Here is a 127,344-nt window from a genome sequence, read left to right as displayed (position 1 = left end):
ATGCCACACAGTAAATTATTAATCATTAATCCATCAGCAACGTTCGGAAGAGTTCGCTGCGGAGCGTGCTTATGTCCGTTGAAATGGTTCCGATAACTTCCCGGTAACTTTGATCGATGAGACCACACGCCTCACCTGCTGCACGGTACATACAAAACCCACCTTAGTTCAACAAGGCTAAACTTTGCCCTTTAGTGTTTCTAATCCCCGAACCCTGATCCGATATGGCATTTGTGGAAGCCGTCTACACGTCTGCATGGTTCCCAGTAGAACTGTCTCTTTTTTTAATTACATTCCACCCTGACGTGCTGAGCTACTTCTTTTGTTTTTTCTTCTCTCTCCTTTGGAAAACTTATTTCCTCTCCTCCCCCCCCCCTCCTCCCTCCTCCACATCCTTTCAGTTATGGAGGATTAACAAATTGCACTTTCACCAACCAGCCATCGTGTCTGACCTAATTTCCTTCAAAGCTTTCCTTTTGATCAAGCGATACTTGCGCGAATGCGTCCTTAGTTTCCGACCCCAGGTTGACCCATTTTTTTTTCTTGTTATGTTTTGCTGTTAGGGTCCATAATTTTCCCCCCTCGTTTTGGTGCGATTGCGCGATCAGAAACGCAAAATTGTGCCATTCGTGCAATGAGCGTAATGTTTGCAAATTGTGTAGTTACTAGCCAGAAGGGAACAGGCCCATGACCGAGCGCACCCATGGACAAAGGGAATAAAAGAGGCCGCATTGTTTATTTTTTGTTTCTGCATCGCATGGTTAAAATGCTTCATAAATACTTACACTTTATAGCCGTACCTTTTTTTTATAACCCACTGATACAAGCGTTCATTTCCCGTATTGCTGACTAAAAGCGTTATAAATCACTCACCAACACACACACACACCGAGAGCAGCGTGAGGTTAGTGGTCCCCATACATGTCATATCTCCATAGGGCGATTGATTTTTAACGTGAGTATAAGTATTTTTAATTTCTTGTCGAACGGCTTTCCAGCAAGCCAAAAACCCGAAGCATCCATATTTTGTGTTTATAGCAACAACTGCACACTAATGACATCATAAGCACTATATGATTGCCTTCGCTAACCGCAGGTCAACCAGCAGGTCACGCACCCGGGGGCTGAACGCGGAACTAAAATGAATGTGTTCCAAAAATTCGTCTATCTACCACCATAACGAACTCCCACCTCCATGAGGGGTTGAGAATCCGTTTGCGTTCCTTCACCTTGAACCGGCGGAAGCGCTGGCGGAACTACCGACCGGACCGCTGTCGGAAGGGGGACGCTTAATAACGTTAGCTTCCCACCGTTCGCAAGCACAATTAGTCTAGCGGCCACGAAAACGGTGACGTCAAACGGCACAGTCATACCGGAAGTGTCTTGCTGGCCGCGTTGTTTTGGTTGATATGATGGAAGTTACCCGACAGCAGCACCGCAGCACCGGGCGTACTGAAAGGGCGTCTTGTTTTGCCGATGGCACTTAAGCGCAATTCTGCTAATGGGTAAAGGGACGGTAAAGCACTACAAGGAAATAAAAAATGGCCGAACAAATGAGCGCCGGTGAAGATATCTTGATGGGAAATTAGTATAATTAACAAATGCAGGTTTGAGCTATTTTAGGAATTATTGTTCTAGTTTGGTTGGGTAAGCATTGGGAATGGGTTTATGTGGGTAACTCTCATAACATTAGTTTTTATTCTGAGCGTTGACATTTTCAATTTGATGACTGTTTACTCTGCGTGCTGTGCATTCGCGCTACTGGTGAGCTTTCAAAGCTTTAATCGTAAAGTTTAGCGCGGTGCTATAACGCTGAGCAACGTTGCTATAAGATTTTGAGCTACGGGCATTTTTTATGGCACGAATGGTTTTGAACATTTGCACTTACTGGCACTAACTAACTAAATGTTTAGTTTTAATTTAAGAAAGAATAAAGTTTAGTATTTAAGTAACCGATAACAGTGGTCCTTTCCTACAGTCTCACTATACTTCTCGGCAGGATCGCAACTGGGACTGCACAACTTTATCGAAAACCGACGAAACCACCTTAGCCGCAAGGAAGATGTTCAGAAGGATTTTTGACCCCGTGCGAAAAGACAATGACGAGCTCTACGAGTTGTACGATGTACTCACCATCATCGCACAGTGAAGTAAGTTCACCAACGCTCCTGCGGTTTAGCAATGTCATGAGAATGGCACCTAACAATCCAACCCCTTTAAATCGTCTACATGAATAGAGAGGCATGCCTAGTAGGCTAATACAATGATAGAGTGATGGAACGTTGCTCTCTCTCCGCCAGAAAACTCGATAAACGGATAACGGCAGGAGTTTAGATTCCTAAAAACCAATCACGGTCGATCGTCATCATAAGCTCTTCCTATATTCCGATATCTCTGGAGGTGCTCCTCAAGTATGGGTCTACCACACTTCCTCTGGCCATACGACTAAAGGACTTTACGGAAGAGGGCTTTACGGACTATGTCATCCGGAGTTATTCTAGTGATATGATCAATCCACCGGAGCCTGGTGAATCTAATTCGCTGTACCCTAAGGAGTTCCCCGTAGATCTCTTCATTGTAGCGACTCCGCCATTGTCCTTTCACATTTAAGTCACATTTCGGAATCAATTATCAATCAGACAAGAAAAAGAGAAAAGCACAAACGTTTAACTCATGATGGATGTAACAACTCCATTGCCCTCCTTCCTTCCGTATGCTAAACACTACACATACACGTTCAATCAAAAGAGGCCGCACATATTGCTTTATTATCAGTTTAATTATGTACTATTTTGCACCGCCTACTTGCGGTTAACGTTCACCCAACATCCGACCGGAGTTGGGATCGTCGTCCGTCCGTTCGCTAGTTCGTTCCTATTGCGGCCGCACACGCGGGACCAACGCGGTTGAACGATGTTTTATGTTTTGGTTTACTGAAGCATTATAAAAACACGTGCTAGTCGGTAACTAGTTCCTCTCTTATGCCGTACGCGCATCGTATTGCAAATGTGCATGGTTTTGGTGTATAAATAGTGGTATTGGTATTGCTGTTCCTTACTTTCGCTCGGTCGAATGTAGTTGTGATTGTTTCAGATAGTTAGTAGTTAGCGACAGGATCCATCACCGAGCAGGATAGGTAGGGTAACAAGGAACGGATGCGCTTGCCAATGTACAACGGCTGCGTCTGCCCAATTGGTCGTGTATTGTCCGGCCCTTAGCCGTAGTATGCATCCCGCAAAGCAGAACCCGTAATCAGCACGGCAGCACTGGTAAGCATGAGTGTAATCACCTTCAGGGCACTGGGGCGATCGGAAGAATCTGGAATGGCAAGCAAACGTGCGTCAGTCTATCGTATTCCCGCCGTAGCCCACCAAACGAGCCTGCAATGCAAGCAGAAGCATTGGAACATCGATCCTACTTTTGCCACTAGGTCTAACGCACTTCTGCCGCTCCACGTCCTGGGCGTAGTCAAACTTACACTGACAAGCCGAATTGCGACATTCGACATTGCCCTGTTCGTCGTCCACGAAGCACTCGCTCGTTTTGGAGCAGCGTGCATCGAGAGCTGCGAGAAAGAAAAAAATTCAGGAAGGAAAAACATAACGAACCGAATCCATTAGTGGTCTGCAGCAGTGTGTCTCGTACACGTATTCATCCCCGCCTTACCTATCTTCACGTTGCACTTGCCGTCCTTGAAGTGATGCTCGTTTTCATTGCACTGACATTTACCGTCCATGCATTGGCCCAGCTCGCCCAGCAGCGGTTGACACTGTTCGTCCACGCTGCACGCGTCCCCGTACTGTTCGGCCTCCTTCAGGCAGCGGTTGGCCGATGGCTGGTAAAGGTGTCCCTTCCGGCAGTTGCACTGCTTCGGTTCGCTCGGATCGACGCTCTCATCCTCGGACGCGTTGGGCGATTGACAGACGGCCTCCTCGAACGCGCAGTCCGTTTCGGTGTCACACTCCGCGCCCTTCACCGCCTTACACCGCTCGTCGATGTGGTAGTAATTCGGCTTGCAGACACACGTCTTTTCGCTCGAGCAGCGGGCGTTGGCCAGCGTACAATCCGTATCCCGCTCGCAGTACGCTTCGTGGCCCTGCTTCTCGATGCAGAGCTCCGTTGCCTCGTCGTACTGGGCGTATGGGTAGCAGGTGCAACGTTTCGGGGACACCGCTGGACAGTAGGCCGCACCGTACGGTGAACACTGGCTCTGCTGGGTGCAGGATGTATTGATGCCCAGGGCGGCTGAAAATGGCACGTGTTAATGATTAATCACTCGTTTCGTTGTGTGTGGAATGAGGTGCTAAATTATTTTAACACTCGCAATTGTATCGAAGTCCATCGTTCATCCGTACTTACGCTTTAGGCACATGCGCATATTATTATCGTAGAACTGATCATTCCGGCACGAGCAGCGATTGTTGTTGAACGTCATATCCGTCTCGCAATACTGCTCGTCGTGTGCGTATTCGCCAAGCTCGGCCATACAGCGACCCTCCTTGTTATAGTACCCATCCTTGCAGTGACACTGGCCCATTCGGCACACCGAGTAAGGCACTTCCGGGCACTCGACGCCCTCATCGACGCATGGATCGCCAACTGCGGGTATGACAGATCAAAAGGGAAAAGTTACAAATCCACCTAGCCCACCCGTCTCGCGCACCGACCCCGACAAAGTAACGTACATTTGCGACACTTTTCACAATCCTTCGTCGATCGTTTGGTGTTGATCTGTACCCTTTTGCCGCTGCCCGCTGTGTCCGTGTTTGTTTCGGCATCGCGCGTCTTCGGTGCACCGAGGCCGGGGGTCTCTTTCGCCGGTGAGCCTTTCTCGTGCGGGTCTGCCACAGTTTCCGACGTCTGTATGGCCACATCGCGGAAGGATTTTGTTTGTGCTGACGCATCGGTGCAGTGCTGGTTCACGCACCGCGAATTTTCTCCCTCACAGTCCTGGTGCACGATACATTCTTCACCATCTGTAAATATGTGGAAATTTAAGGATAAAAATGAAGCTCTTTGGACACACACCACTTTGGCCCCTGAAGGTATGCAACATGGAGTATAATTAAACACACACAAAACATTTATATTGCATAAGTGCAGGCGCAACCGATCGTACAACCTTTAACTATCTCAAATTCGTTCTGTATCTCTCTCTCTCTTTCTTTTTCTCTCTCTCTCTCTCTCTCTCTCTCTCTCTCTCTCTTTCATTCTATCTACGAAAAATTCATTATACGAGACGATCTTTTTTATGCACGTTGTATGAACAGTTAAATATTCCTTTCTGAACCAGGGTGTTAAGGTTACATCTCTTAATTTATGCTTAAACGTTATAATGAATTTTCAATCACGAAGACTCAACAATCAATTGTTTACTATTATAGTTGAAACTGAGAAATGGAATACATTTTCGAGAGCTTGTGATTATAGTTTTTTGCTGTAGATATTTTTTACGTGACATCAATCAATCAATTCCCACAAGTTCTTCGACTTTGAGTGTTTGAAGGTTTTTGATATTAATTATTTTCTATTCTAAATCCTGAACTAGCCGCCAATATCATAAGCATATTTGATCATTGTTCAAAACACTCGTTTAAAAAGGACTCGTTTTGAGATGATTGACTGCAGTATAATTGCGCCTTTATGCAATGCAATGTGAATAATGTATTGTGCATAATAAAAAAAATAAATAATGAATGTAATAAAAGCGATTATATTAATCGATCGAAAATATCAATGCACAAAGAGCTGAAATGGAACAAACATCAAGTTTTAACTATTTTTGTACATAGAATTTCAGCGTTCCATAACATATTAATGAACTTTCTATATGTTCAATAATATTGCTTTTAATGTTTTGCATACAAGGTAAGGCAGTCAATTTACCACCCCGCCACACTTTATCGCAAATCGTGCAACAATCACAGACCTAGCCGTAATCAACCGTTTGACCGAGTTAAGGTTTTCCACGTCAATTGATTTCCAATTACACTCCAACCTACTTGGAACTATCATTTCCTCCGCACAGCAGTACCCACAATGCCCTTACAAACCAATAAATCGATGGACATTTAGTATTCCGCCGGCAGCAAAATGCTCCGTCCCGTCGTTGCTCTGTCGAAACAATGTTTTGCTAGTGGGGTCAACACAATTTCAGCCGGAACACGGATCGGATCGACGACGACGACGATGCACAACACACGAAGCAAAAAAAAAAAAAGCAATCACCCAAACTCACTTGTCACACGCCGCCGGCAGACGTTGCTGCTGCGCCGATAGAACCCGTCGGCACACTCGCAGGAGCCCCGATGGCACACGACCGCCTCCCGGTTGTGGCTGAAGAAGCAATCGATATCGTCGCTGCACGGTTGGCCAAGATCCACCAGCTTCCGGCAGCGGCCGCGTACGTACGTGTAGTCGCTGTCACAGGTGCAAACGCCGGCCTCGCACTTGGCACCGGTGAGCATATGAGAGCACTGTACCGCCTCCTGACACGCTACGCCATACGCGGACTCGGGCAGGCAGCGCGTGACATCGGTCGAGAAGACATAACCGGCCGGGCACTGGCAGTACCCAAATATGGAGCAGTGTGAGCTGTCCGCCTTACAGTCGCTGTTGTCCTCGCACGGCCATATGATGCTACGTGAGCCTGCGAGAGAAGGGAGGGATATAAGTTTACAAACTCAATGAATGTGGGTGTGTTGTCCGAAGCAAGGTTAAGTCTAATAACAGTGTCGTAGAGCAAACAGGTTGAAGATACCCCACCAGAGCACACTCGTCGATGGGGTTAAACGAGCCATAATCGATGCATTGTTATTAGATAGGACATGTTGACCAACCAGCCCGGACACACGGTTTCAAACAATTTCGAAAGAACGTTCTTTACTCGCTACTGCTCACAATTTCTACAATATTATCCAAAACCACAAAAAAACAACTCACTACACAACCTCACCGCGCGCACAGCAAGGATAGTCGCTGCCAGTCCCCCGGTGGGAAGATTTCAAGGCTACGAAGAACGTTACTTTTTATGAGCTCTCGTCACGACAGCATAGCACACACAACCAACCCGCCAGCCTTACGAGCCGCTACGAGCGTTATGGACAGAAAAAGGAATAAAGAAACGGTGTCTTAAAGCGCTAACCTATCACATTAGCGCAAAGTGATCGTCGACGACTCGTTTGGTAGCTGTGTTTGGCTTTTTACTTGGTTTGCGGTTTTTGCCACCGCGGAAAAGTTGTTTCCAGAAGGAGAAATGTGTAATAAAAAATTTGCGCCCCGAAGCAAGGTCCACAATTGCAGGTTTTGAAGAATACCCAAACAAAAAAAGGACCTTAAAACTCAATATTGACCATATCCGCTGAAGGTGAACTAGCTGTGTCATTAAATCACCCATTCATGCGAAGGTGAGCGAAGTGTCGCAATGGCTTATTCACACAGAAACCCAAAACCCAAATGTCAATGGTTCATCGAGTGCTGTTGGTACATATGGTTGCAGCGATAAGATATTCGTTGGTCATACGGAACAATTCGTAATCGTGCCGAGGGCCACTTGATTGCTTATCACGATCACCGTATCAGGTACAGTTTGGAGCTTGTTTTCTGGATGATATACTACCGCTGTTTATGGAGCTTTCTTTCTTTTTGTGTATAAGTTTTGTTCTTTTTTTGGATTATCTAACTATAACACTACGTTTATCGGACTGTTTCACAACCATTGTCACCATTACCTTGCACCGCTAGTAACACAACTATCACAACGCTTAAACGCGACATTTTCCAGCACTAGAGAGATAGAGTTCGGTAGGTAAGGTACGCGGGAAAAAGCGCTCGAGAATGCAGCATTCCCAAGCGACGGCTAATCGTACACTGATCGCATCACGATTGCTCCAGCCACAGACTACTTCAAAGCATGCCTAAATTCCCTGTATCAGCAAACCATCAGCGTCAACAAGCAGCGTCTTCTTCCAAGCCAACCGATAGCGGAAACACCTGTTCTTCGCCATAATCTTCGCACATTGTTCGTCCAATCACCTGGTGTCCGCACGTTATCTCTGCTACAGCGTGCATTAATCACCTTTCCCAATCACATACTGGCTGGATGCGTTATTGTAAAGGGACCCTAAGCACCGTTAATGAGGGCTGTGTGATTAAGCTACCGGAGCTGTTCCGCAGCTGCCACCATTCAAGCCTTCCACTGTTCGCGAAACACTTACGCACGGTAACATCTTCGTAGCTCTGCTCCTGAAAGCAGATCACCAGCGGATGGCCGACACACCGGTGCCAGTAGATCAGTAACACCACCGTAACGGACTTTGGCCACATCGCGATCGGGTGTACGGTGTACGTGCAACTGCCCGCTGGCTGCCAATTACTGCCAAGCACTGAGCACGGCGTTCGGTGTGGTCCGTAGCGCCCGTACGCTCGGTTCGATGTGCAGCCACGTTTTCGCGACGGTACTGACCCAAGGAGTCCACCCAAGGTGAACCCCACCGCATCCGCAAAGCCCCGTCAAACGGTCGTTTTGAGCCACCGTTGACAAGGCCACCACCTTCCACCACTGCCATTGCGGTCGATCCCGTCGAGCCCGGTTTTGATGATGGCGGTAATAATTATTCCACAAATGTTCCACCGTCGAAGCGTGGCGTCCCGAAGTTAGAGGGGGGGGAGAAAAAATGCCACTCTCATACACGACAAACAGTGTCGGCAGTGACGTTCCGGGTTTCCCGGTTTACGGTGCACAGTGCACACCCCCAACTGGTCAATTTTGTGGAATGCTAAAGCAATAAAATTCCAATTTGACCTCAACCAACGGCCGCATACGTCTGCAGCGAAACCCGCGGCCAGTGCATGGCCATTTTGCGGAAGGGCGGAGCAAAATAAGGAACCCACAGCAGAACCACAATCGGCTAAGAAACGTTCGTTTGGTTGCATACTTTCAGGCGTTTTCAGGGGAAGGAGGTTTGTTCGAAGTGTGCCGCTAATGTGGCACAAAGAAAACTCATCAATTTCCCTGTTTGTTTGTGTGCATGTGTTGGGGTTCCAATTCTCAAGCATTCAGGACGTGACCTGACGCCTGACGTGGCCCGTTTGGACGGTACCGGTACGTTGCAAACAATAATTTACTGTCAAGAATCTCATAAATCTTTTGTAAAATCGCATCCATCGAACACCGCGGAGGGACCGGCCGGTGAACTGCATCTGGTTCGGTCAGTGGGTCGCTCGGTACGCTGGTGCCCTAAAACCTGACCACAGCCTTGAGCCACAACACGGAACGAACGGACACCAAACTCACAGCCAAGGTCAGTCTAGAATGTGGAGGCTTTTAAAAAGAATTACACAATGCCAATTATTTTCCCTAATATTCTAACACCTCCTTACTTTACATTACACCAACCGACTTTTATGATATCCTTGTTTATTTTTTGTATGTTTCGTTCTCCAAACCACATCACCTACGATTACATGTTATCGATTCATCTGCAATCTGCAGTACTACCGTTCGACATCAAGCGCAGCTGCATATCGGATGCCTTGTACTAGGCTTGTTCTAGTGCAGCATTAGTCGCAGTTATGTTACGCCATATAATTATAACCAAGGAGGTACGAGTAGAACCAGGTATATCCTGACATCTGATAGAGCAGAATCGATAGAATCCAGTGACGGTGACGCAAAACCAGCGTGCAACGCTTCTTCGCTCCGTTACCAATACACTCGCGCACACAGACAGATAATTGAAGAGTAGTGCTGATTGACGGGCTAAATTATTCACCAGCTACCGTCTGTGCAGGGTTGGGTGACAGGATGGAAACAAATCCCTCCCGTTCCCAACCACCCTACAACACGGTGACATGGCCGTAGTGGCCCAACTCGTTGATTATTGCTAAAACTCTTCATCGCGCGTTTCTTGCTGTACGCCGCGTGCAAGGTTTCGCTTTCAGAGTTTGGTGCACGGTCGAACATACCCGTTAGGGACTGGCCAGGAGTATGAACAGACGGTGAGAGAACACCACCAACACAAACTCAAACCATTACGATGTGTGCAAAGAACCAAAATGGTTGGCACGCGAGGGCACACGCTGCTTTTCTTTTTTGGCGGTGTTACACCTCCAGCGGGTCGTTCCTGTATGTCCATTCAACAATATCAATGACGTCAGCAGTGACCAGCGCTCGTTCGATCGATCCGGTTCGGTCAAAACAGTGACCATCGGCAACGGCACAACTAACCCGTCCGTGGCCGGACTTTCCCCTCAGTTTTCATGCTGTTTTTATCGATGCTGTTTACTCGATTACTTTTTGTTTTGTCCACATAATAGCATAAAACGGTGGCGTCACACGAGGGCAGCGGTGACGTCGGTAACGGCAAGGCGGTAGTATCAAATGGCGTGTGACAAGTTGACAGGACTGTCGAAAAAATGTAATGTAATTATTCCGCACAACCAAACTCGTTATTATTCCATTTGTCGACTGTTCCGTCAAGCGTGTTCCCCTCCTGTCATCGTGTGGCCCTTTTCCTTGCTGGGAATCCGTTACTTAGGCACAATCCTTTTTGGAGCGCGCTCCAAATCGATTTCATCCAATCGTGGACAGGACAGACAAGCCGGATTCCTTCGTTTTTTTTTTTTTTTGTAGTCTTGTTTTCATTTTCATCCATTACCGATCCATGATGCAAATAAACCGCCACCGACACCTTCTGCCACCGTCGGTTTGAAGTCTCGATTTATTCGAAGTACCATCCATTTAATCTCTAAAGTCATTTGTATAAGCAAGACAACTGTGAGGCGACCAGCGACTCCACTCAGTGTTGCACATTGCTTCCGCCATCCCCGAGCGGATCGTTAATGGTGCGCTATTGTGTGGCCAAAATAAACTTTTCGCAGCAGTGGAAACCGAGCTGCCGCTGGTAAAGATGCTTATCATTCGGTTTCTGTTTCGGTTCGGCACTTGACGGATCGAATTTGAATAGATCGACAATTTTACCGTGTGCAAGGTGAAATTATTACGGAAACACAAACACACGCTTGGTGGGGAAAGAAATCATACAGCGTAACGCACTCGAGCACGAAACGACACACGAAACGCAAGCTCCAGAAAGCGTTCATCAGCATTTCTGGCGTGAAGCAGTGGAAGGGAAAAAAGCTCACCACAGCAGATAAAATCAACAAAATTGCTTCGCTGGAAAGCAAACAGAATGTTCCGCAGAACCATCACGATGTTCTATTTGTTTCGATCGTGTAACATTTGTTTTTTTGCATTCTGCTACAAAATCGATTTGTGAGACTGGAACTCGCGCTAAATGAGCTTAAAGATTATTGGAGCGTAGGATCAGGAGTATTTATCAATGATGAAAACATTCACGTTCTTTCTAATGCATAGACATGTAAGAATGCATGAGATGCGTTGAAATAAAATAGAAAACACTTCTTTGTGCCATGATTATTTTAAGCTCTAAAAGCTCCCCTCCGTTCTATAAGCAATCATTCTTCCGAAGAAGTTCCTTTCTATGGATGTCACAATAAGCCACAGTAAGAATAGTATCTATTCTCGTCGGACATGAATAGAAATACAGCTAAAAATGGAACCAACAGACATAGATAATCATTACTACGCTCTAATAATAAGCCACTCCGTGAGTATGCTTCCTGCTGCGTATCCATTTCTGATGCGGGTACGCAATTTGGAACTCATGGGAAATTTCTAATTTAGTAGGCATATATTTTATTTTATTTTTTTGTCTTGTTCGAAACAGGGCGTACAAGACATCCGCCAAAACATTTGAGGTTTTGATCCGCGCATAGATAGAATGAGCTTTAGTTCTAAAAACTATTTGTCCACCAGCATTTTTAAAGCAAACTATTGGCCAGCGAAAGATGTCAAATCCACGGAACAGTAAACTTGACGATTAGATTTGATAGTAGATCAAACAATTCACAATTCTTGTTGAACCAAAAACTGTATAATAGTTAAAAGAAACGCTATTAATAGTACCAAAATTCATTATTTCATTTCTATCATACACAAAAAGTATTCGCCCAAATGGCTTTTCGACTTATCAGTCAAGAGAAAAAGAGAACCCATCGAATAAAATGTCGCGTCGTCGAGTAATTAATAAACAATTTTAACTACTTCTAACTCGCGAAGCATTGTGGTAAACATTTGAAACATATCTTTATTGATCACATAATACCTTTGAAATAATTTAATTCAGTACAATTCAAGACTCTGACAGGCGTTTGACTAATTTACCCTCAAAAAACAACTCCAGTTTTACCGGATGTTTTCTTGTAAATGTTTCCCATAGCTGAAAATATCAGATCTGCTACATAATTGCATCACGTGTGGTTTATTAGACGATAACTGTACAAAGCAAACATAAGTATAAATAAATCGCAATAACTCTTGTACGGGACGTACACTACTAAACATTGTGAGGCTTGTTTGTTCTATTATCTATAAAGAAGGTGCAATCTGGCAACACTGCTTACCAGCATAAGCAGGTCCTAGTACCATCTAAACAGTTCCGATCAGCTTCTCCATTACTTAGGCAAGGAATGCACGATCATTGCAGCAATTCAGGCGCGTTTTTATATCACTTTTTGCACACAATCAGCAAATCGTTTTAGGGCATTGGCATCTCCATTTAACTGTTTTTTTTTTTCATTTACTAAATTTATCCTTTCAGCACGTGTGTTTATTCACTATTTTTAACTAAATGCTACTAAAATCAATCTAGTTATCACTACGCTCCTGCTGGACACCTACCAAGCTTAGTTGCGTGTCACTCATTTTAGCAGCAATGCGTGTTTCAATAGTTAATTAATATCCCGGGCCCCCAAAACCGTTGGGAGGCATTTACACCAACTTCCTTAAACTGAACATAAACATAACACTTTTCACTTACAATACACACGCATATAACGATGGTTTACACTACGATCGATAAGTTTATTTTCATTTGTAAATTCTTCTGCCCACCGTCCGTGCGCTTCCGTTGACTGTTAATTAGTACTGCAGAAATGGTTTTTGCGCCAAAACCTGAAAGGTTCTTCATTCGTTCTTACACAACACGGTCGCACTTTTTCAGTTTCTTTGCCGCGCACGGTACCGCTGCAGAGTGTTGTGTTTCATTCATTAGCAGCTGTAACCAGAAATGTGTTTCACCCCTATACAGCCAGCAATAAACACTCCGGGGCATGGCAGATTTAACGGTAAGCCGTAACATAAATGCCGCGCAATGCGTTTAATATATTCTTGCATAATTTGAATGATAACTTCTATATGATTTCGTTGAATGTTCGCGTCAAATTATACTGCATGAAGCTGCTTACGGTTTGTGCACACAATCCTCCCAAAAACTCTACCGTTAGCTACCGATGATGATATTCGTACGAATTTCGGAATCAACACAACCCATGGAAAGCGTTATGATTGACCCCTTCGGACGGCAAAGGCGACCCAGGTTTGGAACACATTCCAACTGTTTACGTATCCTTGTCCACGGTCAACCACGCGTTAACCCCATTTGCCCCAAGACGGCAGCATACGGTCCACACTGTTGCTATATGAACATTCGTTCGCGAAGCGATCGATCGTTGATTACAAATGCGTCGTCCCGAAACTGACCAAAACCCACTGCAAACGAACAACCTACTCCCGTCAGCGTGAACAGTATGACGGTGCGAAGGCCAAACAAGGCCGCACCAATTTCAGGCTGCCTTAAAGCGGAAACCGGTCACAGGGCATAAAGAACACGGCGACAAAGCGCAGACGATCGTGGTCGAACAGCAGCTTAGAGCAAAGTCGACATACCGCGCGATACTTTTCGTTAGCACACGTGCACACACTCACACACACTCACGGCTTCAGTCACCTGCCCGGCAATGCTTGACACACACAACACCCGATAGCACCACGTGCACATGCTGGTGGCTGTTTCGGGGTTCAGTTTCATTTGGTTCCTACTTTCGGTCTAACCTAGCTACTATATATCTCTTTCTCTTTCTATCTCTCTCTCTCTCTTTCTCTCTCTCTCTGTTCCTTCTTTTCCTTGCAATTCCTTCACCCCCCTCCCGTTATAACCTATTATTGTTTTAATTTCCATTTCAACCGTGGCTCGCGGCCACCGAATGTTCGTTATTTTCGCTCCACCATGGTATGTCTGTAGTAATAAACCTGCACACTACCCTTTTCCAAGCGTAAGCGTTTTGGTGGCGGTTTCCACTTAGGGAGTGTATCGGCAGCGGGAAAATGGTGGCATAAAACAGAAAAGCAACATTTACGATTGCCTCGGTTCGTTTGCGACGTAAACGAGAGTGGTCAAGTTTTGGATTGTTGTGTGTGTTTTCATTATTTTTTTTTTATCCTGTCCCATTTCCCCTCCCGATGGCCTGGTTTGTTTTTCCCCCTAGTAGTCCTGTCTTCGTAATTAATACCCACAGCGAAACGATACCATTGTGTGTTTTGCCGTACCTGGCCGGTATGGAGGTATAGCATTTGTGATAGCATCGTAAACAGTGGCAGTGGTGGAGCAAGTGAAAGATTGCTTTTTCCTCGCCAGAACATATGCGAGCTGCCCGTGAGCACTGAAGATCATTAACCGTGCGAAATATTGCATTGTTAATTTACTACTTTGTGCATTTTTTAAAACACTCGATACGGGCGGAAAATAACCAAGATAATTGTTTTTAGGAGCAAAAAAAAACAAACATTATTGCAAATACTGTTTCAATTGTATCAATACACAATCTGCCATTATTAACAACTGATGACAGTATACCGATTCAAATGAAGCTCCACACAACGTTACGCACACTACAAACCACCGGGCGCCTCCACCGAAAAATAATGAAACGCTTAATAGGATTGATTATCTAGGTTCACTCGCAGCCAAAGCACAGTCAAGTTTCATGAACAAACACTGTTTTGTGCACATACACACACACGTACACATACCGCACACTTATCTGCATATTGAAAGGTCACCTCTTCAAATAAATAATGCTTTGTTAAATGCTCTAGCCTTATTGCACCGTATCGCAGCGAAGTAAAGGAACACACACCTGGTGGATTGTGAAATGCTGCTAAACTATCTTCACAGCACTATAGCGAAATTAGGAGTTGGGAGGGAAGCGTAGGAGATTCCTTTTTAAAAAAGAAACGGTTCCAGTTCCTGCCCGTGGCTCTCCTTCTGCAGCGGCGCGCTACCACTATCGAACAGCTTTTTGGTTTATTGCATCGCACCGTTGAACTGCGTGAAAGCTGCTCCGTTACTGACGAGTGCCACCGGACGGTTGTAATATATTTTCCCACAGACCCACAGATCATCGCTTTCGAGTGGCTACTTTCGTTTTCCTTTTTTTTTTGCGTGGCTCTCTTTTGCTCGTACGCCTATTCACTGGATGCGAATGTGCCTTTTAGAGCGTGTTTACTTTCTCTCTTTTGCTCGCCATGTTGCTTCTCACTTGGACTCACTTATTTTCGCTCACGATACGCTACAAGTTCTGTCTCCGTATTATGTATTCCCTCTCGCTGGTTGTTGTTTAAAAACCACAACAATTGAGTTATAAAGTTATCCGTCACTTCTGTTCTAATGGTTAACGGTCTTTTTGTTTAGTGTATTTATATAGATCACCAATAGTAGAAGTATGATAGTAATTGGACACGGTAAAAGTATGACTGTAACCATTAACAGCAGTAGATCCTAATATCAAATATTTTTCCAGTTTGTATCGTTTACCTGTTGATTGTCCAATTGATGAGACGATATAAACATAATTATCCCATCAAATAAACCAATTCATCTTCATCATTCTGTGAAAAACACACACAAACCACATGCTGGAAATCGAATATGCATTATTCGGCGTCATATCCTTCCGTTACAGGTGGAATTTTCCGTGCTGTAAAAGGGAAGTGATTCAATGAAATGATGATGACATTCGTAAATTATGTACAGTGATCAGGTGAAAGTATGATGTTGTTCACTGATACATGCCTATTAGGCACACAACTGTTTACATAGAGCCAGTAGCAATCTGAAGGACTTTATCAGATTGAACGGACAACACACTCGTAAAGCGGTTCACGCGCACGAAACGCAGCCGTCCTTCTGGCGGGAATAAAACAGGAATGAATTAGGGCTGCATTGGTAACAAAACAAAACTTTATTAATCATTGAATTTCCAATTTAGATATTGCGTTAACATTTCATCCCTAATCTAATTTCGTCTGATCGATAGTCTATAAATAGGTAACATAGTTTTGTAGGCCATCGATATATGGCGCACATCGCACAGCTCAAACGGGACGTGTGAGGGATGCATTTTAAATTAAAACGAGCGTGCCAAGCTTACGCGAAAGTTTTCTACAGCTACAGCGTGAATTATGCACAATCCGCTTCAAATAATATGTTATCTGTTTTCCATTCCGATCAGTCCGGACGAGAATAGCAAATCAATTGTTTAACTTCGTGCAGTTCAGTTGCATCAGCCGGCCATGCATGCTTGTTCCGGGCTGCTGCTATAATCTTTCTCCAGATACTTTCGATTGAAGTGCATTTTGATCCTTTACTAGTACATGACTTAATTATTCAATCTTGCGCATTACTCACGGTCAATTGTGAAAAACAGGTTGCGAAACATAGAAATAATAGCAAAAGGCAGAGAAACAGAGAAATAATAGAGAAAGGATATTCTATTACTAGCATATCTCGCAAAAATGCAAAGTTTGCTGAATGAACAGCAGTGTTTACTGAATTGCCCACGCGAATAAACGGAAGGATGGATTGTGGAACATCGAGCGTGCACAATTTAGAGATTGACAAATCGGCCTGGCGAAACAGTTGAGAAATCAAATAACGAACTTAATTGCATTTTGTTCATTTGTTTATTTCCACGCCATTATTTTTATCGGAAAATTATTTGGTTTTGGTACCCAGTTTCAAATTAGCCCGAAACTTCGCGATCGGTCGTCTATAAAGAACATCACTATCACCGGGAAAACCTCTTTGATCAGTATCTTCAATCGTTGTGTCTGGCTTATCGTTAGGTTCTCCGGCAGAGCAGAAATCGATTAACGCTCCGGCATGTTTATATCCATAGCAGGATAATGTTTTTTTTACAGTTTCCACAGGCTTTCAAAACATGCTTCCAAACGATGGACTCTGTAGAAATGCCAGAACATTACCGATGATTCCGCGAAACGTACCAGGCTATGAAGCGGTACGAACAAATCGTAGATCGAAGTTCTCTCACTGTTCTCATCATTGTTAGCTTTAACAAACTAGTGGATCTATCAAATTTTCTCAGTATATAGACAACTAGTATGTATTAATTATTGACGGTTGGACCGACCACCAGGTTAGGGATCACGTGAAAAATTGTAACATTGTATCTCTTTTTATTGCATACGCTAGAAAACGGTTTGTTCGCTTCATTTTACATAATTATTTCATTGGCAAATTGACAAACTTCAGTTGCGTAGCTTTTCAGGCATTAGCAAACATTTCAACTATCCAACACCTACTTGCAACGGTCACAATTTAAACTTCCGACAGTCGAATGACAAAATTTGACGTTTTCCTCCGCTCGAATGTTTATGTCAGGTAAACATAGGGCTACCAGAATTTGCTCGTCATTGTTTAACTAAAATATAGAATTAAACTATTATTTTACAATTTCTTATTACAATACAATCCGTGTGGCAACGGTATAGTAAAAATATAGCGTACAGCGTACAAAGAATTAAGTTATTATTTACATTTTGTTCGTGACCCGAGCATACTGGTCACCCTATACCTTGGGCCAATCGTGTACGTTCGCCATTCACAAGCGGGTGGAAAAAATAACAAAGCAATCCAGCAAGGAGCTCACAAAAAGAACGAATTACGCTCGGGCAAAGGTGTACCAAATTTTCACAAGTGAACATTATTTTCTGGTGGCTGTTTGAAATTTTCGTACAAAATTACTGTAAAACATAGATTAACCTTTTGGTTTCGGATAAAAACCCTCTGGATGCCCAATATTTGAAGTCAAACAAAATTGCGACGTTGTACAAGAAGCTGCATTTATAAAGCGTTTTCTCCTTGAGGTAATGAACTACACAAAAGATGGTGGTGCTGTTGCTACCGGGTTTGCTACCGTCTGGTGCTAGCAATATCGCAATCGCAGCTACCGATGGTAGTTGCGCATTTTTTCCCACTTAAAAGAGTGTTTTATAGTACGATACAGATGTTGTTGTTAGTTCGCTTAGTGGTACAGTCAGAAAAGAAGAATATTTTTCCACGAAGAGCGTCCTTCAACGCTACGGCAAAGGCTGCCTCAAATCACCTTGAGAGGCAGTAGTGTAAAAGCAGCAAAGTAACATCAATGGAGGTGGTGATATGCAAACGAGTGACATAGCAAATATCAAGTGCATTATTCCACCTTGCTAGCTGGGGAACTGTGATCGTTGTTTTGCCATGCAACAGTAGAGAAGGTGTAGCTGTAGAGAATGTAGAGGCTAGTTCAGCGTTAGCCAATTGTTTATAATTAGCCCAAATGCGAAAGTAAACAAATAAATCCCAACGAGTTTGCAAACCAGATGCGTATTACATTATTACAAGACACTAAGTACCACCTCGGGATCATCACTTCTACGCTGTTGTTACATAAAGCATATTTTTCTTGTCACCCCTTTCCTTGCAGCGGACACAACACCATTCATTGCCAATCCATCCCGAAAGTGACGGAGCAAATGAAAATGAAGATGCCCGACAACAACATTGGCGGAAGCAGTTCAAACAGCTATACACACATCACGATAAATGCTGCCAATGTGTTTAATCGGGGCGGTGGAGGAGACGCGGATACAGCGCGCAACACCGGGGTCCAGTATCCGAACGATCCTTACGATTCGGACACGGACAGTTTGAGCACACCACCGAATGAGGAAAGCGGCGCTGGTCCCGCGGACGATTTCGCTGAGTACATGTGGATGGAAAACGAGGATGAGTTTGACATGCAAGAGCTGCAGCGACTGGAGGAGGAAGAGCTGATGGACCAATGCATTGAGGCGATGATGATGGATGAAATGGCTTCGGCAGAAATTATGGCATCGGCAACGTTGGTCGGAAACGTACCAAGGGAAAGGTAAGAATGGGCTTTGCTGCTAACCACCAATTCCCAGAACAAACATTATCGTACCGTATCGTCTGCTTTCTCTACCATTTAGCGGGTTGGTGAACATCTTGTCGAGTTTACAGCTCGACAAAGACCAGCAGCAGCAGCAATTGATCCGCCAGCCGAAGGATGTGAACGTTGAGAAATCGACGCTAAACCCGTTGGCCGCCGAATTTGTGCCATCGTTCGTACAGCGAACTCTCGTCGCACCAACGTCTTACTGAACTTTGTCGGATGTAAAACATCGCAAAAGAAGGTATGCAAATACTCACATGCGCGAGCAAACAGTGGAAAAAATGGGCGATTTATTACTGTTTCTTTATGCTAATAGTCTTATTTTTTGTACGGCGAACGTGTTTGTAATGTATTAGTGCATAAACATAGCTTCGAATAACGTTTAACAAGTCCTTCTGCTGTAGCTGCAATGGAAAAATGGTGATACAATTTGCGTATACTTTTCAATGAAAAGTAACGATTTATAGACACGTTGTCTCTGGTTACGATACGGCAGATACCTGCAATCCCGGCGGTGTCTTGCCGCCTTTGTACTTACGAAGGACGATCTCTGATTTTTTTTTGGGTTAGCTGAGTAGTACGCAACATATGTGTGCTGTTTTTTTTTGGAAGAGTACATATGTCTATACCATAGAACGATTTTTATCCACACTCGCTAGCATCACACGCGAACGGTGATGGGCGCATGCCGAGTGCGAACAAACGCTCTTCCATTGTGGCAACGAATTTGAATACTTATTACCTAATGTAGCATTACTTTCCCGCTCAGAGAGTGTACCATTTTTTCCTGTTGGTGGCGTAGGACTTTTAATACAGTTAATATCCCAAATTTACGGTGCAGTTGCGAAACTTTACAAGCTGTTATCACCGATCACGAACGCAAAGAACGTCCAACATTATTACTGCTACTATTGTGTGCGTTTTGGGTATAGTGCAGGTTCCTTTTTTATGTTTCATTTGATAAAAAAAAAAAACAAATCCCATTTTCTTCCTCTTTCACATATTTCTCAAAATTATTCACATTGTAGCGCTCATGTACACTAAAAGCAAAAATGTCGAAAAGAAGCAAAAATTATCGGTTCCAATCGTGGCCGTGTATTCATCATTAGATCATTGTTAGTGATTAGTTGTAAGAAAAGGCGGTCGTTGCAATACCGGCCACTAAAAAAATCCGTAACTCACAACAACAAAAAAAGTATAAAAAAGTCAACAAGAAAAGTCTGCTGTATGTGTTAGTATTATGATTGTTCGTGGCAACAACAAAACAAAAACCGGAAAGTGCAAATATACGCGCCCGGGCTTAACAAGGGAAAGGCGACCGAATTTGCCACAGGAATTCGAACATTTCTTTCGTTTACAAGAAAGGATAATGTTTCAACTGTGATACGATTGATCGTTGATTCATAATTCACAGTCGGGATTAAGTCATAAAGCATTATAGTTCCGTATGTTTTCTTGCCTGCCGGGGGTCTCTTTTATCCACGCGTGTGCGCGCGAAGCATGTTGATTTTTGGAGGAGATCTGTAGTAGGATTATCCATGTTCACAAAAAAAAACGCAACGTGCACGTGCAATCTTTTGAGTAGAGAGTAAAAGAGTTTCCGCTTGCATTTACAGTCGGATCGTATGGATGCCATCTGTATTCATATCGGACCGAACCGGTGGTACAAAAATCCAATGGTTTTTTTTCTTTTGTTTTTAATGGCCGGAGACATGTAAGTTTTTTAGCGTCTATGATTTTAGCCTAAATACGCAACAATAAGAAAGCAACATGACACGACAATTAGTTCTAGTGCTGCAACAGCAAAACGAAAAAAAAATATTAAGATAACATAAGCGCAAACAGGTTATTTAGAACGAATCGAGTTTTAAGTGTAACGAAATCCTAATTGTGTGATAGTTTAGAAAGAAATGGTCAAAACCGTTCCAAAAAAACGAAATAAAACCAGACTGCACTAGAGTCTTCAAATAAACAAAACGCGATTACTAATTTCTATGTTTTGGTTATATCTCTATTGTTAGTCAAATTACCAACTCTTCACTTTATTGGTTTATGTTTTTATAAGCCTGCTGGTACAAACAATTCTATTCTTATACCGAAGATGTTGTGTTCTTACAAACTAACATTTAGTCTATTTCCAGTACGGCGTTCCAACAGATAGTTGTTGCGAGATGAGTTGATTGTCGCCAGGCGCGCTCCTTTTTTATAAATCCGACTTTACTGATGATCCCAACCTTGAGCTTAGCGTTAGTATTTTTTTTAAAACTATTTACACTGACTAATTTTCACTCCCACTTTCATACTTACCAAACAATAACATGTCGCGAGTGTTGTTCTAGCTTCGTTTATTTTATTTTAAAGTATGCTAATCATATGCTGATCTGTACTGCATGATTTGCAAATTTAACGCAAGAGATACTAAAGAAAAATAAGTCATTTATTTAACTGAAATTTTTACAGTTGAAAAGAAGAAAATTGAATTCACGTCAACTAACTGCTCTGTCCTTACGTTAAGTTTTCATACTATGCTACTTAAAAATAGACTATAAAATAGATGTTTAACTTGTGCTAGATGTTGCAACACTTGTCTGGTTGTTGCCGCTTATTATTAAATTTTGTTTTTTGATTAATTGAACTATGTTCAAGCTCAAATAATCAGATGTCATCTCGTATGTTTGACTGCGGCTATTTCACTGTCTGCAGCACTTGATAGTTGTTGAAAATTCTGATGTTTCAATCATCATTGCCTCTTAGGGGGTTTATACCGTTCAGAGTAATTTTATGCATGTGATTAAATCTGGACAACACTACAGCTATAAACATTCCTTAGCTATTCTAATCGTTTAACACCAAGAGACCTATGACCCTATAGCTTGGCTATGCCTGAATTAATTTGAAGCACTTCATACCAGGCGGTCTACAGTCTATGGACAATGATGAAAATCTGCTAAATTGTATTGAAAATGTTTGTTCATCGAGTACGTATTCCGTTTAATTTGACAGTTTTTGCACAATTTTCATTGACTGTAGGGCGCCGAGATACGTGTGCCGCGTTACCGGGTGGTAAGATCTTACTCTGTATGATAACCGCCTCACTAATGCTTATCCTCAATATCTTACACTGAAGGTTGTCGATGTAGATTCAACCAGAAGATGGAGGAGTTTGAAATTTAGTTTGCATACATCGTTGATTGAATGCCATAACTTACCTAAGATGTGAAGACATGGGGTTTCGCTTTGCAACGATTTCCGTTGTGCAGGTAAGTTATCTTTAGAGCGGCTTGCGCGGAAGTTTGCTTCTCAAACTCCATCACGCAAATCTCGTTTCCCGGCTGACCTTCTGTCTTAAGGTAAAGAATTGTTCCACAAGACTTGAACGTGTCGAATACGGCGAGTTCCGAATATGCTGTCAGAGAGATAAAGTTTAAAATTGAACAAATGTGTACATTAACAGTGGATTGGGAAATTAATGATGTAGCGTGTACACTTACGGCCGTTACAACTAACGCTCACGCCACATTTCGAACTTGGTATGTAGCTAGTGCCGTGGATATTAACTCGTATCAGCCGTCCCTGCAGCTTCGTTAAATTTAGCTTCAACGACATATATGCTTGGTACATCGTTTCAAAGATAATGATCATGGTGTTCGTATCAGGACACTCCGATTTTGCAAAGGTTACTATTTTAATTTTGCCATGCTTACTAAATAACTCCTCAATTTCACTCTTGGTAATCTCCTTCGGAAGATTAGCAACCTGTACCAATGGTTTTTCTAACTGGCTACAATTGGGATCTAACTGATTTTTTGAACGCTTTCTTTTAGAACTGTTCGCTGCAAAACTTTCGATCAACTTTTGCTGAACTGAACCATTAATTGAACCGCTGGAAGAAATCCACATATCGTCACCGTTCGGCGTTGGGGATCTAGAGTGAAGTGATAACGGTGGCGGTGATGGGGCGGGCGGAATGGAATCGTCGTCTTCGTCGGCATCCTTATCATTTGGTACTGCTTGCTGAATTTCCGTGATTGTCGATACTGTTGTTGTGGTTGTCCACTCGTTAGAATCAGTTGGCAGCACTACCGTTGTGTTAGGTTGCATTCCAGCGGATTCCATCGGGTTTGCGCTGTCGGCCGGTGGCGGAAGACTCCCCGGTTCACTTGTGCTACGGTAGTAGGCTTCAATGATGGAAAGCATCTGCAGCTGCTCCGGGTACGTGAAGAGCGTAAAAATGTTCAACTGCCGAAAACCAGTCGGTTCGTTTTTAAGGTATCGGACTTTTTCATCACCGTCCATTGACAAAAAGTAAGGAAAGCTTATGCACTGATTTACAATGTCACGAACCAAATTAAATTGGTCCATCATGGGCAGTGTAGTGAAATTTTTACACTTTATCATCTGGGCTTCCACGGTTTGCATAAGGCCTCGCATGCGTGGGCTTATCTCTTGATTTCCCCTTTGCATTGGACCCATTGGCATTGGTGGTCCGGCCGGTCTCATAATTGCAGCCGACATTGGCATGGGCATATGGGAGCGTATTGGGTCTGACATCCAGCTTCCGGGACCCAAACCCATCGGTCCCATTGGTATTGGTCCCATTGGCATTGGCCCCATGGGATAGTTTGGCACAGCTCCATACCATTGATTATTGGCTGGTACCGGTAAAGTTCTGGCTCCCATATTCGGGTTAGGTGCAGGGTATTGTAACGTTCCCGAGACAACAGGTTGCTGCTCTGCATTGTTGGAACCTCTCAGAGATGTTACAACAACAGGAAAACGACCAACGCATATCACTTTCATTGCACGTGCTCGCCATTTTTCCTTGGCCATGCAAACGATTGCTTCGTTGCGCTTGGGCCGAAATATGTACTTCACATCCCCTATCATTGTGAACCTATCGTACATATCTTCATCGGTAATTTCTTCCGTAAGGTGGACAACTTTAACGCACAACTTCGAATCATATTCAATACACTCATCGGCCATCATAATCAAGAGCCGTCTAGAGCACATGAATGAATGATTTAGCTTGCAAATCCGTTTCGCTTCCAGCTTAGTTTCAAAGCTAAGGTAAACGACACCAATCGAGGATGTGTTGTGTTCCTTTTGTTCGCGCATATTAATTACGGTTCCATACTTTTTGAAAAATTCTCTGAATTCTACCAAACCTTGCTTCGGTGCATAGTTCCACACCTGGACTTCGTTCCGATAGTACTGTGGATTTGGATTAAAGTACAGCGGATTGAAAGTTGTGGGCAGTAGTGACATGTTCTTACGTTCTTCTACATCGCTAATATGCAGTAAGATGGATTCTTTGCGCGATCTCTTCGGAGGCACGCGTGTCTCCGCATAATGAGGAGTACACGTGGGACTAACGTACTGCTTTGCTGTGTACATTCGGATCACCACCTCTTCCCCAGCAATGTGACGCGTGTCCATCACTCTATTTGCCGCATTTGCCGTATCAAGGCGAACTATTGTATTGTAATTGTTGGAATCTATCCGTTGTATATACTCAACACGTCCATGTTCAGAACATGATTCAAATATTTCGTCGTTAGTTAAATCTAAAAGAATAAGACAAGCGATCAGAATCTTATATTAAAGCACCCTTTTGCCAATGCTGCACTTACACACACTGGTACGCCGAATGATGACGGTTTTGTTCGAATCATTCGAGGTGTACCCCAGTAGTCTGTTGTAAACCTCCATTCCAAAACCCTGGAAATTTAAAGGCCCGTTCAGGAAAGCTGCACGAGCCATCTTCGGGTGCTGGTAGGTCACGTAAGCAATATTCGACATTACACAGGTGGCCGATTTTTTCATTGACCAGTCAATAATCTTCCCAAACCTGGCCAAAAACTCTATAACATCATCTTCCTCGGTGTCTCTAGGGATGTTGGTCACTAGCACTACAGACATTTCATAGTAATTAGAGAAAAATGTAGCAATTTAAAATCCATTCGCTAGTTCCGCCCAACTTACAAGTAGTTTCATGTTCAGCTGCCGGATCATAAACTAGATTCAATTTGTCGCATTTCTCCTTCATTTGCACATATGCCACCGGTTTTTTCTGCTCCAGAAACATGCTAATTCTTCGTCTTACATCAACTACATACGGTTCAATGCCTTTAAGCGTCTTCTTCATCTCCATAGCGCGCCTGATGGAGGCATTATCCTTAAACGCCACATACGCGTAGTTATGCGAAGGTTTCTGCACGCATTCAATGGTTCCGGCATCGTCGAAATAGTTGTACAGATCTTCCTCTGTGATATCTGAAGCGCCAAGCGAAGGGTAACCAAGGATGTAGTGTATTGAAAAACAATTTCCTGAAAACGTCTGCCGTGCTGGGAAGGTACTTACGCTCATTAAGATATCGGACCACAACTGACTGCTGTGGGGTAAAGAACTTTGCTGACCTCGTACTAGCGACAAATAGTCGCTTTTGCTGAAAAGTGGTCTCGTTCAATTTTTTAACCATCTCATCATCAAGTCTTTCGGCGAACTGTATGAACGCGAACTTCGTTGGGCAATATGTACACTTGTGCAGTCGGTATTCGAAATTGGATATCTTTCCGTAATCGCTTAGAAAACTCCGGAAATCTTCGACCGAAGCAGACTTTGGTAAATTACCGAAATAATACTCATGATGTTTGTTCTCTATAAAGGCACCATCAAAGCAGTACAAGCATTAGCAAAGAACGCTTTTAAGCGTGGAATAACACTTGAAACCCCTACTTACCGCCCATTGCGATGGCTGTAAAACCGATGGAAGTGACGAAATTAAATTAGCCACCAAATTTAAAATCTTTCCGTATTTGTTTTGTGTTGAAAACAAGACGAACGCTGTATGTGGTCTTGTTTGGTGTTGTGCGGCTTTTACCATTTTACTTGACAGAACGCCGAAGAACATTGGATTGACAGATGGCTGGTAATGATTGGGTCTGTCATTTCTGTAGCAAATAACATCAAGCTACAAGTCGCCAGTTTTACCCCCAGTTTTACCGTGATGAACCCGAACGAAGTGGTTTACATTTCTAATATTCCCAAGCAAACCTCGCTAGCGGAGTTGCACAGTTTGCTAAAATCATCGGGCAATGTGGTCGGTTCCACGTTCATGCGTGAAAATCGCAACGATTGCCGGACCAAGATTGCCTTCGTGTTGTTCGAAAATGAAGCTCAAGCCGCGGAAGCTTGCAACTTGGACCAAACGCTCTTTCAGTCGCATCGATTGAGTGTTATGATGTCCAACGACGATCGCAAGTTTCTGGCCGGCTATACAATAGTCATACATAACACATCTTCCGGTAAGTGAATGCGGTACATCCGGCTAGCGACGGTGCATCTCTGTGCAACTATGCAGCTTCTCCGTTTGCATTTCCCCCCAGATACAAGCGAAGAGGATCTGTTCGAAGCATGCTGCAGGTACGGAAATGTCGAGACAGTACAAATACCCACCAATCACTATGCATTCGTCGGGTTTTCGGAACGATCCGCTGCTCACGCAGCGCATCGCAAACTGGACAACTCGACGCTAAACCAGCACCAGGTATCGGTGAAAGTTCTCGACGAGGATGTACGGGTGCGGCTGGAAGATTTGGATAGTTATAAAACTCCTCGTGTTTACAATGAGCTGCTGCGTGCGAAGCAGCAGTACTTTGCTAACCATCAATCAATCCGGAACGACCAGCAGCAGAATATGATGGATCAAGATGACGATTTTCGGGACCATCAGTACAATGATGACAACGCCGACGATGATTTGTTGGCTCAGTTCAACCAAAACGAATCCTGCGATGATTTCGCACCATCACTGGATCAGCAGGAGTATGAGGAAGACTATAGTCCGCTGCTCGTATATCGACGCGATGTTCGATTTGGAAAACTTCGGTTCCAAACAGACAATAAGACGGCGGGTAACTGATTGCCGAACAATGCGCTCTTCCTACAAAGTCAGATGCTAATGCACAGCATTCTTATCTTTCAGTCAAAGTCGAAAATATTCCACGAGAAGTGTATGACGAGGATGTGGTAATTTACTTTCAAAAGTTCGGTCCCATCCGAAGCATCGAGAAGGGTATCTGTCTGAACGCGCTGTTTTCGAAAGTTTACATGATCAACTATCTGGACGAAGAATCCCAGCAGCGAGCTCTAAACTGCTTCTGCCGACAAGTGGTATTGTCCGATATCAATTGTACGCTTTTCACCATGATTCCCGGAGAGGCGCTTCATCCGATCAAAAATCAATCTGTCCTGATTAACTTTGTACCGAACTGTGAGATATCGATCCAATTGCCAAACGGTTGTTTTGATCGTTTTATCATTACATTTGCTTTTGTTTCACTAGTTGTACTGTACGACGAAATAGTACAGGCATTTTCAGACATTGGAAACGTGCTGTACGTCGAGAAGAAAGTTCGCAACAATGGACCGACGATCGTGCATTTTAGTCATCATATCAACATGAACGACGCGTGTCAAATCGATAACATAGCTGGCATTACAGTTTCCATTGTGCCCGTGAGCCAAAAAGAGTTTGTAAGGTTTTCTTCCAATTTGCCAATGTTTCAAAGAGCCACCAAAGGCAAGCTTACCAGTACACCTAAGGGTAACTATCTGCAGGAAATTGAAGCGAAAGAAGAGCAAGAAAAAAAGGATAACATTACTTTCAAGACCGGGTTTGATCCACGCTACCACAACCCTAATCCACAGAAGTACAGTTTTGAAGGTAAATTCCCGAATTCCCTACTGAACAAATTGTACGATTAATCATAACTGTCTTCATTTGCAGTGGTGCTTTACAACTGTCCCAAAAGCACAACGTTGGGACAGCTGAAAAGCTATTTCAATCGCGCCGGTGCTGTACTTGCTATGCGCCATGAACCGAGCAAATTCGATCCGAACACGTGGAAAGTGTTCGTCAGTTTTGCCAATTATTTGGAAGCATACCGAGCGATAAGGTTGAAGGGTAAGTTTAGTGGGGATCTAATCTTCAAACACATCGCTGCAGAAAGTCCCAGATTAGACTGCGTGGAAGCTGTTATGGTAACAGTAGATTCAGGTATGTAACAAACAAAAAATGTAAATTAGTTTTAGATGTATGTATATATATATGCATATTTTTTCGCTACATCATTATGTGATAAAATTGATAATTAATGCCTCAAACCCAGTTATCCCTAACATTGGATGTATTATTCGCATAAAATGTTGTAAAAATATTAAATAATAATTATCATTTTCAATGGATCTGATAGACGAAAATCTTAGTGTGGCGCAAGTCGCACGTGGATTTATTAGATGTGGAGGTTTATATTTTGCCGAGAAAACAGGTAGAAACGAATTCATCATCATCTTTCGGGACATAAAAGGAGCACAAAGAGCCTGCGAGATTACCACTATTGAACGTTACCCGATTGATGTGTTCTGTAAGTTGACAAACTATAACCCGCAGCAATCTTCTTCCCTGCTACAAATGGATGTTTTAGTGCCTCCGTTTTTAAAGCTTAACCCTGGTTTCTTATGGTACTCGAGTTAATTGTAAACCCCCAATTACAGGGATGAAAGATGTAGTGAAACAGAAAGGACGAAAGAAAATAGTCGGCATAAATTTGAGTACCCAATCCATTTCGAGCGTAGAGGAGGATTCTAAGGATCAACGACCGCGGGTACTGTTGTCGGATGTATTTGCTAGAAAGGAGACAGAGGAACAGGAACCACCAGCCCCACAACCGATTATTGCACCAGTGAGCAAAAGGCAGCCAGAACCCTTGATAGTGGAAATCATCAATGAGCCATGTGAATCACCCAAGGCGTCGACAAGCAGTGCCCCACCACCAGACATAAAGGGAGAGGATCTTCGAAATGTAATTGCAGAAAAGCGCATTATCAAATCAGAATGCAAGGATCAGCTTAACAGTCTCGAGGAAATGGAACGTTATATCAAGGAAAAGGAGCAGGATATCAAGCGGCGGCTTCAACAGTTGGAAAAAGACGAAGCAAACGTTAAGGCTTTGTTACCATCTACTAGCACCAAGCGGATTAAATCATCGGAAGAGAAAAACAAGGAACCAACCAGCAGCACCAAATCGGAGCAGAGCAACCGTGGCAGTGGTAGCGGCAGCAGTCATCGCATGTCACCCATTCGAACGGAAAGTTCGTCCGGCAGTCAACGGATTAGCACCCATACAACGACGGTAGGAAACATTACCACCTACCCGGGTGATAGTACGGTAATGTCAGAACAGATGCGTTCTGTTTCGCCTTCAGATCGTTTGGCTCACGAACGGTATATGCAAATACGGGTGGAAAAAATTGCTATTACACAAGAGTTGGATTCCCTGCGGCAACGGTTTGACTATCGTAAAGGATCACGGGTGGATGCTTTACGGGATCTTCTGGCAGGGTTAAACCGCGAGCAACGGGAAATACAGATACAGCTGGAAGCGAAGCGACGCTTCAGGATGCCAGATGACTTCAACTACGCAGGAAACTCGTTCGATGCCTCCCCTTCACCACCCCCAAGGCGGTACAATCAACGGTCTTTATCGCGGTCTCGTTCACCGTATCGTGCACCATCTCGATCACGCTCACGATCCCGGACGTCTGGTAGATATGTACGTTCGCGCTCACGTTCACGCCGTTCCCGCCGTTTGACACGATCCCGAACCCGATCACCGTTACGATGGTCGCGCGTATCCCGGTCGCCATCTCCTCAAAGCTCCCGCCATAAGCGCCGCCGAACAAGGACACCGTCGAGGGAATCTAGATCATCGCCAGTGAGACGGAGCTATTGCAACGAAAAGGATATGTACTACATTGGACACTACCATCCAGGCCATCTGAAGCACAGTGTATATGTTGGAAACATTAGTTGCCTGGTGACCGAAAGAGAAATCGAAGAAATGTTCGCTCGTTTCGGCCGGTTGGCGAATGCCGATTTTGCTCGTTATAAACGACACGGCGAGATATATTTCGATTACACCAATCGCGAGCATGCGTTTAAAGCATTGGAAATGAACAACGTTAAAATATCGGGACGTCGTCTGCGGGTGGCTTTCAACGTGGATAAACCAGCGAACCGAGAGGGATATACAGTTTACTTTACTGTAAGACAACGTAAGTATATAAATAACATGATTTTTTTTGCACCACTGTGCTCGCGAGCGGGTATCGAGTCGCCAGAAGTCGTGCGTGCTTGGTGAAAACTAAATATGACATGTACTCCTCCCTTCCTTCTTCGGTTCCGTACCGTCCTCTCTTCCAGCGACCGATGAGCAGACAATCTATGAATCATTCGCATCGTACGGCGAGATTGATTTTGTATGGTATCCAGAGAAAGAATTATTCGGTACCGTTTCATTCCGACGGACTGACGATGCGAACAATGCACTTGCAGTGAGTAAGCTCATCGATGGAACACTGATAAAATCGAGACCGTTTGTAGATCGGGCAAATTCCACTAAAAGAACGAACGCTATCTAATGTTCAAGTACAGTTGAGTTAACCGACCCGCTAAAAACTTAAGCGTGTGAATATGCAAAACTGTTTCATACATACAACAGCGTCAAAGTTATGCCACAACCAAGTGGTTGACCTACGTAAAGATTATCACGTAAAATCACTTTAAATTAAAAAGAAACGACCAGAAGTGATCAAAAAACACCGTGGTCCCAGCAATACAGTGTTCGATCAACAAGAGCATAAATGCAGACGATTGGAATATTGACGATAGAAAAATTGAAAATATTTTTACCATCTTTTACTACTTGTTAAAAGATAAATCAGCTAAAGTAACTGGTACACGTACACCTAACATATACCTAAATCTGAAACTAATGCTTGATTATGTTTCGTTGGAGACAAATAGGCTGCATATTTTAATGTAAGAATTCAGAAGTGGTATCCTGCTTGGAGGTTGAACTTTACGGCATGGCGGTTTTATTTTCTTTCAATATTTGCACTAAACTTCAAAAGTGCTTATGAAGAAGCTACAATCATCTTTATTAATTTGCCAAAAGATTGAAATTGGTATGTAACGGACAGGTATATTAGAGAAGAATTTTAGCGTTTTGTTGGATTTAATGATTTTTAGAAACTAAATTCTAACACTGTAAATATCGTTCTTTATACTTTTGCTTATTTGTCGGGAGTCTGTATATCACGAATGTAAAGTTTCAAACTAACCAACACTCCACTACCAAGAAGTAAGAGAGAAAAATATCGATTTGTTTTTAGAGTAGGATTTTTGTAGAGATTGATTTGAGGGTGTTATCAGCGGGAGAAATGCAAAACAAGCATCGAAAGCGCTGTATCGTGAGTTGGAGTTAATGGTCACAATGTGGTTATAATGCCCATTTAGGTGACTAGTATCGACGGATGTTATGCGCAGATGTTTCTGTTTTCCGTTGCCTACACGATAGCATACCAAGCAAATATGTGCGTTGAAACTGGAATTACGAAATATCGTCCGAGCGTGAAAAGGTGACATTTATAATTAACGAAATGTGGTACCAAAATATTCGTTGCCGGTACGAAAACGTTTCGATTTGAAATATAATCCTAGTGCTTTTAATAATGTTACATGCGTTGCCAGAGACGCATGAGCTTAGCAGAAAAAGTTACATAAAAAAATAAATAATAAGAACTATAAATTTTTAAGGATCCCAACTACAGTCCGATACAATAATCGTTTCTCGCTAGGTTCCTCGGTTGCTTGAAGAATAGCTACACGAAAAGAAGGTTTCTTTTGAGAATGCACAGGTCAAAATAAGTTAAATAACAAATAAGCAGAATGTAACATAATCGCGTATGGGAGTGTGTCGATATAACGCTTACAGACTTTTAATGTGCTTGGAACGTTTCACCAAAATGGAGCAAGCAGTAAGCCCGTTGGAAAACTTGCCCAGTTCGGACATGTACAGCATCTGGCGTGGATTGTCGATTTTCTGCGATAAAATCTGGGAAGATTGTGATACCATAAGTCATCATTAAGTAAGTGCAAAAAATGGTTACATTCTCGAGCCTACCTGCGTTGATATTGGAATTTCATCGACGGATCTTGTGACAAGCGTGCCGTTGATGTACAGCACATTAGCAGCTGCCTCTTCCTGCAGTGTCAGCGTGTGGTATGTAAAAGTGGCTTCTCTTTCGATCCGTTTCAAGATCTCTTGCGATTCCTTGCTGCGGCTCACACAGAGAACGTCGGGCCCACCCATGGACACATAATACTTGAGATGATGGTGTTCGGAGACCTGGAGGAAATTGAGAGAAGAACATAACTTTTAGCATCTGACCATCAGTCATAAATGGAACAAGCAAGTATAGAATTATCGATAAGCAGACCAAGCTGTGGTGTAATGCTTAAACTTTAGGAAGACATAAACATATTCCAAACAAGTTTCTGTTACACATACTGGTTGGCGGGCTACGTTTTTACCATGCCAATGGATCAGCATGTGCTCGTAAAGAAATATGAAAAAATGGCATTACTGAATGCTAGATTTAAAAAAAAACACCCTAAAATAAACATCATGCACATTTGTGTAATCAATTGAAGCATATGAAATACGCGTGTCATTAAGAAACGTGATAGTAATACGGAACTCAACAAAATAAATACACAATTACAAGCCTACCCAAGAGTGGTAGATAGAAGCAACAATGCAGAATAATAAAAGTGTACAGATCAATTTTGGATTTGTTTCATACGTCGGTAAGTTCACGCAAATTTCAAAAAATGTTTCAAACATCGGTGTCAATGATAGTAGATAACTTTGAAACGTGACTTAAGCGATCAATTTTCACTCAAACTGATCATTACGACAAAACAAATAAAGCGAACGTGCGATTCGTCGTGTTAACATAAATAACATACAATAGTAAGCGAATTCGGTACGAATGTTATGCTCTATAATGCTGCTTTTTTTTCAAATGAACATTCTTAATAAAGTTTAAATAAACAAAAAAAAATGCTTTTATCTTTTTGTGTCTTTCGAACACACGGTAGCATAATGTTTCTTATCAACCTGAATCACTCCACTGACTAAATCCAACGTAATAGGATTCACCACATCGTCTACGTCTTCTACCTATGATACAGTGGGTGCACACAGTGCATTCGATGCCGTAGAGATTGCATACAACGAATCAGTTGGGAAGCAAGGGGACAGTGTTAAAAAGGATCAGAAGAATGGTGGAGATGTTGGCAAAGAGAGAAAAAGAGAAAGAGAAGTGATTGTGAGAGAAGGAAAGTTTAATAAAAAAAGGTGAAATAACAAAGGTAATAAAGCAGCGTTCCACAACTTATCATTATCGTATACATATGTATGTTCGTTTGTAGACTTTTGTCCGGGGGCAATAATGGTAATGATTGCTAAATCTAATCGTAAACGGACTATTCGACAGGTTCGAGACGGAAACGGAAATTCATCTAAGAGCACGTTAGCGGTATGCGTTTTTTTAGCAAATCTACACAATGATATAAATGAAGATGTAAGCACTAGTGCCAACAATGATGATGGGCTGACATATTTACACTAATGATTACACAATCATTGGACATATTTGGGTTAGCTAGAGATCAGTTATACGAATTAAATGTAAAAAAAAAACAAGGTGAGTATCAGAAACACATACAGCACTGATCATAGTAAATGAAGAGTGTACAATCAAGCGTGTTACAGCATTGCAAACGCTACCTTTATCGGCACGCAAGGATACTCGGGAAAGGCGGCCGCTACTGCACGAGCACCCGCTTCGTTGGTCCACTTACTGAGACCAACGAAAAATTCTCGCCCAGTAAAGAGTACATCGCCCCCGTCCAGCCTAGCGTTCGGATCGGCTATTTCGGCTAAGGGAAGATCCAGTTCCTTCTTTAGTACAGCCCGTACTGCCTCGACCTGCAATTTATGAACGCAATTAGCAAATCACTCCATTATTGAAAGGGATTGTTAAGTTGTGAAAAGAAACAAAGGTATACTAACTTCCTGCATCCGATGAGGATCGCCGGGTCGACAAATTAATGCTATTCCATTACAAACTACGGCACAGTCTTCGACGAACGGACATTCAGGTAGATTTTCATCCGGTGGCAGTTCTATCACATCCAGTCCCAGATCACGTAGCATTTTCACATAACTTTCATGCTGCAGTTTGGCCTCCTCCAGATCGATTTCTCCACGTGTTCTTAACGATAATGGAATTCTATAGAGCAAATAAACGATGTGACTGATGTTAAACGATTGCAATCAAATGATAGAAAAAATAGAAGCGCATAAACAAAACTTTTGGTGGTTTAACACATCCACGGTCGGTCAAATAGATGGGAAAGGGCGTTGTACTACCGCACATCGTTGTAATCATCCATCACAACAGTTGGCCTTAATTTGTGCTTACGATTTGGTCAGAGGCCAAACATGGTGCTGGGCCATTGTTTTTGTAACAGAGCACAATACATACCTGGCAGTGATTGCGTGTGTATAGCGGAAGCATGACGCCATGCCTAACTAAATATGCTCTTACGCGGACCAAATTAGTACGGACACTGGGCAAATGATGGAGAGTTAGAGCTACCGTAATGGGGTACTATAAGCACATTTAATATACAAAACAACGCTGGACACTTTAATCTTACGGGATAGCGTGTTTATTGGAAGGGAAAGAACATACACACAACTTAAAAACACACATTCAAAACGACAAACACCGACATTGGACGCACCCTACGTTTTGCACTTAACTAATCGATTGAGCGTTGAGCTGCCTTTCTAACCAGAAGACCCAAAATTGTACTATTCTAAATTGGTTCGCCACAATTTGGCTACTTTTGTTGACAGCACAACGCTGTTTTGCTGCGATTGACAATGTAAACATACAAGGTGTGTCGGCGATCGGGGGCAGTGTGGTGTAGAACGTTGTCGGATCGACAGTCGTTCTGTGGTGTAATCCGTGCGTATGTTGTGAATGAACGCCTGCATGTGTTTCTTTCCTATATTTATGAGTTCAGTTAATTGCAATATAATTAAATTTCTACAAAAAATGGCTTATTATAATGTTTTGCAGGAATAGCTAGAATAAAACGTGTTCATAAACGCCAATCCTCTACGCCACACGTTCAAATGTCAAAAGTGTTCAGTTGCGTTTGTGTGCGTGTGTTCATGAGACCACAAGGTATCAGCCTGACGTGAAAAATTAAAGCGCTCAAATAAAAAAGCAAACCTGAGCAGATAACAACAACGCGGTGCAGTTTTCAGTGTAAAAGAACTTGCATTTAGCAAAATATCGGACAAACCCGCATTGCTATGGCTGACCGTAAGTATAAAGAAGTGTACACAGCTAGTTACAGCGACATAAATTGTCGGTTATCATCCAAGAAACTCCTGCTTTCATTGAAGGAGAGATGGTGTCGTCCATCTTGAATATGTTGAAGCATGCTCTACCTCAAATGTTGCTTCGGTTTTTCGTACCACTGATGAATTTTAACTGCGTTCTTTTTCGCACTCGGGCCAATGCTCGCCTGCCATACGCTGATTTATTGTTTATTCTTTCCATTTGTTTGCGACAGAATACGGTGGATACGCCAGTAAGGATTTTGGGGGTGCTGCTCCGTATAGCGTTCCTCCACCACCGATTAATCAGAGCTACAGTCAGCCTCCCCCGATGAGCAAGTTTGGTGGTGGGGGTACCGGCAGCTACGGACAGCAGAGTTCCGGTTCTGTTGGCGGTGGATACGGTGGCCAAAGTGGTAAGTCCCACATTCGTTTTCTATAGCGTACAGGTTTTACTGGAAAACGTGTGACGGCCCGGTGCTTACGAGAACGAGAGGGAGAGCATAAGCGATAGTGTGAGACGAAAGCTAAGCAGTTCAAGGACATACAAGATTTAATGTTTGTTTGTTAAGGACCAGACCAGGGCAAGAAGAGGTATAGAGTGAGGCAATTATCATTAGATGGTTTAAGAACAACCGAATGGTAGAAAGCATTTTCGACAAACATACCAAACGCCCATGATTATGTGTTCTATATTTATCTCATTGCGATTTTCAGATTATAACGGTGGCGGAGGTCGTGGCGATAGTGGTGGCTACGGTGGTGGCAATCGTGGCGGAAACAGCTACGACAGAAGAGGTGGTAACCAAACCGGCGGATACAGGTGAGCATCGACAGTAGAGCCTGTAGGTTGTAAACGATCTTTGTCCCACAATACTATATCCCTTCGTATCTCCATGTAAGATATCCTTCTCTTTTTTATCTGACTCTCGTTACCGACCGAACTAAACAAAAGTAAATCCAGCGTCCAAGATATGTATGCATCGAAACAATAGTACAATGAAGAACTGCATTTAGTGTATATTAGCAAAGTCTCACCTAAAGTGGTTTATTCCGATGTATGAACGAATCTCGTCCATGGTTATTGTCACAACTATTGGCCAGACAATCCAATCACACCTTGTTATAATTCAATCAGAAATAATTCTTACCAATACATTGTCTCCTTGTTAATAAACTTTTTGTTGAACTACTTCTACATGTGTCGCATGTTGCACATGGTCTACAAATAAGACTAGGCGATACTCGCCCGCTGGTGTCGCCCTATGCATTCCAATCTCAATTTTGTACAGAACATTTACAACGGCTTTCCAGTACTGGCAATATACGTCTTAATTTTGTTTTGTACATCTCTATGCCCAAATGTTACTCTTTCTACGCCGAGCAGAAAAAGAAACATATAATTTAGTGTAACGCTAATTGAATCATATTCTTATCCTTATGCGATACATACTCCATGACACTAGTGTTGTTCGGTTCGAATCGAACAACAAGATACCATTTGTTTCTGAACTGAACCCATTTAAAATTGTGTGCAACCTATTTCTACATCTACTTCTACCTCAACCATTACTTCTCTATTACCACTATCTACTACTACTACTACTACTACTACTGGTACTACTTCTACTCTACTGTGTATGTGCGTGTCCGTGCGATCAACAACAAATATGTAACGAAAATGGTGTTTGGTTTCATGTGTTATAGCAGTGGCGGCGGCAACAAGGGTGGTTATAACAAAGGTAAACACCGAGCGACTGTTCGGTGAAAATATTATTTTTTCACTGTTCTATTATTTTATATAGTAAATACATCTTCAGCTGCTACTAGTATATTGAACCGTAAAAAGTACATGCAATAGCAGAGAGAGAGAGAGCGACAAAGAGACAGATCGAAATAATTTTAAAACAAGATTAACAAAGAAAAGCTTCATAAAAAGAGGGAGGCTAAGGATTCAACTTGCTGAAGAAAAGACACAATTTTCAATTTAGATGTTCCCGTAAGCTTCTCAAGTTTTGGCTCAAATCCGTATATGTGGTCTCATTATTTGTTCAAGTTATACAGCAATTTCTCATTTTGCTGCATCATTTGTCATTAGTTGGTTTTATAAGATTTGAACGTTTTGTAACACGGTTTGTGAACACATGATTCGTATTTTATTTGTTTTTTTTTATTAAACAAAGCAAAGTTTAAATTTTATTACTCGTCTTCCCGAGGTTATTCGCCACAGGGGCGAAATTAATGTGTTAGGTTTTTTAGTAACGACATTTCTTTCTTTTTGTTTGGTTAAAACCGCAAATTCAATTGCATTATGCAGCAAATTAACTTGGTTATTAAGTTAGAATTGCCTCTGTTTTCGTGTAGTCGTATGCACACAACACAGTTGTCGAATGTACTTTACATTATTACTGCTATTTATTGTTCTTTCTCGATCGGAAAGTTCGTTTTTTATTCATACATTGCATGAAGTTGTTATTATTCTTTGTAGACGAACAATAACGTAAGCCTACACAGCACCTCCTGGGGAACCGTAGTACAAGAGAAGAGTTTCTTCTAAAAAAATATATTATATCGTTAGTTTTTAGCTTCCATTATCGAACGCATAATGTGATATGATTTCTGTATAAAGAATATCGCTTCGAAATCGTGTTGGAATTCTGTGAAATGGTACGATGATGATATATGCAAGAGTTAACTGTTTGAATCGTACACTATTACTATACCGAGCGTATAAAAAGGTCCTATAAGTGCTTTATGAGTAAACACCGTATGAAATGATGACCGGCATGTGTGCCGGTCAAAGGTTGAGAACTAGCAAAACAATTGCCACAAGAAGTACAACACCACAGCGTAAGATACATCGCATGTGTATTGTGAAGTCTTCTGTGAAGACTGTGAAGTCTTAAATGTGAAACAGTGGACAAAATATTATCTTTACAATGATGGTTTACGTCGCCGTGTAATGTACTCAGTTCAAAGGAGCTGTTTCATAAATCAAGACGGAGAAGAAAAGGTCTATACCGATTTGGAACCAGTGTAGTACATCAGCTATAATATATATATATATATATATATATATATATATATATATATATATATATATCTTCTTTGAGATCGTCCTTAAAGGGTCATAATAACGTAAAGCGTAAAACACAAAACAACAGCATAACGAGGCGTACTATTTTAATTTAAATTAACCATACCGTAATCGATCCTGTTGTCCGCTAATCGACGATCGCTCATATATGTCTTTGCGTTTTTTCTTATCTATTTTTCTCACGATACACTCGACTCGATCGGAATATTTTCCGACGTTGATTTTCCCCCCAATTTTCGTCGAACGGCGAACACGGGACCGCTCGTTATCGTCACTGTGTAGGCGAGGGTGAAATGATCACACAGGAGGATACAATCTTTATCCAAGGAATGACACCGGAAACTACGGAAGAGGAAATTGCCGAACGTTTCGGATCAATTGGTGTGATAAAGGTACGTGTGTATTTATTTGTCCCCTTTTGGTTGTCCACCCTTTACTTACCTCTTCCTGTAATGATCTACAACAGCGTGACAAGCGTACGCAGAAGCCCAAAATCTGGATGTACAAGGATAAAGAAACGGGCAATATGAAGGGTGAAGCCACTGTCACCTATGACGATGCTAGTGCCGCACAGTCCGCCATCGGATGGTTCGATAACAAGGAATTTAACGGGGCGATTGTGAAGGTGACGCTTGCGCAACGTTTTAGCAACTGGCAGAACAAGGGTGGCAGCCGGGGTGGCTTCAACAAAGGAGGAGCTGGAGGTGGTGGATATGGCGGGGGCAGCCGGATGGGCGGTAGTGATCGCGGTGGATCGAGTGGAGGTGGCGATCGTGGTGGCTTCAACCGTGGCGGTGGAGATCGAGATGACAGCAGATCAAGACCTCCACCTGGTGGTGGAATGGGTGGAGGAGCACGTGGTGGATTCGGCGGTGGAGGTGGCGGCGGAAGCGGCGGTGGACAGGATCGCGAAGGTGACTGGAATTGTGGCGAATGTAACAACAAAAACTTTGCTTGGCGCAATGAATGTAACCGCTGCAAGGCGCCGAAGGGTGATGGGGCCGGCAGTGGCTCCGATGGTGGCAGTCGCGGAGGGTATGGAGGTGGTGGTAATCGGAATGGCGGTGGAGCGGGAGGTGGCCGAGATCGCGGTTCGTTCGGAGGGGGACGGGGTGGCGGTGCCGGCGGCCAGGATCGTGGATACGGCGGCGCGAATCGCGGAGGACGCGACAATGGGGGCAGTGGAGGAGGTTACGGTGGCGGAGCGATGCGGGGAAAGTAAGTTTTACACATGTTAGCGATGGTATATGAGCCGCGCCATTAATATGTGGTAAATTTTTTGGAACAATTTCATTTATCATTGCAGTGACAGAAACAACCGGAATGATCAACGACAACGCCCGTACTAGGATATGCAGGTTGCCAACTTCTTAGAGACACGACATTCATGTAACACATATTCAACCAGGGAATCGATGTCAAATTTATTTGTCAACCATTTAGCATCATAGTCAACAGTAACGGCGTGTATAAGTCAGGACATATACGTACATGTTTCGTACGTATTGGAGACAGGTTAGGGTGTATCATCGTTAAACTTGACGCTCGTCGTGCAGGAGATTGGTAGGGACCACAAACCTATCGCACACTATCACTTTCTGGCGCCAAATAGGTATAGAGTTGGAATTTAGGTTTGGGGCCCATCGAAACAATATACAGTCGGTAATGCAGCGATAACATGGTTCAACAGCAAACCGGGACTGACCGTATGTTTGGGCGACACGACGAAAAGAAAAGGAATTAATTGATGTAAAGGCGAATTGTACATGTATTATTTAGTGCACGTTTTCTTTACTAAGCAAATGCTTGGGAGGCAAATATCTTCTTTTAGGGTCGCATCTTCTGACGGTCGGAATGGATGGAACAGCCTCAGGAGGTTAGCAATAACTACAGATCACATCATTAGGAGAAGAGAAGCGAAGATTAAGTCTAAAATAATAATGCATTAAAAATATCCACCGTCCTCCAGACACACGCAGCTGGTCGCTAGGGAGAGATTTACCACGTAACACAATTAGAAAGAATAAATATAAGTTGAAACAAGTCTAATTTTTGCTGTTTAAACAATTAAATCCGATTTATGATTCTAGATTCCTATTACGCTCGAGATCAAATTTACCGATGTTCGACATGGTCGATTGCAGTCTTGGTATGATGCAGTAGTCTTTTAAACTTCGTACTGTAGTGAGACGTCGTTTGCCAATACAACAACCTTGGGACTAGTCCATCCCCAAGCATTGATATACGAGGCACATAATTGGACGCAACGGAATAGAAGTTGAGTTCGAGTACCTATAGAACTTTAAAGAGGTTTCGGATCCGACCCCATTGTAGAGTACCGTACACAATAGGTATATAAGACCCAGCAGCATCCATATCTCCAGAAGGAGCTACTCCAGTTTTCATACGTTAAATATCAACCGATACATGATGGTGTCAAACCGTTTGGAATACACGCTGCTACACTTTTTTCTACTCAGTTATTTAACGACACATATAACTGCATCCGCGGCCGTATTCTGGCAACTAAATCATCCGATGTTGAGTATCTACTTAATCTTACACTACGCATAGAAGCAGAACGTTTTACACTGTTTTCACCTTTGCTTTATTTATACGCCCAATTCAACGTCATCATTACCGATAATTGTTACTGTTATATCAATACTCTATATGTATGTATGTACAATAATCAGGCTAAAATGTGGGTGAGTAGTACGGTATGTAACATAAATTACGGAAGCAACAGATTAAACATGATTTTACGAGATGCATTACTTCTTCCGGTTCATCCGTTCTGCACCCTGTGCCCTCACCCCTTTTTCACAATTGCAACCGATTTGGAAACTCAACTGAAAGCATTCGCCTAGGGTTTTACATTTGTACGTATATTATTGTTTCCTTTTGCGACGTACGTGATGTTGCTTATACCGAATCTCTACTACACGTTTACACTATAGGACAGATTGTTTTCATGTACGTTCTTTGCATTCCCCTTTTTCATATGTTTTATCTCTCTTCTTGTGTTATTTGGTTTTACCACCGATTAGCCGACTTGGCTTGCCTTTCTTGGGTTGGGTCAGTCCTGTCCATGGGATGCACGATCGCAGGCGAGACACAGAACGAGCGTGTGGTCAAATTCGGTACCAGTATTCGACATCACACCCCTGTGTTTGGTTCTTCCGTACAATAGACAAAATTCTCGCTTTACCAATCTGATCTGAGGATCGTCATATGGACCCACATGTTTTTGACACCTCTGAATTAAACTATTTGAATGGCCCTATAAATTACGCATAGCTTAATCAATGTCACATGCCACAGTAGCAGCATAGTAACAGTACCACTGGGAACAGTTTTTAATCATGTATCACTATTAGGCTAGCTTTTGCTAAACAAAGCCCGAAAATATCCCAACATAGGTTGACACAGAGCAAAGGCAAAACATACACAATCGTTCATCGTTTAGCAAATCGGGCGTACTCGTTACAAGTGAACGCGTAAGTACATGGTACCAGTTAAAGTTTAGATACATCCAGTGGATAATAACTGCTGCTACTCTGCTACTCTTTATAACAGCATTTGGATGGTACTAGCTTGGAAAAGATATCTTTTGCTATCTTTTTTTCTCCATTTGAGCTAATTATGCAAAGTTGGCGTTGTAAAACCTAGCGTTAAAAACCTATGCACGGTTCATAACGTATCCCATTTTGTTTTGTACGTATAATTTCGTGTCACTGTAAGCATAACTTAAACCCTTACCAATCTATCGAAAGTTAAAATCAACCAAAAAGGGATAACGGAATTAAAAGGAAACATTCATTCGCTTCTTTGTGCATTCTGTTGCAAAACTCCCCTATTTTCCACTTTTGCTAGTCGATCCTGCGACACGGCTACCTTCAGCCAATAATGCTTAACTGGTTCGATTGGCGATCGTGTTTGAACTGCGTTTCGCTATTGCGCTCATCTTTGTTAGTTCCAGTTGACCGATGAAAATAACACGTTTGATTACATGACCACAAATCGATACAGTTGCCACCACGTGTCTGCTGTGCAGTAGATGTGATGGTTTTGAGCCTATTCTGCTTTACACCAGTACTGTCAAACTCATTTTGGCTAGTAGGTCGGATTGAACGAGGGAATCTTCTCGTGAGTCGTTTTCTTCAAACATTCCGACGAAGTTCTCGTTATTCCTTTGTGGCCTGGATCGAATGTCCTCTCACCGTATGCTTCACATGTCTACTTGACGTGACACTGGATCGCGATGTATTGTTGATTGTTTTCACGTAAAAAATGTTTCTCATATTGCACGTACATTAAACTATGTCCAGGAGAGTTTGTAACAGGCCGCTTACATTTTATGACCACCTCCTTAACCTAAACAGTGTGTAACGGTTTGGCTTTTTGGTGGTGGAGTGACATTTCTATACTCAGCACGTTACTGTATGAACTTTTTCCATCCAGTTAGTATGTATGACGGTGAGAGAAGTGACCAATGTGGATTAGGTACACTCGTAGCAGGTCCTCCGCCCAGTACTAACAAAACACAGGAACAGATAGCTCCGCATGGCAGCAAGAGCGAGATTTGTCAACCCGTAGTAGAGAAGTAGTGGTTGTGGTGGGGCAACAGTTAGCTGCGGGGAAGGCAGCACATGGCTTTTGGCGTGCACCCGGTTATCGTTGCAACGATTACTTGATAAAAGGATTCACCAGCTGTGAGGCGTCGTGGTGGTGATAGGGATTCCACGTGTTTGCGGTCGGTGCGGGTGCTTGCTGTTGTTGAGGTTGCTGCTGCTGTTGGGCCTGTTGCTGCTGCTGTTGTTGCGTTGGCGGAGGAGCTTGCTGTTGCTGTTGTGGGGGTGCTTGCTGTTGTTGCTGCTGCTGCTGCTGCTGCTGCTGCAGTTGCGACGTTGGGGGCTTTGTATCGACAAGCTCACCGTCTCCGGTGCTATTGGGATTGATCGAATGTATCGATGAGTAGTGTCGCTTCAGGTAAAGTTCAGAGTTGAAGTGTTTCTGGCAGATGGGACAGCATACGGCGGTCGGGTTGTGTATTAATCGCATGTGCTGTCGTAGATTGGACACGTTCGAGTAGAGCCGCGAACACACGGGACAGCAGCGAGGCGTTAGACAGTTCGCTTTGTCATCCGTGGATCGGTTGCTATTTCTACTGCTGCGTCCCTTGTTTTTGTCACTGTTGCCACTGCTGCCTCCGCTGCCCCCACTGCCGCCACCACCACCACTATTGTACTTCATGCTTTGCTCCGAGTTCACGGAGATGTTGTCGAGCGATTTCTCCATCCAACTGCTATCATCTTCCGATTTGTACTCGTGCACATTATGGCTGTGGCCGCCGGAGCCACCGGGTTGATTGGTTCCCGCTCCGGACACTGATGCGGGACCGGCCTGTGTGAAGCCCGCTACTAAAACAATACAATCCATTCAATCACATTACCCAGAACTAGAAGTCAGAACGAAAGGAACAACCGCGTCGACACACATACCGTTATTGATTCCCCCAAGATGGCCCATGGCAGTGCGTGGATTGTTTTTATCCGCGTATGGTTCCATACTGCAGTACGTTGGCGATTGGTGGGCACCTGCTTCACTGTCCAAGTATTCGACCATTTCCACTTTCGGTTCTACGTCCACTGCGAAAACAATGAGCATTTCATACCTTCTTACTATTGCCACACGTACACGCACTTACCATTTCCATCCTGGCCGCTGGCTGTCATCGAACCGTCTGCCACCGTTTTAACGCGCTTAATGTTCAGTACGGTCGATGATTGTAGTTCCTCAATGCCAGCGCGCTTCCGGCAGAACTCATCGAGCATTTGATCGTTTTTTTCGTCCCGACGCAGTACGTCCTGATGCGATGGTATGATCAAATCACCCTGCGGATAGAAGATGTGCATGCAACCCATTCTACAGCGGTAAATATGTCCCTACTCACATTATTCTCTTTACTCAGGCCTCGAATTTGTAGCCCTTCAGCCGTCTTGATGAACTCCTTCAGATTTTCGTTGGTGATGTGTACCTCCCCGAGGTACATGTACTGCAGAATGGCCTTCAGCACATCGTACTTCACATCGTTCATGAAAAATACCGGATGCGGGGATGGATTTTTCTAAAATTCGCAAAATGGCTGTGTTAGATACTCGGCGTGGAACTAATGTTTCGACATACGAATGCTACCTTTAGCAGTTCCTTGAAGTAAGGGCTGCAGGCAAACAGTACCAGCTTGTGCGCCGTAAGCATTCGGCCCTCGCAAGCGAACGTTATATCTACCAGATCGTCATCTTCACGCAGCTTTTCGAACTGGGTGCTGACATTTTTCTGGAAGTTGTTCCACTTCAGGTAGAACAATTCGTCGTTGTTGACAAACGATTTTTCCCCCAGTCCGGTCGACATTGTGCTGGATCGCACGGTGCACAAGGTGGGTTTGTTGTTATTGCTTTCGCCTACGTTTCCGTGCTGATGCTGATAAATAAACACTACCTTCACCACTTTGGTAAGCGCCCGCAGGCTGCAACGGGCCACACAACTAGCTACTGCCCTTAATGTTTGATATGAATCAAATGAATCTGACCACAAACGGCACACAACTAGTACCCCGCCCGGCCAAGAAAGCTAGAGCTGGCGCATATCCATCTGCCTGTCGGTGGCAATTGTTATTCCTTGAGGGTGAGCGTTTGCCGTTTTTTCATTACACCATTTATCGCGTACTGCGAAGCGCGATGCAACTGCAGGGCGGTAGCTTTTCGTCGAGGAATTTTCGCCACTTTTCACACCGTCCACTGACCATCGATTTTCAGCCGAAAGACACCTTCAAACTGGCACGGCAGTGATGCTAGAAACAGCATTTCTTCGACGAATTAAACCATTAAAAGTAATTAGTCTCTTTTTTCGTATGTATTTTTGTAAAATTGACAATTAACTGTCATTAGCAGTGCGACCGAAGCTGTCCGTGCATTAAGAGTGCGTTCGATGCCGTTTCGAGCAGCCGCAGCGTGGACCCTCGGTGGTGCAGCGTGCCAAGCGGTTTGAGTAGAACATCGTTTGAAATGTGCGCCTTTTGATGAGAAGATTGGTGGTATGCAGCAAACAAATATTTTGATCACTTTTTTATGCATCTTTTCTTTCGTTTGTGGTAGAAATTAACAAAAAAATATTTAATTTTTCCAACGCAACCATGGATCTAAACTCGAGCAGCTTCAAACTAGTCGAGCAGGTGCGATTTCAACTGACAGTTCTCAACGCAGCAAAATAAAAATAATTATTCGACCAAAATGTCCGTTCCCAACGTACCGATTTGCCGGATTTGCCTTTCGAACGATGAGCTACAGGTTTCCTTGTTCAGTGAATACGCGCAACGGAAGCTATTGCTTACGAAGATACGGGTCTGTTTGCCAATAACAATCACCCACGCTGATACGTTGCCGGTGACCATCTGCAGCCAGTGTATCATTCGGTTGGAACAATTCTACGAATACTACTGCAAATCGGAAACGTCACAACGAATTTTAACGGCAGGCAATGGTAATCTGGGTGATTCAACTCGCCGTAGGACACATGGCGAGAGTTCCCAGGTTAATGCGACACTGTCCAGGAATGGAGCTACACCCAGAATAAGCACGAGAACGTGCGCAGTGTCTGAGCAAAACGGGCATGGTTCCATGTCGATTGCCGACCAGATGGATCCGATCCTTACGCTGTCACCACAAGTAACACGACCAGCTGTTTCGTGTGAGGTAAGTACTATGCAAAATCATTAGGTACCGTACCATTTCCGGTTACAAAAATTTCAACGATCGACAGATGCAAACCCCTCGGGCCTCGATGTCTCCTCTACCAACGTTGAGCTTTTTGCGGCACGTATCGAAAGACAGGACCAAACGAAAGTCGAAGAAAGCTTCGACACAAAATGAATTTAAAAAATTTGTAGGAACAGGTTAATAAATGAGAATGACTTTGACAATAAATAGTTAGATAACACTAATTTGAACCCCCTGTCTTGACTGAGAGCCTTCGAATCCCAGTTGGGGGGTGCCATGGTGGTAGAGAATATACCTCAAACATGGAGATCACAAGCTGACTAAGCTGCCTGCGTTCAATTTAGTCATAGCATCCATCTTCCCAAGGGGTTGCTTTTCATTGTGAATCTATTTTCAATTATTGCAGACATATTAACACTTTGTACTCCTCGGCAGTGAAAGATCTAACGGTAGGCGGAGTAGCCGGCCGCTGTGAAGTTAATCCCGAGGAATGCTGAATGGCTGTAGTATACGGCACGAAAAGCGACGCACTTACATACATTGATGAGTGTGATCTGTTTGCTCAACAATCAGAGTATGCAATCTTTTTTCTCAAGAATCAGAGTATTAGATTATACGGCCCTCACAACGGAACCGTCATAATCGAATAAAATAAATAAAAATCAGAGTATGGGTATGTTAAGCATGTGTGTTCTGTTGGCCCCGTTCGGTTTGTATTGAGGCTGAATCGCAATTAGGTTTCGCTATCAGCTACTAAGTATCCGACGTCAACGGGGACATTCATACATTATACTGCCAGTTTTCGATAAAGCGATTTTGTCCAAGCAGTACCATAACGGTACATGTTACTTCTACACCTCTAATTCTTCCAATTCTCGGACGCTTGGATAGTAACCTCCAAAAACTACAGCACTAACTCACCATTCGGTATATCATCATCGAAGGTATTCCTTGAAGGCTGCCAGCTTGTGTCCCGACCTGATTTCTCTCTTTAATGGTACAATTACTTTCGCAAGCCTCGCAGTATGTGCGAGTGATCTCACGCCCACGCACCGTACGTGCAGATTACGCCCTTTCGTACGACTTGTCTGAACACTCACATTCAGTCGATCTTTAACTCCGCTGCCGTGCAGTTGTGCGCAACAGAAACAAAAATGGTTACAATTTATCTATTTCCACTGATCGTCACCGTTATCGCTCATCACATCAGCATTTCCTTTGCAAACGAACCAACCGCATCTGCATTTCCCAACTGTGAGAGACTTAGCGGTGGCGTGGGATTCTCCGTACCGCGCATTCTTTGTAGCGATCAACCAGATACTACATCGGATTATGATACCGATAGTTCGGTGTGCTGTATACCACCGAGATCCGATCGCTTAATCTCGCACCCGAACGCATTCAAACTGTCTCAGTCGATGTGTGGGTTGATTGCGGTAGAGGATAAAATTGAAAACGGTACGATCGCACAGCGCGGGGAATTCCCATGGATGGCGAAGTTGATTTACAGCATCATTCACGTGTGTAGTGGTACGCTGATTCATCCACGGTACGTACTGACTGCCCGGCACTGTATGAAACCACAACTCTTAAAAGTTCACCTTGGCGTTCACGATCTTCAGGAAGAGTCCCCGGAAGTACAGGAGATAAATATCTTCCAAACATTTAAGCACAACTCATATGACGTAGGATTATTGCGATTGGCTAAATCGGCCACAGTGGATGGTGATTTCGTGCGGACGATCTGTTTGCCGATTTTCTCGCGTCTCCGCATGTATTTTCCCCCCAAGGTTATCATTAGTGGGTGGGGAAACACGGAAAAAAATAGAGCGTCGCACGTACTGCTGAAAGCGGACACAGCAGTGCTGAAAGATGACCCAGAATGCGACATGGCCTATATCGTCTGTGTCGGTGGAGTGAATCACCGCAATCACTGTCCTGGAGATTCCGGCGGACCGTACCAGGCATTCAGTAAATACGGAAGACATCCCGGAGAACGCGTTGTGCAATACGGCATCATAAGGGATGGAACGACCTACTGTTCCCGTCCAGACTATCCAAGCAGAGGTATACTGGTGGGTTATGTCTTGGACTGGATTCTTGACCAAATGGAAATATAAACTGGAACTGGAAATATATATAAAGTGTGGTGTGTGCGTGTGTGATGAACATCGGTTTCAAAATGGCAATGGAAAAATTAAAACACTTACAGTTATACGGTTTGTTCAGTTATAGTCTGAAATTCAATTATACTTACTCCGTCAATTTTCTGTCTCCGTCAGTTTCAAAACTGTTTTAACGAGTTTTATTTTGAACCCGTTGTCGAACTCGAAATATAATATGTTCAGAAGCTACTCAGAACAATGCCTCCAGATATCCAGCCGACAATGAATTCCATCCACCGAATAACGTATGGAGTACCTGGTGATATGCCCAGGCCACCAATCCGTTTCCAGGAAACTTGGCCCAAAGTTGCTCTACTACCCCCCTGGTTGCACTCAATCTCCAACAGATCGAACTCCACGTGATGGCTGTCGGACACTTTCTTGGTAGGGCATACGCCTACCATCCTTATCAAGTGTGCCAACCATCGTATTGTATGTGTGCTCCACGAAACAGCAATGGTGCATGGTGCATGGTGATATCGTTGACATCCTCGGCCAGTATCGTCCAACATTCATGGCATTAGTGACCAGCGTAACATATCCGAGTATGGTAGAATTATTCAATTTCTTGTACTGGTATAAATACTGCATATGAGCTTAAATAAAGATCAATCTTGTGGATGCTGTGCGGGCTCTCGGACAGACCCCGCGAAGGAATAATCTTCATAGTATGAGAGTATCGCTGGCAGCAGCAAAACTAAAATTGTAAAGGAATGTTCTGCCCCGATATGTTCTGACGTCTTCGGTGGCTTAGCAATACGTGAAGGATCTGACAGTTGGTGGTTTTTTTTGGATATCCTGACGCGCGAATTATATGCTTCCAACAACCACATTGTTTGCTGTTGCAAACTGGATCAATCTACTACCATTGTCGTTAGTCTTGAGGCCGACTTTGTGTTATTGACATAGAGGTGGTTTTATTAGTCAAAATTTACAATACAATTACACATTAAAACTTGAACAATAAAATACGGGACATAAGTAAGTTCGTGCAGTCAGGAGTTAGGAGCAGAGAGAGAAAGAGAGTTTTCAACTCTGCCTTTGACGCCGAATGTCAAAAGGGAGTGCTTGACGTCTGCGCTTAGCTCAGTATTAGCCCAGCACAGGGTGCTCCCAACACCGATGACCTCGGATTTCCCCTCCTACTCGGTTGTGCAGGAAAGCCTGTGAAACCTCCCCCTAGACATTTCGAGTAGTTTTTCACACGTTCCTCAAGCCGCGCACCTCCCTTGGTCCACACATTTCTGGTCGCACACAAGATTTCATATTGACCTCTCTTTCTCAAATATACCTGTCTTACTCTAAAGACGACCAACGACCAGTTTCGATCCACCCGAACGTGTCTGTACACAGTGATTTCACGTGTATGATTGTGTTGGTGCATATGAAACGCGAGTTGCTGAAAATTTGACAAGTCCAAGGAAGCCTGGTAAGCAAAACAATAACAATCGCGAATCCGAACTTATATTTTATATCTTTTTAGCAAATAAATTGTTCCGCACGGATAAAATGGAAGTCGGAACCATCCCAGCATCTGCGCCGTCGCCGAAGATTCAAGAAACGCCGCAAAAGTCAACGCATTGGCGTGTTCCGGTACAGTTTCAGTGCCGGCATCGACGGAGAAGATCTTTGGTAAGTAAAATCGTTTTTGTATACTAAATATAGTGAATTAATTAGCGGAAGTGTTATAAAATGTGTTCTAGAATGTGTTGTGCATAGTTTTAAGCTTTTGTGGGTAGAAAAGTGGGGTTATCGAGATCCTTGTGCTGCAAACGCGCACTCTCAGAAGATGAATCCCCTAATTTGTGTCTGGTTCTATTTTGATACCAGCATCGCTGAAAATAGTGTAATATTAAGTGTAAAGTGAATAACTAATGTTTTATGAACACAGTTGTGCATTCATTTACGGGTTTAATCGCAATAAACCAATTATATGCTCAAAGCATAGTTTGGTGTTGTGGGTGAAAAGTGAGGTTAGGTGAACCACTCCTCGATCGAGTGAAATGATTCTGATTCGGGAACCAAAGCGGATTTGCAACTTTTCCCTGGCCATTCGGAATGAAAGACAAGACACTGTTCTTAGTTATTATTGTGTGAATAGTGCGTTTCCGTGGCCCGAGGATGAGCTTACGGCATGTTTGTGGTGTTATGTTCGCTTTCCGGATCGCTATCCGCGACGTTCCGTCTTAAGAATTCGGATTGCATTTCCGTCGTGTGTGATCTGGGGTTAAACCTATTTTAAGCTTGGGTTGATTATCGTTCAATCCGTTGCAAAATGTCCTTTTGGTTTACTGTAATCTGCAAAAGCATTGTAGTGCTCATTGTACGTGGCATCCACCGTGTGATGGAATGCGACTAATGTATAGTTTTTTGTTGTTATCGTTGATAAGTAAATTTATAATATGATTATTATTTCTACCAATAACACTATAATTAATTCGATCTCATCTTTCGACCGCAGATGTTCATCATGCGCTCATCGTTGTCCGACCGACGCTTCCAAGGAGGTACTGGACAGTTGTGTGAACAAACTGAATTTTTGAAACGAATTCGCAATATGAAGCTCGTCTCGTCATACAAGGAGTAAGTATATAATAATGAGTATTTTATTCAACTATCAATACCAGACTAACTTAGGTTTATGGATCTATCGAGATGTATAACACGGGAGCATCCGTCTGCTGTCGTTGCGGAACATTGAGTTATGATATTATTGTTGTAGTGTCTGATGTCCACGTGTTGTATTGGATCGTGTTGTAGTCTGGCATGGCGTTGCGTAATTACATATCATTTCATTCTAATGTTCATTTTATCATTTTATCCTATTTACAGAATACGGATTCAATTTGCTCTGCGCTGAAGTCCCTATGTTCCTCTGGAGGGTCTCAAGCTGACGGCTTGGTAGCTCTGAAACCTGGAGTATCCACTCCGTCCTGTTTTGCGTCCTGTCCGCCCAAGGGTTTCGGATTACCTCGTACACCCACATTCGAACAATACATTCGAATCCAGACCCCATTGCAGAGCAGTGTAAGTATTTATCGTTTAAATTGAATTGATATCTAACTAATTTTCGTTTAACAATTATCATTTTAATTAATCCATCTCATCCTATTTACAGAATGCGGGATCAATCCATCGATCTAATGCAACGGATAATTTCATCGATGCAGATTGTAAAAGGTAAATGTTATAACATCGTAAATCGTTGTAACACAGTGCTTGAAAGTGTGTATAGAGAATTTATCTTTTTTTTCCGTCGTACAGTTATCCGATAATTGTAGTATTTTTTTTATTCAAAAAGAACGGCCAGGCCGTATTACTTGATAGTTACAGTATTATAATTATGAAATTCGTTTCACCATTGAAACCTTTTCTTACCATTCTATACATTACGATTTCATGCGTCGTTGCAATGATGCAATGATAATTTATCACATTCGTTGTACTAATATATTACGATGTTTTCTTTTCTATTTTAGTGAAACCATCCTGGGCAATGAAGAACAACGAATCGTAATAATTTAAGAAGAATGTTTCTCCTAGAAGATAGATTCAGATAGTACATAACATTCGAGATATGTACAAGCATATCCGGTAGTATCTGTTGCAAAGAGTGTGCTACGAGTCGTTGGTTAATCGTTGATTAGGATTTTACTTCATTTTATTTAGGAGTTCAGTCCAGATCGTGATCTAGGGACAGACATGATTCTAGGGACAAACAGATTTTCATGAGGAATAGGTTGTGCGTAATTGTATCCTTGGCAGCATTGCAGGATATTATTGTAATTAACTATGTTTTCAATATTTTTTATGTGTAAAAACGAAATGTAGAAATAAAACATATTTATTTTTTTTATTAAACCACAAATAAAATTAAATCAGCTGGGCGAAAGAAAACGAATATCACCACTACATACACATTCCGAGCGATCTCACACACACATGCATACCCCTGGGCTGCAAACGCTCACTCACACACCCTCAGGAGCACGTAGCAGAATCCCCTAATTTTCCCCTATTTTCATATAACGAATCCCCTAATTTTGCAAGAGGCTGAAGCCATGTGAACCGACATTAGGGGGTTGCATACAGGTTCGAGAACTTGTTTGCCCAGGGGGCTTCTAATGGCTTCGGATGTTCCTATATTACAGAGCTAACAGAAAAACAGTCAGAAAATAAGAAAATTAATTAATAACAGACAGGAAGGGCCCGACACAACCTAGTTGGTCGCTACGCCAACAAGAAGTCTATATTGGGTCTTTCATGAAAAATATGGTCACACTTCATTTGCTCGTTTACAAGTTTCTGTAATTAAGGACTTGGTTGTATGGCGTGACACACCTCTCAGTTTCTCACATCACATAGATTTTATAACCAGCAATCATCGGTAGAAATCATCTGTAATGAAATGAAATGATTTTTTTTACATTGGGCCTGTGTCAGCCCATTGGTCATTGTTGTAGTACTGTTTGGTAATGTGGTCCCCCACAGATAAGATCGTTCCAACGGTCTTTTACAGTGAGACTTAAACATTCCTAGCCAATCGCTTCCCTGGTCTGGCATGTGACGAAGATGATAGATGCACGGTTTAGTGTCCTTCGAAGCCCACGTGTTTCTCTGCCCAATCTAATATCATTGTCCCATTCCCCTTACTTTTTCCCTCCCGCCTTTGTGCAAGATTTCCTCTATCGATTTCTCTTAACCCCGTCAATGGCAACCAGAAAAACATCATATTCCAGGCAACCAGTTACCCGGGAAGCCAGAAACTTTGGATGCTTACAACTTTTAAATACGTAATCCAATATCGATGCATTGTGATGAAGATTAATTTAACTCTTCTCGTCTACACTGCTATTCATATGTCGCCTCAGCACGTAATCTATTTCATGTTATGGCTTTTTAAAGTTGACATGATGTATGATGGTTATTAAAGCTGTACATCACGAGTCTAACGTAACATTTTCAGCATTTTACTGAAAGTGACTGAATAAAAAAGTTATAGTAAGTTTAATCTGAATTAAAACCGTGGCGCTATCAGCTTTTGCATTGCTTTATCACCAGTTAGCAATGGTCTTCGCAACGCAATTCTTTAATGTTGTCATTCGCAACAGAACAGAGAAAAAACTGAACTTAAGATTAACAATACACTGGCAATACAATGTATGACTGATAGGGAGAACCCATGGCGAATCAGGTTTGAGACAAGAAGAATAATACGCATGGTTTCAAGTTGCAAACTTCCAACACACTTATCAAGATCATACGGATATGGTGCCGATTCTTGCGAATGAACGGAATTACAGTAAACAATGCTCAGAGCAGTGAGTAGAAATTGTTTCTGACTTCCTTCAGCAAGCTTTCGATAAGAGACACCTTTAGCAAGAAAGCAAATAAAGAACAGTTCGCTATCTGACATACAGCACTGGGACATACCCTGCCGATTGTGTTTCCCCAGCCGAACCAACATGAGTCACGCATTGATACTAATCATATGAAAAACGACTCCTCCACACGTGAAGCCGGCAACAACGGCCGATGACATAAATGTTTGCAGTCGGCTTTTTAACCGGTTCCGAACTAGATGGCAGGCTCCAGACACCGTATTTATCAATCTGGAACCGACTTCGACTTCGATTTGGAACATGCCATATGCTAACATGTGTTGGATTGAAAAATTATACAATTTCAGTAACCATAACCGTTTGTGATTATTGTTTTAACCAACTATTGTAATTAATCAAACAAACCAATACGCTGGAGAAGCTGCATTCTTATACGAACTAATATTTTTGCTTTGCTGGACCGGAAAGACGCATTCTCCGTACGGTCCTCTTTCAAGGAATTATTTTTTTTCTTTTCTTGCCTGCTGTACGAATACATCCCGGCTAGAAATTCCACTCGTAAAACTTCCCCCGAAAAAAAAACAACGACTGACGAAGAAATGTATGTTTCACATTACAACCACCTTCACGCAAGCTTTCCGTCGATCAGAACGATCCTACACAGCAAGTCTAATAACTTGCGAATCTCGACAAATCGCATGAATGTGCGTGCGATCTTACTATCAGCAAGAAAAATCCCCATCCGCGTTCGAGTTCCTCTTGTTATACTGGCTGGACGCCATTCACATTCAGTTGATCTTAAACTTCGAGTGCGTGCAGTTGTGTGGGAAAGAAGTTACAATGGTTTCGGTCCGTTTCTTCTCGCTGATCGTCGCGTATATCGCCATTGGTAAGTTCTTCTGGCACTGCCTACATTGCGGTACGTGTCTATACCGACTTCTGTTATACAACTTTTCATTCCCGCTCAGGAGGTTTCGCGGCGGATGCTACACAAATCGTATGTAGCAACACGGACCAACGATGTGTGCCGATTCGACACTGTTCACCGGTGAACGTGCGTGTCCGAAATAACGAGCATAAAACAGATGTTACCTTTTTGAACAAGCTCAGAAGCATGATCTGTCGGTCCGAAGACTTGCAGGACAATAGGACTTACATATGCTGCCCGAGGTCCAACATCGAATGCCATCTGAATGGGAAACCGGGTGCCTGTGTACAGCGTGAACGATGTCCGAAACTAATGTCGACCACAGAGGAAATGCTGATGCGTTCCAGCGAAAAGAATCTTTGCTACGTACACAAAAAAAAGGTTTGTATGCGTCAGCTACAGAGATGTTATTTGCATTCAATATCTGCTTGCGTCTTTCAGAAATATTTCTGCTGTACAGATGGTGACTGTACCTCGAACAAAAAGTTGTGTGATCAGGAAGGACCCACAGCATCAACCACATCTGCATTTCCCGACTGTAGAAGCAGCGGTGCGGCGGGATCTTTAGTACCGCGAATGCTTTGCAGCGATTATCCAGCCGGGTCCAGACGGCCAGTAAGGAACACCGATAACGATCGAGTTTGTTGCGCACCACCGAGCCCCGATCGCTTAATTTCGCACCGCAAGGCCAGAAAACTGGATCAAACGTTGTGCGGTACAACGGCGTTAGTTGATAAAATTCAACACGGTGAGAACGCAAAGTACATGGAATTTCCGTGGATGGCGAAGCTGGTTTACAAGTTAAAACCCAAGACTTGTAGTGGTACGTTGATTCATCCACGGTACGTACTCACTGCTGAGCACTGTATCAAATCGGATATCGAAAAAGTTCTGCTCGGCGTACACGATTCGCGGTACATGTCGAAGGAAGTGCAGGAGATTAAAATCATGAGTCCTTTTAAAAATAAGTTATACGACGTAGGACTGTTGCGATTGGCTAAATCGGCCACAGTGGATGGTGATTTCGTGCAGACGATCTGTTTGCCGATTTTCTCGCGTCTCCGGATGTATTTGCCCCCCAAGCTTATCATTAGTGGGTGGGGAAACACGGAGAAAAATAGAGCGTCGCACGTACTGCTGAAAGCGGACACAATGGTGCTGAGACAAAATGATAAAGATTGCAACAAGGACCATACCATCTGTGCCGGTGGAGTGAATCACAGCAATCACTGTCCTGGAGATTCCGGCGGACCGTACCAGGCACTCAGTACATTCGGAGAACATCATGGAAGACGCGTTGTGCAGTATGGCATCATAAGTGAAGGACCGGCCTACTGCTCCGATCCAGACCGTCCGAGCAAAGGTTTACTAGTGGGTTACGTCCTGGATTGGATCCTTGACCACATGGACATATAAACTGATGAGTAGTGTGAAGTGGTGACAAACCGGTACAGGTCATACAATGTCGGGTTAAAATACTCATAGTTTTATACGTATTGCAACAAGACACTCTATGTTGAACGCAGAATAACAATGTTAACGCCCCATAGTGGGAATAATAAACTTCACTCCAAGTCTCTGGAGATCGTGAGATGAGATCTACCCTGGTCATGAGTACAATAAGTTACTGCTTTATCTGAACAGTTACGTCCAACATGTGCCGGACGATAAGGCATTTTTCCTCGCGAGGTTGCACCGCTGTATCACCACGACGGTGTATGCGTTAAAATGTATTCGATAGCTTACATCGAGAGAGCGTTCATAACGCATGGTCGCTCTTTCCGTATAAACCCAACAAACCGGACTTTGTATAGGTGATAGAAGCAGTATTGGCAGCAGAAGATTAATCAATCAATTATTCTAAGTAATTCTAGGGTAACTTCCGGGGGTTACGGTTTGCAACGGGTCTAGGCTATCAACACACACACGTTTCAATTCGTACCGTCAACAGCTTGAGACGGGTTTAAATTATTTACTTTGCCCCGCACAGCTGCTTTGCAACGTTGCAACGAATACAGTGCGATGCATTCGTTTAGCCGCACCATCATATTGATATATAACTGAGTGGAATAATATCCGAATAACTTTTATTTTTCTAAAGTTTTCACTAACTTTTCAAACGCATATTATAACAAACGTTACATTAGCATTAGTTCGTTTTAACAAGTTCAAACTATGGGGGTTGAATAAAGGGGGTGTTGCATTCGTTTAGCAGCACCGCCGAAATGGTAAATAGGTCGAACTGTATTGAAATTATGTTTTATTCTTAAACTTTGGTAGCTTCTCTTTTGGTTTTACAACAACTACAAATATTTCCTTCGAGTCGGTTTCCTTCTCTGCACTTGATTTGTTTAGTAAAACAGGCGATTTTTTTGAAATATTACATTAAAATAAGTTAAAAACATATGTTTTATATGACGAAAAAGATATTTTCGAACAATTTTTCACCTTTTTGTTGAGTTTTTTGTGCTATAAACTAGCTCATCTGACAAATTTCCAAACACCGCGTATCTCCGCGTATCACGGGGACTGCCTGTACTCGTTTTTTTCAATTTACATTTTATAAATGAAAAAAAAATGATCCTTTTACATCACATACCCACAAAACTGCAATAAATAATTAAAAATTTGTGTTTCGTTAGAATGGCAGGCCGTATCGACTTATTTTTAGCACGTAGCCGGATAGCCAGTCCTTGCTACGGGGGTTTGGTCCGGATGGGATTTTCCTCGGTCCTGTCATGTGCCGCTACCAATACACCACCGGAGCGCGCCATATGGAATATGGAATATTTTAATAAATATAGTATGAGTTATACAGTTAAAGAAAACTTACGTATAGAAAAGTAACAGTTATTCGGAGTAGCGTTGGTGTGGCCAAACGATCGTATCGCACTGTACAGCTTTCGCCCCTACGCACTGACCGGTACGTTACAGCCACTGTTTGCCGTTTGCTCGCTGATTGCTCGCTTTCTTCGTGTATGAATGAAACCATTGTGGTTTACGGCGTGTTATCGTTGAACTCACCCCCACGTGGACAGTCGTGGCAGAGAAAGTGATTTCAGCACCGCAGCCGGCTGGAGGGCTCGTCGCTTGGTCAGTGTTTAGTCGAACTTGTGCAGTGTGACAATGCGATACCGACGGTCGCTAGCGTTGGGTAGCTTATCGTTTTGCGGGATTGTCCTACTGGAATTGCTACGAACAAGGCTTGGTAAGGGAGGGGAAAAAAGCAGTTTGGTGGGCATTATGTAACGATGCGAATCTGTCCTATTGTAGCTACTGCGGGAGGTTTACCATGTGCGTTGCGGCAGTATGCGAACGGAGCGGTGTGCGTGTGCAATGCAACCTACTGCGATACGCTGGAATTTACCGAACCGACGGAACTCGGTAGCTTTGTGCTCGTGTCGAGCAGCAGTGGCGGATTGCGGTTTGCGCTGGCCGAAGGTAACTTTTCCCGGACCACCAAGCAACGTCAAGTCCGCGCGGAAGATATCACGATCACGCTCGATCCGCTCAAGCGCTTCCAAAAGGTGGAAGGTTTCGGTGGTGCCTTTACCGGTGCGGTATCGCACAATCTGGCGCTTCTAAACCCTTCGCTGCGCGACAGCCTCTACAGTGCGTACTATTCTAGGACGCAGGGGATTGGCTACCGGTTTATGCGCATCCCGATCGGTGGCTGCGATTTTGATCTCGCACCGTGGGCGTACAACGAATTGCCGATAAACGATGTGTCGCTGTCGAACTTTACCGTGCTGGACGAGCGAGATGTGGTGAAGGTAAACCAAATTAAACAGCTGATGGAAGTGGCGGGCAACGATGACGTTCGTTTGATCGGTGCCGCGTGGAGTCCGCCACGGTGGATGAAGTCCAACAACGATTGGACCGGATCAAGCCGACTAAGGCCCGAGTATTACCAAACATGGGCCGACTATCACGTGCGCTATCTGGAGCTGATGCGCGCTGCCGGGTTACACTTCTGGGCCATTTCTACCGGCAATGAACCGCTGAACGGTGTGATCGGGTTCCCCTTCATACACTTCATGAGCCTTGGCTGGACGGCACCGGATCAGGGCCGGTGGGTAGGGCAGCATTTGGGACCAGCGCTGAAAAGCTCACCCGTCAGCGATGTGAAGCTGTTCGGTTGCGATGACCAGCGGTACACGTTCCCTTGGTGGTTCACGCTGATGGATCAAGGACACCCGAACGCGACAAGCTATCTGGACGGGTTGGCGGTACATTGGTACTGGGACGGTGTGGCACCGGCTGCCCTGCTGGATCAGACTGTGGCCCGCTACCCGGACAAGTGGATCTTCAACACCGAGGCATCGCTCGGTGACAAACCATTCCAGCAGCACCGCCCCATCCTTGGTTCGTGGGACCGGGCCGAATCGTACATACTGTACGTGATGCAGGACCTGCTGCACAGTGTGCACGGTTGGATCGATTGGAATCTGGTGCTGGACGAACGCGGTGGTCCAAACTACGCCAACAACTTCGTTGAGAGTGCCGTCATCGTGAATGCCACCTCGCAGGTGGAAGCTTACAAGCAACCGATATTTTACGGGTTGGGACACTTTTCCCGCTTCATTCTGCCCGGATCGGTACGGTTAGAGGTGCGCTCGTCAAACAGCGACGTGGCAGTCGTTGCGTTCGAACGGACAGACAAGCGAACCGTCCTCGTGTTCTACAACAAGTAAGTGATGCATAAAGCAAACGTCTGTTGAACAGTTTTTTGAACACAATTCCTTCTTTTTTTTTATTTTAGAGCAAACTCGAAATCGACTGTCCGGATAGAGGACAAACGGTACGGCAGTGTACGAGTACGTCTACCGGCTAAATCGGTGCACACTTTGCTTTATCTGTGAGACTGAATGTTGTGTTTGGCTGGTCTGCTGGAATTCTACATCCACCCAACAAATCCCTCGCAAAGAAAAACAACCAACAGATCGTAGTATAGATATCGTAGAACGAACACCGAACGAGGAACTCAAAATTCCTCCTATGAGCAAGAATAAACCTGTGCGCAAAGGCACGCGTTCTCGAAGCTGAAAAATATACCTGTTGTATAGGGGTAAAGTCATCATCTCTTCTAGACATCCACGCGCGTATGAACGGTTATGATTTATTCGTTGCCTAATTTAATTTGCTTCACGGCGCATACTTAGCCTTACGATGCTTAAGGATTGTTACACTAATAATACCTCTTTCATTTATACCTTACCGATACGTGGACGCCAACACGCGTAGTACGCTTTCCGGCACCGACCATTGTTACGGTGTGTCTACGCGTACAATTGGCTTAAGCCACTATGTACAACTTATTAAAGATTTTTGCATCGCTGTACCAGCCCCAACCCGCTATGGGAGCGAAACGGATGTCGTCGGTGGTGCCACGGTTCGGTTGGCTCCCACGGTACCATGCTGATGGTGCGCCGGTGACATAGGCGAGGAGGAAACCGAAGAAACGGACGACGACGATGATGAGGACGATGAGGAGGATGAAGCGGACGATGTTGATGCTGGAGAGGGCAAACAGAACGTACTGCTGCCGTACAGTAGCGTGTGGTGTTGATGCTGGTGTAGTTGCGCACCATTGCTGCCGGAAGCTGTGCCACCGTTCAGGATGGCAATGTTCGCTGGTGGTGTGTGTGCGGTCTGGGCGGTTGGTTGGGGCAACAGTTGGGATGACTGTGGCGCGTTGCTGATACTCTGCACAATCAGGTTCAGACAATCCAGACTGGAACCGCTAATGGATGCGGAAGTGGATGTTTGATTGTACCCTAGGGGAGAGGGGGAGGGGGGAAAGACACGTTAGAAAAACATCGCGTACAGTGTGTCCTTTTACGTTCCGACAATACTACGCATGAAGGACACACAAATTGCAGCGTGGTATTGCTTAAATTTAGAAAGCCGTTTTCCATCTGGTACGACTATTTGCGACGCCGCATTTGGTCAAGGGATGATAAATCAACGGGTCCCGGTACCGGTTGAATGCATAATTTTCTAATTTGCCGACGTGGTTGGATGTCCGCACCCGGCATACTTCTTCGCTTGTCCGAGCTGAGTGGCCTTTTCCGCCGCATGTCTATGCAAAGAGAGCGTGTGGCAGAAATTCCACTCACACACAGACACACAGTTCAGTGGCCATTTTCCCGTGGAGGTTTTCCGCTAATCCTACCTGTCAGGGGTGAGTACCGGTCGTTGTCCTTTCCCAGTTGTCCTAAGCGTTCGCGCAGGTAACTGTTGGAGCAGCAGTTCTGTAGAAAGGAGTGAACAAAATGAAAATGAAAATCTTTAATGCCAATACCAACAGCCCACTTTCTCGTGACCATCCAAAGCCATGCGTGTGTCATTCGGCTTCGAAAGTCAGAAGACCCACAGCTAAATGAGCTTGTAGACATGCTGATAATTTGTCCGCTCGCCGTTTTACCGCTCACCGTGCTTCATCGTGCTAGTCAATGCATTATTCGGAATTTGATTCACGGATAACCATCCAGTCCGACGCCGCGACACCAAACGGTGGAGGAACCGTTCCCGTCTACGGGACGGTGTCCTGTGCGTTGCTGTTGCGTGGCTTCCGTAAATATGTGTGAACCCGAAAATAGATTCCACGTAACCGGCGCGCAACACGCGTCTCTGCCACCCCCTTTAAAGCGTTGCGCGAGGCGTTCCAAAACAACGACGAGCGCGCACGCACGAACAAACTGACATTTGTGATGCCTAATTTAGTGTAAGTTATACTGGCGAGATACAGGCGTTTTATACACGTCTCCTTTCACGTTCACCTTTTACCGAACGAAATCCCTCCGCCGGTTACGGTGGGGTGCGTACGGTGAACACCACACAATCCACACAATCACATCCGCAACACACAGGGGCCGCGTGTTTTACGACGATTCTATAACGTCAATTAAAAAAGATGACATTCGGCAATAAAATAAAATGAAGTCGTCGCCATATCTGTGAAACCGAACCGGGAGAGAACCGATCGGGGAACCCCCGGGTACGATCTCACGATCACTCCGCGCCAGCAGTGGATGTGACACAAAAGGTATATATTACGCTGTCTCCCCCGAACGACGGACGGCGAATGGCCGAAGGGTAGGGTGTGCATAAGCCTGGGAAGGATGGAAAGGGGAATTTCTTATGTTTTGGGTGTGTGCCATTTAACTCTACAAAAACATCAAACGATACTAGTGCTGGCCCGCTAACGGTGGTCGATGATGTTTTTGGCGGTGGCAGGGAGTATAAAACCCCGAGGAGCCGAAAGATTGAGCTATGGCACGATACGCGACAATTTACAAACTACTGATCCGGAGAGGGAGAAACGGCGCGTTCTATTTTTGTGCATCCGCGAGGCCATCCGTCGCGGCGATCTTCAGCGCCCGCGGTCACCAACAGTGATCAACGATCACGAGCGCGCCGCGCATGAAACGGTGAAGCTCACAGGGCTACGCAGATCGACCAATTGATAGCGGGTTGACGGGTTGGGTTTTGCGAATCGGGATTGTTTTTTTTTCTTTTTGGGTACAAAAAATGATTCGTTCGGTCCGACGAATGCGAACAATAATTGCAAATGATGGCGACGATTGCAAATGATAGCCGACTCCCCCCCCTGCACCATGGGAATTGGGCACCGCAACCGTTCCGGGGTTCGCGTTTAATTGCACTGCTGTAAGGATTCCCCACGGTCGTTCACATTCTCTGCCGCGCATAACACCGGTGGCATTTACGATGCAATTACTTTGCAGAGCCCGAGAACCCGTGGGGGTTTCTCGGTGCGTTCCCTATGCGGTGGCCGACGAGAGTGCGTACGAAAATTGTCAGCATGAAATGAACGATTTATGTGTGGAATTCGTCATTTAGAGAAGCGATTGGGCGAGGTGGGGGCTAAGGAACCAGGAAACAATAGCCTTCATCCCCCCCCCCCCCGGGGGGGTTGAAATGATGATGCGGACGAATGTATTGCTAAATGAGTGTGAATTGAATTCCCGCTTGATGCCAGAGACTGTTGGGTAAGTCATTTGTTTTGTATGAACTTGAGTTAGGCGAGTTTCGTTCTTTGCGAAGAACTGAACGAACGGTACAGCTCTGTCGTTCTTTTGTCACTCATATAAAATTGTGTCTCTCATGCTTTATCTCGTTCAAAATAGTTCGATTAACCTGCCGTTACGACGGGTAGTTCACTCTCCTACCGTTTAGCTGGACGCTCCACCTACGTTACATTCCGCTCGACTTGCGTTATATGTCGTTCAACTTGCGTTACGAGCAGTTCAAACTGCGTTATAAACCGTTCAAACTGCTTCACAGCTCGTTTAATTACTTTTACATTTACGGTATAATTCACCCGAGCTTGTTCAACCTACTATTCAGGCAATTCGCGAACTTCAGACAGTAGCATAATTTAACGTACGAAGTTCGTTCATCTAGTGGTAGTCGATATCTAGTGCCATATCTAGTGTCGATACCCGTTCGAAGCAGTTGTCGCAATCGGCTTCACGGTGATTGCACTGTTGAGTGGACAGTTTTGAAACGGCACTTTGTCTCAAGATCTCAAGAGGGGTTGACCGTGCGTCTTTTGAATATTGAAGTGAATCATCTTCACTCCACTCCAGTGAATATACTGTGCATCTATCCTCAGGCCGCAGGTGATAAGTACAGACAGTCTCCGAGATACGCTATTATAGTAGACCGCTATAACCTAGGAAAAATCCGCGTATCGCGAACTTCCGCGTAACTCGAATCCTGGTAAAATTTCGTTTATGATAAAGTCACACAGTCGACTTCCTTTTCCGCACGTAATTTATTCAGCAAATCAGGTGCTTTTTAGCAAGAATACATTAAAATAAGTTAAATACAGGCAGTCCCCGAGATATGCGGATGCTCTTATATGCGGATTCGGAGATACGCGGTTTTTGGAAATTTGACAGCTGAGCTAGTTTATAGCACACAATTTAAGCAAAATGGTGAAAAATTGGTCGAAAAAATCTTTTATGTCACATAAAACATTTGTTTTTAAATTATTTTAATGTATCCTTTCTAAAAATTGACTGATCCGTTGCATAAATCAAATGCAGAGAAGGAAGTCGACTCTGTGACTTTGAGGTATAAACGAAATTGCACCAGAATTCGACTTACGCGGATTTTTCCCGGGTTATAGCGGTCCACTATAATAGCGTATCTCGGGGACTGCCTGTACATATGTTTTGTATGACGAAAAAGTTATTTTCGACCAAATTTTCACCTTTTTGCTTAGATTTTGTGCTATAAACTAACTCAGCTGTTAAATTTCCAAAAACCGCCTATCTCCGAATCCGCGTGCCAGAGGAACCGCGTATCTCGTGGACTGCCTGTACTTTAGCATTGAAGATTAAATTTTCACGTAAAAGTGCGCACTGAAGCACACGGCTTACACTGTAATATAGCGAACCCCCTCGATAGCTTCACAGCGCGATCGGTTGTCGGTCGAATTTTACACGCATCCTTGTTTATGTTGATGTACGAGTACCAATTGTGGCCCGCCGCGTTACACGGTTCGCATCCGTTTTGGGAATTGCCCGAAAAGGTCCCAGCTCTACCGGAGCAGCTCTCACGTCCGGTAGCGAACGTCCCGGTTGACGCGTTATCGTAATGTGACCTAGCAACACATCCCGTCCCGTCGCCACGCTACTTTCAAGGGCACTCCACCGGTGGCAACTAATTCCTTCGGCGGGCATAAACAACACCACCCCGCGTACGGTGGCCTACCCGTCCCCACGCACCCGGTCGAGCGTACCATTCTTGACGAATCGAATGCCGTGGATGACACAGTTTTACACCGTCGCAATAGGCGGCAATATGTAATCTGTGCGTTTTGAAACCGATACGGTTCGATGGCGTCACGGAGAGGTTTTTTTTTCTCCTCCTTCCTTTCGTTTTTCGGTTGAAGATCGTGCGTGCGCGCCTGTGTGTAACGCAGCAGCAGCAGACATGCCCGGTGTTTTGTTGTGGGAGGCGTGCGCAAAAGCGGGACGAAGGAAGCGGACGAGAAGATGGAAAAGGTTAAAGCGAAGGGAAATAAGAACACCCGAAGAAGTGTCGACTATAATACGGACCACTTAGCGTAAGATTTAGGATGGCATTTAGAGTCACATATTACAAAATCATGTATCCGTTAGACAGTCAGCTATTTGTATCGTAGTCCTGGTGCCCACTCCGCGCCCCTGCACTGTCCCTTGTGCGCATGTGGACCGAATTGTGGAGGGTTCCAACAATTCCAACCTCGCGTCGCGTCGCGTTTAAGCGCAAAGAGCTGTAAGTGCCCCTGATTACCCCCTTGCAGGGCGCCGAGGGTATTGCCGCTCATCGCCCTTAAGGTGACAAACTATCGATCCGAACCTAGCGTGAAGCAGTTAACCGTGTCTCGTTTGGGTAAGTGGGTTTTTGCTACTCGTTTCCAGCGCCTTCCAGTGCTGGCGAGCCTTGGAGAAGAGCAACAACAAAAAAACACGGGATTGGCCACGGGAATGGTGCCTCCCTTACAGATGCACGATCCAACGTCACTTTCGGGACAGAAGACTTACGATGATCTCGCGTTCGTACAAACGCGAGGTATCATTTTTCATACTCTTTTTTTTCTTGTTGTTTTCGTTGGTCCCTGGGACGCTTTATGGGACCTCGGGGGATTGGGCGTCTACTATCGTGATGGCGTGGCGGAATTCATAAACTTTCACTCACCGTGACAGATTCAAAACATTCCCGGCGCACCGGCGTTTTGGGATTACAGGGGGCGGCGTTAGACACACTCTTTTCCCCCGTTTAATCCAGGAGGAAATATTAAAAAATAATTTATCGAGAAATTATGGTTATGGTGTTTTCACCCGGCCATAATACGGGCAAGAATGTCGGGGTCGGTACGGGAACGGTACGGCATTAGTTCGGTGTTTCTGCTGAGCAACATCGAAATAAACACACACACACACAGAGCGATGGGGACATTTAAAAATAAGCAGTCTTAACGTCTTAATACTTTATTTACTCGAGATTGAGCCGTGGTGTCGCGGGACCGGTGCGTGCCGGTATTGAAAAATGTCATCTTCGCAGCTGAGTTGCTGCTCCACGGCCAAAAACCACCCCACCCACCATTGCCGTTCGAACATGTTCTTTTGTTTTGCTTCGACACACACACACTCCGAAAGGAAACAAATGGTCACAAAGAATCTATTTGTTGGTTCTAGCCCCGTATGCTGGTGTGACGATCACGTGCTCTAGAGGGAGGAGAGTAGAGGGGTTTTCTTTTTGTTTTAATGTCAGTTAGAAACTTTTCCAGAGTTGAGCAAAAAAAAAACACACACAATGATGGCCACAAACATTGGGGCGCGACAAACTACTAGCGGCATGCGTGTTGCGTCCGAGCGAAAACCGCGCAATCAAACGCCGCACGATCAAGCTCAACGATCAACGTGCTCAAAGGAGGCATGAAGATCGCGGGTGTGTGATGTGAAATTTATTGCACAGAAAAATTATTTGCCCGCACTGTGTGTGTTTTGCCGAAGCTGACAGATCGGTCGTAAAGTATAGCGTCCACTGTTGCCACCGTTGCCACCGAAAAAGCAAAAAAAAGCGAAAAACGGACGCACACACGCGAACAAAAAAAAAGGATGCACGGACCGCACACATGAAACATCAGGGAGCATTAGGATGGGAGGGAATTAAAAGTGAAGAGCTAAAAAAAAAACAGGACAAAATGACTGTTCTACGATTGTTGGCCATAAACTTACCCCCATCCCCTTGGTGCGGGACGGGAAGGATTTTTCTTCACGCGGGTGGATTAAACACAATGTGACTCACGGAAAGATATGAACCGCATGGTCACGCGGATAAAAAACCCCCCTTCCCCCTTTTCTCCTCCTCCTTCCCACCCCGTGGTGCGTGTTCATAAAACGCGTTCCAAAGTTGCCTCGTGCAAAGTGGGATTTCGGCGCGTATGATATATGGTACGCGCAGTGACAGAGATCCTCTCACAGTGACGAAAGATCAAACATGCTCCCATTTGCCCAAAACCGAATGATTAATCTCGCTTAATTGGCTCATAATTTGTTAATCATGCACCCGCCGGGTGCTTTGGTGATTCCCCCGTTGATAGCCCCCCCGGGACAGGTCCTGAAGGTGTCGAACAGGACAGGATTTGGTGAAATTGTTTGAACAGCGCCAAAGAGTGCTGCTTTTTACTGCCGTTGTTTGCCGTTTGCTTTATGTCAAAGGACTTATCGCTTTGTGGTACCGCAAGTTTGCACCGACGGCCACCATCCTGCCAAACGTGACACATTTGCGGTCATCAATCGGTAGGATAAGTCTGGCTGACGGGTACCGGTGCGCCACATCAATCCCGTCCACCCGTCCACCAAGTCTACCACGTCCGGCATGTGCTCCAACATGATGGAGCATCCAATGAATTTGGGGATGGAATTTTAATTTCCTCTGCGCGGTATAAAATTTCAAACACCCTGTGGCCCGTCCAGACAGGGTGCTCCAGATTAGAGAAATAAAATTAGACGATTAGTTCTTCGTCACGAGGGCCGAACGGTAATGCGGGTTGTTGTGGAATGCTGTAATGAAATCATTAACATTGCGCGCTGCAGCAATTAGCCATTTAGCCCATCGCAATGCCACAGCCGCCAATTTGCGTGACCCTTTAGATTGGTCCCTCTTGATTAGTGGCCAGTGTGAATGTACCGAAAATTCCGACTCACTACACCCATTGCGCCATTAGGCCGACGGACGATACATTCGTCCCGAACACGGACAGGAAAGGTAACTGCCGACCGGTAAACATCTTAATTTAACTACCATTCGCGATCCCAGCGTTCCATGGTTGGGAGTGGGTGGATATTGGTTTGACCAAAATCGGTTTGCCATGCCCCCGGTAACATCAAGCGATATATCCTGTACGAATCAAACGCCCCACTCACGTGTACAGAGTGTGGGGCGTGTTCCACAGTTTGGCGGGCGTGCTCTGACAACATCAGACCGACCGGGAGCTGTCAGATAAGAGGGCACCGCTGAAAGGGTGTCGCGTTTTGCATGAGCTGCATCGCGCGCCCTTTGATATCGAGAACCCGCTGTGGCACGGAAGGCTAATTAATTGCACTTAGTGTAGGGCTAATTCACTAATTAATCAAAGCCCTGACGCAAAAGCAAACCGAAAACCATCGGAACTGTGACGGGTGGTGGGAATGCGCGTTGGTATGAGGGTTCCTTCTCTTCCACTGCCTCCCCTTTTTGCTGCACGCGTATCCACATTCATTCAGTAGTGTGGGCTTCCTTGCTCCCGTAGTTGCCGTTCGGCTGCGGATTCCGCTCAACCTTAATGAACTTTAACACCTCAGATCTCTGATCCACTCGGGCAGGAAAAAGCGCCCTTCCCATTCGCTTTTCATGCGACCGTTCCGCGAAGAAAAATCTGCCGGTACGCGGTGCCGGCACAATTAGCACATACTCATTAGCTTGGGCAGAGCGGTCTGCTGAGCTAGTGGAGTTTTAATTAATCCCAGCTGAGTCAGGCGACTTAAGCGCGGCAGTCACTGTTCGGTTGACGCTGTCCCACTACGACACGCTCGTCCGCTTCCGATGGCTGTAGACGAAATGTGTGATTACATGAGAAATTACTATCATTCCTCCGCAGCTAAAAATAGTAAACCCCGTCGTAATGGCAAAGGATTACGCGTTTGGATCAACACAATTGTGTGACCGGTACGCAAACACAGCCTGGCGTGGATGGCGTCAATGTATAGCTTTCCACCGAAACGCAAGCCAAAAACTTTATTTTTCTCAAGAACAATGCGGCTAGAACTTGCCCATTCGATAGGAAATGTGTGCATATTGATTGGGTTGAAAGAGAAGGCAACTAAACCAAACTCCAAAGCTCAGTAATCTCTTTTAATTGAGCGTATCAGCTGGGTTACGCCTGCGCTTGTAAGCAAATGGACTTGAATTAACGCTCAAGAAGCTAACCGATTAAACGGTGTCTTCTCGCATGTCACTTGCTTTTACTCAGGGAGGGGACTCAAGATGTGGTCAAGATTAATTTGCCTCATCATGGAAAAGCCAAACAACCGATTTAAAACACCGAAGCGTTCCACCGTTCGCGTTCGCCGATGATGCTCACCGTTTGGGGCTAGAATTGTTTCGGTAAAATGAAAGATGACCGTGTACCGAGGGGGGAGAATCCGACCGAGGTCGCCGAGGATCGCTGGGCCGATTTGTTTCCCGTGTCCGTGTTTCCTGCGTGGAGCGTGATGCAAAACCCTGTGGTGGACGAGACAGCCCGGCAGCGGGTTAATGAATGAACGCTGGGAATGTCGGCCGAAAACATGCAATGCAAAACAGCTTTTTTCCGCCCGAAACCGTTGCTTTGATATGGTGGTTTATTTTCCTTCGCCCCACTGTTGTTTCGATGCCGAGGACGCCAGACACTTGTAACGCGGGTCGTGCGATCACTGCCGGCGTGACAGTTGTAACAAACGCCTGACCACTTTTCATCCCTCGGGCCCGCGTGACCAGCAGGTACGGGAAAAGCATATCGGCGATGGGAAAATGGTCGTGACGGCAAACGGCAAACCGGTTGACCTTGGGTGGAATTTGTCAACATGCGGTACCGTATCCGGCCCGAACACCGATCGAACCGCCAGCGATCGACGGTGTGCGTTGGTATGTGTCAGGGTTTCCACCCCGTCTGGTCGACACAAAATAAAAAAAACAACAACCCCCGTTACACAGCAAGAATGCGCAGATTCACATACCACCGGTGACAGGGCGGTCGGTAAAGAATTACGATAGTTGGTTTTTATCAACCAACACCCGTCGCCGCCGCCACCATTAGGGCTGATGATCCCGCGCGCCGGTAGCCGTGAGCAGTGAAACCACTAATAGAAACTGCCAGTGTCAGAAAGATCGCGCAAACCAGTACATGATCGTTTGTGAAGTGCAGATATGCAAGGGAATGTGTAAAGCTGTTTGTAATTAACGCGTAAACACCGATCAGGGAGGGCGCTATTAACTTCAAACACAATACTAATATACGATGCTCAGAAGAGTGAATGACGACTTTAAGTTGGGAATCGCATTTAATTATGACCACACAGGCAAAACCGGTCCGTTTTACGTACACTTTGAGAAGCATCAGACGCGGACGGGTTTCAGTAAAGGAAATTCACATGGAATGCAAGACAAGTTTCCATTTGGTTTTTGAAAAAAAAGACTACTGATGCTGTAGTAATTTTGTAGTGTAAGAAGTTTAGAGTGTATTGTTTAGAATATTTTTTGATCGATGACAGCATTTGGAAAATTGGGAAAAATTATGCTAACTTTATAAAAACAACGTCGCGAAAAGAGTTTGATCAAACACGTGGAAAATCACCTCAGCAGCAGGTGCTGATAAAGGCTCAGTGGCTTATGATGGATCAGGGGCTACCGTTCTTCATCGACAAGCACAAATTTTATATTACGAGGAAAGCAAGGTAAGCAAATCGTTCAAAGTTTGCCAAAAAATACATGATTTAGCCAACGATTTGCAGTGCATGCGCTTAGACAAAGTATCGTTACTGCCGGGACAGTAAACGGGGGGATCCATCTCAAGGATCTTCTGGCCAGCCACTGTTTCATTTCTTTCCTGCAGTGATACGAAACCGAAGTTGCTCACTTTCGTACCCCAGGAACTAGAATCGAAAAATGATTGGCGCTTATAAAGCCGACACTACGGAAGCATTCCAAAGAGGTCAAATCTTACGCAGGCTTGAAGAAAAAGTCAGTGTAAGTAAAAGGAAACTGCAGCTGATGTTGTACTAATACCTGCTCTATGGTGTTAAACGCAAGGTGCAAGCGTACGGGTATGGTATGGGTGATAAGTTTAGTAAATTTTCTAAAAGCTTCTTAAGGCGTTTAACTTCAATATCGGAAAGTTTAAAAAGGATCGGTCAACTAGCTAATTTCATAACAGTGTCTTATCTGTGATGTAATTTGCTGTGGAACACGTGTTAATATGAGCGGAATTTCGCAGCGGTAGACTAGTTGTTTCTTGATTTAATAAACCTTTGTTTGGCAGTCTCGAACTAGCAGATCCCAGTGATCGTCCTCTGCAGACACAGAATGTGAATAATTGTAGCCATGTGTCCTATATAATTGTGGAACAGGCAACAATATTGTTTTGTTATAAATCCATCATTTAGTAATCTTACTTAAACTCGTGTCCTTTTCTATAAACCGCCTAAAAACGAATGTCAAAATTTTAGTCTATTGAACCTCGGATGCTGCTGTGGCACACCATCATCGAGTTTTCTTTGGCTTTATGTATGTTCATAGCGAAATAATTAGTCCTGACTATAGGCGAGAGCGGTACAGGTAGGATGACAGTGAAGGATGGCATTGTATCGCTAAATCAGCATGCCAAGCCTTGGCCCAGCAGCCAAGAATAAGTAGTTTTTAATTAGTTATTCGCATAACGAGCAAATCTCTAGGCTATGAAAAAATGAAAAGATGAAGAAAAAATGAAAAATGTTCAGATGCTGCTCAGAACAGTACGACCACAGGATAATGGCTGAGTTGCTGGTCGTATGCATGTCTTAAAAGCTGATAAAGCATTATGAATCAATGACACGCGGCAGATCACTAAACGAATTTTAGGGATGCATGTAATACAATATTAAAAATGTGAATAATTCGGTTGATTCTGGAAATAAAACAAATATCTGAAAGATAGTTTAACATATTCGATTCGTACGCTTGGTTTATATGTTATCAACGTTTGGCGTTATTCGAACGTTATTCCAAGAACTCGAATGGCACAACCTTCCGTACTTTAACTTTCGTCCTAATCCCATCTTTTCCCATGGGTACATTAATTCTTACATTCAAAGTAAGGTTTTTTAATCGATAAATTACTCTTGATCTTACTTTTTTTCGAATGTTCCTTCACTGAGAGACGTTTACCTCTTCAGGAAAATTCAACTGAGCTCAAAAAAACAAGTAAAAATTCTGTTTACTCTCAACACAATTACACTATGTTTAACATCGTTTGCAACTCTTACAAACATGTAGATTTTCCACTCTTTGCGATATCTTATAAAACTTGTACCCGTAAGCAGAAACACCTTGTTGCACATTGCTGGTTTGGCACGCCACAGGCGACACGCACAAGCACAGACCCAAGAACCCAGATCATTACAGGCACGCCGAAATGGAAAGCAACCATAATAAAACCAACAGCACGGCAATGGCGCAGGTCTGGAAAGGCGGATTTCCTTAACGTGTTCGGGGAAAATCGGCGACAAACGAGACCCGTATGTTAGATTACGTGCGCTAACCGTATTTCATAGCGCAGAAAATATGCCGAGCTCAGGCACTGGCTCAGGCCGAAGGCGGTGGGGACAAAAAAACAATATTAAGAACACAACTTTCTTGGTTGGGGAAAAATAAAAACGAAGGAGATTAAGAGAGCGGTTTACCGTCCGGCATTTACACAGCCTCCTAGCCCGTTCCCGTTTAAGCCCTCCTAGTGACAGTTTTCATCATTCCGTAACTTTACGACCGTTTCGGACTGAAGAGTGGAAGATTAAACGAACGATGAGAGAAAAAGCCGGGCCGGTCGGTTTATCCAACAGATGCGCATCGCGTACAGCAGCAAAACGTCTTTAGCTCGGGATGATCCGGCACCCGGAGGGCAATGGTCGTGTCTTTCGGCTTCGAACGCGCGATGGACGGCAAAGCACGGCTGGAAAGCACGCACGCGCACGCACCGCGGAACCGGGGGAGCCGCTCCCGGAGCACGGTGAAGACAAATTTATCGAAACATGCAATTAAATCTCATTAAAAACGATGTACTGGCTGAAAAGCTGCGCCACTGCGTCATTTCACCAAAATGTCTCCTCAGCGAGATTTGCGGATTCAGCCGCTTTTGCTTTTCATTTGCTCTGCTTTTTTTTTGTTTGTTTGTTGGTTTATTGCGCACGGGAGTGCAGGTTCCAAATTTAACCCAACGGCGTTGGAAGGCATCAAGTAGGGTGATGCTCTGCCAGACCGGGCTCCATGCGAATCGTACCATCGTTTGGCTTTTTTTTTTAATCGTTCCTCGGTATTTTTATTGCGTGCCTTTCAAAATGCACAGTAATCAATGGTTGGCCACAGCGGAAACCTTCCTAAACGATGTTCTCGATCATGCAGCGCTCGGTGTGTGCGCGATATATCGCTTCTTAATTGTGATCGATCGTTTCCGTTTTCGTGCGATCCGGTGTACGAAACGCCCGGCACGAGCCAGCGGATACACGACTGGCAAGAATAAAGTTATCGAGCCGTGTAACGATCCGCGCTGCGACACGTCCGTGTACTGTCAAGCCAGTCGGAGCAACCGGCCGACGGACCCCTCGGATCCAAGACCAAGACCGATCCCTGTCACGGATCGTGCGACAGCGACGTGTGCGGTTTGTTTGCTCAAGTCCGCGCCGGGTTACACGGATATAACCCCGTGATATGCTGTGGAGAACAGCGCCAGTACACAGGGGTTAGATTCCGCGGGAGTTCGTCAGAATGCAACCCGGGAGGCCGACAGGAGGACGGTGACAGTGACACAGTGTAGCAATAGTGCCGAAGCAGGCGGATAGACCACACGGCACTGCATCGTCCCATCATCCCAGCGACCCTTTTTCCAACCCTGGCGGTTCTGGCGGAGGTGACCGGCCTGGTACTGTCACGTGTTCGTGTGCGCTTCCTGACGGTTACACCGCCCCAGCAAATATCGGGGGCTCCGATAATAATATCTTCTTCAGCGGGCGAGAAGCTAATTGTACTGCTACCGTGGCTGACATTTGTCGTGACAGTTTGACATATTATGACTAGGGAGGAAATAAATGAATGGACATTTTTCTTCGCCGACCTACACCGCATGGCGGATCGCTTGCTGGTGGGTGCGTATGCGAAGAATATGCTGTCCAAATTGTTCAAATCCCAATATTTGTGATCAGTAATAACGCGAGCAGCGCAAACTGTACACAATTGCATTGAAATTGCTGCCCCCGTAGTTGCACCGATGACTCTCCGCGCTCCTCAGATGTGAGTGCCTCGCAAGGGTCTTCGCCCTACGTTTCCCCGATTTCCCCTCACTCGAACGTTGAAGATGGAACTAATTATGTTTTCAACGCCGGATCTTCGCACCGTAACTGACAGTGTCATGAACTGCGGGTTGCACCAAAGGTGATCACACACGGCGGTACCGTAGAGTTCCGCGTCTGTGGTTAGTACGGTATGGCGTTGTTTTGCAACAAAAAAAAAGCACACGCTCAAGAATTTCACACATCCCACCACCTACCGGATGGATCGTGTCTGCCAACGTGAAAAACATTAATCTTCCAGCATGGTGTGGCGTGCATGGAATGGAGCTCCTTTCGACCCCGAACGGCGGTACAATCTGTGACGGTCGTTTTGCACCGACGGGGTACGCGCTTTGGGCATTCTATCGCACAACCCGATACAAAGTGAACATGAACTGGTTCGGTACGGAAGGCCACACGCACCAAACACCGAGAAACGATTAATGAAATCGGTAGTCCGTTTCGGCAGTGTCATAAATCTTTTGCCGGTTCACTTGTCGCCGAACCAGTGCGGTGGAAGAAAAGAAATTTGCAACCCGAGGCGAAATGGCAAACACGCTTCGACCGAACCACGACCACGGGGGTGCTGTGGGTGCAATGCGCACCGGGATGATCATCACCATCCGATCCGGGTGTGGTCGTGAAATGGAAAACCCGTATCGTATCACTTTGTACGCTGCAACGAACCCAACGCGAAATCGCACGTCAGTCACTGCAGCCAGATGGCAATCAGTATGTTTATCAACAAACAATTAAATCACGATAAATTTTCAAACCAAAATCCCCACAATACCGTTGTGGCCGGGATTGTGCCGGGGTTCGAGTGCTGCCGGCTGGAAAAAAGGACGCAACAAGTGCCGTCGCGAACAAGGTGCGAGCTGATCGGCAAACGAGCGTCCCAGCTGTGAAGTGATACGCGACAAACGCGCTTACGGGCGTTAATTAGTCAAAGCGACCCTGGTGTGGGATGCTGGGCGGCAATGGACCTCACACACAAACTTACCATATAGTCCTGGGGTGTTGAAAGAACCGCACCGCTACCGTTGGCAAGGATGTCCGTGGCTTGGTGCAGTGGTGGAGTCTCCTGCGTGGAAGGAATACGGAAACGGTGTTAGAGGGTTTAAGTGTGGCGCAATGCTGCACTAACTCCACTCGGGACTTACATCCAGCAGTGCCTGCAGACTGTCGATGTACTCGATGGCATTGCGCAGGATTTCCACCTTCGGGAGCCGCTGGTTGGGGTTTGTGCTGGTTCGTCGCTTTAATACTTCAAATGCTTCGTTTACCTGCAGTTGAAATTTATTCGCGGATGAGATAATATGTTTTATTAAACTTCTTTTAACATGGGAAATCATAAATTTTGAATTATAATTTAATATACGGCTACGGCGGATTTTTTTTTATCGCAAGAAAATATTCTTGAAGGGCGTCAACAAACAATAGAAGTATTGTAAGTTTAGAAACGATAATCATTTTTTTCCAAAGCAATACAATAACATACGACAAATGGCACCTTACATACAATACAAGAAAGCATTTAGGAAAATGTGAAAAAAAACGTTAGAAAGGTAGCAAAAGGTTTAAAAAAGGCTTTCACACGTTTAAAAGTAATAGACAGTAGAGCGTAAAAAGAAATAAATATATAAACAGCAAAACGATCTGCTTGCACTTTTGATGGTTGTAATGAAGCCCATTTGAAATTAAACATGATCTCTTTTGTGCTAAAAATTAACAAAAAAAAATGTAGCTCGGGGCTATGAAGAAGTTAAAATTATAATTTGAGTTTTATTCTAAGAACTTCCTGTGTTTTATTTGATTAAGTGTAGCCTGATCGTTTTGCTTGATTTAAGATAAAGGAGAATGTACAATTGGTACCTAGCTATTATCAACAACATTACATTGCATAAATACTACTGCCAGTTGCAAATCGCCAGTTAATGGATTTGTAGTTTGTATTTTTGTTACATAGTATACTGGTTATTACAGATAGTTATGTTGTCATTATCTAAAATAATATTAAAGATAATATCTATCTAAATCTATCTAAATCTCGTTTAGGAAACCCATCAATCGCAACCCAATCTTATATATTATGGTATCATTTCGTGAGCACCGGTGGTACATTTGGTAGAAACGCTGGTCTCCACATACCTGGACCAGTCCAAAATTCCAACTAAACCCTTCTTGAGCTATCTACACAGATTTCCTGCTTAACAGCTGGGGTCTCACTTCAGACATGTATGGTGTAAACCTTTTATCTGGAGAAATCATTTAGACGTCGCCTGTTACATTTAGACTGTTTACTGACAGTGTGCATGAATCTCTGTACATGTTTCAGCGCTTGTCTACTATAGTAGGGTTTGGCAAAGCGCGACCCATCAATACCTTTTATCTGGTCAGATAACATATTCTAAAATATCTTACAAATACCAGATGATCTCTTCACCGGGTAACAACAATGTATGTGTGTGAATCATTCTTATGTTTTCTATGTTTTCCTTCGTAAAAAAAACACACAAATTATTTTAGTTACAACAAACGTTACGCTTACAACACAATATTACTGAGTACGATACGACGCACGGCATTTACATTTCACCTTTTATTTTTCAGTACGCGCTTGCTCGCCGTTACTACGTGTCCGCTCTCGTGGCTCAAACCCGAATGATCCTTTGGCACACGTTCCACGACCTCTCGATAAATCGCACTTACGCATTATTTGGTTTGGCGATTGGTTGGGCCATAACAATGTTGATTCCAGGCGAAGTTCAGAACGAATGCGGTAATGAAGACAGTTGAGTTCAAGAATTCTTCCACGCACAAATCTAAACCTAATGACCCTGTAATTTAACGACTATCGGCACCATGTCACCGGGCTTGACACAGGGCTTGAGGATGGCAGACTTTGGACAATAATGTCTAAATTCGACCAAACACAACTACGTCACATTCCGCAGATTTGCTAAGGTTTTTGAGCCAAGTAATTGATGGGGCGACCCGGTGACATGATGGTAACAGCGCCGGTCTTCACACGAACGGACCGGATCAATATCCCATCCGGACCAATCCTTCGTACGCAGAACTAACTATCCTTGCTTGCGAGCAAATAAAAGTCACCAGAAAGCTAGAAATGGTAGGCCTAAGACCTCTTGAGGTTGTTGTGGCGATAACGATAATATACAATAGTATTGAGAAAAGCACTGCGGACAACTTTCAATCATAATTTGAAAAGGGCTACATGTACCAGCAGAAATGTTTTACGATAATTTTATGATATTTTTATGTGATCTTTACATAGGATCTATATATGTGTCTAAAAACTCGTTTGGAATGTGTGGCCCGCAGCTTCACAACTGTTTCTACGACCTATTCGTAAATGGTATGCCGACCCCTTTAATGCATCACCATAAGTTCCTTCGACTTCTGATTGAGCTCCTGGATCCTAATCTTTCAATTAGGATTCTTCTTTGTTACAAACTCCAAAGGATCGTTGGTATGTCTGTGTGGAGATGTTTTTTTTTGTTTCGCTTGCTCAAAAGCTTATCAAAGATATGCACAGCCCGAAGATGGGACAGAGTTCCATAAAATTCACTAGACACATGAGCTAAAATTGAGCACAACCAATCCAAGAATCTTTGTATTTTAAAGCTCTAATTCAACATTTTTTTAACCCCAAAACAAATTGAATTTACATTTTTAAATGGGTAACTTTTGTTGCTGAAAGCACATTGTTGCACATTGTTGTACATGAAAGCACATTGGACAAAACTAGACACTAACCTTCCGCAACCGACGCCGTTCGCGAAGGGTTGCCGCTTTTCGGCGATCAACCGCCACACTCTTCTTTTTGCACGCCTTGCAGGCCCACGTTAGGCACGGCCGGTTCGGGCTGGCCATGCACCCAGCGGCCGGTGCCAGGACGTGCTCCTCCGAGCTGAGACTGTTGTCATCGTAGTCGGTTAGCTGCAGCTGTTTCTGTCGGATGTGAAGTTGCTGGATGTTGAGTTTCAACTTTTGCTCGGCACTGAGATCATGTAAGTAACCACCACCACCACCACCACCGACACTACCACCACCATTAGTAAGATTACAACTACCGCCACCACCCGCTACCACCATCCCACCCTGCAGGGTGTGAACACTTTTCTGCCCACCATGTAATGGCCCATTCACAGCACACGTTCCCGTACCGCCGTTCGCTTTACCGTGCATTACCGACGCCATCGCTGTTCCGGCACCGGGCGGCATCAGTTCGCCGAAGGCACGATGGTCCACCTCGTACCCTTGTTTGTAACCAGCCAGCTCGCTCTTAACCGCCGACTTCCGGCCAACGGTGCGATTAAACTTTGTCATCATAGGAAGAAAGAACCACTGGCTGCTGGCGTTTGCGACCGTTTGCTACCGATCAACGTATGCTCCTTTTTTTTCACCTTTCACTCCATTTGTTCACCCATTCGGGACTGGTTCAGGGTCAGAATTTTCGCTCAAGAAGGTTGAATTCTTTCAATATGAATACACACCGGAGCTGCCCGTATGCGCGCGCGAACCACTTGGTGGTGGTGCGGACAAAAACCGTCAATCACACGTACGCACCAGATGGGAGGGCCCGATACCTTCGCAGCGGAAAAGCACGATCGTACTGATCACCGGCGGGTACCACCGGAAAAGCGTGACACAACACTGGCAGACGCTATGCGTCGAGCTGCGTGTGCGCACACGGATTTGCATTACGCGCGCGTGAACGGGACGCCAAGCAGGGCACGTCGCTACGCGGAAAAGTGAGCAAAGTAGTGAAAATGTTCACGCGTACGGCACGATCATGTGTGGGCATTTCGTGCTAAAGCGAGACCGCATGTTGTTCTGTGGGTTTTCTCGGTAAACGTGTAGTGTTTGTAAGGATCTTCATGTCCACATCGATCCTTGCTTACCCACGCACGATCATATTGCTATGCCTTACCACTTTAAGAGTAAGGCAGCAGCAGCTGCTACCCCAAAAGGCACGGAGTCGTTTATACACGCGTGCATGGATGATTTCGTTTTCCCCGTTCCAGTGTCCGTCCGTAGTTGGCTGTGTGTCTAGAGATGAAACACTTTCAAAAAATTTGTTTGTTTTGCATCAAACTGTCATTGATGATGATCGTACATGGAAAACATTTTTCCCGATCCTTTGGGTGCGCTCGTACGTGCGTCGCCTTGAATGAAGGATTCAACGGAAAAATTGAACGTTTGGCTCCTCCCATCGGAAAATGGGAAAACGGCGAGTTTTCTCGCTCGCGCATCGATTTTCTCGTGCAAAAAAGAGGGTATTTTCTGTGCTGAATGTGTGTATGCAGGGTAAACTACTTGCAGGCGTGCTTGATTGCGAAGAGACTTTTGCGGACTTACGTTATGGGGGAAGATATTCGCTAGAATTACATTTACTGGTCTTGTTGCAACCTAATTTACGTCCCCCATTTTACATTTTCATCCCTATTTAATAATTCCAAAGTAATGTGATACATAAAGTGTTCGAAATAATATATAGGTTCAAGTAAAAGTTCTTCCACTTTGTGTTAAAGTTTTATTGTTCGTATAAAATCGGGATGTGCGCGGACGCACTTCCCGGCTACCAAAAATTGCGCACACGAGTTATCCACATGAGGGATAATCGCAGGGGTCAACCCAGCCCAAGAGTGCAATGGCCAGGCCTCGCCCTGGGGGAACCGCCTTCGTGATCACGGTAACCCCTGTGCCAGGTAAGTATGCTTTCTGCCGGTCACACGTACCCACCCCATTGCCGACAGGCATGCTTCGCTAGCGATGGTTAACTGCACTGTTCGCATCTCCTTCCCATCTATGCTTCGCACGCACCCCTGCAGCTTCCACGATGCTGCGCGAGATGTCCCAGGGAGTGTATGAAACAAAGCGAACATTAGGGGTAGATAATGCAAAAGAGCGCAAAAGACAAAAACATGTAGGAAAACACAACATAACCCAGAAATGCCTCTAGTGTTTTTGGCAGAGAAAGGTTTCTTATGTTTTATGAAATTAAATATGTTGCGTGATGTTCATTTTGTTCGGAGCACTGCAAGGAATAAACACCCCTTGATCGCTCGTAGAATGGGTACAGTAAATTGCAATTGCATTTGCAAACAATTGGCCGAATTTGTTCTGTGTGACGTTTATGAGGAAAGCAATGAAGTTATTGCATCAGCCGGTTGAGGGGTAAACGCACCCGTGACGGACGGACGTACGCACCCCGACATGAAGCATACAACACCGTTAGGCACGGTTTACACAACGAAGCATGTTGTGGTAACAAGTGGAACACTTGTATGGGTTGTTGCCGATGGAAAATGGTATTATAAACATATCAACATCATTATTGTATATTATGTATCATATTATATTATATATTATATTTCTTTATGTATTATTTAATGTAAAGAGACTATTCTACCAGTGGGAAGCATGGAAAACAGCATGTAACACTAAGAAATGGTACATAGTACAGAACTGCTAGTTGAAATTTCAAATCAATGTACTGTATTAAGTTGCTTTGCTTTAATGCTTTAAACACATATTCATGAAGGAGTATGCTTTCAAATGGAAGCTTTACACATCCAATCATATATGGGTTTATTTTATATTTCAGAAATTTTTAAAATGGTTTTCGAGCTTCTGACTGTTTATTTCTCCTTAATTAGCAACAGAGTTTTAAAATCGTTGCGTTACAACGTATGTAAAATAGGAATTGAAATCTGTGGTCATGACAACCGTGCCAGTTCGGTATGGCTGTGTAATCCGTGCTTAACGTCGCGGCAGTCCGAGCGCGTGTGCGTCAACCACCGATGAATGGGGAGGAGAAACAAAATAGAAAACAGCCTACATCGCGACCGAACAGATCGTTTACGGTTGCAGCGGTTTCGTTGAAACATTTTCTGCCACCGTCGTTGAACGCCGCAAGAAAAACTTTCCACCCAAAATCGGCGCTACCCCAAAATTGTGTGCTCACACTGCTGGCAAAACGGTGCAACAGCCCCTTTCTCGAACGTGGCCTAAATATCGGTGTGATAAAATTAAATAGTTCGTTTTGCTGACCGATTTTCACTCACCGTTCACAATCATGTCTCCGTACGGTTGCGTTTGCTGTGGTTGTTTTTCGTGTTAAAAAAGGTGGTGGCAAAAAGTTTTTCTTGCGGCATGGCACCAACGATGCAGATGCGTGGCGTACGCTCTAGGCAGCAACAGTGGTATTGGGTAAGTGAAGTAACACCGAAAAAAAGACACCCTTTTCCATCTTCTCTGACCTTAAATGGGGACAAAAGGACACCTTTTTGGCAACAAGGATGCGTTAAAGGTTACTGCAGGCACATCAACGGGGAGCAATAGCCCCCACCCGTTTAGCACCAATCGCTTCTTTGTCGCTGGTGTCAAGTTCAAGGCGCATTCGCAGTTCTTGTGTGTATGTGGACGGTTTCTTTTTTGTGTGTGCTGCTCACTTTTTTGTTGCATAAAATAGCTGCAAAGCAAAACATTGAACCAGACGCGGAAAAATGCAATAATAGCGAAGGTCGTCCACGTCGGCAGCGATGCGCGGAGTGAACACGGCGCTCGGGTGTTAGATGAACACACCCACACCCGAGCTCGTGTGTAGGGCACCTTCCGAATGGTAATTTTTTTTATTGTTGCTTTTGTTCGCAAATGTTATGCGCCACCATTCACAGCAAATTCATTCGCGCGGTTTCGTGGTGCAGCACGCGCGCGTGTTCCGTCGTTAACGGGTGTTGTTGTTTCAATTAAGCAACTGTGTATTAGCCGATCGTCTCCGTGCGCCACGCGGTAAGGTACAAACGGGATGTGGCGACCAGAGCGCCCTGGTTAGCTAGGACAACAAACGCGCCACCTAGGGAGATTAGGGTGTACTAAAAAGATGTTGGTCGGTGTTAGAAGTGATAAAGCAACCAGGAAGGGATCGAAGTAGGATCGAACTTCAGTTCGGATACCTAAAAGGATGAAAGGGTTTTTTGAATTGCCAATAAGCTGCTACGATTAATCGTGCACAGTATACCTACTCGGATGAGATAAATTTTGACAGTTGGATGCTGTTGCAACGAGCTCGAAGTCTCGTGCCATTTTTTTTTATCGCAAACTATTCTCACACACCCAAAACAACACAGCTCATCTAATCGCGCGATCGAAGCGCGATCTGTTTCGTTAGCAATCATTGGCGATCCGTCCGAGGATCGCTGGGGTGGCTTCCTTTGGTTGGAATGCTGTGCTGTGTGAAGTGTGGGTTTTTATTTGAACCCGGCTATATTCGCGAAGCCACGAATCATTCGCGCACACACAACGAACCGGTCGGAAATAAATGATTGCGTATTGCAGTGGTGGTGGTGGGGAGGTTGGAACAGATTTTGTTCGTGCCGTGTGCACGCGCACACGCTTTGTGTGTGTGCCCGTGTGTCCGTGCGCCCTTAACGCGTGCACACACTAGCGCACATGTGTGAAGCGCGTGTGAGGTATAATAAGTCGCTGATATGGCGCGCTTTGTCTGCTGCGGGACTGTTCCCTGTTTCCCTGGCAGCGTGATGCTGTCGTGTTTGTGCTGGTTTCGGTTCTGTACATTTATGCGCATTTTGTGCTTCCTCTCACTCACTCTTCTTTTTCCGCCCGCAGACTATGAAGCCTTCCGCTAGCAGACCGGATCGACTAACCGCACCAATATCCAACCGCTTCCGAAGAACGTCCGCATCAGTAGTGGCTGCAGAGCGTACAGTGGCGGCCACAGCCGTACTAGCGCACGGGACGCGACATCCGGTCGCGCTGGACCAGAACCAACCGCGACGACATTATCTACCTCTGCTGGAACGGCATCGGCGGCGACATTTGCCGTTTCGTTTAGCAAAGTTAAAACTCTAGCCCTGGAAGGACCTCCCCGGGCCAGGAAGCGACTTGGACGAGATCATAAGTGTGTGTGTTTGTGTGCTGTGTGTAGTGTGCCGGGAGTGTTAGTATAACGACAAGTGAAGGTATTACAGAATGCAGTGACTAGAGAAAGTGACATTACCCCTCTACAAAACAACAAAACCCTCCCCAAACCACCATTTCCCGCTAGGCCACCCCGTAAGGACACGTGTATTGTTTTGTTTTGTGATGGTCAGTTTGCGTACGGTTAGAAATCATGAAGATGAATTAATTTGCGAAAGTGTGCCAAGCTCAATCAATCACCAACGGTAACGGTTACGCCAAAGCTACATAGGATCACGCGCGCAGCTAGTGTGCTCAGGCTAGTCAACACATGCACACATACACCAAGGGTGTGATAGTAGTGGCCAACATCGAAAAGAAGAAGCAGAACAACGTGTGTCGCAAAAATTGTGCTTTCTTCAACCTTCAGCCGCGTGCCCCACGATCGACCCCATCGATCGTGTTTACAAAACAAACCCAGAACCGGAAAGTGGAACGGTTGGGCTTGATAGCGGGCGGCGCCAAGGGTGAGAACAGATTTGCCCAAGGATTCTAAACGATGGAGGCACAACACGAGACGCCTGCTGCGATGCCTAGCGTGTGGGTCTTCGGATACGGTTCCCTCTGTTGGTATCCGGGCTTTGAATACTCCGAATGCATTACCGGGTACATACGTGGGTACGTGCGCCGGTTCTGGCAGGGCAATGTGACACACCGTGGGACGGTAGAGAAGGTAAGGCATCCACCACCGGTCTGCAAACCGGCCGGCGAACAGAAGAATTCTTATTACAGCGTTCTAGACCTAGCCCTTGAAACGTTTTCCAATCCTCAAGCCCCACTTACACAGATGGATGCGAGAGACGAACAGCACACAACTCGCTGTGTGTTTTTGTTAAATGTCCGAATGTTAATTTTATTCGTGCGTCCCCACGGTGCCGCGGCAACTTTGTGGCGAACGGGTGTGTGGGATCTATTTTTATCAGCGCGGCCTGTCACAATACGAGCCGAAAAAATTGGCGAACCACATAATTCCGAAACGGCCATCGATTTGTATGCGTTGGCGGGAGTGTGTGTTAGTACCGGTAGTATCCGAGATACGCTGTTACTCCCACCAAGAAACGTAAAATCTTTTTTAAATTGTTTGTTCGTTGAAAACATTCTACTGTAATCCGAGAGCGCAACGCGTAGATCGAATACAGTTGCAATAACTTAATGTTACAGAACTGACCTGCTTCTCTATAATTTACGTTCTTTGTTTTGTACTTCATACAGCATTAGTTTAAGAGCAATGTTCGTCGAACAAAAGCCAATTTTTCTTTGGTTAAAGATAACCAAACAAAGTTTTTAGTTGTCTTCCAACAATATAGCCCTCTGTTTGTTAGCTAATTGATTTGAAATAAATGCAGTAATGAATTAAAATGAAAGACAGTGCATCATCAAATTCTGACCCATTTGGTTACCACCCACCCCACCAACTCCGCTCAAGAAGTTGGTGTTTGAACATCAACTGCTGAACAGCCTCTACTTGCAAATATGACCAGCTGCGCAACAAGAGCACATCAATTCAGATGATTGCTTTCCGTCGTAGCTGGTAACGATAAACTACCGATTAGGGGTGTGAAAGAGACTATATGAGACTAGGTTTTAAGGCGGTGTATTGTAAAACAAAATTTATTATAATATAAAGAGAATTAACGAACAAATTGATTGTATTGCAATAGAAGCCATTATCACCTCGATTTTTGTGCTTTTAGGTCTGTATTTTGTGTAACTGAGCTGTCAAATAGTAAAATCCACGAATATCGCTTACCGCGTGTCTCGGGAGCTGTCTGTACAGTGCGGTAGTACTTCACTGCACGCGCCCAAACACATCGTTATAAAAATGGGATTACTCCCCATGCCAGTTCAACACAGACTGACCATCGCCCTATCGAAGTGTGCGAGGAAGGTGTTTGTCACCGTTAAGGGTAAAAGGGTTGGAAGTGTTTTGTATACATAGTGGCACACACGAAGAATAAAATTAAAAAAGTAGAAGCGCATTTGGCACGTAAGGCAGCGTAATAAACACATCGCGTCAATATGGGTGTGTGAGAGCGGTTTTGATAAAACATTCCTATAGAACTGCTGCTGGGATGACGCGTTCGTATTAATGTCGTTGCCTACTTCGATGGCGAATATTCGACGAATGCCAATAGGGACAGAAACAAGAACATAAATAATACGAAACACCTGTATGTATGTCGGCAGAAACGTGGACTGTTTTGTCGCGGTTTTGTTGTTGTAGCTGATAATAGATTGCCACACGTGCGGTACATGGTTCGGATACCAGTTTAGTGGAATGTTAAACATTACTTAATCAGAATTGTTTCCTCTATGTTTGTGCCTTTGGCATGACATAATCGCTTCAGTATCGCTTACTGTGAAATCGCGATCTGTGAAATGTATTGTTGATAGAAGGCGTATTGTTTGACCGGTTATCAATAAAGTTTACAAATGTAATTAATTAGCTGATAAGCATTTGTGTATTCATTGTGTATTCCTTTTTCGGTTAGCGAGTTGGGATGGTGCAAGAACTTCTTGGTAGAATGCAGATCTGTTCTCTAGCGAGTGTTGCAGGTAGAAAGCATCCCAATCCTTGCTTCCTTAAAGATGAAATGTTAACCATCGCTAGCGAAGCATGCCTGTCGGCAATGGGGTGGGTACGTGTGACCGGCAGAAAGCATACTTACCTGGCACAGGGGTTACCGTGATCACGAAGGCGGTTCCCCCAGGGCGAGGCCTGGCCATTGCACTCTTGGGCTGGGTTGACCCCTGCGATTATCCCTCATGTGGATAACTCGTGTGCGCAATTTTTGGTAGCCGGGAAGTGCGTCCGCGCACATCCCGATTTCATAGAACACAACAAGTATTACAACAATATCTGTCTACTCTTATCACTCTTTACTGTCAAGAGGGCATAGTTGCTGCGTAGCGTGAGCGTTTGGAAGATGTTCCATTGTTATTATGCGACATTAGATCCTACTGAGTCACCAAGTCATGACATCCTTCACATACAAATTCTATTACTCACTTGCATCGGTCGTGTTCCGCTTCGGAACGGAACATGTGAATATTTGCACGCATCAGCAAGCATAATATTACGCGGTCATGAAACTAATGCACGGTTTCCGTCTGTTCTTTTTTTTTCTTTTCTTCCCCATGTTTCACTCTACGTAGCCGGGTCGCGTGGCCACTTTAATCGAGGACAAAGAGGTAAGTAATGATATGGGTATTTGTAGCATTCAGTGCAGTCAGCTCCCACACAGATGATAGACGATAGGTCTTTAGTTCAGATCAGGTGCTAAATGTGAATGCGATTGAATTACGATCAACACAATAGGAAAGGGTGTTGCGATACTAGATAGGAGTGGCATCATATCAAATGTATCGCTGAAGGTGCTAGGAAGCAAATATATTAGTATAATACAAATTAATTTGCTCATAAAGTGTAGGATGGTGTGTCCAAAAAACCGTACAAACAAACAGCGTAAATTAGAGAGATGTAAACAAAGCAAGGGCGAGATGACCGTGTAACGAAAAAAAGGAGAGAGAGCAGTTCTTTCTGAGTAAGCCCCATTGTGTGAGATTGGATGGGAGAGCAAAGGGCGTGAGAGTGAGGATGTCCTCTCTCCCGACACGTGTCTTTGCCCTCTCCAAAACCGGTAATCTCAACATTACTTTACGATTTTGTCTGGCAATTTTGCACCCTGTCTAAGCCGGAGAGAGAGAAAAACCTCCCCCTCCAACTTCTGACTGCGTGACAAGAGGGACGCTCACGTCCTGACACTTTCTGTCACAGGCCCGGGGACTTTTCCCATGGCATGCTCCCCTCCCGAGAGAGGGAAGCAACTGAAGAGTTATCGAGGTAACTCGTATGGAACCACGAGAGTTGAGCTAGGAAGAACCGCACGCCGTTTCCATGGAAACATGCGTGTATATATACTCACGGTAGCAACATCCGTGTTCTAGTGATGCGTACCGCAGAACTCTACAACAGTACATACGCACGATAAAAATAGATGCTCAGAACGCTTTTCCAACGTGATTTTCTGTTTTCCTCCCTACAGGGTATTACATGGGGCTGTGCATTTAGGGTGACCGGCGGCCACGCATTGGACTATCTGCGGCAGCGCGAGTGCACGCTGGGCGGGTACGTGACGGAGTACATCAAGTTCTATCCCCGGTTGGCCAGCGAACAGTCCGGCATCAGCGGTGAAGCATTTCCGGCGCTCGTGTACATCGCAACGCCCAAGAACGAACACTGGATTGGCGAGGAACCGTTGCTGGTGACGGCACGCCAAATTGTCGAGTGCCGCGGTCCGAGCGGACACAATGTCGAGTACCTGGTGCGTTTGGCTATGTTCATGCGGGATGAATTGCCGGGCGCGTCCGATGAGCATTTGTTCGAGCTCGAAGGGCTCGTGCGCCGGTTCGTGGCGGAAGCAAACGTGAACCTCGAATTGCTGCTGATCGGAAGCGTTACACCCCATCGGATACGGCGTGATACGCATGAGGAGGTGCGGCGCCACGTCACCTTCGAGTTTGCCTCCCGTGTTCCCGATACCAAGCTTCGCTGTTTGCACATTTAAGTGTTCCAGGGGGAAAAAAAAGAGAGAGAGCAGACCAACGATGCGCACACTTATGAACGCCATTTAACATTTCGCTTTACATGATTGTTTTTTCTTCGCTAAATATCCCTACGCACAGTAAAGAAGCACGATACGTGCGGATGTGCATGTTCCCTTCTAAAGATATGCTTACCTTTAAGACTACTGAACGCTGCTATAGTTGACTATAAAATTGTTTTAATAAATAATAATATAACATGAAATTATAGATTCTTATTCATTTATTTAAGTGTATACTTCAGCATGAACAAAAGCACAATTGTGTGTTTTCCACTCAGTTGGTAAGGATTTCACTTGCCCGGCTTTCGATCAGCTGCTCCATGGACGTGATGGACGACATCCAGGTGTCTAGGGTGGTAGCCATACCGGCGACCTGCTTGCGATCCAGCACACGTGGCTGCACCCAGGTCATGTTCACTACGCCGGCCACCTCGTCTATCGCACCCTTTACCAGACCCTGTGCCAGTGCCTTCATGATCAGTATTTCCACCTCCTTGATCGGTAGCTTAGCCTCCTTCGCGATTTCATCGAATGTGATCGTGCGTTTGTTGGCCGGCCGCTTGAACGTCATTTCCATTAGACAGAGGAGCGATATTTTCTGCCGTAGCTTCACTTCCTGAGCGGCCAGATCGGCAATCGAGCTCCATTTCGGTTTCATCTGTTCGAACTTCACGATGTCACCGGAGTTGAACGCACGTAACAGCTCCACCAGCCATTCGTTTTCTGTACCGTTGAGCGATTCGAGAATCGGATGTGCTAGCTAGAACGGATGATATGAAGTTCAATTGTAATTAAAAAGGTAGATTATGCTTTAAAACCATCAACTAACCAGTTCGCCGATGTTGTAGATGCCCTCGCCAAGCAGTGCGGCCAAACCTAGACAGAACGCTTGCTGAGCCCACTGATCCTTCGGGTAGGTATCGATGGAACATCCCAAAAATTGAAGACCACACCGATAGTAATCACTGTGCTGTCCGACCAAACTGTACAGGAAGATTACAATCATGAATTAGAATCGCTTTCAGCCATTGTCACAAACAACGGTCCCATGAACAAGTCACACATACCGGTAGTAGTTGGCTGCTAGCATATAGTATTTACCATGCACTGGTGTTACATTGCCCGCTTCCTCGAGAATGTCCTTCAGATCTTCGATGATTTTTTTCGTCTCATCCAGCTGATTAAGGTGCTCGAGATGAATCTGCCCCTGTAGCACTTTGCACATCCAGACCGCTTGGTCGCAGATTTTTACCTTGTCCTTTAGCTTCTCGAGAAACGCGATGGCTTCCTTCTTATCCGATAGGTACGAAATAACGACGGTCAGAATTTCTACCAAACCGTACGGGTTAATTCTGAAAGAAGCGGTAAAAGATTCACGTTAATTCAGCACAAAGAAGATCCGAAACAGGTTGCAACACGTACTTTGTTTCGAAGGAGGCGATGAAATTGTGATACAGGGCAAGCAAAGCTTCCTCATTCTGCAGTGCAGAATGCTTGACGAAGGCATCCAACTTTATCGTTAACTCATTCCAAAGCCTGACGAAGAAGAGAAGAACATTTAATGGAAATACATCATTACAAAACGCTTTCACACAAACAGCGTGCGGAAACTAAAGTTTGCATCCCTCTAACTTGGGGATTGTATGTTGCTTACTTCTCATTGTACAACTCTTCCAGCACCGTCCATTCGGCCGCTAGATCTTTGTCGGTGGTTTTCTTCTGTTCCGCCAGGTAGGTTGCAACGTTTGCGTTGGACATGTTTTAAAATTACACGTTTTGAACAAACTCTTTTAACAACAAAAATACGTGCAGTTGTTCGGCGCAGCTTTGCGTGGACTTTATTTTATATTTTTTGATGTCATTCGATTTGACAGTTCGCAATGATTTGCAATAACTTTTCGACCCGGTATCGCGGCTATGGCAGTAGGTTGAGTACTCTCGCCATGTCTCTCACAACGAATCATGGGATTGAAGTATTCAACTGTTGGTTGTATTAGGTTTGACAAGGTTCGAGATCGCCCAGGTTCAAGATTTATATACTTTTATTGCAAATTTAACTATATTTGAATAAGTAGTTATTGCATTGTTTCTCAACTATCTTTCCACCTTAAGTTAAAGTAAAATAATGCGACGTTCATTATCATTATCGATGCTCATTTATTTATACATACAACACAAAACTCATTGAAGTCTTAACAGTTAGGATTTTCAACATGAAAATGCAGTCATAGGTTTTGCTCGCTTGAATTTCCCCTTTGAAAGAATTCATTCACCGCTGTTCTGTAGCATGATATGGCTTGGCTGACGGCATTACTTGTATCTTTGCATCAGCATAAGGAGCTGCTTGTAGACCACCTCCGGCGCATCGTTACCCCACAGGAAGTCCACGTGGTTAAAGTTATCGTTCGGTATCTTGAACATACCGATCGAGGTGCGATGCAGCTGGTTGAACAGATTGGCCACATCCATCGGCCCGGCCAGCCAATCGTTGTTGGCGTAGAACAGTGCAATCGGTGTCGATATGTTTTCCAGATTGTAGCCCGGTGGCGTTGCCCGCCCGTAGCGTCGATGGTTTTCACTTTCGCCGTAATCGAACAGCTGAAAGTTGCCCTCGTTGTGAATTTCCTGCGCGTAGTGTACGACCGTTTTTGTCGATGTGCCGGCAGGTGTGTGACCGAAGATGACCGGCATCAGGGTGGCGTTATACTGCTCCTTGTCGAAACCACACAGGACGAACACAGTGTTCTCGCAGATGTACTTCTCCGCTTCGGTCAGTTCGCAGCCGTATTTCGCGAGATAGCGAATGATTTTGTTCTGCGGCATAAACTCATTGCCGCCGAAGAATTTTAGTATCATCTGTGCGGGGTGAGAAAAAGTGTACACGTTAGACGGACGGGAAATGTTGTTTCATTTTAAAGTTTGTTTTAAAAAATGTGGACCCCACACCCCACAAAGCCACTAAAATGCGAAGAATGTACAATGTTCATTACGTTCCGCCCAGCCCCGATTGAGGCGAGCAAAAAAAGAAACCGTGATAAGTTATTGTGATGAGTTAAAGCATTAAGGGTACCCCATTTCCAATATTTTAACTATTTACAAAAGAAGATTCATTTCATAACATAAGGCAAAGAGGCATAAAACGTCGTTTCACGAAATATTTAATTTACAACTATAAATCAGAGCTGCAAAGCTTGCGTGCTTCTGCCTTAATCAGTGTAAAGGGAACGAGTGTACAACAAAACAACCAAAGAAGCGTGACCTGCCCCGGAAAGCAGGACAGTCCCGTGTGCGGAGAGATAAAACACAGCGCACAATACCCGCCAGACAATAGGAGGATGCAATGAGAAAATAGGACGACGACCGGATGGACATACGTTACCACCATACGCACAAACCCACATCCCAGAGAAGAGAGTAGAAAGAGAGTAGAAACGCCACCGGACCACCGGAAGGGAAAAGGAATCTTATAATGGATGTTCGCGTACATGCGTCCTCCTGCGCATCCTGCGAAGCACAAGAACTCACCAGCAATCGTAACGAGAGTCGTTTGAGAATGTCATTTGCGAGACCATCTACCCAATTGGGGACACGAAGGTTATCGAAATAGTTTAGCGGTATCTACTGATACGACGACCGGAAGATATATTCGGGTCGGCGATGGTAGGTACGCGCATGGACGAGGACGGCACGAATAGTATGACACAAAATGAAATGAAAAACAAATACACGTACGAATGTAGATGAAATTTAGTGGCATTGGGAATCGAATCCGAAACGGCACCCGTGCGAGACGGCATGCAAACTTTCCTGATCGTACTCCATCATGTGTCTGGTCAAGAAATTGACCACTCCCTGGCCCTTCTTACCTCGATATCGTGCGAAAATGGTGCCAGCAGACGTATGGGACTTTTCACGTGTCCCATGAAGGCAACCGGTGCCAGCGCAAACACGGCCTCCAGCCGTTCGTTGTACTCCGGGCGACTTGCTAACAGTGCGAAGATCATTGTCGTACCCATCGAATGTCCCACGTAGAGCAGATTGCGCGTCGTATCGTTCCGCTCCTGTGCTGTGGTGCGGCGGGAAGAAACGGACCGATTGCTACAATTAACACCATCATATTCTAGCGCCCATCGTGCCATACCTACCCCGAATGTTGTACAGATAATCAATCTCGGCCGGTATATCATACATCGCCATTTCGTGCCAGCTAAAGTCCCAGAATGCCGTCTCATCGCTGCTGAAGCTGACGTGCTTGCGGGAGTACGTATTGCCACGTGCGTTTCCCAACCATACATCATAGCCGGCGTCTGCTAGTATGAAGGCTAGTGCCTTTTCCGGCCCACTCAGCAACCAGTCGGCCGAGCTCGACAGTAGACCGTGCTGCAGGAATACGGGTTGGCCCGTACCTTTACCACCTTGCGCCGGACAGCCGATGCGACCGCAGGGCAAACGATGCAATGTCAGGAGATAACCGTCGGCCGTTCTGAGCGTGTGTGATTCCGCCTGGTATCCGTGACGAACTGCTATTTCTGGCTGCAAGTACAAGAGCAAGGGACAGCAACATTAACGCCAAATTCAACACACGGTTTGATTTTATGACCCGCATTCGTGTGATGTGGTACAGTGACCCATGGGAATGATTGAGCCAATGATGACGCTTCATAATTATCTGGAACTATTACGACTTCTGTTGAGTCCATTAAGATACTTAAACTATATAATTTATACTAAAATAATATTAGACTTCTAACATGATACTTTACAACAATATCATTCAATGTGTCTTTTATATTAGTTCAAATTGTTTTCTTTTTATATTACTAGTTTCTTTAGACTACACACTATATACACTCACTCCACTTTCAAAGTTCGTGATACAGAGCTATTCATGGTCAGATAATAATCATAAAGGTCCTTGTTATGGACGGAGCTATCGAATCCGCTGAGATCTGGATCTAACACCTTCTTCTTCTGGGGGTATAACGACCTTACTATTGGGTCATAATGCCTTGCCCACATTTCTGGCTAACTAGACTTATATTTTAACCATGTAGTCTGATAGTCATCGGGACGGATATTGGTCCGGATGGGATTTTGGAACGGTCCTGTCGTGGGAAGACCGGGTCCCCTACCAATACACCACCGGGTTGGTGATCTAACACGTCTGGTTTGTTAAGACTGAAAGCCGAACTGCTAGACTTCAACTTGAATTTGACTGAACTTAATATGAGCTCAATAATTCAACATTAATATTTCACGTTTATCCATCAACATTAAATCCACTACACTTCCTTATTATCTAAACTAAAGTACCTATTGGCCGGGTCCGTTTTAAAGGTCACAAATAATGACACGGGGTCCTTCGACTTCCCAAAAATTATAGAGCTCCACAGAAAAATTGCCGTTCGTCCTTGACTGGGCTGTGTAGCCAGCAACTGTGCGCAAACCATCAGCAGTCAAGAACAGCCTTAAAACAGAAAGGACCGGGTGCATGCAAACGGTCAATTACTTTGCTACGCGACCCCTCCCAGACATGACATCCGCATGGCACGCCATTCTTCTGGAGAAGGTAAACACGGGGACGACGCTTAACAAAACAAAAAAAAAAAAACAATGCGTCCTTCCATTAGCGCACCAGAGCACGACCTGCGACGACATTTTCCGGGCAAATCGGGGAATGCGGGGGGTTGTTTTGCCGCCAGAAGTTCTTTGTATCAATGTTCAACCCGGGCGGTGGTGGTGGAATTCTTTGCGTACCGACACAGTGCAGGATGTTCCATAGATTGTACTTTTACTCCTTTCCCGTTGGTGCTATTATCACCGGTGGGAGGGAGGGTCGAGCGACTTGGACTTGGCCGTAGGAAGAATTTATGCATACATTAGCAAAAGGCAAGCCTTTCTGTCTTCCAAAACACTTCAACGCATAGTAACGGATCAAAAGTCCTTGAAGGTGCCGTAATGAGGGCTTAGGCCAGGATAAGCGGCCGTATTCGTCGAAGAAGGGATGCCTCGCAGTCGTCCACTACGCTAGAAACAATTTCAATATTTGAATGTTTTCGTGTTTTTTTTGCGTTGTGAATACAACTCCAGCCCGACTGGTTCTGCCGGTACAGCGACTGGGGCAAAGGGCCTTAATTTATCGGTCCAATTTCCGGACCATGATGATTGGCCTTGTTTCAGGCGGCCAAGCCCAACACCACGCACACCGTTAGCTGTTAGCTGGTACACGCAAATACAAAAGTTGGTGGCAGAAGACAGTGACATGGGGAAAGGAATCGGGTGAACCCACGGTTTCGTTATCCTTAAGGACGCCAAGCTAACACACAAACGATCGACGACGACGATGAGTTTTAAAATGTCCATACAACAAGGAAACGTTCGTTTGGATAATATTGGCTAACGACACATAATGCATCGCCCGCCATTATTGTGTGCATCCGATGTGTAGCTGTTGTGTCCCATATACCGCGAACATCCTTTCGTGCAGGGTCGGCATGTTTCCGTTTGCTCTCTATATGCGGCTGTTGTGTATTTGCTTCCATTGTGGGCGCTTTCCTTCTACCGGTTGGGTTCAAATGTTCCAAATGCAATTTCCTTTCCCCGCTCGTCGCGAGAATCCATCGTTCCTCAGGAGAATGCATTCGCTGATTTTATTCCCCCCTCGCCCGGTGCTTCCGTGTTCGACCAATAGCTGGTGGTATTTCAGTTTTATGGTAACCTCAAACAATCTACGTGGGTTTCGTTCGTGTGATACGGAATGGTTCATTTCCGGCTAAAATAACCTAACTTTCAGCCGACGTTCCGAGCCTGGTGCACCGATTGGTGGCGTTTTTATGTCGCAAAACCGTCAGTGAGCACCACAAAGCACCAACCAGCGACTCTTTTCAACTCCTTTATGGATACTATTTTTATCGGTCGACAGAATGGGAGCCCACCGATCGTGGGCAATTATGTCTGGTCGTTGGTGGAGTGGGGGCATTATTTGTTGTTAGCCATTGATGTCCATTAATTTTGTGTTTCTCGTGCTGGCGATGTTGTACGGCAAACGGCCTCACCAGCCTTCCATCGGCTGACCGAGCCGAACCTGTCGGCAAGATGGTTCACGATACATTATTCAAACATTCGAAATAAGGTTACGAGAAACAGTTGGCTTGGCTGGAAGCATGGCGTATGGCGCTATCATAACCGATGACCATCATCCTTCAATCGCAGCTGCTTAATACGATATGCATCTTTCGCTTTCGATTAGTGTTTGGTGTGTTTGGAAGATCATTGAATATGTGTAACCTTTTGCAGTGGACTATTCTTCATCGATCGTTTATCTAATCGCTTTCAGGGAACTAGCACCTGCAAGTAATGATAAAATTTGCGCTTCAATTCCGCGTCGTATTGCTTTTTTTCCTGCCACGACCAGAGTTCGGTTTTGCCGCTGAGAAGGTGTGATGATTATTAGAGCAATTAAATTAGCCTCATCGAAACGAGAACATTCGGTGCAGTGGGCCGTGTCGTGTGGGTGCGATACCGGTACGAAGTCGTGCACGGGCCGCTTACAAACCGAAGGCCAAATTGGATTAAGATTTGCGGAAAACCTGTGTGTCGGGATTACGCGAACGGGAGCCCCGTAAGGGGAAATTGCTGGGTGGTGGCCCATCCCTTCTACTAAATTTCATCCGTGGTGTTTATGCTGTCGCACTACGTGGGACAGAATCATGCAACCATCATGCACCCCGGTGGAGGGCTAGTGCTTTATTTTTGCTTCAGTTAATCTAATTTCCCCGAAGCTAACTGAATCACATGCTAGTGATTTAATGAATAAATAAAAAAAAAAAGCTATACTGATGTTACCATCATGAATCATGCCAACACAAATAGTGCTCCACTAGCGGGACGCGCCAACTCATGCGGTTTGTTTTGCAGCCCATCTGTGCGCTTATGGTTAACTATAATCATGCGATAAGCTGTACCTTGGGAGCGATTAGTTTAAAAGTACAATCGAGAATATGATTTTGTTTTGCGTTATTAATGAGTCAGGAACACTACATGTATGATGCCGAGCCCGTTTCCAATGTCGTTTTGATTCAGATCTTTCAGAGGATCTAAAACTATGCTGAAGTTCTAAAGTTTGAAATGAAGTTTCAGCTGCTTCTCACTATTAACAATGAAAAAACATAAGGCTTGGACAAAAATTGGACTTATTTTAAGTGTGAGGAAATTATTACCTATGATAGATCAAATTGGGCATTTGTAATTTCTTCTCGAATAGCAAGACCAATTTCGTTGTGCAAAAGTGTGAGTCGTGGTTAATCGCCTCTGAAGGACAAATAATCCAAAAGTTGGAAACAAATCTTTCCGCTTAAGCGTCACATTGGAGTCTTAATGGATAACGAGGTATATTTGATAGACCTTGTGTAGTTAAAGATCAACGCAATTTCTTCCTTCAGAACAATCAGGTTATTTGGCATAGGGTCGCAAAATCACAGTTCACGGGAAAGGGTATGGTAACATTTGGACCGATCTGGTCTCGCTCTTCGTTCAAAGAATTTATTGGAGGTGATTCGTAGTCTTGCGTAGCTATTGCATAGATTCTGTCAGGCTCACAAAAGACTCGTTTAAAGTGTAGTAAAAGCGTATATTATGAAAAGAGATATAGCTATGCAAAACAATTGGGGACTGTTTTAGCTCTACTCACCGTGCTGAGATCGGTGTCCGGATTGTACGGTATGGCCGCCTCTTTCGGGCGCAACCAAACAAACGGATTCCAAAACGGAAGCGGTGCACGCGTCCCGTGCGTCGTGGTGGTGGTTGTTGTGGTCGTTGTCGTGCCAGCTGAAAATGTGGTCGTAGTTGGCGATGTTGTTGGTTGCCCCGCCGCCAGATCCACACTCCCAACCGGTATGAGCACGGGCGAAAGTGAATCGGATGATGGTGGGGGCATTGGTGGTTCCGTACCACGGCCCTGCCGCTGATCATACGCGTCTTCGAGGAAGTTTTGTGCCGTCGCAGCCGTTGTCATGAGCTGCGAGATGAAGTTGTCAAACAGGCCACCGTCGGCATTTGCCGGTCGGTGGCTGAGAAGCAGGATGATGAGCATCAACGTGCCCGGTAGCCAGATTAATTTCCCACCAAAGGAAACCATGGTTGGAAAAGGGGTGTTCCACTACGGAATTGTTAGAATTCCCCAGACGTCGCTTTGGTTCGCACGGTTCGCCAAAACCGGGTGGTAACCTTTCTCTTGTTTTCAAGTTTCCGGTTGTATTCCAGGAAACGGCACAAATCGTTTGATCTTGGTTTTTTTTGCAAAAAAAAGCACAGAAAAACCACACACAGTAAAGCACAAAAGCGAATCTTCACTTGGCGCTAGTTGGCGGGCTGAGTCACCCGCCAGCGGCTGTTGTCTCGGCCGGTGGATACCAATGCTTTTGTTGGCAACCGCGAAAAGTGTGTCAGTGAGTCGCGAGACGATGCGGTTCGTTTTTGTTCCAACTTTTTCCACTGAAGCAGAAGCAACTCTTTCACGCGATAACACTTTGAATTGTTGTCCGGCGCGTACTGTAATCCCACGTCCAACTGCTGTGCGTATTTATTTGATTCCGATTCGGCACACAATCAATTTGCTGCTGTTAGTCCCGGGTTCTTATCGATCAACGTACGGTACAAAGTTCTGCTACTCGTTCTTTCACCGCACACGATGGAGACGATCGACTACATTCTAAGGGGGTTGCTATGATTCACCAGAGTCTACCATAATTCTTTGATTATGCGCCCCCGATTAAGGAAGCTTTGAGTTGATCCGCGTGCTGCTAAGCGCAATCACGCGTACGGGGGCTCGATACACGCAGGCTGCAATACGGGATTAGTGCGTATGCAACGGAACCGTATGGAAACTTTCTTTTCACATGGTTTTTTTCTCCTTTCGGTGTCGATTTTGCGGACCACAACGAGCAACGGTTCCACGCCTACATCACACGCGTTTTGGTTTTGGCTCTTTTCGCGGGCGAATCTTCTCAAGTGCAACGCATCACTGCATTTAAACGATGCAGCTTCTCGGCGCGCGTTTCGTCTGCTTTGGTTTGGATCACTCGTGGCTCGAGCTTCAACAGTACAGGGCAAATGTAATAGCTGGTCATAACAAAAGGCAGAAAAGGAATAAACGTAGTCAAGTTATTCACTGTAGAGTTAATTTTTCGGCAAGTATTTCCGCGCGCGCACAAAGCACATCCTACTCGCACGAATAGCAACAGCGTTTTGCTTGTGTTGCTGTTTTGAGCGATGCATTTGCTGTGCGGCCCAGGGTTGATGCAAAAAGGTAAGGGGATGGCCCCATTTAATAGTTGATGTTTTATGTTTGGATTTTAAAAAAGAAAAGAACGCATTGGAAAAAAATAGTAGTAATTTGTGTAGTGTGGAAATTATGGAATTTGTTAAATTGTCTCTACTCTTTATGTAACAAGTTATTTACATGGAAATATAAAATATTTAGAACGATTTTTGCACGAGACCACCACCCACGTTGACAGGCTACGATGACAGCCGACTGTCATTCGTTTGTTTTCCAAAGTGAAAACGTCAAGGATCTGGACATTTTGTTCTGCGATCGAAATCCTTGCAAACGAAAAATACAATTTTTGGCCGTGTTCTTATCAATCTACAATCGAGTGCGAAACCGCCGCATTGCTAGCAGATAGCCCCAGTAAGTGCAGCCACAATCGCTATCGTCCCATTTTGCATCGCAGTAGTGTACGTCTGTTTACGCCATCTCGCGAAAATTCATGTGAATTATGTAATTTTTCTTCACTTTCGGCTTGCCTCGAACGGGTGTCTTTCCCATATCTATAACGTTTCACCATTCCAGAACAATGCTGCGCGTACCAGTTAGTCGGGCCCTTACCTTCGGGGCCCGGTTCCCAGTGCAGACGATAGTGCGCACGTCGGCCACTACACCGGCCAAGGTGCCGGAAAAGATTGAAGTTTTCGTGGATGATCAATCCGTGATGGTGGACCCGGGCACTACCGTCCTGCAGGTAAACTGATAACGGAGGTTGAATGCGTCGAGCTAGCGTTGGTTGGTTGGCAAATGTATTTATTTTCTTGTTTTTCGTTTGTTTACAACAGGCTGCGGCACAAGTTGGTGTGGAGATACCGCGCTTCTGCTATCACGAGCGTCTGGCTGTTGCCGGTAACTGTCGCATGTGTTTGGTGGAGGTAGAAAAATCACCTAAACCAGTCGCTGCGTGTGCAATGCCGGTGATGAAGGGCTGGCGTATTAAGACGAACTCAGAAATGACGCGCAAAGCACGAGAGGGCGTAATGGAGTTTTTGCTGATGAACCATCCGCTCGATTGTCCCATCTGTGACCAGGGTGGTGAATGTGATCTACAGGACCAAGCAATGGCATTTGGCTCGGATCGATCGCGCTTTACAGATATTCACCATACCGGCAAACGAGCGGTCGAGGACAAGGACATTGGTCCGCTGATTAAGACCATCATGACCCGGTGCATTCACTGTACGCGTTGCATCCGGTTCGCGTCGGAAGTGGCCGGTGTCGATGATCTCGGCACGACGGGTCGCGGTAACGACATGCAGATTGGTACATACGTGGAAAAGTTCTTCCTTTCCGAGCTGTCCGGAAACGTGATTGATCTGTGCCCGGTCGGTGCACTTACAAACAAACCGTACAGCTTTGTGGCACGTCCGTGGGAAATTCGCAAAATTGAATCGATCGATGTGTTGGACGCGGTCGGTAGCAATATTGTGGTGAGTACGCGTACCGGCGAGGTGTTGCGTATATTGCCGCGTGAAAATGACGAAATCAATGAGGAGTGGCTGTCGGACAAATCGCGTTTCGCTTGCGATGGTTTGAAACGCCAGCGGTTGATTGCACCGATGCTGCGGAATCCGAGCGGAGAACTGGAACCCGTCGAGTGGGAATCGGCGTTGATTACGATCGCGCAGGCGTTGCGTGGAGCACCTAAGGGCAAGGTGGCCGCTGTTGCTGGCGGGCTGGTTGATGCAGAATCGCTTGTTGCGTTGAAGGATTTGCTGAATCGGTTGGGTTCGGAAACGCTCTGCACTGAGCAAAAGTTCCCCACTGACGGATCGGGCACGGACTTCCGTTCGAGCTATCTGCTCAACTCTTCGATCGCTGCTTGCGAGGAAGCGGATCTCGTACTGCTTGTCGGTACGAATCCCCGCTATGAAGCACCACTTCTGAACACCCGTCTGAGGAAGGGATACATCCATAACGATCAAAACATTGCACTGATTGGACCGAAGGTCAATCTTTCCTACGAGTATGAGGTGAGTGGCGATTGGTTTTGTTTCTTCACGGAGGATTTTAACATGACTCCACTTTTGTACATATTTTTAGCATCTTGGAAGCGATACCTCGCTGGTTCGCGATATTGCAAATGGACACCATCCATTCGCCAAGAAGCTGAAGGAAGCTAAGAAGCCTCTAATCATCGTCGGTGCCAATCAACTTGCCCGAAAGGATGGTTTGTCCTTCCTTACTGCACTCCACGTATTCGCTAACTCGTTGTCACCATCAGACGTAAGTGACTCTGGCGCTGTAAGTCAGATGTAATTGCTGAACTCAAAATGGGTCGCTTTTTATTATAGAAAAACTGGAAGGTATGGAACGTGCTGCAGACGAACGCAGCTCAAACGGCCGCTCTGGACGTTGGCTACACGGCAGGCGTCGATGCTGCCGTAGAGATGCAACCGAAGGTCCTGTTCCTGTTGGGCGCTGACGGCGGCATGGTCGATAAGGAAAAGTTACCGAAGGATTGTTTCATTGTGTACCAGGGACATCATGGTGACGCCGGCGCACAGCTGGCCCATGCTATTCTGCCCGGTGCCGCCTACACTGAGAAACAGGGCACGTACGTCAACACGGAAGGCCGTGCCCAGCAGACGCTGGTAGCCGTCACGCCACCAGGATTGGCGCGCGAGGACTGGAAGATTTTGCGTGCCCTTTCCGAGGTAGCCGGAGCTCCGCTGCCGTACGATAACCTGGAGGATCTGCGTTCGCGCATGGAAGATATTGCACCTCATCTGGTGCGCTACGGCCGACTGGAGGCGTCCAATTTCTTTGCCACCGCGGACGCATTGCTAAAGAACGCTTCGGTGCACTTCGACAGTGGCAAGGTGGATGTGGTGCAGAAAAAGTTGGCCGACTTCTTCATGACCGATCCGATTACGCGCGCATCGCCCACAATGGCTAAATGCGTGACGGCTGCGAAGAAGCAGTTGCAAGCGAATTAAAGTTTAACATTTGCAAGCATAACACTGTGACGAAGTCTGCGTTTCCTTGTTGCTGTTCCAGGTGCTTCTACCCGAACTCTTCGTGATGCTACGACGTGAAATGGTGAGTGGCTAGAGACATTGTGAGTCGCGTTCGTAGTTTGTGGAGTTTAGCTGTTTGGGTGGCGTTAGTTGGTGAACTTTCAGTCGTACTGCTATGCTACTGATGCCTGGTGATTGTTCGAGTCAACTTATCATTTTACAAGGTTATATTGACTGTTCTGTACATTATTCGATTATGTCCTGTTGGAGAGCCTCATCAATGGTTGAATATTATGTAGACAGTTTTTCTCCGTTCCCTATTTCAATATGGATATGTGTTTTTTTTAATTCAATTCTTGTCACCTTTTAAAAGGAAGCTATAGACAAAGTTTGAGTCTGTTTGTTGTTTAATCGTTCCCATTTTTTCCTTTTTGTTCACTAATAGATCATTTATTCGCAGATGATATGGACGAGTATAACATTAGGAATCAGTTTCTGATTCCCGGCCGACAACAAAGTAACGAACGGATACGAAGTACTGAGAGTAGTGAACAGCTAGGGTTTTGTATCGTTATGCATAAAGATGCAAAGTATTTCTTGTAATCAGAATAAAACATGTCCATCTCTTAGGGAAATTCAAATTGTTGCTTTTTTCCTTTTACATAAAATATGAAAGATAAATACTTTGGACACTATACGCTTTTCCTTTGCACATATTGAAAGTGTTTGTATAATTTATTTCAACAATGGATACATTCGTCTTTCTAGCTACTCATATTACCACCGTTCTTGCTCACGCTTAGAAGCATCTTAAGGTCATAGACAGGACAGTTAGTGAGTGTAGCAGAACTTGAAGCAATGCAAAAATATCAAAAAACCAATTCCAACAATCAGTTTTTATTGTACCATAATATCATAACAAAACCGATTAAAGCTGCTCGTATAGAAAAATCGAATTCAAAGACAATTGGACAATGTCATCGATAAACATGGATGTATACATGATCTTGAAGCATTGTTTTGATAATTACACTAAAATCATTTTCATTTTTGATTTACACTTTATTGATGGAATCCCGTAACGCAGGAAACTTGCACGAGACGAGCCTTTCGTTAAAACCGAAACCGTGGTCAAGTTTCGCGGGTACAAGGGATAAGGAAATGTTACACAATCTGAACATTGTATCGATAGAGTAAAAGCGTAAAAAAGAATTGTTTGTAATGTTAAAAACACGGCACAATATGACAAAAGTTGATTTAGTTTTTGTTCAACGATCGGTTTGTCTCCTCATCGCGGCAACAACGGTGCGAGTACGAAGCCACAATGTCGGAAAAGATGCCGTCTTGAAGGAGACCGCATAACCGCATTGGATCCCACCCGTACAGGTCACTACTTTCAGGTAGCTTCTGCACTGGCATTATTCTTTTGGTCCAGCTTGTTCGAGTTCGATTTCACCATGTAGATGAAGTATGTGAGAATTTCTTTCTCCTTAATCGGAATCGTCTTGAAGTGCTTCATGATTGTCTGCATTGTAAGTGGAAGAAAGGGAACCAGAGCGTTAGGAGGGATCGTTTGGTGTGCATTAGTTATGCGCACGCACGGCACTAAACAGAAAACATACCTCCGATAGCTGCGCTTTGTTGCTGCTCGGTCGTGTAGACACTTTGTAGAACCGTTTGTACCGCCGTAGCGTATTCACCTGCAGCTGGTAGAGATCCACCTCCGGCAGATCGGTGTCGGTCTCGTTGCTATCATCTTCCGAGTCACGGCGGCGCCTTTTCGTACGCGCGCATTGTATCCGGGCTTTGTGAAAGTCACAGATGTAGATATGTCGTGCCTGTTAATAGTAAAATCCGCATGTCAAACAACATATTACTGAATGACCTTGGGGGTGGGTTTTTGCAGATGCAGTGATAACCTTACATGGCTGTCGATGCTGAGCTTCAGCCTTCGTTGCGTGACCGTCTTCTGAATTCGCTTGCTGTACGAAGCGTTACCAGCCTGCTTCCGGCAACGTTCTCCGTCGTCTAGCAGGCAACAGATTTGATCCGCCGGCCCGCGGGAATCTTCTTCTCCCGTACTGAATCCGTTGTTGTTCATCATTGAACTACAATTTACAATGCGTAACTGGGACGCACACACAGTCTAGCGGGATTGAGTCCGCAATGAATTAAAACTTTGATCGTTTCGTCCACTGTATTTTCCTTACATTAAAAATACGTACTATAAACTCTACAGCTATTGTTGCCCAACGAACAACAATTGAATTCCAACTTTAAAATCTTTTGTATAGTGATTTGTGAAGCAAAGAAAACCACCGCATAACTTTTCACATCACGTCGCGTCACCTAAATTTGGTTCGGCTTGTGGGATGTTTGTGTTTGTTGTGAAAATGTGGGAGAGAGAGAGAAAGCAAGTTAAAGAGAGACCGAGAAACCTTGACAACTTTCGCGCGGCGAGTTGTGACAGTTGCGTTGACAGCCCGATGTTTACAATTTACATCAGATCAACTAGCAAACGGGAATCTTCGCAATTTATGTAGAAAATCATCTATTAACACCTGTTCATAATCATTCTTCATCTAGACGGTAAGAAAAATGACGAACCAAGAGCGTAATATGTTGCGGAAGTCGGAGTTTCCCGATATGGCCCGAGATGCTTTACCAATTATAGGTGAGTGAAACGATCCCATGGTACGACATGGTTCGGAAATGAAGGAGGCAAAACTACTATTATACTTAAATTTACAGAAAATCTCATCATTAACCGAAATAAACATGATATGGCCATGGATTTGATTGCGGAATTTGTCTTCCGCGAGCGTCGCGACGAACCACGGGGTGCTCAATTTTCAAAGCAAACCACCCATCCGCGCCTTTCATCAATCGAGGAATTTCAGCTGGTGTTGGTATTGTGTGAATTCTTTTCCCGTCCTGGTCCGGATGCTACTCGCAATGCAGTATTCCTGTCACTGTTTGGTGGATCCAACGTACGAACAAGTGTTCTTAACAAGCTGCTTAGTACGGCAGTGTCTGGTTCGATTGCACCACTCCTATGCGCTGCAGGAACGTGGATGCAACAGTTAGGATGTACTTCTCCGCCTAGTCTAGAGTTGGCGCAGTGTATTGTGCGGGACTTTGTAATCTTTTCGAAAAACTCGTCTGAACAGCTTAAATCACTACCGCTGGTAGCACCAAGGTTTGCCGCCAATCTTATGACTGCCGTGACAGATCTGTACCTAAATGGGACTGCAAAATCGCAACTCATCCCACCTCCCGATCTTTTGCTGGATGTGATTACGGATTGGGTGTCTGAGAATCCTTCCCTGTGTCTTGCTTCTCAGCAACAGCTGGCATTGCCCAGTGGAGCCATTGCGATGCCGGTTATCACTCCGCTCGCTGGTCTCATCCGTTGGTGTGTGCTTTCGCTGTTGGTTACGAGTAAACAGGAGCTATACAGCAAGCTTCATCTAGCTGTACTGCAAAGTTTGTTGGAAGCGACACCACCGGTAACGATACCGCCAACCCTACAACCGATCAACGCTCAACATTTAACGCTGATAGTGAACACAATCCAGGCAGAAACGGAAAATCTAACAAAGCAAGGCCAATCATTGGAGGATGAAAATCTTCAGAGTTGCTTGGAACGGTTTGCTCAAGCTGTGCAGGTAGGACTCACATCGCGTTGCATTTTTGGTAACATCACGCAATTAATGTTCCGGCTGGAAGCACTGCCCGGGAAGAACAAACTGCTACAAATCGTCATCAATGCAAATAAAAATAACTAAACTATTTAATCGAAATGAACCGAACCAAAAAAGGGGTATTTATTTTACATACAACTGACACTTGCTCAATAAGGCTTAAATCGTTTCGCTTTCTTGATCTGTTCCATTTTCTTCAAATCACGATCGTACTTTTTCCGTAAGCTGATAATGTCGTCTTTCTTCGATTCTCGGATCTGGAAGGTGTAGAAATTCTTCAACTGCTTTGTTGTCCGATCATCGTCGAGCTTTTTCTCCAGCTTCTTAACGACCACTTGTTTTTGTGCAAAAACGCCGGAATTTTTCTTCGACACCGTCACCCATCCGTCGTCATCGGGCGCGTTGTTGATCTCCATTGCTTTTTGTGCTTCAATTTTCTGGTCGTACGTTGCCATGTATTCATCAATTTCCTGCTGTAATGCGGCCGGGTCCGGAATGCGTTCCTGATAAGCTTTGGTCCACTTGGCTACACCGGTAAGCAAAGGATTTGCTTCGGAGTGTAGTGGATTGATTTTTCTCTTTCGGAGAAGCTTATTCAGGGAATCTGGCTTGGCGAACACCACATACGCCACTTTGAAGCAAAACACATTCTTGTCTATGATTTCAATCGGGGCAGATTCTTTGTTGGAAGGTTTTTCCTGCAGTAGGACACGTTCTATTTCTCCAGCAGATGAGAATGCATGCTTAAGAGCTTCTTCCGTTGCGTACGGTGGTACGTTTAGCACGTACAATGTGCGACCGGTAGGTTTTTGTTTACATGTTGCTTTGGAGGCATTTTCCTTCACGAATAGATGATGGCTATGGGTGTCGGATTGCTCGTATCTAAGATCAAGTACTGGTAGAAATAAGGACATTGTTTAAATGCTGATCAATAAGCTGTTTTAAAGAAGTTTTACCGGTAAAATCGCCTGCAACAGACATGGTTGGGGAGAAATTATTTAGGACTTTCAACAGTGAACACTTTCGGTACTGCCATGTGCGTTTGGCAGATGTAAACAAACCGGCCTCGTGAGCTGTCAGTTGAGAGTTCAACTGTGGTATTGTTTAGACCAATATGCTGTGGCAAGTTAAAGCATTTGAACTACAAATCGGACGTTTCTTTTGAACAAGCTGTGGTGTTGAGAAAATAAAATAGTATTCGGTCAGTATATATTTCCATCTTCACGGGAGAAATAGTGCACTCGCTTCGCATGAATAAAAGGAACACAGCACTGGCTAACAGTATTTTTGTACGAGCGTGCACTGCAGTGTAAAGGGTTTATTACACGGGGGAAAACGAATAATAACGTGTAATAAGGTCGTCCTTACGGAGTAGCGTGCGATAGTTTATTAGTCCTACTATCCTAAAATAAGTAAGCCTTTCTCCATACTTTATATGATTCGGAAGAGAGTACTAAAATTTAGCACAACAGTCAAAGTGTCAGATTGTTATGATAACTATCTGAAAATTATTTTTTGTTCAATTTAGGTTAGACTTAAAATAACAAACTGCTTCGAACTTCATCTATTATTAAATTTATCAAATGCTGAATAGTTGGTGAATACCCGGTCGCTCGGTTTCAGTTGAGCTTTGAATCCAAGACGAGTGCGTTTTTGAGTTGCATCACCGTTTTCTTCAAATTACTGGCTTTTTTTAAAATTTTGTTACAAGATATCTTGTTAATGTTGTGCTCGTCAAACTTCAGGTGCTGAAATCCGATCTTTAGCAATCTTTCTATAAGTCTTCCAAGTCCTCACTTCCATTCACCCGTTTCTTGTTTCCCATTTCATCATGTTTACTACACCGTTGCTTGCTCTCGCGATATTTCACCCCGGCGTATCTGGTCTTTGCGCACAATTATACACTTGATCGTTCTCTGCAGCACCTCCCAAACGGTTACGAAGGGCAAAGTTTTTCGTTCACCACGGAACAAACTTCGCTATCTACCGGTGAAACCTTCGCCCATAGAACGAGGAAGTTCGGCTCGTTCGGCAAACCCGCTATCCAACGGACACGGCGGGAAGCGTGATAGAACAAAATGAAAATCTAAAATCATTGCTCTATTTCTCATCACCTCTTATGGGGCTTGTTACCGGGCGGGATCAAGTTCTGTAGCTTTGGCCAACCGTTCTTTCTTGTGCCGTCAAGGATAGGGTTGGTTTTTTTTCGCTTGTTTGTTTCCATTTTCCCTGTCCATTTTGTATCTTTTCGTACCGTTTCGCTGTACAGTTTTATAGTGCGCTTGCCGAAAGCAATCATGCAGGCAATTTTGCGTTCCGCTATTAAAGTAATTTCGAAAAGTATTAAACTACTGTAAACAAGTTAGCCCGGTGATGATGATGCAAGTGCGCATGTTGGCCAAAGCAAAATTCTCGCACATGTGTATAAATATTCAATTAAACTGCCCCGGTACGTACGTGCACGTTGTTCCTGCAGGGGAAAATCTGAAAGTAGCTAAGTTTGTTGTGTGTTTTGTAATTTTTCCACTACCCTGCCCAATGTGGTGCGGCGTTTTATGCACTGGTTTAGGGCACCCTTAGACGTGGATTAAATTGCACATTTCAATCCGATTGCATTCGCCAGTTGGCAGCGCCATTCAATTCCAGTCCAGATTCCCCACACGTTCCCCACACATCCAAGCGGCACATTATGGGGTGTGGAGTTGGAAATATTTCACGGTGGTACACGCTCCAGCCCTGCTGGGCCAACGAATGTCGAACCACTGTCGCATACGCTTTGGTCAAATGTCAGCAAACGGGCAGAGTTCGATGACAACTCTCACATGAGTCCCTGCTGGCGGCAAAGCAGCGAAGAATATCCATGCAACCGACGAAAGGGACCGAACTTAAGACAATCCTCGCGACGGTGCATCGGTACGGAAAGCGTATCCGTATGAGCGTTTGGGTTCGACAGTGTCGAAAGTAAAACATGTTGATTTATGAACATGATTCAAAGATTTATATCCGAGAGGCGATGGCGAGCAGCGTCATTTTGGTGGTGTCACGCTCAAGTAGTCAACTGAATATGCAACCAGCGTTTGATGGTGGGACGAAGTTAGCGGAAGAGAGGGATGGGGTTTGAGAACGGCGCAACCGGGAAGATATATTTTACTACGTTCTTGAGGAATGTCCAACTTCGAAACTTTTGCTTGTCAGATGAAATCTTAATCTTTTTGGTAGAATTGGCGAAATTGTTTGTTTTACTTTTTGCTTTCTTAAGGCAACTTTTATGAACCGTATCAATTAAATATGATTATGGCGTGACATTTGATTTTACGGTTGTGTTCATTGCAAATGGAAGTCGGATCTTATTTATATCATTTGCTTAAACATTTTACGATCGTTACATTCACGTTGAGTTGCAATTATTACAATTCAAATAACTTCTTAGACAGTTTATTATACATATTTTCAACAAAGGCGACAATAAATTGCTACTACTAAAAAGTAACCACGTGATAATTATCATAAAGTACTAGGCGCCTCCATCGTACGTCATATTAGCCGGTAGATTGTTTTTAGTACAACACAACAACAGTCGATCATTCGGTTTGATGTACCCTGGTGACTTCGATATGCTCCAACTCCCTCCGAACCCACCATAATGTCTTTTGCAATCATAACGTACAGTTTTGCATGGATTGAAACGTTACCAACTAGAAAACAAACAAACAAAACGCCTTTTTGGGGAAAATGAACAACATTTTTCTGTTAAATGCGCTCCGTAAAAAAAAAAAACTGTCGATACAATCGATGCTATAATGCTGTCGGACCATAAATTACGTACGGTGAAAAATGATGTTTTTCTCACATATCGAAACGGGTTTCTGCGTACTTAGCCGCGTTGTACGGTAACATGGTACCAGTAAACATTTCTTGCATACCCAAAAACCGTCATTATGAAAATTGAAAAAACAATAACGGAAGCACAAACGGCACATCTTGGGAAGGGATTCGGCAAAGCGGGCCAAAACCCCGGATCGAACACAAGTGAAACAACTTGCCGCAACAAAGTGGGGTTTTGTGTTATTGAACAGTTAGACAGAGAGAAAAAAAAGCGAAAAAATGGCACAAGATGGTTGCCAAACCGCTATAAAAGATAAACCAATATATAAAAACAAAACAGAACAAAAACAATGAAATACAACGAGGCAAAAGAAAAGCCCGAATCAGATTGAAAGATATAAATTCGAGTGAAGCGACAAAAAAATTAATATACACTCAAGCGGCCGAACGTTGCCGCATGCCAAAAAAAAAAACCTGGTAGTACGAAGTGCGATTGATTTTGTAGCCCGTCCATTCGGATATAGAGTTGCCTAGTGTTTGCGTTTGCTTTGGCACCCAGCTTCCAATAGATTGCGGCACAGCGGACACTAGCCATCCGATTATCCTTATTGCTTCCTTCCTATATCGGTGTTGTCCTTGTTTCATGGTTTTTCCTTTTTTTTTGTTGTTCTCCCTTTGCGTATCAGGCACGCATTCGGTAAACCTTTGTCAAGTCGTAAGAAATCGAAAATAATGGGCGGACAATGTGGGGATGACCACGTTTAAGGCACTGATGTAGTAGTGCTTGTATTGTCTTTAGCGATTGGTAGCGAGTTTTTATGTTGCTTTGTTTTGCTTCCATTGTTCTTCGACACTAGAGCAGATATTTTGGCGTGTCTGTTTGATTCGTCTCCTTTATTTGGTGGAGTTTCTATTTACCTTGGGACAGACAAACCGTTACACTTTGTTTACTGATCCTGTATTTTTACAACTCTTTGCTATTTAATAACGCTAGTTCTAAGTAGGTTGATTTTCGCTTTGTACTAAATAGTTCGAAAGTTGTTTTTTCTTTTTCACATTCTCTATCTTCCGTTTTGTTCCCCGGGACGGTGTTGTTTTATGAATCGTTTAGATATTGTTTTATGCTATCGCACACACCCGAAAGGAACGTTTCATTTCATGCCAAACGGGAGGGCATTTTTGTTTCAAGTAGAATGATAGAAATTAAGCACAAAGAGAGTGGAAAAAGTAAACAAAAGAGCATATTAGTACCGGGTGCGGTTCGGACATCCGCGACCTGGCAACGGAAGTGTTGCGATTGATAAAGAACGTTTTTTTTCATGTTTCTTTATGCTATTCTTGTTTTTTTGTTTGTTTGTTGGAGGTTACAGATCTGGCCGTAGCGATTTTGTGTTATCAAAATTAGTTTCTCTATCGGTGCTTCAAACGTCGTGCTGTATTGTTTACTTTAGTGGTCTTTCGAAAGTTGTTGTTTTTTCCATTCTTAACTTTATAACTTGAACTACAAACAGATACCGATGACAGTTACATAAAGTGCCGAACGGGGCCAAAGGTGGCGTGCGGTGGAAGCGATAAAAAACCCCATGCGAAAGGAAGCGACCGTCCCGTCCCGTTGGACGAAATTAATGCTGCCTGGGTATGGGTGACCGTGCCAGCAGACACCAGAAGGGAAAGTCCATTTCGCATTCATAAAGCGACGAGTTTATTGTCCTGAACGATAAGTCGTCCGGGTATAATCCGTTCGGGGCGTCCCGCGAAAAGGGTTGGCGGACGAACCATGGTCCGTTTCGAAAACTGTCAGCTGGTATACAATGGGAAGGGAGCGCATCGAGTGCCACCCGTACCGGATGGGTGTGGTGAGTGTGTGTGTGTGTGTGGTTCTTTTTAAATGAGTCATGAACTGTGCCTTATTCTTGCTCGAAGATCCTGTACGCGTTTTGGGCAAAGGCAAAGAAGGCGCACTCGCGTTTGCTTTCCGGACGACAGGAGAGTGGGAAAAGACAAAAGCAAAAGGTTAACGGCTCTATATTTATTGCAGACCAGAGTGTGTCCCTTCGCCCGGAGGGGGGAAATGGTGAAAATGTTAGGAGCTAAAGTGGGGATTTTTGCTTCTACGAGCGGGAAAGGTTTTTAATAATCCTAGGCAGATATAATTTCGGTTGTTACCGGTTAAATGCACTTGATTGGGGGAGAAAATTATCCTCTTGTTTAGTTGTATCCGTTACGGAGCTGTTGTCTAATGCAGGTATTGATGAGAGCTGGTTTGATGTTGAAAGGTTTTGTGTTGAAATGGAAAATTCAGCACACAATTCTAACGTCTTACTATACATGAATTACTCTTCCCGATGCTTACAGTTCTTATCTTTGAGTTGTCCCGCTGAAGGTATGCAATAGCGAAGCATTTTAGTATTAATTTTCAATCGAGTAGAATTTACAACCTCTTGAAGGTCCCACAGGCTCTCTTTCAAATTTCCATTCCATCGTGTGCTCGTCGTGTACGGTGGAAGCATTCGTCACCGTTTTTCCAAACTTCCCTTGGACGAATAGTGCCGCAAATGAAAACAGGGGAATAGAGGGATTTCCAGATTTCAGGGCTATCTGAAGGCCGTAGGGACAATCAAACCTAACTGTCACGAGACTCTCCAGAGCTATTTAGGGAGTTAAGCTCGGGGCAAGTCACTCTATCTCAAGTATACTACGCACTACATACTATACGATTCAGGAGTACGGCTCTTCAACATAGTGGATGTCTAGCAAATAAGAGAGCACCTGCGAAAACACCTGTCGCGACGAATTATATAGCTCTAGTATTCACATACTTCTCTGAAACATGGATATCGTCCAAAACTGACGGAACCCTCTTAGCCGTGCTAAAGCGGAAGATGCTCAGTATGGTTTTTGGGCCGTATGTGTGGAAGGACATTGGAGGAACATGTACAATGACAAGCCCTATGTACGATGAACGCATTATCGTACAGCGAATTAGATTCGCTAGGTTCCGGTGGGTTGATCATGTCATGAGAATAACACCGAACGACCCAGTTTAGCACTATTTACAGAGGAGATGTGGTACGCTCGATTAGTGTTCGACCATGAGTGGTTTGGAGGATTCAGTCAGTTTGAAGAAGGCAGCATGTGTACTACCGGTTTTGACTTCCTTCCATGCTAAAAGTTTTCCAAACAATCCAGTTTGAAACCATTTTTAGCTTTCTCGTTCATGAATCGAATGAACGATTGAAAGCGATAAAAGGCAGATGAAAATGGATGACTGACTGAGTGGGTGCCGCACATTTTATTGTTTTTATGTGACATGTGCTTGTGGTGGTACGATTTCATTAACTCATGTCATGTTCTTTTATTTTTTTGTGTGTTGAATTTATGCCCTGCGATGTTACATTTATTCTGCTTTATGGAAATGGTTTTCCTACCATAACTGGGTGCTTGTCGATAAGCGGTAAAGTGTTAATTCACTGTATAAATTTCAATATCAGCGTTCATTCGATGTAAACATTGCGATAATCTTTCCCAAGAACAATAACTCTGGTGGGTACATGTTATTTGGAATTTACTAAAATAGTTTTTTCATAATGCCCTGTGGAAATGCCCTGTGTCAATTGTACAACAATTCAAACGCTAGCAGCATTGCCAAAACGGCAAATACCGTCACGATGGATGAATGAAGTAAATAAGACTTATCATAAAACAGATAACTCTGATTACTTTAATTAAAGGTTAGCTGGCATTTACCACAATTAATTATTTCATCTAAATGACATCGTATCGTGCTCCATCCCGGACCGGAGATCTGATCAGATTTTCATCGTGGTCCAATGGCTGCCCACTTTCCCATACCAAGGCAGGATAACTTGGTTAGCCGTTCCGTTAGCAATATTTCTTCAATTAAAAGAAAGCCGCAAGGCACTAGTGAAATATTTTATCGATATCGCTTCGGACTTGGGTTATTTTTTTTTCTTCCCCCTTTTATTGCTATACCACTCCACTGTCCACACCCGCGGCTACCAGTTGGTGCTGTGTCTTACATAATTTTCAGTACAGCCGCTGCAACTGTAAAGGGTTTGAGGTTTGAGTAGCAGCGAGTTGGAGTTGCTCGCATCGGACACTGACTTTTTTCCACTGACCATGATTAAGATAGGGATGCATTCTTGAACCGTACATTCCACAAAGTAATCACCCCGTGCCGGATCGTGTTCGTGGCTCTGTTTTCTTCTTCTTAAGCTATGGTGGTTCGGTCCGTTTTCCATTTGCTGAGCGTGATAATAGGAAAAGTTATTTTTTAATATATTATTAGCTCAGCATCTAGGGCGAATCGATAATCCGCTGTTCCGTACGACTATGTTGCATACAAAACCGGTACCGTTTGTGTGTGTGTGTGTTGATCATCCATTTTTCCGAGTAAGGATTCAATCCATTCGTTATTTTTAATTTGAATAGTATTGGTGGAAAAAAAATCACTTCCCGGGAAAGGTGAAACAAGTTATTAATGACGCGAGGGCTTTGCTCACGAACAACACCACAGCTGTGAGCTTTAAGTAGTAATCGCATAACATCGCAGTCTTATAAAAAATGCGCATTGAAATTACATACATTTATGGGTTTTTTTTCGAACAGGAAACTATAAATACGTTATCGATTGCAAAACACCAGCACACCGGGGTGGTGGAATTTAATGGAAATTTTCTCCGGTATCGTGAAATGCCTGTACTCGCATCGGTTCAGCGGGGGTTCGTTTCGTCGAAAGTTTTGTGTAACCCGTCTAAGGGGGGGCAGGTTTCTTTTAATGCGGAAAAGGCCAAAGCACTTGCATTGGAAACTATGTGGTGTTTCGTTACTTTTTAATCTTACGAAAATGGTTCTTACTTCTTGCATTTACATCATCTCATCTCGTCGTCGTTCGCTTGATCGCGCCACACGGTGCTTGGGTGGTATCGAGCATTTACTACCGCTCGAAGTATAGCAACAAAAACAAGAACAAAAAAACCAACCCCCATCTTAAGTAGTTTTTCTCCTATCTGCACTCAAACGCCGTGCCGCGCGATTACTAGCAATCCGATCCGATGCGAAATCATGCTCAGGTTTGGTTGTGCCCTGTCTTTCGTTCCATGCTGCCTCGCAGCTATTTTCGCATTTTCCCAATTGCCCGAAATTACGTGGTGTTCGCGAAAACTTTCCCGTACATGCCGGATTGCAAAAACATGCAATTTTCGTACCGGTCGTGTAAACATTTCTGCACCACAATCGCACCATCGGTTCCAGGAATCTTGGCCACGCTAACAGGGAAACCTGTTAAAAGCAAATTAACGTTAAATTTTAAGTGCTTTAAATTGCATTCCCCAGGCCCGTTCGAGTGCGAATAATTAGATGGTGGAAAAATTACTTCCAAAAACATTTGGCCAATTTGATTGGCTGGAACAGAGGGTGGAGAGGGCCAGGGCAAATATGGAATGGTGAGTGGGTGGGTGGGTGGGTGTGTGTATACATGGCAATGATGTTGGTTGATTAGCTGATTGGTTGAATATTTTATTGGAGGCAGACAGCAGGCTAATGCTACATCGCCGGTGCTACAATGTTCGAAATTACATTGATGCGCCTGAAACGAAACGCCTTCCAAGGGTAGGGGTAGAACATGCCGTCGGAATCGCATTAGCAGATGTGGAAGGATATAATGCTGCCAAAATAAACGAATACAAACAGGCGCCTTTTTAATGTTCTGGTGAACTCGGGCTTCGAAAGCTCGATTCATATATAATACAGTACTTCCGTGTACTCACGCTAAGGAATGCCTTACAGGGTCGCGATTGAGCTCGAACTCTTTTGCTGCCGTAAGGCCGTTCGGTATCGACTTGCATTTCTTCACAAAACAATACAACAATCGTATACCGTTCGAGTGTCTCATAGTTTCCTCCTTTCTGTTTTCCTGATTTATGTTTCATTTTTCTACCGCCAAGAAACTTCCAGCAGAGCAGAACAGAGCAGCTACCAGAAATTTGGTCGCTTTGGTCAATTTAGAGTGGCCTCCTCCTAATCCAAAAGTTCACATTCCTTATCTTATCGTAGAACAGCCACCGGTTTTGCGACTATCCGTGAAGCTAAAGAATGAATATCATTACTTACCGGGATAGTCTGCTTATCGTTTTATTAGATCGACTGAAACAGAAACGGTCGACGGTAAGGAACGGGTTCAGTGGCTGGGGCGGACCCAGGCGTGACAGATTGCAATGGTATAAATATGTTGTTGTACCCCTTTTTCTGTCGGATCGATCTCCGGAGTTCGCTGGACAGAGTTAAACGATTCACTACCGTTTTGGGGTTTCTCATCGAATTTGTTAGTATGTTTTTGTTGTCGTAGAAGGAAGATGTAAAAGATCATGCACTTCTGTTTCAGTTTGTAATCAGTAACAAATTGGTTTGGAATGGAGATGTGTAGATGGTTTTTGACATTAATAATTAATATTGTAATCCATCAGGATGGGGTTTTATCGTTGGCGTTTTGTCTTTACTAATCAACAATTATCCAGCCCTTTTTCGACTTTTCACGTTCCGGTTGGACACGATTCTTCTAAGCTGTTCTTTAGCGCCCGCTCCGTGAAGGCTGCACGTGGCGTTCCAGTACATACCCTGTTCCAGTACTGAGAAAACCGTCAGTGTGATAATGCCTTTCCAGAATACTCTCCTGAGCAACCTTCAGTAGCTTTTGCATCGATAACGCTTTCATACCAATTTTAGATTCGGAAAATTTCCTGAAAGATCTTTTTTCCTGCTTCTTTGGTGGAATTACAACCTCTAACCTTTCTTAAAGCCTTTTTTTAAACTTTATTTACCTTTAGCTCGAAAGCCAGCCCTGCGTACGAGGAATTGGTTGGGATGGCGTTTTTTTAATGGTCTAGTCACGTGAAGACCGACGCCGCTACCAAATACACAACCGAAATTCGGTACCGCTTTCCTGCTGTTTGCGAGAATTGTACATTTTGTCTGGCATTGTTCTGATGACGTTTTCGTGCTATTTCGGTGCCCGTTCTCCTTTTAGCTATTGCGTCTATATCGACTCGAAGCGGTATTCTTCAAGTTTGATCTAACGACAATTTTAAAACATTATAGAATAACAGAAATACGATAGTTACCTCTGTTCCTGCTGGCCATTTATATTATTCAACATATTCGTCTCTGGTCAATGTTTCAGTATCGACCAGTGGTACGTATTGCTATAATTCTTTTGGCCTTGTTTCAGTACATGAAATTAAAATAACTACGACGAAACGTTCTCATAAAAGTATATTTACTTACAGTTTCCTGAAGGTAAATCTCTTCTTTAAGTTTGTTTAAAATTATTGTTGTAATAATATTTTAAAATTGTTGAAGTGCTAGTGCTGTGCTTAATGAATCTTTTAAGAAAAATCATTCATATGAATCTTTCGCGAGGAGTCATCCAAATCGAGAGTAGACTCTCAAAAGATTAATGCACTTTCAAAGATTCATGTTTCGTGAAGGACTCATGAATCTCCACGGAAACCGTCCGTACTGTTTCCCTGTAGCATTGGCAGGTTTATACCTTTTGAGGTGATACAGCGACTAAAGAAGACAAGGAAATTTTTTATACAAAAGTGATATATTAGCAATTATTTCCCAATATATAACCTGTGAGAGTTTTGTGAAGCTGCAAAAGCAGTGAATGATTATGGGAGTTTTCTCAACTGAGACGAACTGGAGACGTCTTTTAAGTAAGCAATGCGATAACATAAACATCTGTAACCAAAGGAATGGATCTAGTACGTTTTCTGCTGTAATTATCCAGATGGTCGAACACGTCGATGACATCAAACCGATTGCACACGAAACCCTATTCGCTATATTCTCTTCTGTTTCATCACCTCCACCGGTTATTAAGTTTTTAAATTAATACAAACCATAAATATCCACCTTCCATCAGCAACAGCTAAAGCAGTGATACATAAATCAGCGGGAAGGCTACACCGCCCGGCTACAACGGCAAGACGGCTTCCACCGTTAAGGAAAGCTGATATCATATCTTTCTGGTGGCTGTTATCTGCGAACGCGCAACAATAAACTGTTGGGCCGGAAGATGTAAGTGAAAATAAAAGTGTTTAGGATATATATATTTAATACATCCCCAGTGCCGGTGGAAGGGGCTTGGATGGAACTCCATCGTGAACCGCCTTTTCTATGGCTCAATTTACACTTGCCAGGTTGGCGTAACATAACCAGTGCAGTGTGTGGCACAGAAGCCGTCGACACACGGCTCGGATAAGATTGAATTGCCATGGGATAAACATCCGTCGGCAGGAAGCGTCGGTACGGCGATGAATGGGTCTAGCTGCGTAGGCCGCAAACGCGCAGGTGGTTGCGAGGTGGTTGCACGATGTTGGAGGAAACGCTTGCCAGCGCCATGTTTTGCAATAAATTGTGTAAAATAAGATAGGTGTGTAATATTAAGGAGCAATCATAAATTAAAGCAATACCGTCACGTACCGTACCGCTGCCGGCGTACGAGCGCTCGCGAAAGTGAGTGGATGAGTAATTAGCTTCACAAGGATGCTTCATGGGTGCACGAGCATGGTGATGGTGCGATAAATGCTGCTCGAAAGCGTCCGGATTGGATGGTACAGCAATGTTCAACCTGTGGGTGTGTATGTGATGAGTGAAAGGTACGTCGAACGTTAAATGTACTGAAAAAAGCAAAATGTCACACAAGATGGGACGTTAACGTTGTAGATAGGGAAGTTAATCGCCCAGCTGGTGCTTGGGGCGAATTTTCCGATTGCAAGATATGTTGCGTGTGTGTAAGTGTGTGTGTGTGTGTGAAACCAGCTAATTATGGCACACGTTTCCGATCGATTAATCGTGCAGCAGATGACAAAATAAAGGAAGTAATAGATCAATCATTAATGTGCAAAAGTTGGTGTTAGTCTTGGTACTATAAATTACTCAGAATGTTAGAAAACATTTACAATAAAATTTGATATTTTTTCCATGTTTTTAATAATTAGCAGCGAATGTATTCAATTCGCCATGCAAATATCAAGGCGTCTCGATTTTACCAACGTTGTACGTCACTGCGCAACAATAATCACACGTAGTCGACATTATGGTGCAGTTTATGAAATTGTTTTAATGCACCCACCCCATACCAATCACTCGTAAGCTTACACTCAATAGCAAAGCTCATTTATGCAGCACAATGCATGTAGCTTTATCTTGGCCACTCATTTACTCGGGTGCCCCAATACGGCGGGATGGTGCTTAAGATAAACCGATCAAAAATTATGCCATCCAGCAGAATGGCATCCACTAACGGCGAAACATTCCGATCGGTCCATCGAAACCGAAGGGCCGCAGCACGAATACCGTGCACCGGATCCGGATCCGGAAAATTCTAATTAAACCACAAAACTGTCTCTCACTAGCTCGCGCCCATCAACCCACCGATTATGGCATCCCACCGATTTTGTGGGAGACGCAACGGTAGCGACAACAGGACGTTTTTGGTGTGATGTTTTTGCACGGTGACACCTTCCGCTCGGGGAGCGGTTGGAGGTGGTTGGTTGTTCCTTTTTTGTGCCCACCATTTCCCCGGGAAATGCGTTTCCTCCCACGTGGGAAACCACATGTCACACCGCAAGCTTTATCAGCAATCAACATTACATCGGCTACAAATAAGCTTCACAAGGGTGCGTGTAGGTGTAGGGGGTGTTATTTGTTGTCCTGTTGCGCCATCCTATTTATGACCCGGTGCTCTCGATGTGGATGTGTGTGTGGGTGATGAAAGAAAAAAAAAGAAGCAAAACAACAACACATCTGAATGTACAATCAACTATCTGACGGTGGCGGCTGGAAGGCTCATCCTCGGCAATGGCAACAGTGGCATAATATTGGCATCACGAAACATAAACCCTTTACACCCTGCAGCGGGGTTGGTTGCTAGAATGCCGGCACACAACGTGCGCTCGTGTGGGTAATCCCTCAAACAAGTGATCCATCACCGGACCGGTTGATAAAACAATGAATATGGGTGTGTGGTTCGTAAGCGAATGGCACGATGGGAGTATGGGAGAGATGTAGCTTCCGATGGATGGTGTTAAAGCAGTAACCGGAGAACAGTGATTGGATGGCATTGAAGGAGAAAAAAATAATATCGAGAGTAAGCTCCTGCTATAACCGTACCAGCCCAAATGGAGTAGAGCCCCTAAATTCTGACTCGAGGGTTGAGGTGTAAAGCAAACACCAACCAACAAACGCACCGAACAGTGTGAGCAAACAATGACGAACGAAATAATAAACTAAAAATTACGCAGTAAAACAGAAATACAAAAAAAAAACACACACACACACACAGGTTTTGAGCGGTAAAAGTAAACAACAGCAACCGAAGTACTGGGTGCTAACGTATAAACTCATTGGCGGTAAACCGTCAAGCGACCACGTGCTCGCTTTCCCATATTGGGGGTTGCGAACGCGTTATTCCCCCGTTATCGTACAACCGATCCTGATGTACGAATACACATATTTGTTCAACAGGCGGCGAAGAACACGATCATGATGATGATGATGATGATGATGATGATGATGATGTTTTTTTTATGCTGTGATAAAAACAAAACCAAACAAGCAAAAAAAAAAAAAACACTTAAAACAACAAAGCCGCTAAAAAATCGCACCCGTCAGCTGGGGAACATTCCAATGGGCAGAAGTGCCACAACACGTTAACCGCAATCATACCATTAGAGAAATAAAATTTATGCTTTCAAAACTCACCCTCTCGCCCCTTTCCCTGCCAGAGCCGCGCACAGTTCCGGCCCCGGGTGTTTGTGAATTGATAATCCAATGGTTACCTGACAGTAACCAGGAACGGGGGTGCAATGAAGGGTAACGCTCACGTGCAGTGGAAGTGGGGTAATGAAAATCGATTTCGAAAACTGGACAAATGACACCATGCTTTCAACCCACAATGGGAAGCTATTTTTGGCGATGAAGGTTAGCCATTTGCTCCCCGCATCAATATTCCACTTTCGCACCATCTCGGTGGAGTCGGTGGAGTAAAACAAAAAACAAAAAACCCATTACCAAAAATGTCCTGTCAAATGTGGAATGCGGACATTATGCCCACTAAACGTCCCCACTAAACGCCCCCGGTTGTGGGGACGCTAGGGCTCATGCAAAACACACAGCATACCGGATTTGGGGGTGGCTTTGGATTGTGGTGTACGTTTCGGTCAATCGGAGATTCAATTATCTGGATATGGGGTTTTGTCGGTTACGGTGCAAGAAACCATTCGGGCGATGGCAAACCATTTGTGACACGAACACCCGTGCGTGGTGGATGTGGCACAGGATTGAAACAATACATTAAATGCATCATTTTGTCTGTAAGCGTGTGGCAATAGGTATTGCCACTTTTTAGCTGAGCCATTGAACTTACAGGCAGAAGTAGGTTATGATTTAGATTTTAGCGTTTAGGTAATGCAACTTTGTTGGGTTAGGTCTATAAGATGCAGTGCCTGAAAGTATGTAATCACCATCACCAGTTTAAAGAGCTATCGACCCGCAAATAAATTCAAATGCCTTTGTTTTGCATACCTTCAGGCTCAAATTTTATATTTATATATATAAAGCATAAAACAATCGAAAAGCATCGAATAGTTAGTTTGTGTATTTGTTGTGTGCTATTACCAAAGTCAATACTTAATGAAAACTTTTTGTCACACTTGCTGTCACAAATTCAAAACGACTATTTTGTTCTGTTTTGCGGTTTTTGCCAATCTTCAAAGCCGCTAGTTGGGCTGCAGTAATTATTTTTCCTTCCAAATCCGGATTGATTCAACTGTGAAATAACCGCACCGCCAAGGGTGGAAATTCTGCTGGAAAAACAAATTTTACCGGAGATAGAAATTAGGAGAAAAACAATCTGCTGTAAAATGGAAATAGCTGTGCGCGAACTGTAAGAGCTGTGTGTTTTTTTTATCTGTCATCTCTTTGTCGAATTTCGCCTGATCGTTTAGTCGACATAGGCATGGGTGCGTTTAGTGGAATGGAAAAATGGTTCAACATTTATTTTAAAACATAAGCCCTTACCGATGCCTACCGGTCGAACGTACAGTCATGGCGGTAGGTGGGACTGGTTTGTTGTTCCGGTGGAAAAGGTTTGGCCGGATTAGATGTAGTTTCCGTGGGTAGGCACCGATCCCGGCGGTACCCGGTTTCATGCAAATTGAGTATTTCCATCCGCCGGCGGCGATGAATGTATTCAATAAATGTTGTTCCGAGCCATCGAATGCCGTATCGATTTGTTTGGCGGTGCACAATCTGTTGGTGCATTCATGAATTTGAATGAATTTTTCAACGCTGCGGGCTGTACCTGTTCGTAGGCGATAGGTTTGCGGAGTCACGGCAGGGAACTGTACCGACGAATAAGGGAGGGGAAAGGCACGTGTTAAATGTACTCTAATGTTTGGCGTGCTAGTGCTATCGTCATTTTGAGGTTTCGCTGCACTTTGATCAGTCCAAAGGGCAAAACCATTTGGCTGATTTACATGGTTTGGTGGATTTGATTTGTAATAGCGTAACGTGCAGGGCACTATTTGCTTGGGAGGATTGTAACGTGCTGCCAGCATATGAGAGGTTTTCCACCGTGATTAGATCAGAATAATTAATGACGATGGGAGTAATTGACCGTTGCTAATAGACGCATCCTGACGGATGATAAAGCTTTCACGAGGTTAGTCGATTGTGACGAAAGCAGCGTTATACTGAGTCTATGGTACATTGTGCGATTGATGATCGTGCAACAGACAGCTTTAAATTGGTAATGGAAGAACTAATGAGAGCCATTGTTCGTACGTCCATTAACCAAGGGTCCAGAACAGCTTTCCCACACAATGGTTATAGAAAATATGATTTTGTAATGCGCAATGCACGATCATTCTGTGTTGTTATGCAGATTGCATACTTTTGGTTATGCAGATTGCATAAAACTTAAAAGGAAACCATTGGTAGCCTATGATGAAGAAAGAAAGTCGTGTTAATTAAATTTTCCTTTCTAATACATTGTTGGTGCGAAAGGTGTCCACAAAAACTACAGAGGATTTTTTCCGCTTACATTCATTTCGGAAATTTGTAAAGCGGATTGCATATCAACAGGCAAACTTTTTTTAACATTGATGGATTGTATTACATAGTATAAGTGTGATGAATGTTATAATAAAAAGAAATGTGCACAAGCATATTTTAAATTTTATACCGTACCATAAACAGTTTAATTCTTATCGTTTGTGTACCAGGAAATGTTTCCCATAATGCTGTTTGATCGTGCTGGATGCACTGGATAGTTACGAGTGAAATTCTTACTAATAAATAAGTAATCGCTAGTACTTTAGCTACACCATCTTAGTTAAAATGGAATTCACAGAAAGATTTAACTAGGGACAGAAAAGCGGAGGCAAATTTACATTAAACCAGGAATGTATGGAAAAAGATTTGAACCAGCCATCAGTCTGTCTGTTCACTGAAAGCATGCTGATGGCTGCTGACATCCAGTGCAATGTGTGTGTGTGTGTATGATTTGGTACTCAACACATGCATGCACCTTAACAGTAGGTCACAATGGTGAAATGACCAACTGCGTCAGCTGGAAGGCCGTCATCCCTTACTGCTGGTACGCCCCCGGAATCATGTTTTTGTCCGAAAGTTTGCAGCAGTTTCGTTCCACGCTAGTGTGCGCGTAATGTATGCAGAAGCAAACACTCACAAAACCCCACATCGGTACAGGTGAGTGAAGCATTTTGCAGAAAAAAAAGCACAAATTCTCCTGTCACTCACCGCGTGGCCAGGATGTGCGGACGAGAAGAGGAGTCAGCGCGCCACATCGTGGAGGTCGGAGAATTAAATGGAACTGGCAGAGAACTATTTGTATTTAATTAACAATGTCTAAGGGAACAGGCGGAAGAATGATATGGTCAGCATGTCACATGGGAGGTTTACCCTTTTTTACCGCTCGCTTCCTTCGCTTCGCTGCAAACGTTGATCCCATTTGGGGGGAGGATATAGTTTTGGGAAGGGATTTTGTGTGGTTTTAGCATGCGTTCCCAAAAGGTGAATATGAAGCACAAATTTTCGTATCAAATACCATCACTATTAGCCCATGCTCTTGAAAGGAACACTAGCACTAGGTTTCCGCTTTGTTTTCCAACTCTTTTTTATTTGCCTTTCGTACGTTCCCCCTTGTAAGCCGCTTTTCCCAGCGCACGGAGCAGCGTTGTCCGTTGATCTCAGCAAACATATCCTTGTGTTTCCTTCCGGATGGGTATGGGGATCCGAGAGCGAGAGCTTTTGAAGCTTTGGTTTCAGCGGAGCAAGCAAACAGTTGGCAGCATTCGACGAAACTCACTCGGGAGCTAGTGACGTAACATTTGCCGCTGATGATCGTCCTTTCCCGTTTGCTGTCCACCCGGTGCGATGTAAAGTTGATGCGGAAGGATAATTGATGCGGACATGTTCGGTGGGTCGAGTTAGGTTTTACTGTAAAATGTGTGCGAAAGCATTGCATCACACACGGATGCAGGTAGCAAACGTGGGGGAAACCGAAAAGAAATCCCCAGGCCCTTTAAGCTTCTTTTTTCGCCCGTTGCATCCGTACGGTGCAGTACTATGCTGATGCTCGATGGTTTGCACGATGTCTCATTTCCAGGAAGAACAGAAATGTTTCGAAAGTTTCGCGCTTTGATGCGAGTTGATGTCAAATGAATTCACATTTATTTTGCATTAGCTGCTGTTGTATGTGATCTTGTTTTTTTTCCTTTCTAGTTCCACTAACTGTTCACAAGGAAAACCGACCGGATGGTAGTGTTGCTGTTACGGTTGACCTGAGATTATAAACCGGAAGTTCACTGCAGCACGGTACGATTCACCAACGTTGCAGCATGTTTGTGTTGCAGCGAAATTAAAACAATTACGGCCAGGTGTACGAGGGTAACAGAGTGAAACATAGTTTAAAGTTTCAAAAACAATGGCTATCAACGAAGGATCTGGTGGTGATTTTTGTTTTTACTTTTCTGGACCATGCATATGATTAAATTGTATGATTTTATCTATTTAGTGTTTTTTCTCTCTTAGAAATAAGACTAGGTTGCTTACTGTTTGTGTATTACTTTTTAGAAGGAAGAATGTTTTGCAGTTCAACAGATTTATCCTAAAACAGTGGACGGACGTTATATTAGAATTTAATTGGTTATGGTTTAAAAAATGTGTATGATACTTCTTCAGCAGTTGAATAATTAATTAGAAATAATTAATTAGCAAGAATTAAACTTTCTTTTTCAGAAAGAAGATTCATTAAGTTTTAAAGATTCAGGAATCACAGCGATCTTCCTTAGTGCTGTATGAATGTTATGAAGAGTTATGAATCTGAATGAATCCTTAAACTCAAACTGATTGACTCTGAATCTTTATTCTGAAGATTAGTAAAACTGTAAAAGTTAAACAATATTTGGAAAATATTTAGGTTTTACGCTTAAGACTGAGAGAATTAATTAATCTCGAAAGAATCGTGATTCGATAAATTTGATGTAGAGCCAAGGTTGGGGCAACTCTCAAGTTATGTCGAAGAGAAAAAGATTTTATGAGTTCATACACATGAAAGATCCTTCGAGATTGTTTTGAGAGTTGACTGAAGATTCTGGAAATTAAAATGCAAGGTATTTATCTTTTCAAGAGAGATTCATTAAGTACAGTCTTAGAATGTTTGAAGTGTTCCTTATGAAGTATAATCCAATATTTTTAACGTTTTCTTAAAGGATTATTTTCCATTTTTATTTGCTATTTTTTTTTAACCGATTATTTTACTAAATCATTAAGTTTATTCACACGGCAAACTATCGATCGTGGTGGCTTATTTATGTTCTCCACTTTTATTTTGCCATCACACAACCTAGGGCGATACATTGTGCGATTGAAAATTCAATAAAGCACGATGTTGTGGTATGCATTTTGCGGACAAATATCGAAGGCGGTAGCGCCCGGATACGAATGCTGCTGCTGCTGCTGCTACTGACACCTGGGCGGGACGGTATTTCTTATGTCCGGTAGGGTTGGGTTTTTGCGATCGGTATGGTTGCGATCCCACCGTACCCGGTACGGATACTGTTTGTATGAATGCTTGCCACACATTTTTCACTTGCTTCCGTGCGGAATGAGGGGCGGGGTGAGGGAACAAGCACATCCTGAGCGAAGTGAGAAAAACGGAAAATCGCCTTCTTCCCATCCGGGAGGTTGGCAATCAATTTCCTATTCACTCACCTACCCCGCCGGCTGCTCAACCCGCGCAAAGACCCTGTCCCTGGCAGCACTAACCATCCGTGACTCAATTGGTGGCAATTGAGACGTCGTTGGCACATTGACGCTTCCCGCCCACTCCCATTACCCGGTTGGCGCAACTGGACACGGAAAAGAATTTCGCTAGTGCAGAAATGATCTACCGTTTTGGGGGCTGGCGAAAACCATAAACAAGTGGCCGACTTACATCGACATGGGAGTATGGGGTCTTGCTTTGTTCCTTTTTTTTTGTTGCTGTTGCCCGTTTTGCCCGTCCGTGCCGGGAGATCGGGTGTCCCCTAGTACGGTGCATGTTTATTCTCGCCGAGCGTGCAGTTTGCCGTCGGTTTCAGCGCAGCAGCCCGCTCGTTCGACTGCAGTGCATCGTTCTCGCTGTGTGGTGCGAATAAATAAGGAACATGCAAAAATCACGAAATAACTCTAAGGAAAGGATCACAAATAAAAAAAAAAACCCCGACCCCGTAAACACGCCTTTGCACAAAAGGTGCAAAGGGAAAATGATGAAAACTAAGTTTTAGAAATATATTTATTTTATGCATGGAAAATAAATATAAAAATCCTCAATCCACGGGTGGTTCCCTGACGGTGCACGGCCTCTGCCCGTGCATCGAGTGCGGTGCCGGCTCTTTGCTGACTTTCCGGGGTTTTCGTCGTCGTCAATTCGCACCAGTCGGGCTGGGTTGTGCATTTTTCGGGGTGGCAACGTTCTGTGCGTTGTTTCGGCTTCGCATCTCGGCTGGTTCCCGTGACCGGTGGTACACCGGTTGGGCACATTTGTTCGAGCGCTACAGAGCGATTCCTCGAAATGGTGTTCGCGTGTGCTGTATTTTCATACATCGATGTAGCTGCTGGTGTTGGTGTTGGTGCACCACGCAAGAGAATTTTTTGTCGCCTCCATTTTGGACTCCCGTTGTAGCATTAGGAAGGTGGAAAGCGGCTGGAGTATTGTTGTATGTGCAGTGTTGCAAGGTCCCGTTACTGTTCGCTGTTAGTATTTAGGCAACGTTAGGGTCCCATGCATCCGGAGACGTGCGAATAGAGTCCCGAGTGTACGTTTGCAAACTTGTACTAGAGAATGGGGTAAGTTCCTCCAAAATGAAACAAAAAAACAAAAGAATAAAAAAATGTGTTTGCATATAGGAATACGATTTTTGGTAGCATCGCTTTTGAAAAGGGAAACGAGGAACCATAATGGTTGTATTTTCAGTTCCTTCCCAGCTAACCGGCGCGGTGACCGGCGGGGTGAAGAAAACGAACGGGCTGATGCCATGCATCATGTTTATGCTCCGATATGCATACATAAAATGACACGTTTATTCTCCACTTTAGTCAGATTCATCGTGCTGACGCGTGGAGTCCGTCCGATAGGTGTGTGTGTGTGTGTGTGTGGCGGCCGGAGTGTGCGAGAGCTCGCCGCACCCGCCAGAATTTGTTTATGGTTGGACGTTTTGGATGGCTTTTTGTCAAGGCTGCGTTGGGTGAAAGCAGCGCTCTGTTTGGAGTGTGAATTCACGCTCGGGTCTCCCGGTGGCTGTAGTCCTTCGTCGAGGGGAGAGTTTCGGAGGCGTCTGGATTTAAAATTAAGAATGGTTTTGCTCCGATACTGGCCCCTTTTCTCGGCCGCCCGGATGTGTCGTTATGAGTTTATTTGTAGGAACTCAAATGAAGCAATAGTCGTCCGGAAACAGCAATGAGACGTCTCCCCGTCTCCGAGGGTGGAATTATTCACGCTGGAAAAGCGAGAACATTGGGAATGGGTGGAAATTTATTGGTGTAAGGTTTGGTGCGCATCGACTCGTACTACCTTTCAGGTTCCCCTTTGAGGTGGCATACATGGTGACGACACTTTTTCGTACCAGTGTGTTCCACTTTACGAAGGGAGAGGGCCAAAATGTACCGCCACTATGCGAAAGTGCATAAAAGCAGTGCACCAACGAACCTTGGGGGTGCACGGACCTTAATCCTTCGCACCTCGCTAACCCATTCGGTAAGGTACGTGAAACAACTGTTTCGCACGCCGTTGGAGGTTTCCGAATGGGTTCCTATTGGGGTTCGCGATTTGTTTCTTTCCATCAGGTGATGTGCATGGTTCTACATTAACCGTGGCGTTTCTTAAAGGATGTGCTCTAGCAGTAGTTAGCAAAAGTTACAATAAAGTTAGAATAATATTATTTTAAATTTGGTTTTACATTAGTTTTTGGAATTAATCGTTTATCATATTTGTAAAGAATGTTTTGTAAGTTAGTTAGTACTAAACAGATGAATTATGTAGTTTAAAATTTAAATAACCCAAAATAACCCTTACAAATAAGCATTTAGTTTGTAAAAGATTAATGTAAAATAACGTTATTTATTTAGAATAAAAAAGGTTTTCATTTAAAAATATTGGATAATATATTAAAGATCACTGGTTTGATAGGATGGTTTGAGGAATTGCTTAGAAATTTTAAGAAGAAATGTAGTTTTAGGTAAGATTGCTTACTGCAACAAAAAGTTGTTAAATTTGAGAAAAAAAAATGAATTGAAAATAAAAAAATAAAAATGAAACTTTTTCGAAGTTGCGCTTGGCACAGCTTGACAAAACGTGTACCAATGTGGTGCCGAAGTTGATGAATGGTAGGAATAC

General features: G+C 44.3%; 19 protein-coding genes, 1 long non-coding RNA gene and 2 other non-coding genes across 29 annotated transcripts; 12 read left to right on the top strand and 10 right to left on the bottom strand.

Moving 5' to 3' along the window:
* Nucleotides 1–2,793: 2,793 nt before the first annotated feature.
* Nucleotides 2,794–6,618, bottom strand: LOC128297326 (prion-like-(Q/N-rich) domain-bearing protein 25). The gene is made up of 6 exons (XM_053032951.1): nt 6,239–6,618; nt 4,686–4,976; nt 4,360–4,599; nt 3,667–4,245; nt 3,419–3,565; nt 2,794–3,318 (listed from the first exon to the last, which is right to left on the bottom strand). Exons 1-6 carry the CDS (start codon nt 6,465–6,467, stop codon nt 3,215–3,217), a joined length of 1,590 nt encoding a protein of 529 aa, XP_052888911.1. The 5' UTR covers nt 6,468–6,618; the 3' UTR covers nt 2,794–3,214.
* Nucleotides 6,619–17,833: 11,215 nt separating this feature from the next.
* LOC128304714 (polyadenylate-binding protein-interacting protein 2B) lies at nt 17,834–21,022 on the top strand. The gene is made up of 3 exons (XM_053041930.1): nt 17,834–18,088; nt 18,685–19,128; nt 19,211–21,022. Exons 2-3 carry the CDS (start codon nt 18,734–18,736, stop codon nt 19,380–19,382), a joined length of 567 nt encoding a protein of 188 aa, XP_052897890.1. The 5' UTR covers nt 17,834–18,088; nt 18,685–18,733; the 3' UTR covers nt 19,383–21,022.
* A 264-nt stretch (nt 21,023–21,286) lies between these two features.
* Nucleotides 21,287–26,052, bottom strand: LOC128297100 (uncharacterized). The gene is made up of 6 exons (XM_053032663.1): nt 25,917–26,052; nt 25,538–25,834; nt 25,159–25,449; nt 24,807–25,085; nt 22,665–24,740; nt 21,287–22,579 (listed from the first exon to the last, which is right to left on the bottom strand). The coding sequence occupies exons 1-6, from the start codon at nt 25,921–25,923 to the stop codon at nt 22,383–22,385; spliced, it is 3,147 nt and encodes a 1,048-aa protein (XP_052888623.1). The 5' UTR covers nt 25,924–26,052; the 3' UTR covers nt 21,287–22,382.
* Nucleotides 26,053–26,168: 116 nt separating this feature from the next.
* On the top strand, nt 26,169–31,163 carry LOC128310361 (uncharacterized). The gene is made up of 8 exons (XM_053046984.1): nt 26,169–26,481; nt 26,563–27,090; nt 27,162–27,449; nt 27,522–27,902; nt 27,966–28,235; nt 28,432–28,602; nt 28,733–30,292; nt 30,441–31,163. The coding sequence occupies exons 1-8, from the start codon at nt 26,184–26,186 to the stop codon at nt 30,656–30,658; spliced, it is 3,714 nt and encodes a 1,237-aa protein (XP_052902944.1). The 5' UTR covers nt 26,169–26,183; the 3' UTR covers nt 30,659–31,163.
* An 837-nt stretch (nt 31,164–32,000) lies between these two features.
* On the bottom strand, nt 32,001–34,975 carry LOC128310362 (N(G),N(G)-dimethylarginine dimethylaminohydrolase 1). Of its 2 annotated transcripts, none has more exons than XM_053046985.1 (5): nt 34,634–34,975; nt 34,159–34,378; nt 33,874–34,074; nt 32,203–32,427; nt 32,001–32,133 (listed from the first exon to the last, which is right to left on the bottom strand). In XM_053046985.1, exons 1-5 carry the CDS (start codon nt 34,672–34,674, stop codon nt 32,008–32,010), a joined length of 813 nt encoding a protein of 270 aa, XP_052902945.1. In that variant the 5' UTR covers nt 34,675–34,975; the 3' UTR covers nt 32,001–32,007. The 2 variants fall into 2 exon arrangements, with proteins under 2 accessions (XP_052902945.1, XP_052902946.1); XM_053046986.1 differs by having other exon boundaries at nt 34,896–34,966.
* Nucleotides 34,976–35,343: 368 nt separating this feature from the next.
* LOC128299490 (RNA-binding protein cabeza) lies at nt 35,344–40,638 on the top strand. Of its 3 annotated transcripts, none has more exons than XM_053035476.1 (7): nt 35,344–35,485; nt 35,739–35,918; nt 36,220–36,325; nt 37,213–37,244; nt 38,882–38,991; nt 39,066–39,817; nt 39,906–40,638. In XM_053035476.1, the coding sequence occupies exons 1-7, from the start codon at nt 35,476–35,478 to the stop codon at nt 39,946–39,948; spliced, it is 1,233 nt and encodes a 410-aa protein (XP_052891436.1). In that variant the 5' UTR covers nt 35,344–35,475; the 3' UTR covers nt 39,949–40,638. The 3 variants fall into 3 exon arrangements, with proteins under 3 accessions (XP_052891436.1, XP_052891435.1, XP_052891437.1); XM_053035475.1 differs by having other exon boundaries at nt 37,210–37,244; XM_053035477.1 differs by lacking the exon at nt 35,739–35,918 and having other exon boundaries at nt 35,374–35,485; nt 37,210–37,244.
* A 556-nt stretch (nt 40,639–41,194) lies between these two features.
* Nucleotides 41,195–45,424, bottom strand: LOC128299489 (transcription factor GAGA-like). Its single transcript, XM_053035474.1, has 5 exons — nt 44,798–45,424; nt 44,556–44,729; nt 44,310–44,496; nt 44,104–44,250; nt 41,195–44,022 (listed from the first exon to the last, which is right to left on the bottom strand). The coding sequence occupies exons 1-5, from the start codon at nt 45,011–45,013 to the stop codon at nt 43,289–43,291; spliced, it is 1,458 nt and encodes a 485-aa protein (XP_052891434.1). The 5' UTR covers nt 45,014–45,424; the 3' UTR covers nt 41,195–43,288.
* Nucleotides 45,425–45,891: 467 nt separating this feature from the next.
* LOC128299491 (uncharacterized) lies at nt 45,892–46,590 on the top strand. The gene is made up of 2 exons (XM_053035478.1): nt 45,892–46,353; nt 46,421–46,590. Exons 1-2 carry the CDS (start codon nt 45,892–45,894, stop codon nt 46,556–46,558), a joined length of 600 nt encoding a protein of 199 aa, XP_052891438.1. The 3' UTR covers nt 46,559–46,590.
* A 941-nt stretch (nt 46,591–47,531) lies between these two features.
* On the top strand, nt 47,532–49,182 carry LOC128299303 (CLIP domain-containing serine protease HP8-like). The gene has a single exon (XM_053035222.1). It carries the CDS (start codon nt 47,532–47,534, stop codon nt 48,495–48,497), a length of 966 nt encoding a protein of 321 aa, XP_052891182.1. The 3' UTR covers nt 48,498–49,182.
* Nucleotides 49,183–49,926: 744 nt separating this feature from the next.
* Nucleotides 49,927–52,270, top strand: LOC128299492 (uncharacterized). Its single transcript, XR_008287301.1, has 5 exons — nt 49,927–50,174; nt 51,004–51,125; nt 51,375–51,569; nt 51,661–51,722; nt 52,022–52,270. It is a non-coding gene; the product is annotated as an uncharacterized LOC128299492 (long non-coding RNA).
* Nucleotides 52,271–54,475: 2,205 nt separating this feature from the next.
* On the top strand, nt 54,476–56,398 carry LOC128296817 (phenoloxidase-activating enzyme 1). Its single transcript, XM_053032305.1, has 3 exons — nt 54,476–54,773; nt 54,853–55,193; nt 55,254–56,398. Exons 1-3 carry the CDS (start codon nt 54,587–54,589, stop codon nt 56,226–56,228), a joined length of 1,503 nt encoding a protein of 500 aa, XP_052888265.1. The 5' UTR covers nt 54,476–54,586; the 3' UTR covers nt 56,229–56,398.
* On the top strand, nt 56,346–59,776 carry LOC128299296 (lysosomal acid glucosylceramidase). The gene is made up of 4 exons (XM_053035211.1): nt 56,346–56,399; nt 57,918–58,020; nt 58,086–59,502; nt 59,575–59,776. The coding sequence occupies exons 1-4, from the start codon at nt 56,346–56,348 to the stop codon at nt 59,672–59,674; spliced, it is 1,674 nt and encodes a 557-aa protein (XP_052891171.1). The 3' UTR covers nt 59,675–59,776.
* A 191-nt stretch (nt 59,777–59,967) lies between these two features.
* Nucleotides 59,968–78,280, bottom strand: LOC128298178 (myogenic-determination protein). The gene is made up of 5 exons (XM_053033920.1): nt 77,708–78,280; nt 75,091–75,213; nt 74,931–75,011; nt 60,988–61,066; nt 59,968–60,589 (listed from the first exon to the last, which is right to left on the bottom strand). The coding sequence occupies exons 1-5, from the start codon at nt 78,278–78,280 to the stop codon at nt 60,168–60,170; spliced, it is 1,278 nt and encodes a 425-aa protein (XP_052889880.1). The 3' UTR covers nt 59,968–60,167.
* A 1,224-nt stretch (nt 78,281–79,504) lies between these two features.
* Nucleotides 79,505–79,670, bottom strand: LOC128299951 (U1 spliceosomal RNA). The gene has a single exon (XR_008287327.1). It is a non-coding gene; the product is annotated as a U1 spliceosomal RNA (small nuclear RNA).
* A 1,241-nt stretch (nt 79,671–80,911) lies between these two features.
* LOC128296690 (glutathione-specific gamma-glutamylcyclotransferase 1) lies at nt 80,912–87,751 on the top strand. 2 transcript variants are annotated; one of them, XM_053032153.1, is made up of 4 exons: nt 80,912–81,166; nt 82,586–83,609; nt 86,093–86,128; nt 86,983–87,751. In XM_053032153.1, the coding sequence occupies exons 2-4, from the start codon at nt 83,436–83,438 to the stop codon at nt 87,502–87,504; spliced, it is 732 nt and encodes a 243-aa protein (XP_052888113.1). In that variant the 5' UTR covers nt 80,912–81,166; nt 82,586–83,435; the 3' UTR covers nt 87,505–87,751. The 2 variants fall into 2 exon arrangements, with proteins under 2 accessions (XP_052888113.1, XP_052888114.1); XM_053032154.1 differs by lacking the exon at nt 80,912–81,166 and adding an exon at nt 82,151–82,198.
* On the top strand, nt 85,598–85,763 carry LOC128299950 (U1 spliceosomal RNA). Its single transcript, XR_008287326.1, has one exon. It is a non-coding gene; the product is annotated as a U1 spliceosomal RNA (small nuclear RNA).
* A 4-nt stretch (nt 87,752–87,755) lies between the features above and the next one.
* Nucleotides 87,756–89,391, bottom strand: LOC128296689 (26S proteasome non-ATPase regulatory subunit 13). Its single transcript, XM_053032152.1, has 5 exons — nt 89,198–89,391; nt 88,966–89,079; nt 88,611–88,895; nt 88,373–88,526; nt 87,756–88,303 (listed from the first exon to the last, which is right to left on the bottom strand). The coding sequence occupies exons 1-5, from the start codon at nt 89,299–89,301 to the stop codon at nt 87,818–87,820; spliced, it is 1,143 nt and encodes a 380-aa protein (XP_052888112.1). The 5' UTR covers nt 89,302–89,391; the 3' UTR covers nt 87,756–87,817.
* Nucleotides 89,392–89,748: 357 nt separating this feature from the next.
* Nucleotides 89,749–96,679, bottom strand: LOC128310686 (lipase 3-like). Its single transcript, XM_053047385.1, has 4 exons — nt 96,233–96,679; nt 91,689–92,076; nt 91,410–91,609; nt 89,749–90,399 (listed from the first exon to the last, which is right to left on the bottom strand). Exons 1-4 carry the CDS (start codon nt 96,677–96,679, stop codon nt 89,854–89,856), a joined length of 1,581 nt encoding a protein of 526 aa, XP_052903345.1. The 3' UTR covers nt 89,749–89,853.
* A 1,417-nt stretch (nt 96,680–98,096) lies between these two features.
* Nucleotides 98,097–101,726, top strand: LOC128302642 (NADH-ubiquinone oxidoreductase 75 kDa subunit, mitochondrial). 4 transcript variants are annotated; one of them, XR_008287384.1, is made up of 6 exons: nt 98,097–98,233; nt 98,396–98,564; nt 98,656–99,843; nt 99,914–100,096; nt 100,165–100,912; nt 101,291–101,726. XR_008287384.1 is itself a non-coding variant. In XM_053039510.1 (5 exons), exons 2-5 carry the CDS (start codon nt 98,400–98,402, stop codon nt 100,807–100,809), a joined length of 2,181 nt encoding a protein of 726 aa, XP_052895470.1. In that variant the 5' UTR covers nt 98,097–98,233; nt 98,396–98,399; the 3' UTR covers nt 100,810–101,726. The 4 variants fall into 4 exon arrangements, 2 of the variants coding, with proteins under 2 accessions (XP_052895470.1, XP_052895478.1); XR_008287385.1 differs by having other exon boundaries at nt 101,276–101,726; XM_053039510.1 differs by having other exon boundaries at nt 100,165–101,726.
* Nucleotides 101,727–101,747: 21 nt separating this feature from the next.
* On the bottom strand, nt 101,748–103,166 carry LOC128302687 (histone deacetylase complex subunit SAP30 homolog). The gene is made up of 3 exons (XM_053039554.1): nt 102,755–103,166; nt 102,453–102,668; nt 101,748–102,355 (listed from the first exon to the last, which is right to left on the bottom strand). The coding sequence occupies exons 1-3, from the start codon at nt 102,932–102,934 to the stop codon at nt 102,227–102,229; spliced, it is 525 nt and encodes a 174-aa protein (XP_052895514.1). The 5' UTR covers nt 102,935–103,166; the 3' UTR covers nt 101,748–102,226.
* Nucleotides 103,167–103,344: 178 nt separating this feature from the next.
* Nucleotides 103,345–104,637, top strand: LOC128302665 (integrator complex subunit 15). Its single transcript, XM_053039534.1, has 2 exons — nt 103,345–103,504; nt 103,582–104,637. The coding sequence occupies exons 1-2, from the start codon at nt 103,429–103,431 to the stop codon at nt 104,616–104,618; spliced, it is 1,113 nt and encodes a 370-aa protein (XP_052895494.1). The 5' UTR covers nt 103,345–103,428; the 3' UTR covers nt 104,619–104,637.
* On the bottom strand, nt 104,637–105,515 carry LOC128302676 (ribosomal RNA-processing protein 7 homolog A). Its single transcript, XM_053039543.1, has 2 exons — nt 105,491–105,515; nt 104,637–105,429 (listed from the first exon to the last, which is right to left on the bottom strand). Exons 1-2 carry the CDS (start codon nt 105,513–105,515, stop codon nt 104,684–104,686), a joined length of 771 nt encoding a protein of 256 aa, XP_052895503.1. The 3' UTR covers nt 104,637–104,683.
* Between the last annotated feature and the right edge of the window lie 21,829 nt (nt 105,516–127,344).

This window comes from Anopheles moucheti, chromosome 2, assembly GCF_943734755.1.
Source record: "Anopheles moucheti chromosome 2, idAnoMoucSN_F20_07, whole genome shotgun sequence".
NCBI lineage: Eukaryota > Metazoa > Arthropoda > Insecta > Diptera > Culicidae > Anopheles > Anopheles moucheti.
Note: the sequence above shows the minus strand (reverse complement) of the source record. Positions and strands in the feature narration are given on the sequence as shown.

Bases quoted from the DNA above. Each gene is read 5' to 3' on its own strand.
- LOC128297326 (XM_053032951.1), bottom strand. From the start codon at position 6,467: ATGCTCACCGGTGCCAAGTGCGAGGCCGGCGTTTGCACCTGTGACAGC. The intron at 4,246-4,359 runs GTAAGTACGGAT...TGCCATTTTCAG, and splicing joins TATGCGCATGTGCCTAAAGC to CCGCCCTGGGCATCAATACA. The intron at 3,566-3,666 runs GTAAGGCGGGGA...TCTTTCTCGCAG, and splicing joins CAAGTGCAACGTGAAGATAG to CTCTCGATGCACGCTGCTCC.
- LOC128304714 (XM_053041930.1), top strand. From the start codon at position 18,734: ATGAAAATGAAGATGCCCGACAACAACATTGGCGGAAGCAGTTCAAAC. The intron at 19,129-19,210 runs GTAAGAATGGGC...TCTACCATTTAG, and splicing joins GGAAACGTACCAAGGGAAAG to CGGGTTGGTGAACATCTTGT.
- LOC128297100 (XM_053032663.1), bottom strand. The intron at 25,450-25,537 runs GTAAGTACCTTC...TTGGCGCTTCAG, and splicing joins GGTCCGATATCTTAATGAGC to ATATCACAGAGGAAGATCTG. The intron at 22,580-22,664 runs GTAAGTGTACAC...TCTCTCTGACAG, and splicing joins GAGCGTTAGTTGTAACGGCC to CATATTCGGAACTCGCCGTA.
- LOC128310361 (XM_053046984.1), top strand. From the start codon at position 26,184: ATGAACCCGAACGAAGTGGTTTACATTTCTAATATTCCCAAGCAAACC. The intron at 27,091-27,161 runs GTAACTGATTGC...CTTATCTTTCAG, and splicing joins AACAGACAATAAGACGGCGG to TCAAAGTCGAAAATATTCCA. The intron at 30,293-30,440 runs GTAAGTATATAA...CCTCTCTTCCAG, and splicing joins TTACTTTACTGTAAGACAAC to CGACCGATGAGCAGACAATC.
- LOC128310362 (XM_053046985.1), bottom strand. From the start codon at position 34,674: ATGGCGTCATGCTTCCGCTATACACACGCAATCACTGCCAG. The intron at 32,428-33,873 runs GTAGCGTTTGCA...AATTTCCTCCAG, and splicing joins ATCCTTGCGTGCCGATAAAG to GTCTCCGAACACCATCATCT. The intron at 32,134-32,202 runs GTAGGCTCGAGA...CAATCTTCCCAG, and splicing joins AAATTCCAATATCAACGCAG to ATTTTATCGCAGAAAATCGA.
- LOC128299490 (XM_053035475.1), top strand. The intron at 35,919-36,219 runs GTAAGTCCCACA...TGCGATTTTCAG, and splicing joins TGGATACGGTGGCCAAAGTG to ATTATAACGGTGGCGGAGGT. The intron at 37,245-38,881 runs GTAAACACCGAG...GTCACTGTGTAG, and splicing joins CAAGGGTGGTTATAACAAAG to GCGAGGGTGAAATGATCACA.
- LOC128299489 (XM_053035474.1), bottom strand. From the start codon at position 45,013: ATGTCGACCGGACTGGGGGAAAAATCGTTTGTCAACAACGACGAATTG. The intron at 44,730-44,797 runs GTAGCATTCGTA...TGCGAATTTTAG, and splicing joins ACTTCAAGGAACTGCTAAAG to AAAAATCCATCCCCGCATCC. The intron at 44,023-44,103 runs GTATGTGTGTCG...GTATTGTTTTAG, and splicing joins TCTTGGGGGAATCAATAACG to TAGCGGGCTTCACACAGGCC.
- LOC128299491 (XM_053035478.1), top strand. From the start codon at position 45,892: ATGTCCGTTCCCAACGTACCGATTTGCCGGATTTGCCTTTCGAACGAT. The intron at 46,354-46,420 runs GTAAGTACTATG...AACGATCGACAG, and splicing joins GACCAGCTGTTTCGTGTGAG to ATGCAAACCCCTCGGGCCTC.
- LOC128299303 (XM_053035222.1), top strand. From the start codon at position 47,532: ATGGTTACAATTTATCTATTTCCACTGATCGTCACCGTTATCGCTCAT.
- LOC128296817 (XM_053032305.1), top strand. From the start codon at position 54,587: ATGTGCGTGCGATCTTACTATCAGCAAGAAAAATCCCCATCCGCGTTC. The intron at 54,774-54,852 runs GTAAGTTCTTCT...ATTCCCGCTCAG, and splicing joins CGTCGCGTATATCGCCATTG to GAGGTTTCGCGGCGGATGCT. The intron at 55,194-55,253 runs GTTTGTATGCGT...TGCGTCTTTCAG, and splicing joins GCTACGTACACAAAAAAAAG to AAATATTTCTGCTGTACAGA.
- LOC128299296 (XM_053035211.1), top strand. From the start codon at position 56,346: ATGTTAACGCCCCATAGTGGGAATAATAAACTTCACTCCAAGTCTCTG. The intron at 56,400-57,917 runs GTGAGATGAGAT...GTCAGTGTTTAG, and splicing joins ACTCCAAGTCTCTGGAGATC to TCGAACTTGTGCAGTGTGAC. The intron at 59,503-59,574 runs GTAAGTGATGCA...TTTTTATTTTAG, and splicing joins GTCCTCGTGTTCTACAACAA to AGCAAACTCGAAATCGACTG.
- LOC128298178 (XM_053033920.1), bottom strand. From the start codon at position 78,280: ATGACAAAGTTTAATCGCACCGTTGGCCGGAAGTCGGCGGTTAAGAGC. The intron at 75,214-77,707 runs GTTAGTGTCTAG...TTTCAACTGCAG, and splicing joins AACGGCGTCGGTTGCGGAAG to GTAAACGAAGCATTTGAAGT. The intron at 75,012-75,090 runs GTAAGTCCCGAG...CCTTCCACGCAG, and splicing joins GTCTGCAGGCACTGCTGGAT to GAGACTCCACCACTGCACCA.
- LOC128296690 (XM_053032153.1), top strand. From the start codon at position 83,436: ATGGAGGCACAACACGAGACGCCTGCTGCGATGCCTAGCGTGTGGGTC. The intron at 83,610-86,092 runs GTAAGGCATCCA...CACTCTACGTAG, and splicing joins ACCGTGGGACGGTAGAGAAG to CCGGGTCGCGTGGCCACTTT. The intron at 86,129-86,982 runs GTAAGTAATGAT...TCCTCCCTACAG, and splicing joins CTTTAATCGAGGACAAAGAG to GGTATTACATGGGGCTGTGC.
- LOC128296689 (XM_053032152.1), bottom strand. From the start codon at position 89,301: ATGTCCAACGCAAACGTTGCAACCTACCTGGCGGAACAGAAGAAAACC. The intron at 88,896-88,965 runs GTACGTGTTGCA...CGCTTCTTTCAG, and splicing joins ATCGCCTCCTTCGAAACAAA to AATTAACCCGTACGGTTTGG. The intron at 88,527-88,610 runs GTATGTGTGACT...CTTCCTGTACAG, and splicing joins CTAGCAGCCAACTACTACCG to TTTGGTCGGACAGCACAGTG.
- LOC128310686 (XM_053047385.1), bottom strand. From the start codon at position 96,679: ATGGTTTCCTTTGGTGGGAAATTAATCTGGCTACCGGGCACGTTGATG. The intron at 92,077-96,232 runs GTGAGTAGAGCT...TTGTACTTGCAG, and splicing joins CGGACACCGATCTCAGCACG to CCAGAAATAGCAGTTCGTCA. The intron at 91,610-91,688 runs GTAGGTATGGCA...GCCGCACCACAG, and splicing joins TTATCTGTACAACATTCGGG to CACAGGAGCGGAACGATACG.
- LOC128302642 (XM_053039510.1), top strand. From the start codon at position 98,400: ATGCTGCGCGTACCAGTTAGTCGGGCCCTTACCTTCGGGGCCCGGTTC. The intron at 98,565-98,655 runs GTAAACTGATAA...TGTTTACAACAG, and splicing joins CGGGCACTACCGTCCTGCAG to GCTGCGGCACAAGTTGGTGT. The intron at 100,097-100,164 runs GTAAGTGACTCT...TTTTTATTATAG, and splicing joins ACTCGTTGTCACCATCAGAC to AAAAACTGGAAGGTATGGAA.
- LOC128302687 (XM_053039554.1), bottom strand. From the start codon at position 102,934: ATGATGAACAACAACGGATTCAGTACGGGAGAAGAAGATTCCCGCGGG. The intron at 102,669-102,754 runs GTAAGGTTATCA...TACTATTAACAG, and splicing joins AGCTCAGCATCGACAGCCAT to GCACGACATATCTACATCTG. The intron at 102,356-102,452 runs GTATGTTTTCTG...CTTACAATGCAG, and splicing joins ACAAAGCGCAGCTATCGGAG to ACAATCATGAAGCACTTCAA.
- LOC128302665 (XM_053039534.1), top strand. From the start codon at position 103,429: ATGACGAACCAAGAGCGTAATATGTTGCGGAAGTCGGAGTTTCCCGAT. The intron at 103,505-103,581 runs GTGAGTGAAACG...TTAAATTTACAG, and splicing joins AGATGCTTTACCAATTATAG to AAAATCTCATCATTAACCGA.
- LOC128302676 (XM_053039543.1), bottom strand. From the start codon at position 105,515: ATGTCTGTTGCAGGCGATTTTACCG. The intron at 105,430-105,490 runs GTAAAACTTCTT...TATTTCTACCAG, and splicing joins TGTTGCAGGCGATTTTACCG to TACTTGATCTTAGATACGAG.